This window comes from Crotalus tigris, unplaced genomic scaffold, assembly GCF_016545835.1.
Source record: "Crotalus tigris isolate CLP2741 ecotype Arizona unplaced genomic scaffold, ASM1654583v1 scf7180000020455.750797, whole genome shotgun sequence".
Taxonomy (NCBI): Eukaryota; Metazoa; Chordata; class Lepidosauria; order Squamata; family Viperidae; genus Crotalus; species Crotalus tigris.
In genome coordinates, this window is record NW_024098029.1 from 563,909 (window position 1) to 705,042 (window position 141,134).

At 44.1% G+C, this 141,134-nt stretch overlaps 8 protein-coding genes and 2 long non-coding RNA genes across 20 annotated transcripts in view; 4 read left to right on the forward strand and 6 right to left on the reverse strand.

Annotated features, from left to right (window-relative positions):
* Nucleotides 1-366: 366 nt before the first annotated feature.
* On the reverse strand, nt 367-9,208 carry MAT2A (methionine adenosyltransferase 2A). Its single transcript, XM_039366846.1, has 9 exons — nt 8,995-9,208; nt 6,114-6,191; nt 5,878-6,000; nt 5,644-5,756; nt 5,389-5,532; nt 5,067-5,285; nt 4,531-4,713; nt 3,246-3,379; nt 367-1,864 (listed from the first exon to the last, which is right to left on the reverse strand). Exons 1-9 carry the CDS (start codon nt 9,071-9,073, stop codon nt 1,762-1,764), a joined length of 1,176 nt encoding a protein of 391 aa, XP_039222780.1. The 5' UTR covers nt 9,074-9,208; the 3' UTR covers nt 367-1,761.
* Nucleotides 9,209-9,462: 254 nt separating this feature from the next.
* LOC120318810 lies at nt 9,463-14,922 on the forward strand. Its single transcript, XR_005559596.1, has 3 exons — nt 9,463-9,855; nt 11,870-11,942; nt 13,318-14,922. It is a non-coding gene; the product is annotated as an uncharacterized LOC120318810 (long non-coding RNA).
* LOC120318807 (B-cell linker protein-like) lies at nt 14,923-35,319 on the reverse strand. Of its 9 annotated transcripts, none has more exons than XM_039366877.1 (15): nt 34,585-35,319; nt 33,713-33,738; nt 32,959-32,993; nt 31,548-31,564; nt 30,227-30,356; nt 29,662-29,720; nt 28,158-28,227; nt 27,856-27,975; nt 27,194-27,222; nt 27,010-27,058; nt 26,125-26,194; nt 25,967-25,997; nt 25,470-25,553; nt 24,581-24,736; nt 16,071-18,128 (listed from the first exon to the last, which is right to left on the reverse strand). In XM_039366877.1, exons 1-15 carry the CDS (start codon nt 34,663-34,665, stop codon nt 18,123-18,125), a joined length of 963 nt encoding a protein of 320 aa, XP_039222811.1. In that variant the 5' UTR covers nt 34,666-35,319; the 3' UTR covers nt 16,071-18,122. The 9 variants fall into 9 exon arrangements, with proteins under 9 accessions (XP_039222815.1, XP_039222811.1, XP_039222816.1 ...); XM_039366876.1 differs by lacking the exon at nt 16,071-18,128 and adding an exon at nt 21,385-23,751; XM_039366874.1 differs by lacking the exon at nt 16,071-18,128 and adding an exon at nt 23,608-23,999.
* A 130-nt stretch (nt 35,320-35,449) lies between these two features.
* LOC120318805 (N-acetylglucosamine-6-sulfatase-like) lies at nt 35,450-48,625 on the reverse strand. Its single transcript, XM_039366871.1, has 13 exons — nt 48,040-48,625; nt 45,563-45,622; nt 45,038-45,241; nt 44,879-44,944; nt 44,131-44,229; nt 43,506-43,670; nt 42,900-42,982; nt 41,342-41,460; nt 40,836-40,939; nt 40,135-40,236; nt 39,107-39,217; nt 37,276-37,383; nt 35,450-36,379 (listed from the first exon to the last, which is right to left on the reverse strand). Exons 1-13 carry the CDS (start codon nt 48,217-48,219, stop codon nt 36,236-36,238), a joined length of 1,545 nt encoding a protein of 514 aa, XP_039222805.1. The 5' UTR covers nt 48,220-48,625; the 3' UTR covers nt 35,450-36,235.
* Nucleotides 48,626-48,808: 183 nt separating this feature from the next.
* Nucleotides 48,809-58,496, forward strand: POLM (DNA polymerase mu). The gene is made up of 12 exons (XM_039366872.1): nt 48,809-49,067; nt 49,383-49,624; nt 50,305-50,491; nt 51,374-51,472; nt 51,580-51,750; nt 51,981-52,052; nt 53,026-53,146; nt 54,468-54,600; nt 55,168-55,270; nt 56,264-56,551; nt 57,924-58,007; nt 58,217-58,496. The coding sequence occupies exons 1-12, from the start codon at nt 48,939-48,941 to the stop codon at nt 58,301-58,303; spliced, it is 1,716 nt and encodes a 571-aa protein (XP_039222806.1). The 5' UTR covers nt 48,809-48,938; the 3' UTR covers nt 58,304-58,496.
* A 3,587-nt stretch (nt 58,497-62,083) lies between these two features.
* Nucleotides 62,084-71,132, forward strand: LOC120318808 (heparan sulfate glucosamine 3-O-sulfotransferase 1-like). 2 transcript variants are annotated; one of them, XM_039366883.1, is made up of 4 exons: nt 62,084-62,945; nt 65,858-66,000; nt 66,169-67,023; nt 68,048-71,132. In XM_039366883.1, exon 4 carries the CDS (start codon nt 68,230-68,232, stop codon nt 69,163-69,165), a length of 936 nt encoding a protein of 311 aa, XP_039222817.1. In that variant the 5' UTR covers nt 62,084-62,945; nt 65,858-66,000; nt 66,169-67,023; nt 68,048-68,229; the 3' UTR covers nt 69,166-71,132. The 2 variants fall into 2 exon arrangements, with proteins under 2 accessions (XP_039222817.1, XP_039222818.1); XM_039366884.1 differs by lacking the exon at nt 62,084-62,945 and having other exon boundaries at nt 63,877-66,000.
* LOC120318809 (histone H2A.V) lies at nt 70,630-83,354 on the reverse strand. Its single transcript, XM_039366886.1, has 5 exons — nt 83,198-83,354; nt 76,462-76,539; nt 74,827-74,940; nt 73,544-73,673; nt 70,630-71,835 (listed from the first exon to the last, which is right to left on the reverse strand). The coding sequence occupies exons 1-5, from the start codon at nt 83,198-83,200 to the stop codon at nt 71,774-71,776; spliced, it is 387 nt and encodes a 128-aa protein (XP_039222820.1). The 5' UTR covers nt 83,201-83,354; the 3' UTR covers nt 70,630-71,773.
* A 15,419-nt stretch (nt 83,355-98,773) lies between these two features.
* On the reverse strand, nt 98,774-109,055 carry PURB (purine rich element binding protein B). Its single transcript, XM_039366918.1, has one exon. It carries the CDS (start codon nt 108,472-108,474, stop codon nt 107,428-107,430), a length of 1,047 nt encoding a protein of 348 aa, XP_039222852.1. The 5' UTR covers nt 108,475-109,055; the 3' UTR covers nt 98,774-107,427.
* A 17,313-nt stretch (nt 109,056-126,368) lies between these two features.
* Nucleotides 126,369-141,134, forward strand: part of LOC120318795 — a 24,531-nt gene continuing 9,765 nt past the window's right edge. Inside the window, exons 1-3 of one of the 2 annotated variants that reach the window (XR_005559593.1) lie at nt 126,369-128,096; nt 128,956-129,186; nt 131,540-131,642. This is a non-coding gene — a long non-coding RNA (uncharacterized LOC120318795). The remainder of the gene's footprint in view (nt 128,097-128,955; nt 129,187-131,539; nt 131,643-141,134) is intronic. The other variant, XR_005559594.1, reaches the window with a different exon arrangement.
* On the reverse strand, nt 130,014-137,970 carry LOC120318793 (neuropeptide Y receptor type 4-2-like). Its single transcript, XM_039366851.1, has one exon. It carries the CDS (start codon nt 137,025-137,027, stop codon nt 135,921-135,923), a length of 1,107 nt encoding a protein of 368 aa, XP_039222785.1. The 5' UTR covers nt 137,028-137,970; the 3' UTR covers nt 130,014-135,920.

The window sequence follows — 141,134 nt, forward strand, 5'->3', positions numbered from 1 at the left end:
TCTTTATTAGCTCATGAAAATCAGTCAAGCAGCAGGAAGTAAGACCCGCTGTTGAGCAAGCTATTCTTTTAGCCAAACCCCAGCAGTTAACATGCTGGGTTGCTGATCAAAGGTTGGCAATTTGAGGCTCAACTACTGTGAGACAAGTGTGAGTAAATAAAACAGGTGCCATTTTGGTGGGAAGGTAACAGCGTTCCATGCGCCTTGGCGTATAGTCATAGTAGCCACATTACCAGGGAAGCATCTTCAGACAACGCTGGATCTCTCAGCTAGGAAACAGAGATGAGCACTACCCACTAGAATCGGACGTGATTGGACAGGGGAAAACTTTACTTTTTAAAAAACAAATCAAACCATACACATATGATCATTTAAGATAGAACCTAGCACTTTATTAAGTTTTTTAATGTGGAATTTCAAGAACCAGACATATGTAGTAAAACGCCCAGAAAAAAAAAAAAAGTGGAACGCAAAAGGCACTTCCTGTTTAGGATGCTGACCGTGGGATGGGCAAGTAAACAAGCTGGCTTCTCTGTACAACACCAACCAAGTTAGCCTCTCCCAAGGTCAGGTCCCCCAGCACTGCCCTCCCCTGTTTTACACAAGCCAGACCCCCTGTAGGTTACACCCAAGGCTTTTCTGTAGGACACCTTGGCCTATCAGGGAATGCTGGGAACTGTCAAGGAATTCATGGTGTCAAAGTAAAGTTTAAAAGCTGCCATTTGAGACAAGGGCTTCTCTGTACTCACACCCCATCCCAAACACAATAAATAAGCAATTATTAAAAAGTTTCAAGTACGTAGGTATCTTCCCACAACCTTCCCAATTGCACGTGTACTCTGAAGGGGAACTGGCTTCTCTGTAGCTACGCCAATCCTTCAGAATGCAGTTTGGAACTTGATTGTGAAAGTAAACTGGGAAAAATTTGTGCAACATGAAGTTCTTGGCTCTAACCAAAAAAAAAAAAAAAAAAAAAAAACCAGGTGCCCAAAGTGTGCAGCCTACAGGTCCTGGATACAATCTTCTGACCTGTCTAAAGTATACCAAGATTGCCCAGTGCCCATTTGATAAGGAGGGAAATGAGGTCTGGCTAGTGCTAAAACTGCATAGGATTAAAAAAAAAAAAAGAACCTCGAAGCAGCAGAAAAGGATCACAATGTGATGTTGACGGAATTTAAAAGCACCGAATCGGGACTGCCTGTGTTAAAAGAAACTTGTAAGAACTTCACGGGAGTTCCAAACAGGAGTTGTGTTAACACGCAAGGCTCTCTGCTTGGGCAACCGCTGCTCCTAGGAAATCAATGGAGGAGGAGGCGGCCTCGACAGTCACTGCCCCTGCTCTAACCACCTGGGCAGAAGTGAAACCACCACAGACTGCATACACGTCACAAGGGAAGTTTCTTGGGATTTTTTTTTTTTCTTTCTGAAGGTAAGGTAAGGTTAAGCCTTTTGGGCAATGCAAAAGGTTAGGCCGAAGCACTGTTTTGGTTACAGCCTTCCTTCTCTCTATGGATTTTTGTACGGTGCCTAGGCTCAACTGGCTCTACTTGTACGTCAAGCACATCAGGCAGAGGAGAAAGCACAGTGCGATTTGCGGTCCCCAGAGGACTGAGATTCCTGGTAATGAACAGTGTGCCAAGTTTTAAGAGCAGAGGGGGATAGGACCAATTGAGGGACTGGGGCTCTTTCCCGCAAAGGAGCCTGAAGGTTTCTCTGTAATGTACACCAACAGGTCTGGGGAAAGAAGCCCAACATATATATTCAGTATTTAAGCTTTTTGGGGACTTCCCAGGGGAAGTTGTTCCTACCAAAGTGACCATAGGCTGCAGTCTTCTGATAAATAGGCTTCTTCAGATCCAGCTCCCTGGAATATACAAGTCCGTAACTCAATACACAGCATTCACCCAAACAAAGCATAAAGCACCTACATCCCAGGGGGCCGCTGATTAGTGGGGACAGCCAACGCTTCTTGGCCCCAGAGACCGTCATCCTTCTACAAGAGGCAAGATGAACCATTTTAGGGTCACAAACAGCATTGCCAATGTGCGTCTTGGAAATCTAAGCCCCTGGGCTCAAACTGAGAGCATAACATACTTACCTTCTACTTAGGAATGTCTACTTCCCAGGCAAACCACAGAAGAGATACTTCCTATCTCAACATCAGCCCACCTCAATACAGAGACTTCCACTTCCCTGACAGATAATAGGCACAAAGCTACGCTACCTGTCTGCAGAGCTAAGCTTCCCCAAGTTCACGACAAAGTTCTACCTAGGATGGTTAGCCCCTGAACAAAAAAAGGTAACTAAGGTTTAACTTATCAGCAATATTTCCCATGTCTCTGAAAAGGAATTAACCCACAACTCCATTGCCTCAGCTCAATCAGTATATGAAACCCATATAAGCTGCAATTACCATATTAATCATGGAGTTATTTCAAAGTATTATCATAGGCTTGCTGCGTGGCAATTTAAAACGGTCTGTAAATTCCCCCTACAGTTCTGGCCTTGTTCAGAAGGAGCCAACCACCTAAAAGTATAGAGTATATAAGGTCAGCCTCTCAAAAGATGTTTTGCTTTGCAGGAATTCCACCCCCTCTCCCCCCCCCACCTCGATTACTCTATGAACTAGCAGTCTTTGAGGGAAGCATCCCACCAAAACTATCCCGTAGAGGTCAGAGGGAATGGCCTTGAGGGAGAAGAGGAAGAGCTGCTTATCAAGACAATGTCAGACCAAAAAATAAATTAAAGAAAAAAGATCTGAGTCTGGAGGAAGAATCAATGTAAGTCAACATCTCAGACGGCCCCCTTCCTAGCTCTCACAAAGATAAAGGCTGAAGGAGGAGGGAAGGGCATTCAAGACTTGCAAGAATCTATTCCTATAACTTTTCAATAAAGTAGTATTAACCTACATATCTAATCTAGCTTGACAGCCACATATCAAAGAGCATGCTGCTGCGAGCTAAAGGCATCGAAGTGCGCATCCCCCCCACCACAATGCAGGGACATCACCTCTGATTTGATTGATACTGTAGCCATCTCCTGTGACCACACACCAAGACACGCCGTGCTCGGCAGGCCGATTTCCTCTGTATCCTCGTAGAGGCAGAAGGAAGGACACATTGTTGTATTGGCACACTGAGGGCAGACTTGCCCACTGGCCATTGCTCGTCTATGCCTAATCCCCTCCTTCCTAGCCCCCATGTATTTTCCCTGTTCATATATGGACATGCGCTACCATGTTTTACCTGACAATGACCCCTGGGCGAAGATCGAAGTTCTTCTTCACAATGTCCAGCAGTTCATGCTCGGTTTTTTGAGAAGTGCCATAGTGGAAAATAGAGACCGATATTGGGTGGGCGACTCCAATAGCGTAAGAGACCTGCAAGCAAATACAAGTAGGAAGGAATACAGAGAGTCAGCCACAGGAACAGAAAACCCCCTCTTGTGCTATTGCTTCCAAAATTATGGAACGCGTTTTTCCATGTTTTTTTTTTCCAGAAACTCTCCTCTTTACTCATCAGTGCTTTCAGTGCTGTTATTTCAAAACTAAATATTGTATTTTGGAATACGGGCAATGTCATGTCTGCTGACAAAAAACTCTAACCCAGTGGTTCTCAACCTTTTTAGTGCCGTGACCCCCCCCAACCGGTCATAAGTCGAGGACTACTCAACCGGTCGTAAGTCGAGGACTACTCAAGTGGTGCAGCACCGTTTGCAGAATGGGACTTTTGGCGGGCTCAGCAGGGCAGAGACAGCCTGGACAATTCCTATTGGCTTTTGAAAGCCAATAGAATTAGACTCTATTCAAGAGAGTCTATTCTATTGGCTTTCAAAAGCCAATAGAATAAAAGGGAGTAGCACAGCTAAGGAAAAGGGGAAAAAAATGGCGGACTGCGTTGTTTGGCGACCCCCGTGAAATGGTCGTTCGACCCCAAATGGGGTCCCGACCCACAGGTTGAGAACCACTGCTCTAACCCATCTGTAGTCGATACTGGATGACACGGCACAGAGCATGGATCTCAAAATTACATAAAAGACAAAAGCAGTTGAACTTTGAAGGGAAAATGGAGGGAACAAGTGCCTATGACTTTTTGCTTTTGTAAGGGATATTAAAGTATGAATATGGAGGGAGTAAAACAGAAGCTCAATGCAACGTGAGTATTTTAAAAGGTTTAACAAAACAAGTCAACAGTCAAGAATGAATAGATTCCCCAATGAATATAAGAGGGTGAGAGGCAGGGCGAGGCCAAGGAAATTGCTGGAGTTGATGAACTTCACCATGGTCAGAAGCAGTAAGTGCAAAAGGCTAGATGTAGCATATAAGCAGGATGGAAACAAGCAGTTTACAAAACCATAAAAGGCATGGGCTTATTCCCTTTCCCTGTATTATGGCATTAATCCCTTGGGCTACTTAATGTAATCTCTTTCTGCACTTTCACAGCACTGCTTATCCCCAAAAGGGAACAACGGCAAGATGAATCTGTCTGAATGAAACTAATCCCAGCCCCTTTTGGCTCCCAAGAAACATACCTGAACGAGCACTCGTCGACACAGGCCAGACTTTACAAGGGATTTGGCAACCCAGCGAGCAGCGTAAGAAGCCGAGCGGTCAACTTTTGTGTAGTCTTTTCCAGAGAAAGCCCCTCCTCCATGGGCTCCCCAGCCACCGTAAGTGTCAACAATGATCTTCCGGCCAGTCAAACCAGCATCTCCCTAAAACAACAATTGTGTTTATTACACAATCCTGGTGCACATCTTAGGTAAGATTTGCAAAAGAAGCAATGGAAACTGAATAAAAGGAAGCAACCTAGAACTAAGGAGAAATTTCCTGACAGTGGGAACAATTAACCAGTGTGGAATAGCTTCCCTTCCGAAGTTGTGGATGTTCCATCACTGGAGGCTTTTAAGAAGAGACTGGACATCTCTGCTACCTTACAAAGGCCTGGCTTTGTTACAAACTACTGCCAAGGGACTCTGAACGTTCCCAGTGTAGTCATTTCAGATAGCTGCCAATACACTGTGTGTCCAAGATCAGACAACAAACAAAAATCCAACTGTTGACATACCTGGGGACCGCCAATCACAAATCGGCCACTAGGTTGCAGATGATAAATAGTATCATCATCCAAGTATTTTGCAGGCACAACGGCTCTGACCACTTTCTCCTTCAGGGCATCTCTCATCTCATCCAGTCCAATTCTGTCATCGTGCTGAATGGAAATGACAATCGTGTGGACTCTAATGGGGATGACGGCACCACGATCCTGTTTGTACTGAACCGTCACCTGAAATGGAGCCAAAAGGAGCACGTCTCTTTTAATGATCAAAAAGGAATCTTTAGCTTGCCTACAGCGGGACTTCCCACTTCGCCATTCCAACCATCGTTACCTGGGTCTTCGAATCTGGTCGCAGCCAAGTCAAAATATGATTTCGACGGAGTTCTGCCAGTTTTGCATTCAGCTGGTGTGCAAGGAGAAGAGTCAGGGGCATGCACTCATCGGTCTCATCGGTAGCATAACCAAACATCAAACCCTGAAGCAAGAACGACAGGCGGAGAATAAACTTCAGACTCAAAACAGGCCAGGGCTAGGAATTCACATTAGGTTCCAGTTTATCATTAATCGATAAGGCCTGAATACCAACCTGGTCCCCGGCACCAATGTCTTCTTCCTTCCTGTCAAGATGCACGCCCTGAGCTATGTCGGGAGACTGCTGCTCTAGAGCAACCAGCACATTGCACGTTTTGTAGTCAAAGCCTAAAACACATAAAAGTTTAACCTCAGGGTGAAAAAGTTAAATAGTTCAAAACCAAAAGCTTCCTGATCGACGGTGGAACACAAAAAGGTAGCTAGCCTAGCGGGCATTCAATCTACTCACCTTTTGATGAATCATCATAGCCAATGTGCTTGATTGTTTCGCGAACAATTTTTTGATAGTCAACTGCAGCAGTGGATGTGATCTCCCCAGCCAGGAGAATCATTCCAGTCTTTGCAGCCGTTTCTGCATTGGGACATAGATTGAACGCAGTCAGTTCCAAGTGCAACAGTCTTTCACTGGTAAAAAAATACTGAATATGCTGTTCAGCCCTTTTATAAAAAGCCAGACGCACTCACCGCATGCGACTTTGGCATTTGGATCCTGCTTCAGGTGCGCATCAAGAACAGCATCACTAATTTGATCACAGATCTTATCTGAAAACAAAAAGTTTCCGTTATTTTTTGGTGCTTCTAGGAGTATTTTTCACATTTTAGGTTTCAAAAAGTACCGTTCAACATTTTAAGAAACCAGTTATTTCACTGATTCACTTTATTCAATAATTATTTATGTATATACTTCTTAGCTTAGTTTTGGGGCAAGGTGAAAACTAGAGTTTCTGCTAATTCACAACTTAAGCATTCTTCATAGAAGTTACTCAAAGAATAACAAAGCTACAATTGTCTGGATGTCAGTATGTGAACTGTCAATCTTGTCCCTGGTAACTACTTGGAGAAGTCTTTGCAGTTTTCTTGGCAAGATTCTTGGAAGTGGTTTGCACAGGTGCCTTATTAAGCCTGAAAAAAAAAATCATGCTTGGCCAAGTCACCTAGCTGGCTTTTCTGCTCAAGGCAGGACTACAACTCAGTCTCCTTGTTTATAGCCTGGCACCGTTACACATTATACCAAAGTGGCTCTTCCTAAAATTATGGAAGTTTAAACTTGTTCAATCCACTCTACTTACTAGGTAGGCGTATTTTAAATTATTAAGATCTACATTTGGACACTTCACGGGATGGGAAAGCTTAATACCAAAGTTACAGTTCTTTAAGGTTTTTACATCCCCTCTGAAAACACCAAACTTGAATATTCTACCATCAGAGCTTAATGGGAGCCACTACTGATTTACACACTATTATAAGAGGCTATACCTGCACTCTCCCACTACCCTGCTCTTTAGAGGACACAAGATGGCAACAAGAATAAGGAACAATTCCAGATACAGGAAGGACAAGAGAAAATGTATTTGCATTGTTAAATGTGGTATTATCAAGCTAGCAATCAAGGCTCGTCCCAATTCTTTTACAAGGGAATGGTAACCTTAGAAACATGATCATTACATGCCAGAGGATGTTATTAACACTGAACATGTTTGGAATTCTATTTGTTATAAAAACTATTGATCAATAAAGCTGAAACATGGAGGATTTGGCTTAAACTATGGTGTAATACTACGATGCTTAGAAATCTTGGAGGTAAAAGTAAAATAAGTAGACAAGCATTGCTGCATTCATATCCTGTCTGTGGATTTCTTGTAGGAATGACTGGCCGCTATGGAATCAAATGCTGGATTGTTTTGATACGGTTTTGGAGTACCTAAATAAGCAATACCTTAGACAATGCAACAACTATAAGCAATGCTACTAACTCCTAGACAATGCTTGCTCCTATAACTTAAAAAAAAAAAAAACACACTATTTTAGAATGAACATCCCCCTCAGAGTTGACGAGATGTAACTCCCATTGTTTTAGAATGTCATTCAATATCCTGGTAGATGCCATATCAGAAAAAGATCATGTACATAGTGTACATACTGATGTTAAGTTCTATAATAAAATGTAATTTTATCAGTTTCACAAAATAAATTACAGCTCAAGACTTGGAATAAATTTCAGGGAATTTCTAGTAGCCTCTCCAAAGAAATGTAGTAGGGATTGTGTATCTTTCAGCAACTGACCTTTGAGATGCTATTTTACAACATGGCTCCCTTAAGTCAGAGTCCTAATTATGGTATGAAAAGAACTACAGTAATGAGCAGTTAAGTGGTCAAGGCCTCTTCATTTCATCAAGTACACGACTATCAAATCTTTTATTTATTCCAAAAAGCAGAGACTTCAAAGATCTGATCCACTCTGCAGGGAACAGACTCTTCTTTAATATGAAACACATGGCATTCAATGGCTACATGTCAATGGCGGAAAAGATGATCGACCGGTTCTTCCTGCCCTTTTCTAGCAGAGGCTTGGGTGATGCACTAACGCCTCTCACCTTTACATCAAAGGCATCCATATTAAAAACAGGAACTTAACTCGCTTTAGATTAACGTGGCACAAAAGCTGGTTTTTTTCCCCACTGCTGGAAATCTGAAGAACACCCTCCTGACAAAGCTCAGCCATCATGGCGGAAGACAATGGAAATGCAAGATGCCTCCCAAGATCGTTGGGCATCCAAACCAGGATTGCTCATCTGGTTCAAAGTCCGACCAATGTTCTCAATCCCGCTGGTCTACGTAAGCCTCTTTGTTGCAGAAGAGCTCGGGGACCAATGTGATTTTTCTGAAACTTGCATTGATTTTAAAGCAATTGACGTTCGATTCTGGCAGGTGGGTTTTATCCTTGCTGAAAGCTTCAAGGCTTCTTTTGTGGCTTTCATCAGAAAGCGTTTGCCAGTTTTGCCCTTAAGTCTTGTGCCCCCTCCTCCTAGCCCCCACCCCACCCCAAAGGCACTCTTGGGTTCTGGTTTCCTTCTCACCCCACCCCACCATCCATCCTCCCCACCCAAGGTCTCGCCATGCGGGCACCACGTGGTCGTCTGCAATGCGGCGCGCGCCGCCGATTGCCGAACGGGAGTGCGCGTGCGCGCCAGGGCCCGCTTTCGTCACCTCGCCCCGTAGCCATTCGCCGGTTAGCCCGGACGGCCGCTCCGAGACTGCGAGGAAAGGGGGGGGAACAAGCGTGCCCCCACTTCAAGGCGGAGGGGGGGCCTCTAAATTCGGGAAAGAGGCGGATCGCGTTAACCGTCGGGCCGCCCGCGCCCCCCCTCCCCGCCCTATCTCCGCAGCCGCCCTTGCGTCATTCAGCCGGGGTGCGCGGGCCAATCAGGCGGCGAGCGGCGGCGCGAGGCCGCCCACCCACCTTCGCCTTCCTCCTTCCCGCTCATTCCATCCACCCCACCCCCCCCGGCCTGCTACAGCCGGGTCTTTCAGCCGCCCCCCCCCGCCCCGCATCTCCTCCTCTCACCTGGGTGCCCTTCCCCCACCGACTCTGAGGTGAAGAGGAAAGTGCCCTCCTCGATCCTGCTGTCCCGGAAACCGTTCATGGCGGGGGCGAATACTGCGAGGCCGAAGAAAAGAAAAAGCGAAGCGTCAAGTCCAGCGGCGGGAATTAAAAAAATAAAAGAGCCTCAAAAGCGCGCGACTCAGCAACACTGAAAGCGGCCTGCAGCACCCGAGGAATGAGGGTGCCCGCTGCCTGGCGCCGATATTTATAGGGGAGGCCACGCCCCTCCCGGCGAAATCCCGCCCCTTTCCATTTTTTTGGGAGGAGGGGCGGAGAAGCAGGAGGCGGCGGGGCGGGGAGGCCGCGGTCCCTCCTCCCCCCTCCCTCTCCCCCTCCCTCAGGGTGCTGGGGGAGGCCCCCCCGAGGCCTCGGCTGTCCTGAGAGGGCTGCCCGGTTCTTCCCCCCCCCCGTGCCTCGGTTGACCCACCGGCCCCCATCGCGGAGGAGGCGTCTCCGCTGCCGGCTTCGCCGCCCGGCCGGTCCCCACCCACGCGCGGAATTTTCCCGCCTCGGTGCGGCGCGGCTGTTCCCGAGCGAGGCGGCTTTCCCCGGGCATCGGGGCCTGTGCGCGCCGGCCGGCGAAGGCCTGTCTCGGGAAGCCCTTTGCCTGGGTGGGAAGACCCGCCGGATTCCGCTGGGGAGGCCGAAATGCGGTTGGGGTTCTCCTAAGGGGCCGATCCCCAGAAGCGTGGCTTCCCGAGCCGGTGGGTCAAGTCCTGCCCACGGGCCTGCAAAAATGACGCTTGGCCGGTAGGGGGTCGCGGGGTCGTCTGAATGCGCCCATTTACGGGACACGTGTCCTGATAAGCCATAGTTCGATTGGTAGGTAAACCACAGTTCCCTTGTTTTGGGGTGTTGTGTGAACACCAACCCGGAAACGAGAATGAGGATCAGCTCTAGGAAGCATCAGAAATGCCCAGGTGTCTGACTTGGTGGCTTCTTCCCTGTGAAAAGTGTCTAAAAGCTTAATAATAATAATAACAACAACACTTGAACACCATTGGCATTGACAAACTTGCCATTAGTCAATTGCAAAAGGCGGCCTTACTAGGAACTGCTTCCATCCTGCAACAAGATCTGTAATACCATCAAACATCCACATCTGCCTATCCCAGGTCCTGGGTAAGGACTTGATAGGTAGACAAAATGCCAAATCCAGTCTGAACATCTGGCTGACTGCGATGATCCATAATAATAATAATAATAAAGTTGGAAGGGATCTTGGAGGTCATCTAGTCCAACCCCTTGCTCAGGCAGGAAACCCTATACCATTTCGGACAAATGGCTGTCCAGTCTCTTAAAGACTTCCAGTGTTGGAGCACTCACAGCTTCTGGAGGCAGGTTGTTTCTGCTTATAACTGTTATTTAATAAATTGATATTTCAAGGTAACTCTGAGCAGCTTGCAAAGTTACAATAAAACAACCAAGCTCAGAAAACAGCAAGGTCTCTTCATTTCAGTCCAGAGATAAAAAGAAGTAGCTCTTGGTTGATGTCTATGGAGATTATCAGTCATCCAGGTCGTAGCTATCCCAAAGATGGTTTTTTTCAGGAGGCAACTGGACTTTCTTGTTTTTCTTTGAAGACGTTTCGCTTCTCATTTGAAAAAGCTTCTTCAAACAGAACTGAAGAAGCTTCTTGGATGAGAAGCGAAACGTCTTCAAAGAAAAACCGAGTCCAGTCACCTCCTGAAAAAGCATCTTTCGGAGAGCTCTTGGTTGACATGAGGCATCCTTGTTGCTCTCTGAGCTTGGTGGTTTTCTTGCAAATGTTTCATTACCAAACTAGGTAACATCATCAGGGCGCTAATTATTACAGAATTGAGTTGGGAGGGATCTTGGAGGTCTTCTAGCATGAGACCCTATATTTCAGATAAGTGGCTATCCAGTCTCTTCTTAAAAATCTCCAGCGATGGAGCACCCACAACTTCTGGAGGCAAGCAATTTCACGGGTTAATTGTTCTCACTGTCAGGAAATTTCTCCTTAGTTCTAGGTTTCTTTCTTTCTTTGATTAGTTTCCATCCATTGTTTCTTGACCTGCCTTCTGGTGCTTTGGAAAATAGGATGATCCCCTTTTCTTCATTGCAGCCCTCAGACATTGAAACACTGATATCATGTCACCTCTAGTCCTCATTTTTTCTAGACCAGCCATATCCAATTCCTGCAAACATTCTTCGTATGTTTTAGCCTCCAGGCCTTTAATCATCTTTCCGGTAGTTGCTCTTCTCTGCACTATTTCCAAAGTCTCAACATCTTTTTTGTAATATGGTGACCAAAACTGGATGCAGTATTCTAGGTGTGGTCTTATTAAGTTTTTTTAAAGCGGTACTAATATTTCACGTGATTTTGATCTTGATGCTGTTACATAGCTTGGGTAATGAACAAGTGCAAGAGAACCACCAAGCTCAAAGAGCCTCAGGGACCCCTCAATGTGTTTCAATGTGGGTATGCCTAATTAGGATAATAGCCCTTTTTTCTTAATAGAAAATGCTCATGGTCAAAGTAGACCTTTCAGAATATGCGTGGTAGTTTATAAATATGTGATTTTTAATTGTACAGCTATACAATAATTTTTAATATGGGCAAAAGCATGTAAGGATTTTGGGGATGGGTGTTTTCCATTCAGTCTTGATGTTACAGCCATTAAATTTGCTTTTTCCAGAAATCAAAACAAAAAACATGTTAATGAATATAGAGGTAAAATTCACATTAATGAATATAAAGATACACCCAACAGAACACCAATTTTATGGACTTTCATTTTTATTTTTATTTTTATTTTATTTTTTTGCTTCTAGTAAGCAACAAAAACAATAGATTTATCTATTATATGTACAGAATCAGAATGACCTGTGGAAAGCTCGGCCATCGAGGAAATTGGTAAGCTGGCCTCAAACTGGAAATGAGTCAGGTAAGTAAACACAATTCTCAGAAAGGGACATTTCCTAACAATCTACATCTATTGCATTTGTAGAGCACTAATTATTGAGAGAAAGGTAGGGAAACCTATTCATTTGGGAATCCAGACTATTTGATCCAAACTCGTGTCTTGGTTAACTAGCCAGATGAGAGCAATGGGATACTTTTTTAACTAATCAGAAAGTATTAAATAATAGAATGGATACAACAATCATTTGACTGAATACTTATTGTGAGGCAGGCTAAAATCTTTCCATATAACAGTCTCTTCTAATATATTATTAGTGATTGAGATTCTTCAGAACAAGATAACATCAAGGGAAATGATAAGAGCTTTTATGATCAAGAGCAGCTGCAGCTGGCAGGAAGCAGTAATAAAAAGCTGTTATAATACAGGAGAGCATTTGGGGATGAAAAATCTATATTTTGGTAGAAAAAGTAGTCTCATATCCATACATTATAGATAAGTGATACTTACCTGAGTAGCAATCAGTAGTGAAAATTCAATGTTCTATTTGAGTACTCAGGAGAATACTTTTTAGCACCCGGAAAGGCCATAGATGAAGAGCAGAGTGTGTGTTTTGTCTTCCTGAATTGGTCTCCAATATTTTCAAGGAAAGCCAATAAAGACTTGCTTGAAAGCTATTATCTGTTAGAAATTAGATATGCAAGGTGGTTTATTTGTTGGACAAATCAGCTGATCTAGTTCGTCAAGCACTGGTTTGCCAAATAAGCCACAATTACTCAGTTTCAGATAACACTAAGCAAGAGCTGTTCAAACTCTGGACTGTGACCCCTAAGGAGCACAGTTGATTGTGCATGCCTAAAACAGCAATGTTGTTAAACAAACCCCTGCTTTGGCTGGGTGAGCCGTGTCAAGGCAGAGTAGAGAGTCAATCCTGGAACAAGTTTTGAGAGATGGCTACACCTGTAGTGGATTTTATCCTGGTAGCTTTTAGTCTGGCATGCAGAAGTATATCGACATTATTGGGAATATCTTTGGAAATATGTATGCCAGTGAAACTAGCATATTTATTCATTGTTTTAGATATTTAGCCTTTCAGAATGTGTTTCTTTGGGATAGTTAAAAAAAAGACCATCAAAGGGCCTGTATATCAAGAAAGCTATCTTTTTCAAAGCGGTATTTTTGTTTCTTGCCCTAATTCCAGTGAAATAATGAATTTTACTTGGGAGAGACATCATACGTATGCTTTTATCATTGGGAATGGATCACGATACTGCAGAGTTTGAAAACTTTCGGACTAAACACACAGAGTCTGCTTTTGGCTCTTTTCATGGTGCTTGGTTATTGTTATGGCTCTTATTGAGCTGCAGTTTTACTGATTTAAATCTATTTGACTTCACAGCACAAACCTCAGCGATTGGATGACCAACCTTGTTTGGGCTCCAAAGCTAAGCAGGGGTGGTTATTACTTGGATGAAGATCTCCAGGGATTTCTGAGACCAGATTGAGAATTTAAAAAAAAAAATACCAGAAGACGCCAGCGACAGACGCTTCTATCTTGCCTCAAAGGAAATTACACGGGCATGATCCACTTTTCTTAAATAGTATGAATATTATGTTACAACCTATGCTCTGTGTAAATATTTATCAGGCAAAACATCAGATCAAATATATGTGCATAAACGGTCTAGCATTTAATCTGAGTACTGCAGAAGTTCAGAATTTTGTTGATACAGCTGAGCACATGTGAATTGCACCTGGTAAAACTCACCTTTCTACCAACCAGGTATGAAGAATATGATTCTCATTTGCAGCCAGTTTGCCCTATTTGCTCTGCTGGTACCCAAGGAGTTCTTTAGAAGGCAACAATGAATGCTTTTCTTAAACCTGAATGATGAAATTTCCCTTCCTTCATGATACTTGCCTCGGGCAAGGGATCCCAAACATAAATTGCCACCTTCTTTTAAATGACTGCATATCCACTAATGAAGCAGTTGGCAGGTGATTGGGAGTAAACTATACCAAGAGTAGAACTGTGGGTTTCTCTATGAAAAGTGCTATGACCTCAAGGACGTCGTGTAGTCCTACATGATGCAACAGTCCTCAAATCTTACTACACTGATGCCCAAACAGAGACCTACTTAGCCAGCTCATATGTTTGTTTCAACAAACATCCATTCTTCCCAATAGGTCACACATTACTCTCTCTTTGTGCCAATATTTCCACATCTTAAAATTCATCCATTCCCCCTTCTTCCTAGTTACCAAGTGAGTCTGCTTGCTCTAGTTTCAGTCTTATCATGAACAATCACCGCCCATCATGCTTTTTGATTTGTGTTTACTGTTTTGCCATATCTACATAGTACATTTAAACCACATGTTTAAAATAATCCTTTTTCAAGTAGATCTCCTTGGCTCTTCAAAAGAAACAGATAACATTTCCTTGCTCTTTAATCTTGTTTTTTATCCATCCAGTAGGCATCTAGGCAGGATGGGGGAAGCCAGATTCACTTTCTGTTGTTAAGTGAGACATTTGTTAAGTGAGTTTTGCCCCATTTTACGACCTTTTTTGCTGCAGGTTTTAGCTGAATCCTTGCAGCGATTCACTTAAAAACTAGCAAGAAAGGTTGTAAAATAGGGAAAAAGTCACTTAACAAACATCTCAGCAACATAAATTTTGGGCTCAGTTGAGAACTACCTGTATGCTTCCTTGTATACATTCATTAAATGCAGCCTGTAAGATTAGACAACTTTACAGGGCTAAGAACAGGTTCTGTTCCTCTCCTTAACTTTAACTGAATTTGTATGTAAGTTGGAAATTTTATTTCTGAATGGACTTCCTGTTATTAAAAAGGGCAGACGGTGTTCTTCCTCAAGAGTCACGCAACATATAATAATCAGGAAAATATTGGAATGTGCAGAGATGGACAGATTAACTATGAGGTTGAAAGATAAAGAAGATACATACTGCTATCAAATTTGGAACTTATTTTATTCTTGGCTAGAGGAAAGAATGAAGGATTAGGAATTGAACATGTATTAGCACAGCAAACTCCAGACAACTTGTTGATTGGAAAAATTAACATATGTTGATGAAAAAAAAACAATAAAATCTTTATAGAGAACTAAAAAAAGAGCCATGCTACATTCTCACAAACCTCTGGAAACCAGCTGTATATTAAAAGTACATGCCTTCAGCAGTTCATGAGAATATTGTGTGACTTAAACTCATCAGCTTAAGGACGGAAAATTCTGCCCACTGAAAATACGGTAGTTTAAAAGGAGACATTGAAAAGAAGGTCATGTGGTGAGAAATGCATTTGTTTAAAACTCTTTGCACCGAGCAGGAGGATGGACTACAAAATTTCTGTCTTTTCTAACTTTAAAATGATAGGGTTCAATGGCTTTGTTCGCTTGGTATGTTTATAAATCATGGGTTATTCCCAACTATTTAGTTTCATATGGCACACTAATCATTGTTAGGCACATTAAGCTAAAACATGACTGGCTAGTATTTTGTTTGTTTTTTTATTAAATGTCCATGCCACCCATCTCATTAATACAGGGACTGGGTGACTTATAAGTATATAGGGGTCAGGCGAGTATAGCACATAACACCCAACGTTTTTCTTCAAATCGTTTTAGCAATTGTATTTTCTGTAAATATTCAGTTCATTGCATCCTTCCGCAGTTCCTTATGTCTCCGGACAAATTAGATTGTTCTGATTGAGTTGTTTTCCTGGTACATCAAAAAAAAGCAGAATGACCTGCTTAGCCATAAAGAAGCCAGCTACGCTCTTACATGCCTTTAGGGAACATTAGTGGACTATCAACTTAAGTTGGGCTGATGTAAGATGGAATATCTATTGTGCATAAACAACAGTAGCAGAATTCAGGAGAACAAAGATACTCAGGATAGCGGGGTGGGGGGAGGGGGACTGGCAATAATGCACTGTAAAAGGGGATCATTTGACCCTGGGACGCTGCAACCCTCACAACTATGAGTCAATTGCCAAGCATCTGAACTTTAATTACGTGACCATGGGGATGTTACAAAGGTCAGAAGCAGGGGTCTTCAAACTTGGCCCTTTGATGACTTGTGGACTTCAACTCCCGCGTGCCTGGCTGAGGAATTCTGGGAGTTGAAGTCCACAAGTCATCAAAAGGCCAAGTTTGAAGACCCTTGGTCATAAGTGTGACAAATGGTCATAAGTCACTTTTTTCAGTGCTGTTGTAACTTTGAACTGTCACTAAATGACCTGTTGTAACTTGAGGGCTACCTGAGTAGTCCTCTCCTATAGTGTTCTCTTAGTATCGTGACTGATTCACTCCACTCTCTCCCCCTTGTCCCCCCACTCCTCCTCCTGCTCTCGGTTCTCCCTCCTCTAGTCTAGGTCTTCATGATGCAATACTTTGAACAGATGATGCTCTTCTTCAGAAATGGCCAGGAAGCTGATGCATGACAAGAACAAGAATGGCCTAATTTAGTTGTCCCAGCCAGTTAGAACCTCTCTAAATGAATAGCTGCCACTAAGTGTATTAAATTATAGCTGATGATTAGCCTCTCTCCTAATGACTGTCTTTTATGTTTTATGTTTCACAACCTACCTGGCATTTTTCACATAAAACATCAAGTGGTTCACAAGTAGATTGGTGAGAGGTTGACTTCTAAGCACCCCATTAAAAGTTTTTGCTGATCTATTAGGTTAGAGTAGTTTTATCGGAATTAAATTGACAACACTATTAATGAAGACAGCCGGAAGGAAACGTTGCTTCCACTCACATTACCAGCCAATTACATCCTTTCTGCCAACAGAGCAATTTTTTACTACAGGAGTTCAAGGGAAAAGAGAGATAAGAGACGTGGAAGGAAGAATTCGCTCAGGCAGAGCTTTGACCCAAACGATACAAGAACCAGTGAGCATATGGCAGGCTGTCCCTGGAACTGAAAACTGAGGCAGAATTATAACTTGTAATTGACCCAGCACTTACAGATGCTGTGTGAGATTTGCATCTGCCCAAATCTGGACAAACACGGCAAATTACAAAAACTGGGATCTAGAAAACGACCACAGTTGATCCCAAAATTTCTGATGCTAAGAGAGACAACTGTTAATTTTGCCCCATTTTACGACTTTTTTTGCCAGAGTTGTTAAGTGAATCATTGCATTTGTTAAGTCAGTAACCTGTTACGTGAATCTAGCTTCTTCGTTGATTCTGCTCGTTAGAAGGTCACAAAAGAGGATCACACGACCCCGGGACATGGCAACCATCATAAATATGACCCAGTTGCCAAGTGGCTGAATTTTGATCACGTGACCGTGGGGATGGTGCAATGATTGATTGGTTTTTGATTGGCTGATCTAGGTACAAGATTGCTTTGAAGTGCAATTGCTAAGGTCCTATGGTGTATTCCGTAGCAATTCTGTATCAAGGAGACTTTACTTAAGCACTGCCATTGTTTGATCTTGTCTTAATTATATTTTACTGTTTATCATGAACATTTATGTCAGTTATTTGGCATAACCTCCCATCCCGGTTGTTTTGGCTTAGAATTCCAACCAGTTGTCATCTCAGGCTAACTGGAGCTACTGGGAATTGTAGTTAATATTTGGAAAGCTTTACACTGTGTGGATCAGTTCAGTGGAATCTTTTTCTGGAACGTGTGTTATTTTAACACACATTGATCGTAAAATTGGAGGATGGGGCTAAATAGTTGAGTATTTTATACTTTTTTTTTTGTATTGTAAGCCTCTTTCATTTTGAATGCAGTGTACAAAGAGCTCAGTCTCTTGAGAACTCTATAATGCTTAGAAAGAGAAGACCAGCAACATGAAAAACAGCTCTCAGAAATGGCGTTCCTGTTTCATAAAATGTTTTGTTGCTTGGAATATCTCATATGTACACAATAAGATCATATTACATGGACATACTACAAAAGATGACTTCAAAACATTCATGCACTTAAAATTATTTCACACAGCAAACTGTTAACCCTCCCTCAGTAGCTCTTTGCTATCTGTTGGGGCTTCAGACAACAAAAGTCCAGCGAGGCTGAAGCGGTTGCCATGGTGATGGGTGACTTAAGGCTACCCTCTTGAAGGATGCTTAGTGCAGAGGCCAGGCGGTAGTCCCTTCCTGTTCCATGATTGCATTATGGAGGGAGGGCGTTGGGTCATTTTAAAATCTCCTGCAGATGGCCCGGACTTAATCCTATTAGAAATTGCAAAAGAAATTACATTAGGAAGATGTGGAAAATCGTCATGCGGTTGGATTTTCTTTGTAACCTAAGCCTCCCACAGTGTAAGAAGCCTTGGCCTGTGGTCTTTTCTGCTTCTGTTCTTCTTCATGGGAGATGTCCACTTTTTCCCGTGACGTGACCACTGTAACAGCAGGGGAAGAAGAACAAGGACAAAATTCTGAAGCAACCGTGTGCTTTTTAAAATGTGATTGCAGGACTGCTTTTATATCCAGGGGCGTTCGACCTTTGGTGATTTTAAGACTTGTGGACTTCAATTCCCAGCATTCCCCAGCCACCCATGCTGGGAGCTGAAGTCTTAAAAGTTGCCAGGGTTGGCCACCCCTGTTTTACACAGAGTAAGACATATCCACAATATCTTTCCATGAAGTTGTTGCCATTCCGTAAATGGGTTTTGTTTTTTTTTACTAATTTAAAAGCTAAGGAATGACAATCTATTAATGATTTCAGCACTACGTTGGAGGAAATGCTTCTTGGAAGTGCCCACTGAGTAGGACAGCTAATATCCTCAGATGCCGAAATAGCTTTCAAAATACGTAGGAGTGTTCAGACGCAAGAGATAAAAATCACAGAATGAACTGAAACTCTTCAACGGAGAACTTTCAGAATTGTAATCCATCACAAACTGAAGTTGATTTCAGCAATGTGACATGGCTTCAGAAACATACACAAAAATAAAGCTGATCCCTGACTAACGACCCTTTATTTAGTGAATGAAGTGACAACAGCACTCAAATGACTTAATGACCATTTTTCACACCTATGCCCGTTGCAGCATCCCCGTGAACACGTGATCAAAATCCAGGTGCTTGGCAATCGGCATGTATTTAGGAGGGCCGCAGGGTGCCAGGATCATATGATCCCCTTTTGTGACCTTTTGAAAAGCAAAGTCAGCGGGGGAAGCCAAATTCACTTAACAAGCCGTGTCCCTAACTTCACAACATAACAATTGTGGTAAGAAAGGTCATAACATCAGACAAAACACGCTTAACAAATGCCTTGCTTAGCGATGGACATTTTGGGCTCAATTGCGGTCATAAGTAGAGAACTCACTGTAATACAAGTAACAGTTCATTTACAGGTTGACAGATTCTGGTTGAATCGAATGGCAAGAAGAGTTTGATAGGAGGATGAATGATCTGAACTAGAGGTAGGCATTGGATGTGTTCAAGAAGAGGCTGGACAGTCATTCGTCGGGATGCCTTGGGGTGTGTTCCTGTGCTCTCGTCCCTTGTGAGGAACAAGTGAGACCGTTTCCATTCCAGGAATGCCTTTCTGGTCATCATTAACGCCGGGGCTGCTGAAGCCACCACATTTGCCTCTTCAGCATAATGTGATAGGGAACCTTTCCAAATGCAGGACCACCATAAAGGGAGAGCTTTGCTCTGGCCCTCGTGTCCCACAGCTGAACTTTGCAGCTGTGCTGTGTGGGAGGGGACTCCCCATTCAGTCCTCCATCCCAAAATAGGAAGATGGTGACTGGGGTATGGAGAGTGAAGGATGATATGGAATTGCATAGAAGCCAGAGCGAGAAAGAAAGAATTTTGGGGGGAAGAGTGTATGAGGCCTTCATACAACATAGAATCAAAGGCTGGAAAGGACTTCAGGGGTCTTCTCATCCAAACCTCTGTTTATGGCAGGAGTCCAGTCAAATGGTTGTCCAATTTATTTCTCAGAATCTCCAGCAATGGAGCACCAAGACTCTGAGAGGCAAGCTATTCCACAGATTGTTTTCCATGACAGGAAATTTCTCCTTAGTTCTAGATTAGAGCTCACTTTAATGAGCTTCTTATCCTGCCCTCTGGTGCTTTGGAGAATAAGCCAATCCTCTCTTTTCTGTGACAGCTTCTCAAGTACTGGAAGATAGTTGTCATGTCCCCCATAATCCTTCTCTTCAATAGGCTAGAGTCCATTTCAGACAGGTGGATCTCCAGTCTCTTCTTTAAAAACATCCAGTGATGAAGCCCCTACAACTTCTGAAGGCAAGCTGTTCCACTGATCAATTGTTTTCATTATTTGGAAGTTTCTCCTTAGTTACAGGTTGCTTCTCTCCTTGATTAGTTTCCATCCATTGTTTCTTGACTTGCCTTCTGGTGCTTTGGAGAACAGGTTGACCCCTTCATCTTTGTGACAGCCATTTAAAATCTGAAAGGGTAGAGATCAAAAGAGTTTCATTTCTTAGAAGGTTTCTGAGCTCCATGTACAGTTGGGGGCATCATTAGGAAATGAAAAAACGAAGGGGGAGAATCCCATTCCTTTCACCAGAAGCAGGTTGGTAGGGAATATAATCTGCAAAATCTGGAAGTTCTGTCAAAATTATGAAACCACCATCATGATGTCATGGAAGAAGCTCAGCTCCTTGTGTGCTTGTGTGCAGTGTCATGATACAAGTACTAAATGGTGGTATTTGCATCATGATATTACAACAAATATGTCATTTTTTTTCCTTTTTGCATCAGGGATTCCTAGATTTGTTATTCCTCCTCTTAACTCCTGTTTTTCATTACTTCCCGCAGAGTTGCAACACTATACTGTACATGTATTCTGCTCAGCGATATAGTCAAATATGTTCTTGATCTTTGATGAAGTTATTCCATTGAATCTTTGTTTTCACTGTTCTCCTACCATGCATTGACAGTGGCTGCAGGATTCTCAGTTGGAGCCCATGTATGTTTAAGTGGCTAAAGATGAAAAACACTACGTTGTGATAACTTTTATCTATGATCTACAGCCAAACGCAAATTACAGTCACACAGAAAAGAAGGATGCAAGGTAAGAGAACAATGAAAACATAGCTACAATGGATTAACCTCATCTAACATCAAGAACATCAACACCTCTGAGACCATAAGCACGCTATACTGTTGCAGTTCTTCTGGAGCTGAAGAAGAGGAGCTTGGGCTATCACACAAGAAGGGCAGATACAGGGAAAGTTCTAAACAAGCCCACCCTAAGACTTCTTATCTCAGAAGATGGCCTGATGTTTGTGAACGTGGGAAAAGAATTCTAATGCTTGAGAAAAATACTACATTGTAATACTAAAAAGAGTAATGAGTAAAAAGTAAAAAAAAAGCCAAACTCCTTAAAATATAATAAAGCATAAATAGGGAGTCAACCTATTTTCCAAAGCACCTGAAGGCAGGACAAGAAGTGATGGATGGAAGCTTATCAGGGAGAGATCCAACTTAGAATCAAGGAGAAATTTCCTGGGAATGAAAACCATCAGTGGAACAGCTTCCCTCCAGGAGTTCTGAATGCTCCATCGCTGGAGGTTTTCCAGGAGAGACTGGACAGCCATTTGTCCATAATGGCATAGAGTCTCATGCTTGAACGGGGTTGGACTAGAAGACCTCCAAGGTCCCTTCCAGCTCTGTTCTGTCTTCCAAATTCTGTAAAGCCAATTCCTGCCTCCATTGCTGATGCATCTTTAACAACTAGCAGCCCTTAGGCATTCGACTGGGTGCAAGGCACTGTAGCTACAAGGCTTGCAAAGGCTCCCATTTGCCCTGCAGCCATTTTGTAAAAGCACTCTTGCCTTGCAAAATTTAAAATGACATTAAAATGCTGGATCCTCGTAATATTTTATGAAAAAATAAGAGGCCGAGGGACTCTGCAGGAAGGAGAAACACACTTCTGTTTAAATTTAATCTATCTCTTCACAATCAAATATGCTCTTGTTTTTCTGGGTCTTATCTCATCTCCGTTTTTTTTTTTCCTCTTGTAACTGCCAAAAGGATGATTTGGACTGAGTGGATCTGTTCGCCCAAGCTATAACTTCTTGTTTTATTTGAGTTGGCAAGAAGCAGAGAAATGGTCAGATTGACCGCTGGCTTTCTTTCTTCATTGCTCTCTTTTCTCTTTGTTTTTTATGGTGCTAGCCAAAAGTTTCATAATTATAGCCTTTTATATTGCTTTCAGAACAACGGATTACTTGAACCACAAACAAATCAACAACTTTTTAACTTTTCTGAAGGAGCCTGATGGCACCTTTTCTGACTCACGAATTTTATTAAGTGTTTTTTTTATTAAAGGATTTGGACAGCACACAAACCTAAAGCTAAGTAAATAAAAGGCATAAACCTTCTTGACCTGCTCTAGAACAGGGATTCTCAATCATGGGAAATTTAAGCGGTGTGGATTTCAACGCCTAGATTTCCCCAGCCAGCATATTGGCTAAGGAATTCTGGGAGTTGAAGTCCATACAGCTCAAAGTTGCTATAGTTAAGAAACGCTGCCCTAGAAAACGCCTCAAGATTAATTACTCTGAAATGAAGGCTTCAGTGTTTGCTAGAAATTGGGGTCATGCATGTACAACACATTAAAAAAAAAACAGGAGACCTTCATTTACACCAACGTGGCTGCCATCTTGGATTTTGACTAACCCTGCAGACTCCCTTGTTAAGAAAACATTTACACTCTCTTATTCATTGATATGGTTTATGTGGCCACCCCACTCACAACAGTAAATATGCTGTTGGAAGACCAAGGACAAATTTTATCAGCATATATGCAGGACATTCTGACTTCTGGGGAGAAAAATAGCAGATTGAAGCTGGAGTTGATGCTGCAACAAAAGGGAAAGATAGCAGGTCGATCCAGCTCTTCATAATTCCCCTCCAGACAAGGAGATGACTTGAGATTGCCCACAAGTGCTCCTGATAATTGCAAGGAGACCTCAAGAAAAATGGTCTCGGCAGGTTTAGCACACTGGGAGATGAGGGAAAAGAACCTTTTTTTCTGTTCCAACTCACTGTGGGCATCATTAAGGACATTGGGCTCACATACTTTGTTTGCTAAGCCCTTTCCCTCTCTTTCAGCCTGCTGTTGTCACTGAAGTCAAGATAGTGGCCATGACGGTATAATTAAAGCTCTGCCATTTTGTATGCAAGTCATACATGGAAAACAGGTGGAGTTTTGATCACACATTGTGGCTGCCATCTTGACTTCTTTTTAATCACATCTTGAGAGATCCTTGTTCTGCTCCCAACCTTTAGCGATGAGCAAAGGTAATGGGGGAGGGAGCAATGGATGGTGCAAGAAGACTCATTCTTAGGAGAGGACAGTGGAGTGTGGAACTTTTGCCAACTCACTGTTCTCTGCACAGCTATCTTATTCTGCTGACTTTACTTTATTGCTTTACAGATACCTTCCTGACTGGATAACTATTGCAGCAAGGTCATTGGTACAGAACGGGTTTACCGAGATATATACAGTTCTGGCTGGAAATAGGACACTGTTAGCAGAAGTTATGAGAAATAGAACAGGAATCCCTTCCAAATACCCCCCGTCATCCCCTATCATCACTATCTAGACTTTTTTGTCTTTCTTATCGACAATTGTTAAGTCCGGGGTGTTATGTTGCAGGTGCTTGTCTGTTTGAATTCTGAAGTCCCAGAGCAGTTTAACTTTATCATTTTCTATGACTTGCTTACAGGCAAATGATATTTCTTGCAGATCTTCCAATGCACCATTGTTGCTAGTTTGTCATGCCAGGTCTTATGTTGCAGGTGCTTGTCTGGATGATGATGATGATGGTAGGTCATGTCCGGAATTTTGCAAACCAACAGTCTTCTGCCTCTGGAAAGGTGTTGCAAAGCAGGTTGTGAATGAGATAATATAGGCTGAATTCTTCATGAGTTGTCCTTGCACCAGAAGGGCATCGAAACCCATGCCCAGAGCGCCTACGTGTGCGGCTGTCCAATCAATCTTCATGGTGTGACAGGGAACAACAGACACGTTTGCTCCTTGGCAGAAGTGCTGCCGTCAATCAGCACCAGGGGGCGCTCTGAGTACTTCTGGATGATGCTGGAAACACTGTCAAACAGCTGGCGAAGGAAAGAGAGATCAACATCTGGTGTCCCCAATTCACTCCTTTCCCTACTTTTGAATCTGGGTTCCTGTAAATCGGGGAAAGTTGTGAGGCAAAGGAGGGGTGAGGGCTGTTGAAAATGCTGAGTGCCGTGTTTGGGGGTCCAGGCACTTCATAATTTCCCTTTTCAATGAACAATAGTTTGCTTACCGTACTTCAAATGCAGCAAATCTGCCCTGTTATGTTTCGATGTCTCCCCCACATCCAATCCTATCTGTAGCGTAACTAAGAGTATATTCCATTGTTGCTGGGGAATTCTGGGAGTTGAAGTCCACAAGTCTTGAAGTTGCCAACATTGGACACTCCTGATGTGCACTGTACCCCTTCCTTCAAGTTATTCTCACCCCAAGGATCCCAGGGGGTGGATAGGACTGAGACAAAAGGGCCTAGCTCCAAGACCACCATCTCTCCTGAATTCCTATGGGCCTCCCCAGGGCAAGTCCCAGGCCCAAATTGCTACACGTACTTGGGGATGATGGGATTGAGAACTATCTGTATAGTAGAGTCTTCTGGGGATCCAGCCTTCCCTCAACTCACCTCATGGCTCTTGCCGTCCTTGCCAAGGGCAAACTGACAGCTGCTCTCCTGGTAGTGGATAGGAACATTATAGATATGATTCTTGTAAAAAACCACCAAGGTGAAGGGCTGCCTGGGAGAACGGCGAGAACTCTGCCGTACCATGAAGGCACTGTTCTGCAAGAAAAAGGAGGGGAGCAGAGGCTGACAAGAGTAAGAGAGTTGGAAGAGACCTTGGAGGTCTTCTAGTCCAACCAACTCCTCAAGCAGGAGACCCTCTTAACATCCCAGTCAAATGGCTGTCCAGTCTCTTCTTAAAACTCTCCAGTGATGGTGCACCAGTGGTGGGATTCAAATACCTGAACATCCGGTTCTCTGTGTGGATGCAGGCCTGAGCCTCCGAGGCTTAGAACGGACTTCCGGAAGAGACATCCATGCACTTCTGGTGGCCATCTAGGCCTGGGAGACCTCTTCCAGTACTGGAAGACTGCTATCATGTCACCCCTAATCCTTTGTTAAACTAGACATGTCCAGTTCCCACAATTGTTCTTCATGTTTTAGCTTCCAGTCCCCTAATCATCTATTGAAACACTATCATTTTGAGTCCAAATGAATTTTCTCCTCTCTCTTGTGGACCTACAGAAAGCAGGAGGCTGAGCAAAAGGCATTTCTGGATTAAGTGCCCAATGGAGAACTTCCCAGGCCAACCCTCTGAGATCTTTCTGTGGACTTCTCCAGGGGAGAGAAGAGGTTGGGGATTACAGACGGGGTTACAGAAAGGCTTGCAATGTGTTGGGATTACCTTGTGTTGGGATTTCCCAGCCAGGGTGGACAAAACGCAACCCCGGAGCTCTGACTGTGCAAACTGAAGATTGGAATTTATAAAAATCATAAAACAGGGCCACACTACCTTGTTAAATTGGAGGAGAGCTGCTTCAGCCGTACGCCGGTCACAGTTGCCTGCATACCATGCCGCATTTTTCATATCAGGATCCTGAAGAAACATAACAGACAGTGAAAATGATAAATGGAGGTTCTGGTCAAAGAACGGGGGGTGCCTCTCCTTTTCTAAGAACCAAACTGACACTTCTGCTACGCCCCATCATTTTCCAACGTCACCGCAATCCCAATCCATGGGTTTCAGATTTTGATCCAGGAGTGAGGACCAGAGAAGAAAGCACTGGATAACATTCTTTCTCCCTCCCTCCCTCATCTGACAAGACTCAAATTTGGGAGGTGAAATTAGGTGATAGCTTGAGCTTGCTTTGGTGTGATATAAACTCTGCCATCAAACTATCCCATAAATACACAAATAAAAAAATAGTTTAAAAACATAAAACACAGGCATTTTAGTCTTTCCCCACAAATCCTGCCTTTCTGCTCCTTATCTCATGCTTATCCACTCACCTGCTGAGATCCCAAAGAAGAAATTTTGGACCTAATAAAAAGAAAAGAAAGAGGATTGTGCTACATGGGATCTATACTATGAGTATTCGTTGACCATGGCAACTTTAAGATATGTGGACTTCAATTCCCAGAATTCCACAGCTATAGATCATACTCACTTGGCTTGTTTCAAGAGGCAGGTTAGAGGGTCCAAGACTGGAGAAGAAGGCCCTTTGCTGGGCACCACGCCTGGCAAGAAATGAAAAACAAATCAGGTCTAGGAGAGAGGTAGCTTGCAAGAAGCACAGGACCACTCTTAGCAAGTTTGGAGCATCTTGTCTCTAGTTAGGTTTGTAAAGGGCCAGGTTACTTAAGAAAATACCTCTTCCTGATTACTTCTGCCTGGCCCCGCAGATCCAGCAGAAGTAGCACATTACAGGTCCCGTCCACTGAAGAAGGTCATCTAATGGGATCCAGGAGGAGAGCCTTTTGAACATCATCTCCCTCAGGTTGGATTGGCTCTGACCTTCTTGGCCTTCAAGACCAGGCCTGAAGACTTAGAATCATAGGAGTGGAAGGGACCTTGGAAGTCTTCCAGTCCAACCCGCTGTCCACGGCAGGAGAGCTTATACCATCCCGGACAAATGGATGTCCATTTGAGGGGGGGGGGAACCTCCAGTGATGGAGCACCCACAACTCTGGGAGGCAAGCTGTTCCATGGATTAATTACTCTCACTGTCAGGAAATTTATATGGGGATCTGTAGTGGTGATATGGAGCCAGCAAAATTACTAAACTATTAGTAAATTGGATTACAATCTCACAGATTTTGTTCTGCCAATAAATGAGAATATTTGTACATCAGGGTTGAAATGAGGGGTCCTAGGTGCTCTCTGAGCTTAGTAGTTTTCTTGCAGACATTTCATTACCCAACTAGGTAACATCATTAATTAAATATTCCATCGAATAGCTTGTAACTTATCCATAGCCAAAGCATAGGAGGCTCCATGGAGCTCTCCAAAAGTGCTACCTTGGAGAAGATGGGACCAAAAGAAGGAGCTTCACCTGTGCTGGCCTCACATTCCAGATAGATAGGTTGATCTTGAGGTTCATCCTGCAAAGGGAGAGACAATTTTGAGCCTAGTAGAAACTGGTGCACTGTGTTGTGTTAGAGTATGAGTACAGAACAATAACTGGAATGTTCCAGATGAACTAGAATGAATTTGCCATTTGATGTAAAGTTAGTTACCTTGTCATCTTCTGTGGCCAGGAAAACATCTGCAGAGAAGTTCAAAGAATAAGAATGAACAACACCAAACGAAGAACTGTCAGAGAGATGATGTCCACAGGTCTTAAAGTTGCCAAGATTGGACACGCCTGGGCTAGTCCACACAACAGAACCAGGGATGCTAAAACACCTTCTAATTTGTTGCATCTTCAACACTGGAACGTCCATCAAGGATTCCAGTGGACCCCAAATAATTTTTGGGGGTTGATTTAAACTTACCTTAAAGTTACAAGAAAGATATATAACATTTAAAAAGATGCATAACATTTAGAAAATGATTAAAATAGCAAACTCCAATTTTCTCTTCAAATTTCTGGTAAGTTGTCAGCATTGATTGCAGTAAAACTTTTTAATTCCCAAGGCAATTGGTTGGCTTAGTTCAGGGGTAGGCCACCTTGGCTCTTTTATGACTCGTGGACTTCAACTCCCAGAATTCCTGAACCAGCATAACAAAACTGGCTCAGGAATTCTGGGAGTTGAAGTCCACGAGTCATAAAAGAGCCAAGGTTGCTTACCCCTGATTTAGTTCATTTTAAAAAAAAAAAGTCTAATGTGTCCCAAATCCTGGAAATTTCCAAAGGTGCCAATCACCAAGTTATAGACCTTGCTACACTTCTACATACCGTTGTTTATGGCCACTTTTGTTTGATGTCCAGAGAAGGCTGAGGCGGGCAAAGACACCCGGCGAGCTGAGGGCGGAAGAGAAGGAGGCTGAGGAGACTTCATCAATCCCTTTTTCAGTGCTGTAAAGAAAAAAAAAATAGCTATCCAACCTATACAGTGTCGGAGAACCTTCAGCTGCTCAACAGAAGCTGAAAAGAAGTGGAATTTATAACACCTTAAAAGATGCAAGTCCTTCCATCACAGAGTTGCCCCCCCACAAGCCCATCCCTCCAATACCCCATTGGCAGCCCCTTCTTCTGACCTTCCTCAAGGGCTTGGATGTTGATTGTCCCTTCGTCATCACTATCTTCAGCTCCGGGCTTTGCGAGCAACTGTAAGGCATAAGAGGGGACGTTTGGTAGGACAAGCAAGAGAACTCTCCAGAGGCTCTTCCAGATGTGGCGGTATCCGTTGCTGTGGGCCAAGGCCTTGGTGAGGTGCAGAGACATCCATTTCTCCTTTGATGGTCCAATCCTATACCTATCAATGAAGCTTATTCCTACTAAGAGGGCAGCAATACACCCTCTAGTTTAATTGTTTAAATCAGGGGTGTCCAACCTTGGCCATTTTAAGACCTGTGGATTTCAACTCCCAGAATTCCCCAGCCAGCCATGGGAGTTGAAGTCTACAGTCTGCAGCTCTTAAAATGGCCAAGGCATTTTAACCTGGCTTAAATTATGTGAATAGAAAAGCAAAAGCTGGCTGCAGGGATTGCGTTTGCAAGTTATCGAGCTTCTTTCGAAGAGAAGACCGGAAGGACTTTGCAACTTGCTTTCTGCCTTCTAATTGTTGGCTTGAATAAGCAAAATATCCATGGAAAATAGACTCATAGTTTATTCCTCGCCTCCATGCATTAGAATTTCATCTGCGTTCAGCCCACAGATCTGCCTGCTCTGCTTCTAGGAGCTTCCCTCAGTTGCTACAGATGTAAATCTTGAAATCTGGGTTGCGAAAGGAACTTCAGGCAAAAAGCTAAGAGCACCAATTTAGCATTATCATGTTGCTTTCCCTATACAGGTTGCCCTCGACTTACAGCTGTTCATTTAGTGCCTGAAGATACAATGGCAGTGAAAAAAAGACACTTAGGACCATTTTTCACTCTTAAAACCATTTCAGTATCCTCGCAGTCATGTGATTGAAGTTCGGCCACTTGGCAACTGGCGTATACAGCTAATCCTCAAGTTAGACCCATTTATTTAGCGACCGTTCAAAGTTATAGTGGCCTTGAAAATGACTTATGACCGTTTTTCACCCTTACGAGCGTGGCAGCCTCCCCATGGTGAGATGATCAAAAGTCGGACAACTTGGCAACTGACTCGTACTTATGACGGTCGCAGTATCCCGGGGTAATGTGATCTCCTTTTGCGACCTTCTGACAAGCAAAGTGAATGGGAGAAACCATATTCACTTAACAGCTGTGTTACTCACTTAACAACTGCAGTGATTCATTTAACAACGGTGGCAAGAAGAGTCACAACATGGGCCAAAACTCACCATCTCGCTTAGCAACCGACATTTCTAGCTCACTTCTGGTCCTAAGTTACCCCTAATTATATGAAAAAGTTCATGGTTTCGGGAATAGGTGAAAGAAGAATGCTCAACTGGTACAATGCAAAGAATAAAAGCAGATTTGGGGCGGACGGTATGAAATTATTCAGTGCAAGGTTATAAGATTCAGCCCTTTGGTTTCACCTTGAAAAATAGAGTCGTTGAGTGATAAGATAATTAATAATCATCATTTTCACAAACTCTGACAAGTCTCTTACCATGCAGGGCTTGGAATGCAAATTGACGGGCAGAGAGAAGCGCCTCAGATTTGGACAATCTAAGGACAAAGAAATAATCTGAGACAGCATTTGCTCTTCCTCACTAATCATTTTTCTCTGCTGTCCCTTCTCCTCATAGCCCACCTTCTCCATCCATGAAACCCCTTCCTCTGGTTACACAGAGGTCCTCCATGGATTATTGAGTCCTATCTTGCAACATAATAATTTATGGGTCTTCACTTAAGAGATTGCCCTTTTTCTGAAGGCGTGTTTTACTTCGCCCCTGGGTCACCCAACAAAGAGAGAGAGAGAGAGAGAGAGAGAGAGAGAGAGAGAGAGAGAGAGAGAGAGAGAGAGAGAAAGAAAGAAAGAAAGAAAGAAAGAAAGAAAGAAAGAAAGAAAGAAAGAAAGAAAGAGAGACTGGTTTCCAAAATCTAGCATGTGCCAAAATATCTCTTGTATAACATCATGATTTGGTCTGTCAATAATCCAGCAACTAAGGATAAAGGAAGCTTTTCCATTATTACGACCCTCCTTTCATGCTTCTCCCATCTTTGCACCTTACCAAGGTATGTGCCTTCCTCAGGCTCTTGCGGCTGGACTACAGACCCTTTCTTAGCCGGTTCTTCTCTTGGGGGAGCTTCGTAGATATACAGAGCTTCCTCCTCCTCCTCCTCAGCAAGGCTTGGAGGAACCTAAAGGAGCACCCCAAGAAGACTGCATGAGGTCCTGATGCTTCCCCAGGCCAGGGCTTCCAAACAGGTACAGAGAAGCCAGGAAAAGACCCAAGCAGAGCAAGGAGGGCAAATATCATAGGCGGAAATTCAGAGTCGCAACCCTGCCAACTCCAGATAAGAGAAGTCCCTTTGTAAAGATCTGGAGTACGGAGAGCAATTCCCAAGCACTTCCAGAGCCAGTCTTCCCCACGTGAGATTTGCCAGATGTGCTGGGACTACAATTCCCATCCCAGCTCAGCTGGAGAGAGTGATGTGGTAGAGGGGAATGTCACTGATGGGAGCGTAGAAGTGACCTTGGAGAAGGTATGAAAAAAACCACCCTTGATTCTAAAATGTCCGTTGTTAAGCAAGGCAATTCTTAAGTGAGTTTTGCCCCGTTTTACAACCTTTTTGCCACCGTCGTTAAACCAATCACCACCGTTGTTCAGCGAATCAGGCAATCATTAAGCGAACATGGCTTTCCCTGCCGATTTTGCTTGTTGGAAAAGGGGACAAACTGTGATCACATGACCTCAGGACAGCGCACCAGTTACCAGGTGCCCAAATTTTGATCACATGATCACGGGGAGGCTACAAAAGGCATTAAGTGTGAAAACCAGTCATAAGTCACTTTTCTCAGGGCCATTGTCATTGAACAAATGGTTGTAAGTCAAGGACTAGCTGTAACCCTGAGTAAAACATGAGCATAGCCCAGGAAAGCAAGAAAGAATGAGAAAGAAGCTTAACATTGCTCCACTTTGAGTCTCTTTGGTATAAAAGGAAGGAAAGGGGAACTCGTAGGCTTTCTAGATTCAGTGATTCCAGTCTGTATCAACAGAGTTCTACCATTTTTGCTAGTGTCTATTTCCTAATCAGGTCTAGCCCAAAGATGGCATTCACACCGACCCTAATCCTCATTTTTAAACCAACCTACTTTACCCAACGCCTGCATAACCTATCCCATAAACATAGGCCACAAGGAAACTCCACAACAACAGTAATCAAATGGGAAGCTAAGGAGCGACAAATAGGCAGCAGCCAACAACTTTTGCATCACTGCCAAGAAAGCTGTAAATATGTAAATATGTGTCTGTGTAGGTTTCAAGAGGCAAGCTCAACAGGTGAGTATATTTTAATGCTGGAGGGTTTGGGGGAAATCTATTTACTTACCGCCTCCCCCTGGACATCTGAAACACACAAAAAGAGTTTGGGTCAATTGCATTAATTGCCCCAACTTGGGCTACACAATGAGTTCTTTCACTCTTCAAACTATAATGACTGTACCCCTCCTTCTTATGCTGGTTTATGTCTGTGATAATGCTTGCCTTGATATACCCAGATCAGAACAGGTATGCCTGCCACTCTATTCAGCTAGGAAAAATATATATATATCTGGAGCTTTTACCTGTTAAACATTAGCAAGCAGGAGAACAAAATTAGCTTAAAAACAGAATAAAAGGCAGACAAAAACAGGGAAAGAGAAGGCGTGAACAAAGCCAACGATTTGCATTATCTCTGCATCTCGATATCAAAAAGCACAGAACTTTCCAGAACTACTGAAAACAATTCCGAAATAATCCACCTGGAAAGTCTCAAAGGGTGCTTGCAGCCTTTACATATTCCGGTTTTTAGGTCCATAAAAGCAGCAGAAGAGAGGCAGAAGTGAGAACACAAGGTGATATCTCCACTATTAAAGTCAGGGGCAAAAAACCAGGTCTACGTGTGAAAGTCCAATTAAACTGATGTATTGCTAATCAGGTCTACACACAAAAATCTTTTCAACTAACAGTCAGCATCTGCTTGGATGCAGGGTCCATGGAATTCAAGGGAAATCAGACTTAGTTCTTTGTGACTATCTAAGGATTCTAGGCTGATCGCTCTTAGTCTGGCGGTGTCACTTAAGAGAAATTCTGCCATTTTGTTGACTGGGATTCAAGCCCACTTTTAGGAGGTCTCTTAAAAAGAGTACAGAAAGAGTACGGAGAAGAGCAACAAAGATGATCAGGGGACTGGAGGCTAAAGCATATAAGGAACGGCTGCTGGAATTGGGTATGTCTAGTTTAATGAAGAGAAGGACGAGGGGGGACAGGATAGCAGGGTTCCAGTATCTCAGGGGCTGCCCCAAAGAAGGAGGAGTCAAGCTATTCTCCAAAGCCCCTGAAGGCAGGACAAGGAGCAACGGGTGGAAACTAATCAAGGAAAGAAGCAACCTAGAACTAAGGAGAAACTTCCTGACAGTTAGAACAATTAACCAGTGGAACCACCTGCCTCCAGAAGCGGTGAATGCTCCAACACTGGAAGTTTTAAAAGAAACTGGACAGCCATTTGTCCGAAATGGTATAAGGTTTCCTGCCTGAGCAGAGGGTTGGACTAGATGACCTCCAAGGTCCCTTCCAACTTTATCATTATTATTATTATTATTATTATTATTATTATTATTATTATTATTATGTGGTTAATGAATAATGTGCTCTTTTCTGTAGGCTGAGGAAGATGCCAAGTACAGTCCTTGATAAGGAAGTTGAACTTTCAGTATTAAAAACCACAGGATCATTCCAATGGGATGGAATCTATAACTTACCTGGTCTCTTTGGAGGTTCTGGTGGAAGTTCAGACCTTTAAGGACCACAGACAAAGATGGTGAATCTAGAGCCTTCCCGAAAGGTCCCTATTTCCTATGTTCATCACCAAAAATACTTTGCAAGCTTACTACCATCTCATTCTCTTGCCAGAGCAAAGAAAACCTGCCAATTAACTTGGGTTGTATTTTATTGGGTCAATTTATATCTGCAAGAACTCAAGAAGGCATGCATGACACCTTCTCCCCCCTTGCCCCATTGGTCTCCAACCTGAAGCCATGCTCATCTGGCTTCCATAAAATTTTAGAACATTTCTGAAAATCTACGCATAGACGGCATATGAAGAACACTAGATGGCAACCAGCATCATCTTTCACAACAGCTTAACGGTCATAGAAGACCAAAAATGCAGTCATGGAACCTTTTTATAATAGAACTTGGACTTAGAATTAGAATAGATTGGACGCACAAGGAATAGAATTTCTTGTGTGTCCAATCACACTTGGCTAATAAAGAACATAAAGAATATTCTATAAATAAAACAAATCAATAATTGGAATTGAGGCACATCCTGCCTCAGAAGGTAAAAATCAGTGAACTGATTATGGTAGCTGATTTTGAACAAGACCTTCTAAGATACTCTGCTCTTTCTTCTCTCTCTTCTTTCTCTCTCTTTAGACCTCATGTCTACAGTTTATTCAGTATATTTCCTGATCTGACTTTATGCCATAAAATTCCATAGAGATTGTTACTCACGGAGCCTTATTCTTCCCAAATATATTCTGTAGAGAGAAAGAGAAATCAGAATGAAAATGTCATCAACATCTTCCTCTCCCAATCATTGATGGGGCCACATACCAAACTTTAGTAGCATTGACAGTCTGGGGATAAGTGAAGCTAATTCAAACAAGTTCCCAACTGTTCTTTTGTACACCCAGGTGTTTCCAAATATGCAGAAGTATATGATACTGTAAAGGGATCGGAAAAGCACACAGGTATGTAAAAATGGCCAACTTAATTACAATAGGTATCATGCCAGTTTCAGATTATAGTAGGACGGCCAGGGTACAGGAATAGTGGTTGTAGAAAAGATATTTTTTTAAAATATATAGCTTAGTTATTACTTGGTGTCCCGGTTTATAAATCAGAATGCTTGAGTTTGCGCAACACAATCTTTGAGCAGTGTGAATTTGGTCATTGGACCCCTTCTGTACAAACAATACCGAAGTGTCCGGAAAATGAAAACTTCCAGACAACACGAGTTGGTGATGTACTTGGTTGATCAGGAAAAATTCCCAATCAGGGCTGCAAAAGTCTAGACAACCACAGGATGAGAGGAATGGGACTTCAGACATCTCAACATTTGCCAAATTTGATTGAATGCATTGCGTGAACCTAATTATGGGGACTTGTTCTCAGCATGATGGCCACTAAAGTCCCACCACAATACAGATCAAGATTCATTCTCACATCAAGAGGCGGTTAGTGAGCTGGACTTAATTGGAAGGATCTTCCCCACAAGAAAGTCCTTGTGCTATTCCACAAGCATTCTCTGTTTCCCTTAGGAGTCTTTCCTACCCATCATCCTCAACCCTTCCCCCCCAAAATAATAGCACACGATCTCTTACCATGCTGAAGCAAAGCAGGTCTTCCGTGCCCAGTTGAATCTCTTGCACTGGAGAGACGGGAGTTTGTTTGCCCATTTGCATAGATATTGTGCAGGTATTGGAAAGGGGAGGTGGGAAAGGGAGATGGCTTCAGCTAATGGGTATGGCAGGGCTGGGTTGTTGCAAAGATGCTTTTTGAAAAGAAAACTGGACTTTTTTTCCTGTTCTGCCTCGAAGATGCTTCGCTTCTCATTCAAGAGGCTTCATTGGCTCGGACAGAAGGATGGGGGAGATGGAAGGCTTAGTTCTGACAGGATAGGGATGTTAAAACTCTGGAAAAAGTGCCAAGAGGAGCAGCGTCACAAATTAAACCAAGATAGCCAAGTTATTGTTTAGTGAGATGTACAAGCTCGTCTTGGCGCAGTTGTAATGTCAGTGCCAGTGCTGCCATCTTGCTTTGCCCCATCTCTGCTTCCCTGATGCCAGACTGCCATGAGCCCCGAAGGAAAGAGGGAGAGCCAAAACATGGGTGGGGGAAAGACCAGAAACCGAATCGGCTGGCTGACCCCAAAGCTACAAGTGTGGGAATGGAATGCAGATCGTCACCGAACCTGCCAAGAATCGGAACTGTTACCAAAACAATTTGTTTGAACCCCATTGGACACTAAACAGATAATGGGGGGGAGAGGGTCTGGGAAAGTAAGTAGGCCCTTTTCACACACAAATGTTTCTCGTTTTTCCAATCTTGTAACCATTTGGCTTTAGTAAAAGTACACCTTTCACTACGAATGCACTCAAAGGCTCTTCTCTTCTAAACGGCCAGTTGGGACAAGCCCAATGGTCAGGAGTCTCCATATCAGGGACGACACAAAAATGCAAGACCATCTTTTCTAATGAGAAAAATGCTTTATTCCAATTTTTTTTCACAGTATGAAGACACAAAGCAACTGCAATCATCCCCAGGGACTACACAAGAGGACCTGGTAAAAGTGTCCAACTAGGCACCATGATCGCTGGAGGGATGTACAGAGCCTCCCAAGATCTCAGCCAGCACGAGAAAGGAAGGCGATGATCACGGAGGTAAGCCACCCCATGTTAATTCGTTCTGTGTTAATCAATGGCTAAGCGGAAAGAATCCTCCCCACCCCTCATCTAACCAGAGCAGAGGACGGTGGGATATGTAGTCACAAAGATGACAGTTGCCGCAGGATGCTGTAGTCCAAGAACATTCGGACAGCCTCAAATTGAGAAGGTCAGCACTGGCTGGGTCAGGTATGTTCTTCGCTCTGAAGTGAGACCTCATTGCCCACTGCCTGGCCAAAACGAGGCAAGATAAGCAATGGAGACAAGGCACTAGAATTTCACAGGGTGTCTTTTAAAGTTGTTACACCCTTGGCCACTTTTAGACTTGTGCAACTCCCAGAATAACAAGTTTGGAAATTCTTGGGTGACAGCCTTTGCTCTTCACCCCATATTTTTCCCTTTCTGCTCTACCCCAATACTATTCCGGCACAGCAAAGTCCAAACTTGGGGTTCAAGACCGAGCAATCCTAAATTAAAAGGCAGCATCAGGTTGGCTTCCATTGGGAGACAGAAGGAAGCCGGGCCACAAAATCACAAGGAAAGGGAGAGGTGTCTTGGGTTCTTGGTCCTAGCCAAAGTGCTCAAACCCTCAGGAACGGCAGCTGACACCGGAACAAGCCTGCAATTGTATCAGCTTCTGGTTCATCTGCACAAGCAGCGAAGGGTCCACGGTCTTGGCTACATTAGAAAGCTGATGGGGGTCTGCAGTCAGATTGTAGACTTCCACAAAATTCTGCAAGAAAAAAGTAGGACGTGCAGTGACGGTCAGGAGGCAACCTCTCCGAAAGGAAATCCTTGAGAAGCCAACATCCATCAACACAGTCTTCTTCTTACAAGGTGGTCCCAACTGCCTTCAAACCTGGAAAAAGACTCCATCCACTCGGCAGAACCAACCTGGGAGAATCACCCTTTGAACTTCTTGAAGTCACCATAAAAACAAGACTCGTCTCTTTGAAGGTCTCTCACCCCTGCCCACCTTCCTAATCAGGTCTTCTGTGACTGTTCGCGTCAGGATAAGGCTGGTCTTTTTTAACTGATCCATGAACCATTTGGGGAAGCTTTCTGGCTGATGGGCGAGTAGGGCGCAAAAATAATATACCAGTTCGTGGACTTGCAAATAGGAATAGGAATTTTGAAGGCATCTTTCCCTGTGCTTTGTGCTGTTTGCCTGCCCACAGAAATAGCTCCTTTGTTATATCTGGTCAAACTCATTTTCCAGAAGGCAAACTGGGAACACTGCATCCCACTACACTACTTTCTGCTCTCTACAGCTGTCCTTCCACCAACACTTCGTTTAACTCAATCTTTTGGGCACCAGGGACCGTAGAGAGAGGTGTTTTCTGCGGACCGGAGAATACATGGTTTTGTGTGCTACCTGCATCCCGTAGATGGGGCTTTGCTTGTTTGCGCAGCCCGGTTTCTGGCATGCTGCAGCCTGGTGCCGGTCCACGGCCCAGGGGTTGGGGACCCTGCCCCAGAGCACCTCCCCGACAGACTTTGCTTGTCAACATAATCCTAATGGAAAGGTATTTTCCTGATGCCAGAAGCTCTGCGCATTACATGATCATTCTTGAAGGCCACGGACCCAGCTCTCTGGACCTCTTGACACTAGAGAAGATGGCTGCTTACCTCTTTATCGGCAAATTCACAGTATTGCATGTTCGCAGCACTCAAAGTTCGCACACAGGCATATGTGTTGTTGTAGGCATCCTCACACACGCAGTCAGGGAAACATTGCTGCGCAAAATAAGAGTTGGAAAACCCTTTGTGAACCGAATGTCTATCCAAGAACTTGCATTCTTCTGCCAAGAACAGACACGGCTGGTGAGGTGACAGAAACGTCTTTGGATAGTGCTGGCTGAAGGGCCTTGAAACAGAGATGAGGACCCCCCACCTATAGTTGGCAACAACTAGCAGAGTAAAATCTGATGGGACTTCTTTACCTTTGCATTGATTCTAGTCAATTGATATAGCTGCTCATTTTTTCAACAGCCACTCTTACTGGCTTATACAGAGCGAAAGACACAAATAAAGTTGATCTACAGCACATATGCATAACGGCAACAGAGAATAATAGCAACTATCCATAACAGCACAACCATCTCATGGGCCCAATTAACCTCCAAGCTCCCATAAATAAGAGGAAAAGGAGAAAATTCATTCCCTTCTCCAACCCTTTACAGGACATCCATTTCATTGTCCTCCATCACAGCAACTCTCCTACTCCTGCTCTCACGTGGCAGACTAGGTGCCCAGGGGAGGGGGGAGACCATGTCAACCCAGGTTTGTGAGAATGCAAGACAACCTCTTTCTCAGCAGCGTTTTAGGTCCCTGTCAGCTGCCACCTTATGCTTGTTTGTGCGTCATTGTTCCACCATGATGATCTGCCTGAACTGTGGGGAGGGGAAATGAAGGGAGGGGGATGCTTGGGGGGGGGGGAAATGAAGACAGAGATGCCACTCCAAGGTCACCCAGCTGGAAGAAGGGAGCTGCATACCAACCTGGTTTCAAGCTGAGCATTATGGAAACATCCTGCAGGAACTTGATCGGTGGGCAGCGAAAGGTAAACAAAAGTGGGGGCTAGACTTATTGATTTTGGCACGCGAATCTCCGTTTGGGCTTTGCGTTACTGCAATACACTTGACTTCTAAACTGTATCTTTCTCAACAAATGGAGCCAAGGATTGTTCTTATGTGGAGGTTCAAGCTGTTACAGGTCGGACAGCTTGAGTTGAGCTGTAGGAAAATGATGTGGAGGGCTAAGCAAAGAGCTGCTTTGCCTAGGCAAATGTGCCAGCCTGGTCTGGAACAGAAATGTCATTCCTGAACGGAATTGCTGTTAGGAAGGCAAAAGAGCCCGTTTCTCGGAAGTCAAAGGAGACAATGTTCATTTGTTAGACCTTTCTCCCATCCTTCCTCCATGATTTTGCTCTGCTAAGCACCTAAGTAATGGTTGACCCTTATGGGAACAGAGCATCAACACAGACAGGGGTGCAATTAGACACAAAAAGGGTTTTTCTAAGATCTGTCCTCTTTCTCATAGAGGAATGACTTTTTTTAAAGAAGGACCACATTCTACTACCCAGAGCTTTCGCATCCCAACTCCCATGATCCCCTGCCATTGGCCATGCTGGCTAGATGGGTAGGGGAACTTTTAGTTTTCTACAGAACAGCCCACCATTTTTGCTGGGGTCTTCCGCAGCTACTTATTAAACCAGAACTACACATTGTCTCCTCTTCCTACAAATGTTTTCTTTACATGCAAAACAAATGGAAATTTAGCCAGCTAAAATTACCAAGATAAAGGTAAGCAGGGTTGAGTGTCTTTCAGAACTAAAGTAAATACTTGTAAATGAGGAAGCTGCCTTCTGAGCACGTGTCATGGGTGTAAATAGCAGACTCAATGTTTTGTAATGAACTATGGACTAATATGTGAAAATTAGAGAAGTAAGGTCACTTACAGACACTCCTGGTCCCAAGACCGGACACTCGGGGTCCTTGGTTGTGTAGCCTTCTCCATTATATTGAACTAGGAAGTCTGATCGCCACCTAGATCTCTGTGTCTTGTTCACCTGCACAAAAGGAGACACATTTCAGGAAGCAGACGTGAATAGAAAGCTCTCTCTTTTTCTGTAACAATTTCTAAATATATTTTAGACACTTCCTTTGGTGCCCTGTCAGGCTTCATTGCCCACTTAACCTAATGGAGAAAGATTAAAAGATTCTTTAATAAACTAATTAAGTGGAAACTGCCATGCTATCCAGGGAATTCCAACCAACGTCTTGCTGGACAATCCAGAAAAGTCCCAATGAAGAGTCTCCTCAAGGCTAATTTGCCTGCTGATAAATGGTGTGAATGAATAGTGGTTACAGTCTCAGGCTAAAAACTAGGAGGCTGTGAGTTCTAGTCGTGCCTCAGGCACAAAGTCAGCGAGGTGACCTTGGGCCAGTTTGTCTTTCTTTCTTTCTTTCTTTCTTTCTTTCTTTCTCTTTCTTTCTTTCTTTCATTCTTACTTTCTTTCCTTTCTTTTTTCTTTTCTTTCTTTCCCTTTCTTCCCCTCCCTCCTTTCTTTTCTTCTTTTTCTTTCCTTTCTTTTTCTTTCTTTCTTTCTCTCTTTCTTCCCCTCCCTCCCTTCTTTCTTTCTTTCTTTTCTTTTTTATCCTATTCCATTTTTTTTCCAGTCATTGTATGTTCAAAACACTTGGAAGAATATTTAAAGTTATGGAAATGGCACAGTGGTCTCTACCCATGCAGGACCCTCACGGTTTGTTCACTTGAATTGATTAGAGATCTGCTTAAGCCCCTTGAATCTCAGGTTCACATTCTGCGGTGTGATCCCGCAACACATAAAAGTTCCACATGCAGGTTCTGAGCAAAACCAGCCTTGGTAAACACTGCAAATGCTGGGGAAAAAATGCCTCCTCTGTTCCTGCTTCTAACTGGACTCTCCCATCGGACTCTGTTCCAAAGTTCAAGGCAACTTATTACCAAGAGAGACAAAAAGGAGACACCATCCATGCTGGTCTGAGAGGCGTTGATTCCTGCAATGTCCAAGAAAGTCGGTCCCAGGTCGATATTCAGGATGGGTTCCTGAGAAGAGAAGACAGGAGATATTTTGAAAGGAACTCAGGACAACGGTTCCTTAACCAACAAGTCTCGTCCTCACAGGATCACAAACTCTGTAGGAAGTGAACACAGGTAATCCTTGACGTACAACAGCTCATTTAGTGACCATTTGAAGTTACAACGGCACTAAAAAAAGTGACTTATGACTGGTCTTCATACTTATGACCATTGCAGCACCCCCACGGTCACATGATCAAACTCCAGACTCTTGGCAACTGACTCATATTTATGACGGTCGCAGTGTCCCGAGATGTGGGAGCAGCACCGTTTATCTCAATATACTTTTCTGCCCACTTAAGGACAAGAGGACAACACATTAAAGCAGCTGTTGGATGACCCCTGAGAGAATTGTGAAGCTGCCACAAGACTGTGCTTGCTATTTAAATGTTTGTGGCACGAAAGGACAGAGTAGTAGCAATGCCACAGTAAAGGGGATTGAAATTAATAAATTAATTCTGGGAACCGCCGGTGGCAGAGGAAAGTTTCAAAATACTAAGAGGAATTCTGGGAGTTCAAGTCCACAAGTCATAAAAGGGCCAAGTTTGAAGAACAAGTAAACCTACCAGGTACGTTTGATTTCCTTTAACACCTGGGCCTCGCACCAGCAACGGCACCCGGATATCAAATTCGTAAAGTTGCCGTTTGTCAATGGGCAGTGAGAATTGTCCTGCAGAAAACCCCCACAAAGACAGCAGAATAGACAGAAAGGGGGAGAAAATAAACATGGATGACTTGCAAAGATGAAAAGGAATCGTTCTTTAGCAAGCGCAAATATTCAGTTTGGAGATCTGGTTCAAAGGCAATTCAATCCAATCTCCAAAGCGAATTTCCAGATCAGACTGAGACAACAAATGGTCAAATTGGTCCAGACAACTCACATAAGGAAAGATTGGACAATCATTTGTCCGGGATGTGCAAGGGCTCCTGTAGTTAATGGCTTATTATTAAATCTAGTTTTGAATGTTGCTGCCTATATTCAGAACACTGATTTCTGATGGAATGATTATAGATTCCCAATATTATCTGTGGGCCTTTTTAAATAATTCCCTATCACTCTGCTTCTACTCACCTGTGTGATAACCATGATCTGAGGTGTAGAACACGTATGTGCTGTCCAGCAATTTAAGGGATTTCAGCTGATCCATCACTTTCTGTACCATATCGTCTACTGACAACAGAGTTTGCCACCTGTAGATAAGAGAGAAACGATGGGTTGTATAAACAGAGGCATAGAATCAAAATACATGAAGTATTAATATCGCTTTATAAATCCTTAGTAAGACCACACCTGGAATACTGCATCACCACATAAAGATGTTGAGACTTTGGAAAAAGTGCGGAGAAGAGCAACTAAGATGATTAAAGGCCTGGAGGCTAAAACACATGAAGACATATGAAGAACAGTTGCAGGAATTGGGTATGGCTAGTCTAGAGAAAAGAAGGAATAGCAGTATTCCAGTATTTTTGAGGGGCTGCTATAAAGAAGGGGTCAGCTTATTTTCCAAAGCAGCAGAAGACAGGACAAGAAACAATGGATGGAAATTAATCAAGGAGAGAAGCAACCTGGAATTAAGGAGAAACTTCTTGACGGTGAGGACAATCAACCAGTGGAACAGCTTGCCTCCAGAAATTGTGGGCGCTTCATCACTGGAGAGTTTTAAGAAGAGGCTAGATAGTCACTTGTCTGAGATGGTATAGGTTCTCCTGCTTGAGCAGGGGGCTGGACTAGAAGACCTCCAAGGTCCCTTCCAGTTTCTGTTTCTTTTCTTTTCTATTCTCATGCAGATGTGAAAACAATTAACCAGTGGAAGGTCTTGCCTCCAGAAGTTGTGGATGCTTCATTACTGGAGGTTTTTAAAAAGACTTGTCTGAAATGGCAAAGGGTCTTGTGTTAGAGCAGGGGTTGACTAGAAGACCTCCAAGGTCCCTTCCAGCTTTATTCTTATTGATTGATCAGTCTATTAATAAAAATGATCTGAATTATTACTGTGTTCATGTGCTTTGCTGCTTTTACTGATAGCCAGCTCAGGGTGGGTCAAGAAACACAACAGATAAATTTAACTATTTTCTCCTTAAGGATTGAGTTTACATGTCCAGAGAGATTCTCAATCATCCAAGTCATGGTTCCCCCAAAGATGCTTTTTTTCAGAAGACTACTGGTTTCGCTTCTCACCCAGTTCTTCTGGGAAGTGAAATATTTTCAAAGAAAAAAATCAAGGAAGTCCAGTTGCCTTTTGGAAAAGGACCTTTGGGGCAACCATGATCTGGATGATTGGAAAAACACCTCTGGGGTGACTGGGTTTACATGTCACACTAAACCATCTGGTGGTTTGTGTTCCTTTGTGGCTTCATAGCTTATGGGAATCCAATGACTGTGGCTTAGTAAACTGCACTTTCTGGCTTATTGGGAGGTATGAAAAGCCATTTTAAAATTATAAGCCGTAAGTTTATGACTTACTACAATGTGTGAGCACAATCGATTATAGACACTTCAAACCACAGTTAGGCCCACTTTGGCTTGCAGAAATGGGCAGATGGTGCTCCTTTCATCAAGTCATCCAGAAAACCGGTTTCAGATCATCTTTTCTTTCACCCCTTTTACCAACAATAAAGCAACATTTTCTTACCGGGCTCTATAAACGTGGTCCAAGAACTCAATGGAGCTGTTGGACATTGGTGTCTTTGCTTGTCTTATCAGCCAGTGCTTGTCCTACAAAAGAGAAAAAATCTAGGAGCAACTTCCAGAGATACAAATGGTTCAAGGATGGATATTAGATAAGGAGGATCTATAAAAGGACCCCCCCACACACCATGTTCAGGTAGTCATTAACTTACGACCACGACTGAGCCTGAAATTGTAAATTCACAGGATTTTTTTTTTGCCATGTATATGTATACATTCAAACTATACTGATGCTTCTCTGTGTCATATATATGTGTGTATATGGGTATATGCATAATGGTATTTTTTGAAAGCTGAATGTAGCACAATTTCATTTTAATGTATGCTGATTAGTGTACATTCTATTCTATTCTTCTTTATTCTATTTTATTCTTCTCTATTCTATTTTATTATTTTCTCTATTCTATTTTTTATATTTTCTATTCCATTCCATTCCATCATTCATGGAACTCAGATGCAGAGTTTGAATGGTGCCAGATTTCCAAGCCCTGTGTTAGTCTGCTTCAAGGCCACCGAGGTCACTGACCACCTAGGATGCGTTGGCACTCACCTTCCCGTGCACGTTGAAGCTGCCGTCGCGAGGGGCCTGGACAGTACCATAGGCGGACTTGTAGTGAGGAGCCGCGGTCCAGGGAGAATGCGCAGCAGGTGGGGCTAACACCATGAGAAAGGGAAGGTGCGAAAACTTCCTTAGGAAATCCAGGCTCCGGTTGGTCTGCAACACAGACGGATCAGGGAGGGACGGAGAAGATGGGAAAGGACGTAAGCGGAGAAAACAGCTGTCCGAGTCTTACTCAGATGTAAGGCAGGCTGTTCCAGGCACTCACTTGCCCCCCCTCCCCAAATAACCAAGACTTCCCTCCCTCCCTTGTGGGTATTGGCCGGTGACACAAAACAGAAATATTCAGAGCAGAAGCAAGAGTTTTATCTCCTTGTGCCAAAATAGCCTAGTTCTTTGCAGAGGGCAGCTGACGATGCGGCACCAGCGCGATTTGCAGGAATGGGTGAAGAAAAGTCAAGATGGCAGCCACAAAGCTGTGATCAATGCTCCGCCTGTTTTTTTTTTTTTTTCATGCACAGTGGCTGCCATCTTGACTTTTGGGAGCCTACCTAGTGGCCACCTCTGCAGGGCACCACAGGGGAGGTGACGCGCAGGAGGAAACGGAGTAACTCACGAGCAGGTCCGTGAGATAGTCCTCTTCGTAGCGGTCCCCGTGTTTCTCCTCATGGCCGTTCATTGAAAGGGTGTAGTTGTAGTACCTGGAATTGCCCACCTGTGGGAGGATGCACATGGCCTGTTAGACACCAGGGTAGTCATTTATTTAAAATATTTTGACATTACTTGGTCTTAAAAAAAACCTTCACAGCAGTTTACGTTTCACTCAAAACAATGAAATGGCAGTTAAAACAAATTGAGATAAAGCCCATGTTAGAACATTATGTAACTTGGACAAGATAAATAAAGGTCATCCTTTATTTTGGGCTCAATTGTGGCCGTACGTCAAGGACTACCTGTATTAAGGCACATCTAACTTCTTTTTAAAACTTGGGTAGTTCTTCTAGCTAGCAACACTGAGAACAGAGACGAATCTAGCTTTCCACGGTTCTTCATTCCATTCAGAATTCCAGCTCCTATTAATACAAAAATCAGTCACGCCAGTTGTGGCTGATGGGAGCTGGAATCCAACCCCTGTGGGATGCAACTGTTCACCCCAGTGGATCTGTCCTGCGGACTTCCTTCAAGGATTCTCTTCCATGGGGAAACTTAGAGCAGAGGTGTCCAACCTTGGCAACTTTTAAGACTTGTGGACTTCAACTCAACCATGTTGGCTGGGGAATTCTGGGAGTTGAAGTCCATAGGTCTTAAAGTTGCCAAAGTTAGACAGCCCTGACTTGGAGGAAACCACGTGCCGTTCTACTCACCAGACCTAGCCAATATGTCCATCCCATGGGAATGTGCTGAACACCACCTGCATTCGGGTGCCCATACTGTAAGAAAGGAGATGTGTTAGGGAAAGCACACCAGGCACATCTGCACAATCGCTAAAAGAAAAGCGTTTACAGGGAAACACGTAGCTCTACCTGGTTGAGGTATTTGCCAGCGTAGAAGGTCTGGTAACCTTGCTTTTGCAGGTAAACCGGGAAGGTTAAGGGTTCCTGGAACTTCTGCCAGGCAGAGTTGCTGCAATTCCCTTCCAAGGAATTGTTGCTCACCAAGTGGTTGTGGGGATACAAGCCTGTCAAGATGCTGCTGCGGCTGGGACAACACAGGGGGGTCACTGAAAACTGAAAACAGACAAATCAATAGCAATAGCACTTAGACTTATATACCGCTTCACAGTGCTTCACAGCCCTCTCTGAGCGGTTTACAGAGTCTGCATATTTGCCCCCAACAATCTGGGTCCTCATTTTACCGATCTCGGAAAGATGGAAGGCTGAGTCAACCCTGAGCCGGTGAGAATCGAACTGGTGGCAGTGGGCAGAGTTAGCCTGCAATACTGCATTCTAGCCACTGCTCCACCATGGCAGTTGGACCAGGAGATTGATTTTGTTCACAGATGAACTATATACAAAGCAATTCTGAAACCACATTTTGGAGATACTCACTGCATTAGCAAAGGTAGCCCCAAACTGACCAATCAGCATTTGGGTCTTCTTCATCGGGGTCTGAAAATTGGAAGCCAAGAATCTGATTACTAAACAGCCCTTTCCACACTGGAGGTTTTAAAGAAGATACTGGACAACCATTTATCTGAAATGGTCTAGACCAGGGATAGGCAACCTTGGCTCTTTTATGACTCGTGGACTTCAACTCCCAGAATTCCTGAGCCAGCATGGCTCAGCTTGGAAATCTCTCCCTGTCCCCTCAGCATGGCTGAGAGTCCAACATAAAAGTGTCATAAAAGAGCCAAGGGTGCCTATCCCTGGTCTATGGTCTCCTGCTTGAGCAAGGGGTTGGACTAGAAGACCTTCAAAGTCCCTTCCAGCTCCATTACTCTGGTAGGGTCACGCATCAGAAAAGGAACCAAATTGGTCTGTGCTTTCACATGGAGATGAAACATCCTTTATGACTGGAGAAAACCAGAACTGAAACGTCCTACACAGCAACTTGTGTTTTTTTCTAAGCCACATGACCCACACTAAACATTTCCTTCATCGGTTGAACCCTTAAAGCACTGCCTTCCAAAATCTATAAGCAGCAGTGATTAGAGGGACATTTGAACTGTTTTCCTTTCTCTTGAAATTGAGCAAGCATCCATAGGGTTACTGCTGAAAAGAGATGGCGTAATTTTCTCCTCTTCTGCAGCAGAACACGTGCATAAAAGTGGGAGGTGAGATCCTAAAACAGTGGTTCTCAAACTTTCTAATGCCGTGACCCCATAATACAGTTCCCCATGTTGTGGTGACCCCCAAGTGGGTGTGGCCACCAATAAGAGGGAGTAGGACAGCTAGGGAAAAGGGAAAAAAATGGTGGACAGCGTGGTTTGGCGACCCCCGTGAAATGGTCGTTTGAACCCAAATGGGGTCCCGACCCACAGGTTGAGAACCACTGTCCTAAAACAATGTTAAAAGAATGGACTGACCTTCAAAGATGGTAGCAAAGTCAGCTTGGTTGATCTTTGCAAAGCTAAACAAGGTCAAAACTGGTAAATATAGAAAGATAAGAGACAACTAGAGCTGCAGACAAGAATGACATTTTTAAAAAATAATTCTGGAAAAAAGTAACACAAATGAGAAATCCTTGGTGTTCTCCGAGTTTGGTTTTTTTCTTGCAGATGTTTCATTACCCAAACTAAGTTAGCATGGTCAGTGTACTGATGTTATCCTAGTTTGGGTAATGAAACATCTGCGGGGGAAACCAATCAAGCCCAGAGAATACCAGGAACGCCACAGCTCAAGGCTGAGCCACAAATATTTTCCTTTATAAATAATTTTAAAAAATGCCATGTTTGAACGGGACTCTGTCCAAAGCACTCAAAGGAAAACAACATAATGTTGTCCTTTTAGTTACCAGAAATCAAGTTGGATTTTAATCTTCCTAAGAGACAAGGACAGTTCCGGGGAAATAAAGGAATCAACAAGATAAATGGGTTTACTGGCAGCGTTCAGTAGGAGCTTTTCAAGAAGCAATCAGTCAGCATTCGCTGTTAAATCAAATGTTAATCTGCAGAATTTATTCATCATTTACTCTTTCCAAGTCAAGCAGCCCTCTGCCTCACTCACCTAATCTTTATATTGCTGTGCTCATGTCCTTCCTATATTTATTAATGTTAGCATGAATGAATGATTTATATGAGTATCTTTCGGAGCATTTCTTCCACATACTAGGTAGCAAGTTATCTTTTAATTGCCATTTGATATTAAGGAACACTAATATAACTAACATTAACAACTTATTACTTTTAAATATCATTGCTAAGCAACTTGCCAATTCATATTATTCATTTGCACTGTTAGACTATCTGTATATGATTTCTATGCCGTGGAGGGGGCGGGACAGACTTTCAAGGACTGTTCTGCTTACAACTCGAACAATGTTCCTTGCAAAGCGTCACCCCTTTAAGGTAGGCCTACATTCAAACACTACAGTGCTAGAACGTTATGGTTGCAGGGTGCAATACCCAAATCTCCAAAGGTGTATGGGATTTTCTGTCCACTCCTCTTATACCCAACACCAGGTGGGGGGGTGTCTCCAAACTTGGCAACTTTAAGGCTCCTGGACTTCAACTTCTGGGGAATTCTGAAAGTTGAACTCCCCGAGTCTTAAAGCGGCCAAGGTCGGAGACCTTTGCCCAAGAAGAGAATCAGGGCGGGGCCACCTTGAGTCACTTGCTCCGCCCTCCCCCCTTCCAGAAGTAAGGTTCGCGATTATTCTTCAGGCTTCTCTCGGAATCCTTTAGGCGGGAGGAATTTGCACCCGGTAGCAATGGTGGAAACTGCAGCCCCCACCTTCCCCAGGAGCTGTTCACTACCTGGGCCCCCTGGCCCTTCCCAGCACAACGCCCACCTGAGCCAGCAGGTAGGTTTCCGGCTGGGCGGGGGCGCCCGGCTGGAGAAACACCCTACGAAGGTCCGAGCCTTACCATTCCCCCGAGCACCAGATCCTGGTCGTCGGTCAGGATGAGGACGATGTTGGCTCTCTTGGCAGCGCAGCTTTCTCCGCGCCCCGCACTCAGCAGCAGCAGCAGCAGCAACCCGGGCAGGAAGCCCCCCGGGAGCCCCTCCCGCCCCACCAAAGCCCTCCCGGGCCACCTGGCTCGCATCCTGGCTCCGGGGAAGGCCACTTTGCAGCGTTGCCCGAGCCAAGCAACTTTCAGGAAGTTGCCGGCGCGCTTTGGCTCCGTTGTCAGATGACTCCAGCCGCCCACGCGGAGCTTTGCACCGCCTACACCCCCCCCCGCAGGCCTCCAGAGATACCGGCCGCGGCCCCTCTCGCAAAAAGAAAAAAAAAGCTCCCCGCAGCTCGGCTCGGCTCGGCTCTGCTGGAGCCGGAGAAAGTGCGGCGCTTTCACTTTCGCTTCGCAGGCCTGGAATCGAGGCGGGGAGGCGTGGCGCTCTAAGGCCGCCCCCGGGAGCTTATTTGCCTGAGTGGGCGGGGCCAGGGAGGCGGCTCCCTTCGGACCGCAGCTGGAGCAGATGCTGCCCCTGGAGAGGGACCCCTCCTCCCCTCCCCGCCTTGCTTTGCACCGCATTTTTGCTCGGCCGGTGCGGGAGAGAAAGGCGCGCGCCAGCTGGGAAAGCGGTAATTGCTTTAATCCCCGAAGCGGGGTGAGGGTGGGGTGGGGGGTGCTTTGCAGTTTTGCGCCCGCCCTGCCCTGCCCCCCCCGTCCCGCCCCGCCCCAGCATCCTCCTTTTCCTAAGCTGGCCAAGAAGAGAAAGCCAAGGAGGCTAGCCGAAGCTGGCTGGGCACCTCAGTTTGGGGGCTGGCTAAGTTGACTCTCGTTTTCCTTCTCTTTTTTTAAAAAAGAAAATAACGTCGGGAATGTGGCTTGCTGGGTTCCGTGCGGTTTCTCACTGTTTCTCTTTGCTGCCCGTTGATTACCTGCCCTCTTTTCCTGAAGGGCAGGAAATGAACTTCTGTGCTTTCAAAAGGCAAAGCCAAAGATGGCAGGTGTGAGGTTTGATGCTCGAGTGCTGGGCAGGAGTGTCTTGCAGTGTTTCTCAACCTTGACAATTTTAAGGCATGTGGACTTCAATTCCCAGAATTCCACAGCCAGCATTGCTGGCTGTGGAATTCTGGGAGTTGAAGTCACCATGCCTTAAAATTGTCAAGGTTGAGAAACACTGGAAGGGTTCAGGCTGGCCTAACTAGGAAATTTAAAGAGTTGAAAACTCTTCCCAGGTCTTCATTTAAGAACTGTAACAAGCCTTTTCCTTTCCTTTTCTTTGTTTTCCCCTTCTCTCTTTCGTTCTCTCCTTTCTGCAGCTGAGCTTTTTTGGAGAAGTCAGAGTAGGTCCCATCAGGGGGCAGATCATGGCCCAGCTGCCCGTGAAAAAACGGCGTCCTCCTCGGGCTGAGCCTGGTCCTCAGCCGGCTAACTCAGAGGTCCCGGTGCGTTTCCCCGAAGTGGTGCTTGGCCTGGTTGAGAAGAGGATGGGCAGTAGCCGGAAGACGTTCCTGACCTCCTTGGCTCTCAGCAGAGGTTTTTCTGTAGATGATCCCCGCAGGTAGGTGTCCCAACGGGAATGGGGCCAAGGGCCAGGAAGAATGAGAACCAAGAGGAATAGAAGAATGGAATGGAATGGAATAGAATGGAATAAAATAGAGTATAGAGTAGAGTAGAATAAGGAATAGAATAGAACGAATAGAATAGAATAACAGAGTTGGAAGGGACCTTGGAGGTCTTCTAGTCCAACCCCCTACTAGGGCAGGAAACCCTGTACCATTTCAAACAAATTGTTGTTCATTGTCTTCTTAAAAATCTCCAGTGTTGGAGCATTCACAACTTCTGGAGGCAAGTTGTTCCACTGGTTAATTGTTCTGTTAAGAAATTTCTTCTTCTAGGTTGTTTCTCTCTTTGATTGATTTATATCCGTTGTTTTTTCTCTTGCCTTCTGATGCTTTGGAAAATAGGTTGACTCCCTCTTCTTCGTGGCAGCCCCTGAGATATTGGAAGACTGCTATCATGTCCCCCCTCGTCCTTCTGTTTGTTAGACTAGACATATCCAGTTCATGCAACCGTTCTTCGTTAAGTCCCTTAATTATCTTCGTTGCTCTTTTCTGCATTCTTTCTAGAGTCCCAACATCCTTTTTCCATCATGGTGACCAAAACTGGTTGCAGTATTCCAAGTGTGACCTTAACAAGGCTTTATAAAGTGGTATTAAAGTGATATCTTTGCTTTTGTAGTGAGAAAGTAACTCACATTGTGTCCGAAGGCAATTCTGGAGATGAGGTGGTTGAGTGGCTGAAGAAGAATGGAAGGCCACCTGCCAAAGCCATAGGAGATGGGCCAGCTCTGCTGGACCTCAGCTGGTTCACTGAGAGCATGGGTGCCGGGCGCCCTGTTGAGATTGAACTCAGGCACCGTCTGAAGGTACGTAAAGATCCTTACAGGTTGCACTTGGGACCTGTTTTTAAGAGCAAGGCTGTGGCTTTTCACCTGTATGTCTTTCATCTGGCTCTGCTCAATCTGGAGCGTGGGCCATACCTTCTTTTGTGTTTACCCCAAAGGAAACCGTCCCTGTCTTTATAGCGGAACTACTACATCCTGCAACAGCTTTGTTCCTTATGCCATACATCTTGTAAATTTGGAGGATTCTTTCTTTTTTTGGCCATGTATATGTGTACATTCAAACTAGACTGATGTTTCTCTGTGTCATATACGTGGGTATATGCAAAATGGTATTTTTTGAGAGCTGAATGCAGTGAAATTTCATTTTAACGTAAGCCAATTAGTGTACATTTAAAGTGACAGTAAAGTTTTTATTCTGTTCTAATTCAAGACAAAATCCTTCAACACAACAAAAGATAGCGAGAAAAGCTTATTTGTCTCTCTTCACAATTTGTCTCTATTCACATGTTTCAACTCCCAGAATTTCTCCCACCTCTTCAAGTGGCCGAAGTTGATAGGCCCTTTTTAAGATGAATGATTGGAAGGCAAAAATCTGCCCTCCTTTCAGGGTAAATGTGGTCATTGTGGCTTAAACCTTGGCTTAAGCAACACAAGTTGTGTGTTAATGTGTATTTAAACCAGCCACTGTAGCTCTTAAGTTTTCCTTCCTCCCTCTTTCCCCCCTTCCTTCTATTCTTCCTCCCTCCCTCCCTCCCTCCCTCCCTCCCTCCCTTCCTTCCTTCTCATGGTTTCTGGGACTTTGCTAGAATATGAATCAGAACAAAAGGTGGCAGTTTTATTATTGCTTTCACTGAAGGATGATTTGGACGTCCTGAAGCATCTTGCCTATCTCCTTTTGCCCAGGTGACTACTCCGATAGCGCCACTAGAAGAAAAAGGCCAGGTGCCTCCCTACATCTGCCAGAGACGGACTCCCCTGCACCACCACAACTCCACACTCACGGTAATTTCACTCAGTGTAGACTGGTAATACTATCAGCAACATGGGTCTAAGTGTTTGAGCCCTCTTTGGAAGGCTTGGACTTTAATGTTCCTGGCTGCCTTTTCTAGGATGCTCTAGAAACCATGGCAGAAGAGGCTAAATTCACGGGCAGTGAAGTTCGGAGCTTGGCCTTTTCCAGAGCTGCTTCGGTGCTTAAGTCCCTGCCTTGGAAGGTCAGCAGAATTCAGCAACTCTACCCCGTGCCCGGCATCGGAGAGCATTCGCGGAGAATTATCCAGGTAGAGGGATACTCATGTCTTATCCCATTCTAGCATCGTCACCCTCCTGTTCATTTTGCATTCTGATGCCCCTTGTTTGTAATGGGGCTCTTGCTATGCAACTGTGTCAAGAAAGGCCGTAAAATGGGGCAAAACCCACTTATCAGCTGTTTCACTTAGCAACACACATTTTGGGCTCAATTGTGGTCATAATTCAAAGACTTATTGCATTGTTTGTGTCTTCCCAATAGGAAATGCTGGAAGATGGCCTTTCTGCAGAGGTGGAGAAAGTTAGACAATCTGAGAGATACCGGACAATGAAGGTGCAGAGGCTCTGTGTGGCCGATGGCTACGGCTAGATGGGGGGATGGACACGGCATGGAATTTGGTGTATAACATTTCGTGCATCCCCATTGTAAGGGAACACTGCCTGAATCCTGGGTGTACTGCTGGTTTCAGGAGAAGATTGACTTCTTAAATTTTGGAGTGCTAATGCAAGTTTCTGGTCCTCGGTGTGCTAGGGTCAAGGTATGGGCTAAACTTTCAGTCACCGAGTAAAAAATAAACAATTGCCACTGGATATTTTATATTCAGATAGCTAGCTCAGAAAATTACTACTACATCTAGTGAAATTCCCCCAAAATTATACAAAGTACATGTGAGCAAATGTTCACCCATCCGCTGACTTTGGAGGGCCTCATCCCCTGAATTTTATTTTTGTGAAAATTATTTAAGGATTTTAAAGAACATCTGCTTGGATTCAGCCTACTGCTATAAGCCACTTGGCCAGCCTGAGGATCTTAATTGGAGCCTGTGGTTTCGGGCTATCCGTTGAATGCCTTTTCATCTGAGGCCAGATGTGTTGGCCCAAAGTTACCGCCGGGTGAATAGCCAGGATTGAAAATGGATTGTAACCCATTTTCTAGTCTTAAGAATGAACCCAGCTTTCTTTAGTTAAGAAACTGCACCAGAGAAGTGCATGGAAATGATAGTAGCAAAGAACGTTCTTGTTTTGTTTTTAGAAATACGCAGCCCGTATGAATTTCTTCCTCAGATAGAAGAGAATATGTGTAGCTCCTTGGTGCTCTCTATTTGGTTTTCTTGCAGACGTTTCACTACCAGTGCACTGATGGTGTTATCTGGGTTGATAATGAAATGTCTGCAAGAAAAAATCATCAAGCTAAGGGACCACCAAGGAGCCCACATTTCTTCTTGCCTTCCTGACCTGTTACACGGTTGAATTATGGACCTTTTGCTTTCCCAGATGGGGGTGATGGAATTTGTTTTTCTCCATAGCTTTTCACCAAGATCTTTGGAGTTGGGATACGGATAGCCAGCCAGTGGTACCAGGAGGGGCTCAGGTCCCTTGCTGACTTACAGCTGCACCAGATAAAACTGAATAAAGAACAGCAAGCAGGTGAGTAATTTGTGCCAAAGAAAAGGGCATTTTTATGTATCTTGGGGAAGAGAATTGTCTTTTGGGGTGAGTAGTAAATTAGTCACTATTTTATTAAGTTTTAAGACTGTTCACTTCTTTGGCAAAACTGCCTTTAAAAAGAATTCTGTGCTTTGTATTAGTTGATAAAAAATTGCTTTCTTTCCAATATGATTTTCCATAAATATGTGTTGATTGAGTCTTGTGCTTTATAATAGGAGAGGGGGGAAAGATGAACTGAGTTAAGTATTAGAAATACTGGCGTGATGTGACTGTTTAAAGCATAATGATATACATTTTTTTCTAAATAGCATAAGCATCAAACCAGTTGCTCACAGTAGTATTTTATATAGCTCTAATAAATTTAATGCCTTAGTAATCTATAAAATTCATTAGGATACCTCTCTATCTCTGTCTTACACCCATTGACTAACCAATCAAACGTCCACCTCTAAAATCCTGCTTGATTAGGGCTGATGGGTTTTTGTAATAAGCAGCTCTGAAATACAATTTTTATCTAATTTATTGTCCAGAGAAAAGAATGGTCCCTGTCTTGAGTGGTTTTTTTAACTTGTAGGAAAAGAAATTCAATGTTATTACCAATGTTAATATCAATATTATCACTTCCAAAGAACAGTCTTGCCAGCTGAAAATTACAGGACCTATATTAACTTACATACCGATACATCTGGAGATTATTCTGTATTCTATAAGGCTTTTTATAGAAGTGTTTTTGGATATGTCAAGTGTCGACGGTGCTAACATCGGATGTTCTTGCTTTGACAATATATGAAGATGCAGCCAATTTCCCCTTAACTTGTGTGTTACTTTTAGAGTTAGAATTAGTTGATCCTGGAGGGGAGGAGGAAGAATGTGTATGGGAATTAGCTAGACATAACAATGTTGTAGTAGAGTGCTTTTCAAGGTTGTTTGAAATAAGAGATGATAAGAAATGGCCTGATTGAAGAACTGGAGGGAAGGTCTGCAATTCAAACTAATTGGAGAATGTGATTTATGAATGTTAATTAGAGGAGGGAATTGTGCTTTAATACTATATGTTTAGGGGAGGGGAATCCAGATTTCGGCTTGAACCATGTACGTGCTGATGCCATGCTACTCAAACAAAGATTCTTTAAGGTAAACAAGGCCTCGAAGTTCTTTGAAGAGTTTCATCTGTCGGAACCATGACATCAAGATATGAACCTGGCCCTTAAATTACATTTCTAGCTATTCAGTATAGAATAACTTGTTCCAGATGATCCTTGATTGCTTCTTAATGACTTGGGCCTGATCTTCCCTGCAGGACTTCTTCATTATGAGGACCTGAATACCCCCGTGGAGCTCTGGGAAGCCGAGGCCATCAGCCAGGTGGTGCACAAGGTGGTTGAGGAGGTTTTGCCTGGAACGATGGTCATGCTGACTGGAGGATTTAGGAGGTGAATTGATTTGGACAGCAAACACTGGATAACTTGGAGAAATAAAAGCTAGTTAAATTAAAGTGGGCGGTTCCAGTCTTTCCTGGTGCTGCTGGTAGCTAGAAATCCTGTGGTCGTAAATGTCAACCATCAGTGGACAAAAACATGCTTCAACCATGAATTGATTAAGAACCTCATGGATTGACTGATAAATAAATTTTCAGATGGGCAGACTTATTTCCCTGAAATGTTAGCAATAATCATGCTAGCTGGGGAATTCTCTGCATTTATGTCCATATAGCTGGAACGTTGGTGCTAGGAAATCAGTATAAAAGGATGAGAGATTGAAAAATCGTCATGTCTGGATTCCCATTACCCACTAAAGCCACGTTCCTTTGGCCCATTTTTTGAGACCTTTCAGTGAATGGGTCCCCATTGTGCTATGTTCTGATTTGATTGTAATGGTTTGTCTGAAGCCAGCCAGTGGTGGTTGACGCAGCCATGTTTAGCCCTGTTAACAATGTTAAATGCCAATAAAAACAAACTTGACCGGAAATTTATGGCTACAGTCTGTCTCCCCCCCAATAGAGGGAAGCCATGTGGCCATGACGTGGACCTGCTCATCACCCATCCTTCTGAAGGTCAAGAACTGGGACTTTTGCGCAAAGTCATCAGTGTCCTGGAGAGCCAGGTAGGTGAAGATCTGAATGCAAGGAGGATCTGGTAAAACAGGCAGATCTGAACATGACCGGAAGCAGTAAATGTATTGTATGTTGGTTTTTTTTTTTAAAGAAAGTTGCATTCAAGTCACAGATCTGCAGTGTGAAAATTGCCAGGTTTCAAAGATGCATAAGAATTAAACCATGAATCTAATTGCTCTCTGTTTAGCAGGCTTACACTTCCTTACTGAAGACATACATTTCATTCGCACATGCTGAATCTTACATAAACACCCACACATACACACAAACAATTTACAGTAAAAGTAGAATTAGGCTATGTTTCCTATCCAGTCTACCTGGTAAGGCTGATGAGAATATACATCTGAAACGTAACATATCAAAGACCACACGTGGAATATTGTATCCCGTTTTGGTCGCCGCAATATAAAAAAGAATTACAGACTCTGGAAAGAATGCAGAGAAGAGTGACAAAGATGATTAGGGGACTGGTGGTAAAACATGTGTAGAAGGGATGCGGGAATTGGGTATGGCCGGTCTAGAGAAAATATTTATGGGGCTGCCACAAAGAAAAGGAGGGTCAATCTATTTTCCAAAGCATCAGAGGGCAAGACAAGAAAAATGCCTGACTGAGGAATTCTGGGAGTCAAGGTCCACAAGTCATAAAAGGGCGAAGTTGGAAGACCCCTGCATTAAACGAATCATGGCAGTTGTTAAGTGAATCATGTGGTCCTTAAAGAAATCTGGCTTCCCGCGTTGACTCTGCTTTTCGGAAGCCAGCTGGGAAGATTACAAAAGATGATCACACAACCCTGGGACAGTTGCCAAATGCCTGAATTGTGTCCATAGGGATGCTGCAGCAGTTGTAAGTGTGAAAACCGGTCATAAGTCACTTTTTTCAGTGCCGTTGTAACTTCGAATGGTCCATAAATGAATGATTGTAAGTCGGGGACGGTCTGTAAATTCTGGGCATGATTCTCCTCCACGGGGTTCTCTTCCCTCAGGGCTTCTTGCTGTATCATAGTTTCCACCGAAGCAGCTTTCTCTCCCTCGAAGATGAAGAGCTGTGGGTTAGCGGCGGTTCAAGCACCATGGACCACTTTGAGCGCTGCCTCTCCATCTTCCATCTTGGGAATCTTGCTGGAAGCCATCCAGGGGGCGCAGGGCTTCAGAAGCTCGACGCCTCAGCGGGGCCCGGTGCATCTTGTCCCCGGACAGCTGTGCGGGTGGACTTGGTGGTGACCCCCTTCAGCCAGTTTCCTTTTGCCTTGCTTGGCTGGACCGGCTCACGGGTGAGTTCCATGTGGGCTGGGTCCTGCATTCAAACTCGGTTTTGTATTCATTTGGGGGTCACCTTGGGGAAAAGGTTGGTGCCAGAGAGTTTCTAAGGAGCTGTTCATGTCAAATTAAGGAGGAGTCTGAACAGGGTAGCAGAGCCAGCCTGCCTGCCTGTCTGCCTATCTATAGATCTATCGATCTCTCTACCCATCCATCCGTCCATCTACCAATCTCTCTCTCTCTCTCTCTCTCTCTCTCTCTCTCTCTCTCTCTCTCGTATCTCTATCATCCTCTATCTATATCCATCCATCCAGTAAGTTAAACCATGCAGGTATTTGGGATATCAAATTAATTAGGACTCCAAATTTGGGCACAGAGTCTCTCTCTCTCACTCCCTCTTTCCTCCCTCTCTCTTATCTCTCTCCCTCTCTCTTCCTGTCCCTCTCCCTTTCTCTTCCTCCATTCCATCCAGAATTTCCAGCAGGTGCTTTTTTGAGTTTATCTGGAGATGCTAGGTGCTCCTGCACACAAAGAGTTTGTTTACACTTCAATCCTCCTTCAACTCTTGTGAGAAAAGGTCAAGTCCCTTCACTGCGGACTGGAAGAATTATTCATCCAGGCTTTCTTGAAGGAGTTTCAGGGCCAACAATCAGAGCTTAGAGTACAGGATGTTGGAACTGAAACAGAAACCCTCTGGGCCTCCATTGTTATTGAATTCTTGGCCATGATCTCTTTGAAACGGTTGACTTTCTTCTTCCTGGAATGTTTGCATGAGCCATTTCTATTTTATAAGCCTGTAATAGAATCTCCCATCTCTCGCTTGTGTGCACTTTGAGATAATTTCCTTTGTGTTCTGGAGTTCAACACAACCTCCTGTGGAAGGAGAAATCTTAGGTATTTTTCTTCTGTGATCCTGCAGAAGACTGAAATCAAATTCAGAATGGCTATGCTAAAGAACTAGGGTGAAAGTAAAAAAAAGAAATTTAATTCAGATAATTATAAAAAGAAAACCCCTAAGCTGTTCTCATTTGTTCCAGAGTGCATGGAATAATAGACTTCAATTACCGGAAGGCAAAAGGCTTCTTCTATGATTATCCGGTTAGCCTATTGTTAGTTTTCAAAGCTTTCTTAGCTGGATATTTGAAGTACCTGATTGAAGACCTTATTCCTGCTCACTAGCAATCAGAATGGACATCTAATTTGGGATGTCCAGGAGTCTGGCATTCCTAAGAATGGCAAATTCATTCACCAGCCTTCCAAAACTGATTCAAAGTTTGGGAGGGAACAGGTCATCTTTTCGAGATGCGTCAGGCAAACCCCTCATCTATTTCGCATTCAGAGGAGACTTTGTTGTGGATTAACAAATCTGGCACTTTACCTTCACAGAATTTTGAACGAGACCTTCGCCGTTTCTCTAAGCGTGAGAAGAAGATGACCCTCAACAGCCATGGCCTCTATCACCTGGAGCAGGTAAGTGGTCCCTGGAGCAAGAATCTCAAGAGGCATGACTTTGGGTTTGTTCTGCAAAAGTTCAGGGCAGATGAGGTAGTTGTGGGTTTTTGATCGGAGTTTGTCGAGACCTGGCTACAAATTATTTAGCTATGGGGAATTTGCCAAGTAGAAAAAGGTCTTCACTGACTGATTAATGTATATGTGCTTATTTTTTGCATGTTCTTCAGAAAATTTTCCTGCCCGCTGCCTCCGAGGAAGAGATTTTTCAGCATTTAGGACTGGAGTATCTACCGCCTGAAGAGAGAAATGCTTGAGCTTTTGTTGTGCAAAGCAGTTTTTTCACCCTGTGGAATTCACAAATGAATGAGAACCAGCCAGGTTACACTTCATATAACCTTCACTCTGTGTGTGTGTGTGTGTGTGTGTGTGTGTGTGTGATCTAAGACATAATTTATTTCTGGATTGTGTCAATGGAACTTTAGGAAATACATCACGTTTTTTTTCATACTCTGTTGGTTTCTGTTTTGATTTTTTTCCTTAACAGGCTCACAGCTAATCCTTGACGTAGAAACGCAATTGGGCCCAGAATTTCTGTTGCTAAGCAATGTGGTTGTTAAATGAGTTGCACCAGTAGTGGGATGCAAATATCTGAACAACCAGTTCTCCGTGTGGATGCAGGCCTGGAAGTCTGAGTCTAGAACAGTGGTTCTCAACCTGTGGTTCGGGACCCCATTTGGGGTTGAACGACCATTTCACGGGGGTCGCCAAACAAGGCTGTCCGCCATTTTCCCCCCCTTTTCTTTGGCCACGCCCGTGGCACCCAGTGATGTATAAGTGGTTGGGGGTCACCACAACATGGGGAACTGTATTATGGGGTCGCGGCATTAGAAAGGTTGAGAACCACTGGTCTAGAACAAAAAACAGAAATATACGGTCATCTCTCCTAAGAGCCCTGGTGGTGCAGTGGTTGGAATGTGGTATTGTAAGCTGACTCTGCTCACTGCCAGCAGTTTGAACCTGACCGGCTCAAAGTTGACTCAGCCTTCCATCCTTCCGAAGTCGGTAAAATGAGGACCCAGATTATTGGGGGCAACAGGCTGACTCTGTAAACCGCTCAGAGACAGCTGTAAAGCTCTATGAAGAGGTTTATAAGTCTAAGTGCTATTGCTATCCTGTAGAATTACCCAAATCTAAGATGAGACTCAACTCATAGGCTAATGAATCTACCAGCGCTTTGACATTCTTTGCTTAAAATATTTTAATACCGAGATGCATCATGCTATCTAAGGCTGTCATAGATGGTCACTAAAAGAACTGTTGTTATTATTTTTACAAATAAGGCAGCCAACATATCCAACACACCTTCCTCCTCCTATTTTACCCATGACATGATAGCAGTATGCCAGTATTTGAGGGGCTGCCACAAGAAGAGTCAACTTATTCTCCAAAGTACCCGGAGACAGGACAAGAGACAATGGATGGAAACTGATCAAAGAGAGAAGCAACCTGGAATTAAGGAGAAACTTCCTAACAGTGAGGACAATTAACCAGTGGAACAGAAGTTGCCTCCAGAAGTTGTGGGTGCTTCATCACTGGAGGTTTTTAAGAAAAAATTGGACAACAGCTACCTGAAATGGTATAGGGTCTCCTGCTTGAGCAGGACATTGGACTAGAAGACCTCCAAGGTCCCTTCCACTTCTTATCCAAGTGATAACTCACAAAACATTCCTGTGAGGCAGGTTGGGTTGAGAGAGAGTCACTGACCCCAAGTCACCCAGCTGTTATTCGTGGCTAAGGCGGGATGTGAACTCACTTAATTCTGGTTAGCCACCCAAATGTGCCTTAATGAGATTGGCAGCCATATCAATAAAAGCATCCTGCAAGAACACAAGCGTGTCACTTCCATTTTGCTGCCCTGAACCAAGATTTAAGCTCAATGTAAGGAAGTTTTACTTTTCATTCCCACTCATCTCCCCCCAAAAAAGATAATAATTGACAGCCCGGTCATACATTCCTGACCTCTTAAATGTTAATTGGGCTGGGCCATAGAAGGACACTTTGCCAGCTAGCCCAGGATGATAACCAATTGTTCTGCAACCCACTCTTGGCATGGATTAACTTCCTGATGCGAGGCAGGAGATACGCTTAGATAAGCCTCAGCCAGTTCTTCATTTGGTTCTGAAAGTTTTGCCCTGAGTAGCAGGTCACGGCCGCATTACAAACGCAGGTGTTTCTAAGAGCATGTGACACCCAGCAGCAGCATCTCTGCTTCCTGTCCTCAACTTAACCACAGTTTGTTTAATGACTACTCAGAGTTACAAACACACTGAAAAAAATGACTCAGGGCCGTTTTTCACACTTATGACCAGGGGTCTTCCAACTTGGCCCTTTGATGACTTGTGGACTTCAACTCCCAGAATTCCTCTGCCTGGCTGAGGAATTCTGGGAGTTGAAGTCCACAAGTCATCAAAGGGCCAAGTTTGAAAACCCCTGCTGTATAATGTCACAGAAGTGTTTTAAATTCCTTGTGTTTTCATTTTTATATTTATTACCATAGTTATTGAAAGGTTTCCTTTATTTAGATTATACTAATGTAATTATTATATTCTCTTTTAACGTAAGATGTTCTGGACTCAGAAAATAAAATAAATAAAACATGCCCACCTAGAGATTGGCCGAGAGGACCTTATGTGGGCCAAAAAAAGGAGAGACAGAAATTCTTCAAAATCAGCTTTCCACATAATTTTCTAGCAACAAAATAGAAGCGATCAGCCACTCTTTTTTTCCCCCTAATTTTGTTTTGCTTTTTTTAAAAAAAACAAAACCAAACTTTTACATTTAGCGTATAGCCCGGGAAGTAACTAGCTAGCCTACCGTCCAACTTCTTGCCACTTTTTACCGATTTTTAAAAAAAGCTGAGCCGCGGGAAAAACGTGGACAGAAATTATCCATTGCTCTGAGAACACAGCAGAAAAACAGAAGCTTGCAGCTGCTTGTTGAGAAACACACAACATTCAATTAAGACAAATTCCTGGAGGATTGTTCTCCTAACCAAGAGGTTTTCCGTTCTGTGGGGAATAACAGTTTCCCACTCCGGCAACAGATGGCTGCGCGCCACCCAGAGTCACCCTTGGTAAGATGGGCAGCTACATAAATTTGACCGATAATTAAATAAAGAAAAAAGAGACGGTTTTGTTTGTGTTGTGTTGACTGTGTTGTCGTAAATGCCTGTTAGTGAACCCTTGAAATGATGCACTGAGCAGTTTTTGAAAAGAGATGGCCTGGACCTTACTGGCAACTACCCCAAACCCCCAGGAATGGCCAGTGCAAATTCTCAGATAATGTCACTACTACTAATTTGCAAAGCCCTTTCGTTATTCAGACTTTTCTGGCTACCACTAGGAAATTGAGCTTGAGATAAAGGAGATTATGTTTAGCAACAGAAATACTGATGCCAGTTGCGTCTGTAAGTCAAAGACTGCCTGCGCACTTTGTCAAAAACAAAATCACAACTTTGCACCATAATGCACTCACTTTTTAATAAAATTCACCTTTTAAAAAGGAAGGACCTTGTATGGTTTGCGGAGTGTGTCACACACCGGGCCAGCCTCACTGAATAAAGCATTGCTTTCCCCTATGTTCCACGATGGATCCTAGATTGTCTCTATGATGGCCACAGTCACTATATATCTTTTATTTATTTATCTTTATATCCTGCTTCTGCTGCCCTACAGCAATGGACATCTTCCAGACTGGGGGGAATCCCCCAGCTGAGCATGGCCAATGCTGAGATTTCTGAGACCTGAAAATAACACATCTGTTGGCAGAGGTTTAGTTTCAAGGATGAAACTTTGGCAGCTAGGTGCCTCTGCGTTTCGACTTGCCTTTAGAGTAAGGGGGGGAGGTGTTACTTTCAAGTGGGTTAGATGGAGAAACGAAACTTCATTGATTCAGCTGAAGACGGTGAGAGCCTGAAGTCTTGTCAAGGGCACCAGAACAGGTGTGGATTTGAAGCAGACGGTTCCCCTAACAAAGCAACTTGTTTATATGGACTATGTTGGGGGCGTAGCTGGGAAAATTATTGTTTAAGTCTATGAATTGGTGTTGGAACCTCAGAGTTAGTTTTGCTTTGACATTACCACGCAGTGCATTCAGTAAACAGTAAGATTTTCGGAGACGGAACGTACCTGCAGTTTTATTTGGATTCTCAAGCTGGACGTTGACATTTAGGAGTTTAAGGCAGCATACATGGGGAGTCTTCAGTCGTGTCATAATTGCAACTCCCAGCCCAGTAATCTAATAAAGTTTCCTTGTTTCCATTTTCTTCCAGAGCCCATCTATATTACCAGAGCAAAAAGTTGGGATGCCAGAGGTCCTAAGCATTTTCAGAGCTGGAGATAAGTGATGGCTGCCACTGAATGTCAGATGAAGTGTCTCGGATAATGCTCCTCACTTACCCATCCATTCAATGTGCAACCCCTTTCTGCAAATGGAACTGTTGTCAACACCATAGCTAAGAGGACGGTTGCAAATTGAGGATATTCTTGCTTCTTCCTCATCCCTTATTCTTGGCAGCCTCTCTGCTGATAAAACGTTCGAGAGAGCTTGGAGGGGTCTTGCACACCCCTCCATCCTAACTCAACTGTGGATACAGGTTGCTTTTTCCTGATGGAGGCATGTGTTTGCTCCGAATCTCAAGAGCTCTGCTCCTGCCTTCCTTGGTTGCTGCTTTGCTGTTCAAACCAGAGTTTGGTTTGTTGTTCTCAATCCGCCCCGTCCCCAGAAGACTGCGGTAATTTCTCTCTTTCCCCCAAGGAAGGAGGGCAAGATGGGATTAGTGCTGGGAGACTGCCTGGTGCTGTGGGCAGGCTGGAGACTTTAGTACAAAGAAGCAGCACACCTGGACGGAAGCAAAGTGGGTCCTGTAGCTGTGGCTAAGCTGGTGCTCTGTGATAGGTAAGAATTTTGGATAAATTGGGGGTAAGACAAGGAATCGGGAAGTTCTTTGGCCTACAGAAAGAATGTGGTCGCGGGGGATTTTTCCATTGCTTTGCTTGTTGCTAGCAGATTAAGTGCAGATTAAGCCCCTGTCCTTTAACGCCCTATAAAAAATGTTAATCTTTAGTATTGTTAATGCAAACTGAACTGTTTGCTTCTCTCTCTTTTTGATCTGCTTTGCAAAACACTTGCCAGTTCCAAGCCAGACTGGAACTCGAACAGGATAGATAGTCTCAAAGAATTGAAAGTTAGGAGAAAGACTGTTTTCACTTCTTCTTTTTTTAAAGTGAGACTATTAATCTTGAGTTTCTTTTTCTTTTTTTTCCTTTTCTTTTGGTCTAAAATGAATGTGGTGGATTGAGGATGATATTATATGCAGAACTCATTTCCCCATAAATTCTCAATTAGGAGAAGGGGAGTTTGTGACCTTAGAGATGTTGTTGTGACTACAATTCCCATCGCCCCTGATATCATGGGGGGAGGGGTCATAAGAGCTTGAATCCAAAGTCCTGCCAGGTGAAAATTGGAAAGACTTTTCTATTTGGACTCCTAATTGATTTATTGCAAAAATGTACTCTCTGTTCCAGGGAGCGTGATTACTCATTTATTCAGCGTGCGGCATATCATACCTGGACTAGCAATGATATATTAACATTTCAATTAGAGTAGTAGAACCCAATAAAATATAAATGCTTAAAAGATCTATGATCAAGTATCAATGTCTAGGCCATCGAACCATTGAAGCGCAGCCTTGTCTATACAGGGAGTCCTCAATCTATGATCACAACTGAGCCCAAAATTTCGGTCGCTAAGCAAAACAGTCGTTAAGTGAATTCCTCCCCATTTTTCAACCTTTCTTGCCACACTTGTTAAGTAAATCACTGCAGTTGTTAAATTAGTAACACGGTTGTAAAGTGAACCCGGATTTCCCCCCATTGACTTTGCTTATTGGAAGGTCACAAAAGGGGATCACATGACCGCGGGACACGGCGACCGTCATGAATAGGATCCAGTTACCAAACGCGTGAATTTTGATCATGGGGATGCTGCAACGGTTATAGCTGAAAAACGGTCATCAGTCACATTTTTCAGTGCCGATGTAACTTCAAACAGTCACTAAACAGACTGTTGTAAGTCGAGGACTACCTGTATTAAAAAAGTGAGATGCTGGACCAGTATTTGCCCTCCACTTACAGCCAGTCACTATGTGATCTACAGTTTGAGGTGAGACCCTGTGGTCACAATGAGGGGAGGATATTATGCCCCCTTTGTACAGAGAGTCCCAGGTGTGACTTGTCCATTGCTGATGTGGTCAATTCAAAGCATGGCGCCTTTTTTGTGGCATCTTATATGTCTTCCTATATCTGGGCGTTCAGCAATTCATTTGGCTTTCCTTTGGAAATCGAGGTCGAAGTTGTCGTTCCAACAAGCAAAGTGAATAGGGAAAGCTGAGTTGTCTTAACGATCGTGGCAATTGCTGTGATATACTTAACCGTGGCAAAAGTCGTAAAATGCTGGCTTATCTCGTGACTTTAGTGGTGGTGCTCATGGCTTCCAACTCTTATTATTCTAATGGGCAACCTGTTGCCAGGAATGTCTTCCAGAAGATGCTTCTCAAACGGGGGTTGACAAATACTGTTCCCAAAGGGGCTTTGGGGCTGTAATCCCATCTCCCAGAATGCCTTGGAATAAGGTGACTTCAAGGTATTGTGGGAAATTAAGGCAGAACTGGACTTAGCAGTCAAGCGTAGCAGTGGCCTTTTCTGGGTACACCACAGCTGTTCAAAGGTGCCAATAGGAACTCAGGACATTGGGCACCAAGGATGCCTGGAGTGAACTTGGGTTGATCTTCATACCTCAATGGTCCTCTCTCTCCCTCCCCTTCCAGCACCGTTAGTTCCAAAGCCATTCCAAATTCAGCTCTGAGATGGGAGAATTTGGGGAAGTAGTCATGGAAAAGAACTAACTGTACATTAACACACTGGCTCAGGAATTCTGGGAGCTGAAGTCCACAGGTCATGAAGGGGCCATAATTGCCCAACTGATTTTCCGCAGAGCCCCTCTTAAGTCATTTTCAATACTTCCATCCTTCAAGTCTTCTCCTGCCTGCATGGAATATCTCGCATACTTCCCTGGCAATTCTCCCGCTGTGGTTACCCTGGAAACAATCTACACACCTCCACGCTCTGCTCTTGGGACCCCAAACATGTCATACCCTGTCATTAGCCAGTGTTAGGAAGTGGAAAACGTTCCCCATAGGAGGATCTTTCTCATTAGATCAGAACAAGCTTGAAAACAACTTCTACGGAGAGCTCTGCAAAGGGGCTACCCAGCCTGTTGCTTTTCCGTTCCATGCTTAAGACAGTTCAGGATTTTTTTTAAAAAAGGGGGGGGGGCTGTTAGTGTCAACATGCGGTGGGCCCAATTCAATCTCTGCATCTTTAGACAGGGCTGAAAAAGCCAGATGGGTGAACGGTTAATTCAAGTGTCCTTCGTGTTATTGCCTTCTACTTTCCGTATTTACGAAGCCAAGTCATTGTTTTTCCCTAAGATCTGTTCCTGTCTAGTTGCTATCCTATTTTTACAGGAATAATAGCAAGAATTCTGGAAAAATGAAGTATTAGTACCGCTTTATACTGCACTGGTGAGACCCCTGTGGACTTCAACTCCCAGCATTCCCCAGCCAGCCATGCTGGTTTAATTTATTTAACTTTGTAATAGATTAAATATGGAATAGAATGGAAATGAATGGAATGGGAGTTGGAAGGGACCTTGGAGGTCTTCTTGTCCAACCCTCTGCTCAAGCAGGAGACCTTACGTTAACCGTAAACCCCTCCGGCCGGCGTTTTAACAGCATTGAAATTGTTTAGAGCTCAGCAGACGCAATTTGTGAAACTGGATGGGCCTTGAGGGGCAGCCAGAGAAGTTCATCATGCTGTTCAAGGCATCCAAAGGCCCGGAGTGACGCCAGGTTGAGCTCTGGGGAGAAATTTCAGCAGGCAGATCCACGCAAGTAAGAATGCTAGTCTGGCCCCTGGGGTCTCCTTTAACAGGAAAAGGAGGTGAGGCTTCCATGAATCTTGTGGTGGGGGGGAGGAGGAGAGGAGAGAAAGCAAGGGGGGGATTCAGCACCTATAAGAACGCCGTATCATTCGTTCTTCTGTTTGTATGAAATTCACAGAACTGGACTAATCAGAGGTCGAGGCAAAAAGGGTGCTGCAATTAACACAAAGCTAGGCAACCAAGCACAGGGACCACCAGAGGATTCCTCTCTCTTTTGAAATGGCTGCTGCTTTTTGGTTTGCATAAACAGGTAAATAAATGTTGGCCGAGCACCGAAGCTGAGCATCCTGCTAACCTCACAAGGATTCGGTTAAAATAAACCTGGGTGTAGTTTGTAGTAGAGAGAAAGACAGGAGGATTACAGAGAATTATTTGTTCTTTCGGATGTTTTTATTTTATGTGTTTATTTATGAACAGGGAGCCCTCGTCCCAGGTTCACGTGATCCCCTTCTGCAACCTTCTGACAAGCCAAATCAATGTGAGAAAGCCAGATTCATTTAACAACTGCAGTGGTTCACTTTCTGTGGCAGGAAAGGCCGTAAAATGGGGCAAAGCTCCCCCTAACAAATGTCTCACTTAGCCACATGAAATTTGGGCTCAGTTTGGATCCTAAGCTGAGGACGACCTGTATGGACAGAAACTCGAGAGCTGGAAGGCAAGTTTTAGATTCCACCCCAAGTCGGGAAATCGAGCATTTTCCTGATGTTTTGTTTAGTTACGCAACTACGATGAGTAGTTGTGCAATTCTGCTCAGTTCATGCGGACCCAGGAATTCTACTTGGCACTGAATCTGGCAAGCCGCAGCCTCCAAGTGGAGGTTGGTTTGCCTTTGTTTGCAGGACAAAAAGTACAGCCAGCTACGCTACGAGGCTTTGGAGCGTTAACAAGAAAACATTGCAGCTTGAAAGCAACAAGAGAGGAATGGTTTCCAGACAGCAGGGAGCAAAGTGCCATCTGAGGGAGAAACTCACAGGTATGGCTGCTCTGTGCTCAGATTTCTCTTAACAATAACAATTTATTTATTTATGAGACTTATATACCGCTTTAAGTGCAAGCACTCTCTAAGCGGTGTACACCAGTAAGCAATGTATATATATATTTACATTGCCCCCAACTATCTGGGTCCTCATTTTACCTACCCCGGAAGGATGGAAGGCTGAGTCAACCTTGAGCCGGTGAGATTGGAACCGCTGACCTGCTGAACACAGTCAGCTAAAGTGGCCTGCAGTACTGCACTCTAACTGCTGTGCCACCTCGGCTCATTGAGGGTGCAGTGCATCTTTAATGTGAGCTTCCCAGGAATCCATTTCTCAAACAGAGACTCGATTTTATAGACTAGAGATAGAATCCTAGGTCTGGAAGTGACCTTGGAGGTCTTCTAGTCCAACCCCCTGCCCAGGTCTAGCTGGAGCAGTGAAGCCTTGATACAGCAATCTTCCTCAAGATTTCCCCAACTCATTAAACCCAAAGCTAACTAGCATCCACGTTTTAATTATTACATATTTATATTTATTAAATTTATATGCTGCCCATGTCACCAATAAAGCAACTCTAGGCGGCTTGCAAAAAGATAAGAAATATTAAAACACATAGTGAATTATGGTTTGCAGACTACCAATCTGGGCTAATATGCTATGCTAAACCATGTGATGGTTTAGCTCAGGGGTAGGCAACCTTGGCTTTTCTGACTGGTGGACTTCAACTCCGAGAATTCCTGAGCCAGCCATGCTGAGGGGAAAGGGAGTTTCCAAGCTGAGCCATGCTGGCTCAGGAATTCTGGGAGTTGAAGTCCACAAGTCATAAAAGAGCCAAGGTTGCTTACCCCTGGTTTAGCGCAAGAGGTGAACCCAACTTGTATCTGCCTGTTTAGATTTGCCTTGCATCATTGGCCTTTAGTAACAATAACAGAGTTTTAACTGTCACTCGAGCTTTGTGACCATATTTCTATCTTTTTCAGAGGACAACAATTTCCTCAACCAATTTTCTTTCTGTCTTAGGGCTTATTTGCATTGCTGCCAGTCTGGGCACTGGAATGTGAAATACCAGCAAGCAGCATAGTTTTCTACAGAAGGATTCCTTCCTAGCTAGAAGAACGGTGTTTGTGTGGGGGGAGTCAGATCAAGGAGGGTAGAGGACAACTATTGCATCTGTCGCTTATCATCTCAGAAAAGGGTCAGAAATGGCCAGAATTTGCCTGCTGCTGCTATGTCTGAAGATGTGTGAAATTTATTCGCAAGAAGGACGCTGGGAGACCAGCTGGAAAAAGAATGACTCCGACGTTGTGAATGACCTGCTGGACCAGTGGAAAAGGAACGCCTCCGATGCCCCGGATGAGGATTGGAAGCAACGGCTACCCAAAGGCATAATTATTGGAGTGAGGAAAGGGGGCACCCGGGCCTTGCTGGAGATGCTGAGTTTACACCCCCAAATAGCAGCTGCTCACTCCGAGATACATTTTTTCAACGTGGAAGAGAACTACCAAAAGGGATTGGATTGGTACTGCCAACAGATGCCCAATTCCCACAGCGCTCAAATCACCGTGGAGAAGACGCCGGGCTATTTCTCTTCCCTCGAGGCTCCGGAGCGGATCTATGCCATGGACCGTTCCGTGAAGCTCCTTTTGATTGTGCGGGATCCCGTGGAAAGGTTGGTGTCCGATTACACCCAGATCCTTTACAACCGCAAAGCCCGGCAGAAACCGTACCAGTCCCTGGAGGAAATCCTGAAAAGGGGCCAAGAGCTGAACACCAACTACAAGGCCATGCAGCGCAGCCTCTACGCGCTACACATGGCTCGGTGGCTGGAGTTCTTCCCTACAACGCAGATCCATGTGGTAGATGGAGGTGGCCTGATACGGCAGCCAGATTCGGAGATGCGTCACGTGGAGCAGTTTTTGGGACTGGAGCCTTACCTGGGCCCAGACAACTTTTACTTCAACAAAACAAAAGGCTTCTTTTGCCTCCAGGCCAAAGGAGAACGGCACTGCCTTGACCAATCGAAAGGCCGACCTCACCCCACTGTCGATGAATTACTGCTGGAGCGACTCTGCACCTATTTCAGTCAGCACAACGAGGACTTTTTTGCCATGGTGGGACGGACTTTCAACTGGTGCTGAGTCTTGCGTAGAGGCCAAGTTGGGCGTTCTGTGAATATTCCACCAAAAATCTCCCCATTTTTCTTTCAAAGGAGCTGGAAATTAAACTCTACACCATATACCAACTGTTTATGGTCAAATAGCCAGACCTGAAGTTGGAGGTTTTGAGATCCTTGGGGAACCGCTTGAGGCAAAAAGCAACTTTTTGATAAGTGTTTTAACTTTTCAAGCGATCCCAACCGGTGAAGTTCTGCTCTTTTTGGTTATGTTCCCCCAAAAACTTTAGTTTAAGCTAGAGGATGTAGATCCACTGTTCTTCCTGAAAATCTGGTATTTAATTTAGCCATGCAAAAGGGATGTTGTTGACATGTCCCCATATTCCTATAAACAGCTTGCAAGAATTGAATTCAGCTTCTTTTCTAGCCAACAGTGGGTTGACTCGACATTGTAAACCACGGGTGTCAAACTCACATCACGTGACGTGTCGCAATGTATCACAACTCTTTGCATTGCTGGCAATGGGGTGGGCACGGCTTTGGTATGATGAAACCGGCCCATGGGCCGGCAGTTTGACACCCCTGCTGTAAACTAAGGTGTTTGCATGCCTATTTAGCTTATAGTTAGCTTAGTTTTTACTGGTAGTTAGTTCTTACTTATAGTTAGCTTAGTTCTTACTGGTAGGGATCCCAGAGTGCCAGTAAGACTTTTGGCATGAGAAATAATTTAATTAGAATTTGAAATCAGGCCCTTCTTCTCAGTGGCTTTTCTGTCCAAAAGACACTGGCACTTTGACTGCGGGCCTTTAGTATTTCTTTCAATCAACATCTAAGAAATGCGTAACTTATATTAATCCTGGAACCTACAGATATTCCATTACACTCACATCCATTTCAGTTATCTGCCTAAAATGTGGCCAAGTAACAATAACATTTAGATCTCAGCAACAAGAATATTAATTTTCTGCATTGTGATTGATGCATTAAACAGTCTGGAAATTAGTTGTTTTCAACTCCTGACAAGAATAACCTTTCACTCCAATCAATCCTTTCTCTTTTATTTATCTCTTAGAAAACAACCTCTTTCATTAGCAAAGCATTGTTGACATTGTTAATCCATCAGCAAAAATAAAAAGTTGTAGCATCATCAGCATGGAAGTTCCAATTCCTAGAATGCTGAGCCTTTAGTAACAGAAGCCTTGACTGTTCTGTAGCTAGCAGTCCAGGTTATCAATTACACAAGAGTTGTATTAATTATTGTTCCTAAGAAAAGAAATATCCTATTCCTACCATAGCAGGAGTAAGGGAAAAAAACTATAGCAAATTCTAAGGTCTACTTTGTTATATAAATATTGCCTTGTTATTGTTAGGACAGTATTTTATTAGATTACCACGGAATCAGCAAATGTAACGCAAAGTCCCAATCCATATCCAAATTGGCCATTTCATCTAACTTCCCTAAATAATTTCATGTCAGTTTTACCATATGTAGCATTTTGAAAGCTATTTTAATAAGGACAAAGTTCAAAATTACTTACAATGCACAGGAATATAGTGAATAGTACTTAAAAAATACAAATAGCCATCCATACTGATAGGAATGGAGAAACAACCAAAACCCTATTTGACCTCCTTCAATCCAAAACTCTTAACAATAATCTACTTTAAAGACTACAAGTCTTTATAGCTTTAAATTACTAATCTAAAATTACTAATCAGAGTAATCCTGGAATTATAACTGAGATAAAATTTATACAAATTAATTTGAGAACAGCTATAGGTAAGCCAAGCATTTGAAGATTTGAGACCATTATGCTAAATCAGCGACATTGTGTAAAGCAGTTCTGAAAATTAATAGTGGAAAGAAACACTGATTCTTGTTTATAAGGTAGCATTTCCAGTTGTAACCAAGGCAGCATTGCTGATTTAGTATTTTGTTACAGATGTGTTTGTCAGAAAATAACTGAAATAAAAGCAAGTGTGCTGGTTCAATAATATAGTAGTATTCACTGCAAAGCCACGACCTTCAGTGAGGTTATCAGCCATGAGCAGCAAAATTCAGGATGGGCATCTTTGCTAATAGGACACTGCAACACTTTCCATGTTTGTGCAGTGTAGGAATTTAGAGAAAAGATTCTAGGCAAAAAGATTTTTTTAAAAAAAAGTTGTATTGTTAAAATTCATAAAAGCTATTTTAAGTGATATTAAAATCTGGACTTTGATCTGTGTTAATAAGTAAGAGTAAACAAAGTTAACCATGAATGTGGCTATATCTAAGTTTAGAATATGTGACTGTTTTAAACATTTCAATTTAATTTTACTGGATTTATCCCTTGTATACCAGAATGACACACAAGAATAGGTTTTGTAAAAAATGGTTTTATCCGTTCCATTTTTGTATAAAACACATGGGAGAAACCTAGCCAATCAACACACAAATTGCTGCCACGTAACAAGGTACTTTTTTTTGTCAAACTTTAAATCTAGAACATACAAATGTTTTAATCTACAGTCAATTGTCTATGCTCTTCCATTTAACTATTCTTTTAAAAAAATTCCACATATCCCCATATTTCTTCTGTCCCAATTACAGTACAATGACAGGGAGGAAGCGGGCTGCCGGAAGCGCCTCTTTATGCGGTCTTCTGCTGTCCCTTCTTTCCAATCAGAGACTTGTGGATGTGCGGAATTACGCCTGCAGAGAGAGAGAGAGAGAGAGAGAGAGAGAGAGAGAGAGAGAGAGAGAGAGAGAGAGAGAGAGAGAGAGAGAGAGAGAGAGAGAAGGGTGAGGAGACACATCCGCGATAACACCAAGATTTAAGATGCGGATCGATATTTATGCAGCCATGTCGAACTCTCTTCTTCCCTCCCTCATTCCAACTTCATGTTTTCAAGCAACTGCTTTTCTTTTAATCACATGCTTCAATCAATATTTCAATTTAAAAGGTTTTTTGTGGAAGATGAAAATGTCCTTATACTACTTGGAGGATCCTGGATAGATTGGAGTGCCTAAATGTAAGCCAGTATGCTGAAATGGAGGCTCTTAGCAGATAACACATTGTGTGAACGTACACGGAGTCCGGCCCATCTGCTGGTATGTCGGCTACTGCCAGAAACATGTACTGATAATGACTTATTTTGGCCAACAACAAAGTCGAGATAGTGGATTCGTTCTGGCAGCTTAAACTTTGATCTGGACACGGAAGCAGCACAATGGGAGATGAAGGATCCTTCTGGAAAGACTTCACCATGTTTGCTTTGCGCTTCTACTAAAATTAACACCGGGAATATAGCACTGCTAATTTGTCTTAATTAAATACAAATCATAATGACAAAAATACACAACTGATGTTGTATATATCAAGTAATATTGTAATACCCTGTACAAAAATATGAGCTGGAACATTTTGTAATAATATTTTTCACTTCAGGAATGTTGGGCAGCTTCAAACATGTGCAGTGTTTATGTTGTTGTTGTTAATTGCGAAGTCGTGTCCGACCCATCGCGACCCCATGGATAACATTCCTCCAGGTCTTCCTGTCCTCCACCATCTTCTGGAGTCCATTTAAGCTCACACCTACTGCTTCAGTGACTCCATCCAGCCACCTCGTTGTCTGTCGTCCCCTTCTTCTATTGCCCTCAATCTTTCCCAGCATTAAGTGTTTATAAGCTGTCCCAAAACATTAAGTTAAAAGTTCCCTAAGTTTCACTGCTGCTGAACGTGGTTTCCAACAAATATTTTTCTCCATATAAGATAGGTTGGATTTCATTTTTTTTTCACATCAAAGAATGTAGTCCAAATAGTAGTGGTAATCCTCGACTTACAACCACAACTGAGCCCAAAATTTATGTTGCTCAGCGAGAAATTTCTGAAGTGGGTTTTGCCCCATTTTGTGAGCTTTCTTGCCACAGTTGTTAGGTGAACCATTGCAGTTGTTAAGTTAGTAACACAGTTGTGAAGTGAATCTGGCTTCCCCCTTGACTTTGCTTGCCAGAAGGTCGCAATAGGGACACTGCAACCGTCATAAATATGAAACAGTTGTCAAGCATCCGAATGTAGATCACATGACCCTGGGGGTGCTGCAATGGTCGTAAGTATGAAAAATGGTCATAAGTCACTTTCTCAGTGCCATTGCAACTTCAAATGGTCACTAAATGAACTGTTTCAAGTGGAGGATTCCCTGTATATCAGGGGTGTCAAACTGCTGGCCCGCAGGCCAGACATGTCATCCGGAAGCCGCACCCACCCCATTGCCGACAATGGCAAAACCGTCCCGATACGCTGTGCGACGTCATGTGATGTTGCGAGTTTGACATGTCTGCTGTATATTGAAATGGGAACCTCTGACACGGGCATGACTGAATTGCCCTTGATAAATCCAGAAGCTAGGAGAACACCTACCTCCACCAGCAATGGTCGCTTTAATAAGAGAATCCAACTCCTCATCCCCACGAATAGCCAGCTGCAAATGACGAGGAGTTATACGTTTTACCTTAAGATCCTTGGAGGCGTTGCCTGCCAACTCCAAAACCTGTTGGAATAAATACGGCTGCACATTTTAGTTTCCTAGTTTTTTTTAAACTCGTTTAATTTTGCTATTTTAATTTTTACAAACAGTGGTAAACATGCTATAGTTCTGTAGGAAGAGGAATGGCAGAACCTAGAGGCAGAGTTAAAGGAGGGATCAGCCTAGAATCCCCACGTAGTTTTGAATTCCACTGATCCTTATTTAACTCCCAGCAGGTGCAGGTGAGAAGAATCCTGTGCATAGACTTTTAGCAATAAATCAGTTTAATGGGACTTTTGCATAGGTAGCTGGCCTTTCGTGCCTGACAAGCTCAGAGTAATGATGTAATGACCTAATATCTTTGAAAGGAACATCCATTTGTGTTACAGTGTAATTGTTGCAAACTGGATAAAACCTTTCTTGTGATAAGGCCGATCTAAAATGTTGATAATATGAGTATTACAATTATACTTATTATTAAGATCCACAATAATAAGGTGTTGCACAAAATTGCTAAACAGAAGAAATTCTGGATTTAAAGGGAGAAATAGTTAAATAAAGGCCACAAGTGAACTAAACTAGGGGGGGAAACGGCAAAGATTTGATAGCCTTTTATGGATTTTGAAAGCAAATGCATAGTTGGATACAAGTATGTAATTGGTACTTTTGGAATGATGCTTATATTATTATAGCAGTATAAAATCTAAATGTATTTGTCTGGGTCATCTTTTTTTAATCTAGGGAAAATATTAATTTTCTTCAATTAAAAAAAGGCCTCCTGAAGTTCAGTTCAGAAGAATATAAGCACTGATGAGCAATACCTTTATTATTAAATATGTTCTTTTCTTCAGAAATATTTGTAATGAATTACAATTTTGAACATTTTAAAAACACAAGGAAGACCTAAGCTCTTCTCACTGGAAAATGTATACAACAGGGTTTGCTATTTCAATATTTTGTGTTCTAAACTTTCTGGTGTATTTATAATGATGCTTTGATATAGACATGAAGGTGTACAATAAAATAGTTTTTGCAAAAAAAAATTTCGTAAGCTTACAAACTACTATTAAAATAGATCAAATGAAATGTTCAAGAAAATGAAGGAAGGGTACATATAAAGAATTGAAGCATTCTAAACCCAAACATTAGGGGACTATCACATGTTCCAGCAACTTACCTCAGCAGTGAGATATTCAAGAATTGCAGCACTGTACACGGCAGCTGTAGCACCAACCCTTCCGTGGCTTGTGGTGCGAGTCTTCAAGTGTCTGTGGATACGGCCCACTGGGAACTAGAAGCAAAGGACTGCTTTAGCGTACATGCACTTTCAAGAGGCTTTAACTGAGTCTGTATCTGTGGCCTATTTCAAGAGAGGTAGAAGACACTTGATCCAGGCATACCCTATAATAATGTATAGTCAGGGTATAAGTGGCTATTTGTTTTTTACACTAGCCAACCAAATGCCAAACTACGCAAGTACATTATTACTGGAAGTGCAATTAAGAAAATGACACAATTTATTGGGCAGAATTCAAGGCGTAGGCATAAAAATCGAGTTCTCTGATATAAGATTTATTGATAATGTTGGCAAACTAGCATTGACTTATATAAGGTCACTCGTTCGTAAGCTGATTTTTTTTGTAACTTTAAAAATATTAATTTGTGTTCTACAAGCCTAAGGCAATGCAGCAGATGTTGCAAGACACACAGGATTAAAATCCCAAGTCAAAATGATATGAGGCATAAACACAACTTTATTATACAACCAGAATGCTTTTACTATAGGAAAGAACATGATTCAGCAAACACATTTTTTATTAACATATTCTAATTTCCAAATGAAGAATAAGATCCCAGTCTGTGTTTACGAAAAGAGCTTCCTCCTTAATGCCACTTTGTTATGAATCAATAAAAGAACAAAAACCTGTACAAATTTGGGGCTTTTAACTATAAACAGCAAACAAATGGTGCAAGAGAATGGAAACATTCTTTGGGCAGTAGCTTCTGAAATAAGATTAAAATATGCAGCTACATTTTAGACAGGACCAAAACAGCTTCCTGAACTTTAAAGCTCTGCAGAAGCAATGGCTCCGATGGAAAGCCAAGGAATACATCTTTGCACATCTTCTCTCTAATTAACGACTAACTGAAAAGACACACAAAGACTAGGATCAGGCCATAAAAATTCTGGGCAACCATTAGATGCTGCCATCTAGTGCCATCTGAATTTTTGCAGCCCAGATTTGGTAGCTAAAAAAAGGCTTCTTTCTTGCTAAGACAGAATAAAGCATAAGGAAAAGCAATTAAAAAGGAAGAGCAAGAAGTGGTTACAAAGAAAGGCAATCACCTGGGAAAAATATCCACTAAGACTTGGTTTAGTACAGACATAAAACCAAGCAGATTTTTTTTTTAAAATATAAATTGCTAGGACAATATAAGCCACAACCACAATAGGGTTTAATTTTATATGTCAATCAACCTGGGGGGGGGGAGAGAGAAGCTCCACCCAAAGCAGTTCCAGCCTTCTTTTATCCAGGTAAAGAGACTTTTACAAATGCTTAGAATTCTGTCTTACTGAAAAAATAGTTAAAACAATCTATTACAAAATTAAATAAATTAAATCAGCATGGCTGGCTGGGGAATTCTGGGAATTGAATTCCACAGGCCTTGAAGCTGCCAGGGATGGACAATCCTGAATTAAATAATAAACAATGAATTCTTCTATGCCCCAAACAGAGAATGCTGTACTTTCCAAATTTAGCTAGGATTGATACAAATCAACATGTCTGTGAAAGACTGCCTGAAGACTTACCTGAAGCCCAGCTCTTTGCGAGCGAGATACTGCCTTTGCCTTGGCCTTGCCACTGTCTTTGCCAGCCTTGCCTCCAGCCTAAATAAAAAATACGTAACAAGAGTTTGGTCAATTCTAACACATCTTCCATAATGCCCATTGCGTTACTACTTTGGAAATGTATGCCACATGTTCAAATTTAGTCATGACCTTTCTCCTGCTACCAACTCATATTTACAATCTTGGTGGAATTTTTTTCACAAGGAAGTACATTCTTCAGACTTTTCCTGTCACAATGCAAGCAGGCAGACAAATGTATTTTGAAAAAACAAAGATCAAACACTGGCCACAAGTAAAGCTAGGCATATATCCAATTTGATACGTAAGCGTGTATATTTTGGGACAATTCATGCAAGGAAGAGTTTTAGGACAGCAACATTAGCCTATGCCAGGGGTAGGCAACCTTGGCTCTTTTATGACTCATGGACTGCAACTCCCAGAATTCCTGAGCCAGCTGGCCTATGCTTACACCTACAGACAAGTTATAGTTATTAAATTAAATCAATGTAAGTAGATTCTTTTACTAAACTTTTGCTCAATTTTTCTAAATGTATATGGCTAGGTATGGTACTATTATGAAACACATGTAGAACACACGTCAAACTCGCGATGTCACATGAAATCACGGGACATATAGGCAATGGGGAGGGCGCAGCTTCCGCGTGATGCGTCCGGCCTGTGGGCTGGCAGTTTGACACCCCTGATGTAGAAGAGTTAAAGCCAACACTCAATGAACCTTTTTTCCATTTTCATCATTTGTGCCCCAAAGATAGTATGACTTTCAAAAAAGCAGGTAAATTTAAAAGCAATTAATTCTTGAAAGCTGTGGACTATAATCCAGTTGCTTATTTAGTGTTAGCATACAAGCACAGATGCAACTTGTAGCTGTTCTCAATAGCTGTTGGTTGTACAGTATCCAGAGAGATAAACTTATGGGAAGAATTATGAACATATTAACCAATTTATTCACATATATATGAAATGGCCCATATTGACTTATTTACATATCTAGTACTGCGTTATTTATTTACTTGATTTCTATAGCCACTCAACTCTTATGACCCCAAATCCTCTTATTATTGCATCTCAATGTTCCAACCAAGCACAAAACATTTAATAGTCTCTTTGCCTTGGATTTGGAGAAATTTAAAACATATTTACCAAACTTCTTACACTTAACATTTTATTGCATACACTTTCTTCAAGACATTTTATTCCCAAATAGAATAATTCTCATTCCAAGACTTGATAGTACATGATATACATACTGTATGCAATGTGCAAGAAAGAATACATTGGAATTAGTCCCAACCAAAATATTCAAAAACAACTAAGATATTCACATACTTCATAACCACTTGCTTCCAACTCTCAGATATAGATTGTGACATGTATGCGCTCCAGAGGCAAGGGCTTATCTCATTCTGACATTTGAGCTTTCCCAAGTTAATTTTTGCCTTGCTTTTACAGATAATATTAGCCTGTAAATGTCCACATTTCTCTTACTTATCTAAACTAAATTAGAGAGCTGTTCAGTCTGAATACATCTCCTATACATAATCAACAATTTATTTTATAGAGACTAATTTATGATAATGCTGCTTCACTTAAGACCTTTTGAGGATATTTTTTTTGATCAGCTCAAGCAGGTGGTGATTGCAAAGAGGAAATTGGAACTATAACTACTTTCCAAAGAATTCATTCACCATGGAGATTTGTTTAGAATCAAGTACATCAGAATTTAGGAGATTTTGCTTTTTTATTACAATTTCTACATGGCTGATTCTAACCCTATGAACTTTTCCCAGAAGTCTAGCAATGCAGAATCTTATCAGTTAACAGCAGCTATGCCAGACATCAACTAGACAGGGCTACCTTTTCCCAGGCTACTGGAATCACCTGAACAGCAGTCAGCATCAGAGGCATCAGCAACATTGTCAAAATGACAAATTCATGCATAAACTCCACTCCTTTTTTTCATGCAGCACCAGAATGCACACACAAAAGTAGGAGAGCTTGCCTTCTATTGATGCAAGTATTTGCATTTGCTCCCACCCCCCCACCCACCCCCCCACACTGGCAAGCCTCTGGTCAATACTGGCAGTTTTATAAGCTATTCATTTTGAAATTTCAAACAGTGAGATGTGCTTGCAGATATTAGAACATGAGTAAAATGACACTCAAACCACCATTACCAAAGGCCAGTATATAAGAATATCCTGCTTATTAGAAAGTATTTGTAATCCCATTCTAATTTAACTGAAGACAAAAACTCAGTTTGCTGGGGGGGAGCTCATTTCCTACTTTGTACATTTGGAACCTTGCAATTTTCTCTTTAGTTATTCACGCATCACCTAATTTTTTCATATCTTGCCCCTTTACACTTCCCAGCTGTTACATGCGCAAATATTAGCCACATTTTCAAAATGCTACAAGAAACCCTTTTTCTGGTTCTACAATTTTTCATTATATGGGGGAAAGGTTCATTAGTAAATAAAAGTGACAGTGAATTATCAAAACATCAGTTCTTTAAGCCCTAGACTAGACATGTATGTCAAAACCCCTGTTCAAAAATAAAACAGGTGGACAACTTTAGTTTTCCCTAATCAGCAGCCTTCCCTGCATTCATTCTTCAAGCTAAGCTTTAATGGTAAAAGATATTCAAATGCAGATAAAAATATGTCCCAAGTTAGGTTTTGGGCTACAACATCCTTAATTGCTGTCAGCTATTATCATCAGTATAGAAATTGTTATAATTTGTTTATTAATCTGCAATAGTGCTCTAACATTGAAATTCTGAAATTGATTCTTGCTGCATTCTATACTCTAAGATACAATCCCAAACCAGACTCCCTAAATACACTGCTAAACCCCACTACTCTAATATGCAATCTAATTCTAAATATAAACAGACAATTGCCAAGTTTATTTTTGTAACACCATTATTGAACCTACTCTAATTTCAGTAATTTTAAGCATAGACACAAGATAGATGACAAGACTTAAAACTGACTTGTAAAACAAGATTTAAATATATTTGTTTTCGAACAATACTGTATATGTAACAAATTAAGGGGACTGTATAAAAAAATCCTATTTCAATATTATCTCATAGTGATACTTATGACTGAAAGTTTGTTGTACAAATACAATGAAAACAGCTTTCTAATGGGCATTCTACAATTAGATACATCATATTCTAATATTATTGGATAAATTAGCTATATCCCAAGTGCATGTCAATACACTGCATACTCCATGGAATGCAGGCAACCATATATTGTTTTTGTAAGATAGGCTCTAGATTCAAGGTCTTAGCTTCCCCCCCCCCCAAAAAAAATAATGTATGTTTTTGGCATAAAACAGGCATTTATTTCATGCATCATATTGGCTAAAATACCCAACGAGTGAACAGTACTATTCTTATCATTAACAGAGAACGCTCCATGCAGTGTTGATATAACTTAGGTTGGTGGTAACTTAAGTTTGATTCTTTAAATTCCTAAAAGCATAAAGTAAAAACCTTGATTAACCAACAGCAAGTCTCAATTTTCCATACGTGATAGGACCATAGATACTGACCTAGGGGCCTATATATAGTAACTTGCATAACATATGGAAAACTGAGACTTGGAAAGCAAATGGATTAAATGATAAGCAAATGAAAAGAATGAAAGAAAATAGATATGTTGTGTACCTGTGAAACTAAGAGAAAGGAGAGGGATGTAATCAATGTGAATGAGGGTAGTCTAATGTTGTTGAGTGGAATTGAATGAAAAAATGGGAAATAAAAACACAGTTTTTATTATGGATGAAAGTGCTAAAATATATCAGTTAAGTATGAGGAAGCGGCATCTAAATTACGGATGCATATAAAACAGGATTTTTTATTGGGGAAAAACATAGTTGAATGCAGCGTTCTAGTGAATGGTGATAATGAAAGAACCAAAGATGAATTTTGGAAAAAGCACACAACATTTTGAAGAAATGTACTCATAGGGGAAAAAAACCATGATTTTGATGACATAAATGGATAGTGGGGAACAAGTCAAGACAGTAGATATTGGACCATCTGGAAATCCAAGAATGAATAAAAGTAATTACTGCTTTGGTATCTGATTTAAGAAAGATACAGGGTTTAAGAACTATATTCATAAGTACACACAGAAGGAATGAATATAAACCTAGAATATTTTTGATTATTCATAATGAAAGGCTAAAAAAAACGAAAGCTACAATGTTGACAAGAACTTCTGAATATGAGACATTGTGTTAAGAATGGATTTTGGGAAAAATGGATACCAAAGAAAAAGACCTGGAAGAAAGTAGAATGACCACATGAAAAAAGTATGGGTCCTGTATGTAAGAATACAGATTAATTTCCCAACTAAATGTATAAAAATGAATTTAAGGAAAGAGGATATGGATGCAGCTTGTAACAGAGTATAAATGATATTATAAATCGCCACATAAGCATGTGAAGTTATAGTAATGAGAAATATGAAAAATGCTTGGTGGAATTATGAAGTCTGTCAGGCTATAGACAAGAAAAAATGCAAAAAGAGAATGTGTTGCAAAAAATGAAGATGGGATATTATGTAAAGCATATACCATAATGACAAGACATTGCTGCAAATAATAGAAAAAGGAATTATTTTCTCATATTGGAGGCTAAAATGCACAGTAATAGTAATAAAAAACTTAAAGTATATATATTTAAAGTGGCAATGAGAGAACTGAAAGGAATGGTGTATTTTATGGGAATGTTATTGTTATGTCAAAGTATGAAACTGAACCAAAAGCAGTAACTGTTACTGTAAAAAAAAAATGGTTGAGAACAATACGTTACAGAAGTAAAGCATATGTGTAAATTGATGGAATGCTTAATAAAAGATTAAGTATAAGATGAAAACGTGATATTTCTGTGGTTAACATATACATAAACACTTATGGTACTGTACTAGCAGAGATGTTTTTACTGCATACACAAACATGCATGCACTTTTCTCTGCAGATGGCATGTTATTAGCCGAGAATCTAAAGTATTCTCAATAATTGACAGAAAAACTATGTGATGTAACAACTGATGTTATCTCAAAATTATATATCAAAGATAAAACTGAATGGAGAAAGTTTAAGATGTGCACAAATTGGCAGAAATGTAATATATGGCTCGTTGTAATGAATATTTGTCAAAACCCAAAAACAACTTTATAAGGGTGTGCTCCTATTTACTATCTAGAAATGAGAACTGAGTCTGTAGGAAGGCTGATCAAAAATGGAGCCTAAAGCAGGGTGTGAATTAAAAAGAGAAGAGATTAGAAAATGTACCGGTGGTGGGTGGTGAATGAATTAGAACGATGAGCTACCAGTATAATAAACAAACATATTAAGGTGGCAACGTCCAACAGGATCAAATCGCAAAGCAAAATATATAAGAGTAACTGCATGGATAAAATTGAAAAAGTCCGTGGTTGGTTGATGAGACTCAAAAGTGTTAAGACTTGCGGACTTCAACTCCCAAGCTGTGCTGGCTGGAGAATTCTGGGAGTTGAAGTCCACAAGTCTTGAAAGTCGCCAAAGTTGGACACCCCCCCTCCCCGATCTACGCGGATCCCAGATGTTCCCTTGCTGCAAGTTACTAACCGAAAAAGAGAGGCGATCTTGAGCCTTCCAGCCAAAAGCAACCTCTCCTTAAACAACGGCAAAAAGTACTTTATAGAAATCGTATTCAGAGACCTCCACCTGGAAAGTAAAACTGCAGCAGCTGCGGCTTTTCCTGACCCTGGGAACTTCTTGGGAAGAGAAAGCTGGACTCCCCCGCCGCCGCCCACAAACTTTCCCAGCAAGCCCGACGTCGCCCTCGGCCCCCCCACTCAGCCCAAGCGGAGGAATTAATTACCCGGGGCTGGATGGGAATAAACCCACGGCTGCCCCGTCGAGCGAAGGCCGAGGGGGGCAGAGAGAGGGAAGGAGGAACCGCCGGGCGGCGCGCCACTTCCCGCCGCGGCAGATAGGGGCTGCAGCGTGCCAGGCTGTCACCGCCGGAGCTGCCAGGGCCGTCAGCCCGGCTCAGCCCCGCGCGCGCGGGGAAAGCTACCCGACGAAGTCCGGCGTCCCGACAAGCGCCGCGTCGCTGAGGAGGCGCCGCGCGCGGGAAAGCCAGAAGCGCCGGCCGCGGCGTCGCTCGGCTCTTTCGGCGGGGCGCTGACGGACACCCAGGCTGGGGAGCGGGGGGGGGAGAGGTTCGGCAGTCCGAGGGGAGCCGCGGAGTCCCTCTCTGCGCTCCGGGCTCCGGCCGGGATGAGGCGCTCCCGGCGCGCTGGCCCCGCGCCAAGCAAAGCCAGGCAGGCAGGCAGCCCCCCCCTGCCCCCCGCGGTGACCGAGAGGCGGGGCTTCCCGGGCCGCTCGCCAAACGGAAGAGGGAACCGCCAGCGGCGCCTCTTCACCCTCCGCCGCCCCAGTCAGTGGCGCGCCCGGGGCAGCCCGCGAGAGAGGATGGCTTGGCCCGCCGCCTACTGGGTGCCGGAATGACTCCCGCGGCAGCTCGTAGGCCCCCCAGGAGTCCTCCCGCCCGGCCGGCCGGCGTGAGGAAGAGCTGGGAGCCCCGCGCGGGCTTCCCGCCGAACGGGAGCGGGGCTTTCCCTCACACGCTTCGCTCGGGCCCGCTAGGCGCGCGGTTTCCCGCCCTCCTTACCATGTTTGCGTCGCTCCTGTGCGAAGTCCAGTCCCGATTCCGCGCGAGAGCCGCCTGCGAAAGTCGAGAGACAATAACCCGCCTGGGCGCGAGGAGGGAGCCTGGCCTGCCGCGGCCACCCCGAGCCAATCAGGACTGCCCATGCTAGTTTGAACCTCCCGCCTTGACCAATCCAATTAATGCTTCTTACTTCCTCGCCGAGGCCCCGCCCCGCGGCCCGTTTAACGGCTGTTTTTTTTCCACCAACACCAACCTCCCCCCCTCTCCCTTTGCACACGGCACGTCAGAGCGAGAGCGAAAAGGGAGAGGCGGAACCAGAGGTTGCTCCGCGCCGAAGGAAAACTTGGAGTGACAAGCTTGAGCTCCAGTTAAACATTAGAAGCCGCCGTTTGGCGGGCGGCACCAATGGAGGAGCAGCGCCAAGAACCAATCGGTAGCAAGCCGAGTTTCCCGCCCATATTGTGACTTTCTCTAACTCTCCCGTTTGTTTGCGCGGAGAGGGTGACAAATGGATCCCGGGGCCTGTTGACGGTTGTGTTCCTCGCACGCAGGACAGGCCGCTCGGGGGAGGCTCCAGCCGGGGTGCCCCGTGAGCTGAGGCCCGCGTGAGGACAACAGTCCTGTCGCTGACACGAATCTCTTCGGGAGGTGGAGCTTCCATTTCTTTTTCCCCGCCAAAAACGGGCTCCATCAACCTGAGGCAAAAACATCTGACGTTGAGAGGGAGGAGGCTCCGCGGGATCCCTCCCCCTCGCCGCCTTTTCACGTAAGGAAGCCCCGTCGAGCCCACCGGGGAGGAGAAGGGGGTCTTCGGAGGGGAGACGCCTAAGAATTGAAGGGGTCGCGGGGGTCCCCGATAATGCCCTCCCGTGGGCTTGAACTTCAACTCCCATCATCCCCAGCGCCTCCCCGAAGCCGATGCCTCGGAAGGGCCGGGCAAATCCTAGGTTGCGTAGCCTCGCTCTTTCTTCCTTGGGTCTCTGGTTTGAGGGGGTTGGACTAGAAGACCTCCAAAGGTCCCTTCCAGCCGCAAATTGCGATTCTACGTTCTGAGATGTTCGTTTTTAATCACCTCGTTCTACAGGTGGTCCTCGATTTACGACCACAATTGAGCCCAAGGTTTTTGTTGCTAAGTGAGATATTTGTTAAGTTTTGCTACTTTTATGACATTCCTGCACTGTTCAGTGAATCACTACACTTGTTAAGTTAATAATGCAGTTGTTAAGTGAATGTGGCTTCCCCATTGACTGCTTGTCAGGTTACAAAAGGGGCTCACGTGTCCCCGGGGCAATACAATGGGGGAAATGGTTAAATACTGAATATATTAGTTTTATTTCACCAATGCAATGAGTGGTTTCTGTCCTGCAAGAAGTCAGCTTTGAAGGACTGGAGCCAAATAGAGCTTTGGACAGAAAAAGTCTTATGCACTAGGCTATAAAGTATGGCAGTGCTACTGATCAAGCTCCGTTTTAATGCTTGCTCCAAAATACCAAAGATTTGCTACAGAAAGTGTCAGAATCCCACAAAATTTAGCCCATTTAAGGGAGAAGGAGGCAGTTATTGACTTTAAGCTGTACACAGTAATTGAAAATTAAAACATCTGACTTTACATACTATGCATTTTATTTAACTTGGCATATGGGTTGAATGAAATGTTCTTAAACAATGTTATTAGGTTAGTATGTGATAGGAACCCAGCCATTCTGGTCTTCCTACTTTAATTCAGCATGCAAAGATTCGCAACATTGTGAATCCTACATGTCTAATTTGATGTGCCTATTTTGAAGAAGTATCCACATATCTGGAAGTTACAGTGTTATGACTCACGACACTAAGCCATTGTTTTATTAACTATGATTTATTGAATAAACCACAGTGTTGCGTTCACAATGCTAAGCCACAAAGTTTGGCTTAGAATTCAGTCAATGCAGTATATTCATCAAAGCCTGGTTAAATTTAACCATGACTTGGTGTGATTTGTGAATCTTATACAGTCAAGACAGTCAACTTAAGCCATTTAAAGCTGTCAGACCACACAAAAAAATCTTCAGAAAGAAGTTATTTTGACTGTAAGAAGTTGTATATATATAATCAAACTATATTTAACATTAATTGTAAGGTAAAAATGTGTCATTAATGTTTTAAGCCCTTTACTGTAGATTTAGTCCTTGTTGCAGCAAAAAATAAAACTGCATCTTTCTTGTTGGTATATAAAGTCCTTTGACTTCCGTTCTTTTTGTATTAACCTTTTTTTAACATTTATTTATTCGTTATCACCAACAATAAAATACAAAAGAAAGAAAACAGACTAAAACCATCCAACACTAACAAGAAAGAAAAAAGTGTACAAAAAAAAAGAAAACAGAAATACCCCAAATATATTGGTGCTACCTTTAAAATCATTTCCAATTTGTTTATATCTACAAATGCAGCACTCCAAATCAGATAGCACTTCAGTAAAATGATTATTTCTTATGAACTATAGTTCCAGTAATACAGCCACATCTACATTTTTTGAAAGCATCTTAACACTGAAGTCTTGTGTTCAGCTTTTGGTCAACCACAGTTTTGTTGCCTTTTATATTTTTAACAGGCCAAGGAGTCCTTCATCCTAAACAGTCCTTTTTAAGTTTATTCATTGAGTCTAAATGCAAAACTTTATATTTTTCTTGGCTGAATTCAGTTTTCATAATACCATCTAGTAGTGTATTCGGTGGTTGTCAATTTTATTCCCTGTATATCTACAGATTTGTTCCATAATTTCCATTCAGATGAAATAAAATTCACTGGCCATGAGGGGGCACATCATACCAATGCAAATGTTTAACAATGCCAATGTAATACTGTATTTGTTATTTTGAACAGGTTTGTAAGCTACTTTTAGACCTTCATTAAAGAAAAGTGTGAGTGAATTAATGAAATAGATACCATCTGAAAAGATATAGATTTGGAACATCAGACAAGACTAGTTTATGGTGAACGAAGTGTTTTCCTAAAATAAAGAAAAACCTATAAATAAGAGCTAAATTGTGTATGGATGAAGGACTGGGACATTTGCAATTAAATGTATTTTGGTGTAGCAATCTGCAGCCATTATGGCACCTCTAACATACCATGGTTAAAACATGGTTTACTATATATGACATGGATAATGATTGCTAAAGGTATAATTTAGCCTCATGGGTTTCTCCTGTCATATGCTAAGTGCAAGGAATGAAGTTATTTTTTAAATGCTGTACAGCATTTAAATGCTCACGAGTAATTTAATAAGTGCCAGACTGCGAAATATCCACAAATTTTAAAACAATTTTGAGGGCAAAAAGATTCACATCACTGATGGAAATTCCAATTTTTATTCAAAAGATGAGTGCTAGGCTAGAACTTCCAAAAATTATATCAGCCTTGGGAGTATTTAGTTAAGCTCTGCTCAAAACTATTTCTAATTGTCACAAAAAGGATCTCACTATTAGTGGGCAAACTTCAGCTTAACACATTTTCTTAAAAGGCAGGGATTTCTTGCAATACAATTTAATAGATCTGTAGATTACCTAAACTGATGAAATCAGTGGAGAAAAGGGGAGGAAAACTCACACAGCTCTCCTATCATTATTTCTGGGAGGACTCTTAGATGCAAAGGACTATACAGATAGTCCTCAACTCACACCAGAGACTCCACAATAGGCTTTATTTGGTGGGTCATCGTGCACCTGCCCTTCTGGGAGAAGAGCCAGCATCTGCGACCACCCCACCATCAGAGGTCATGGCAAGGATGGGCTCAGCCCTGGCAGGAGCAGCGCCCATTACTCAACAGGCATCCTGGCACCTGTTGCACATTCTCTGCTTTGGCATCTGAAGGCTGTAAAAAGGATGGTGGCGGTAGTAAAGGTAGAATAAGAGACGGGGTGAGGAATCCCACATTGTGGAAGAGACAAGTGGGAAGACAGCTGCCCTTTGCCTGTCAGGTGCCTGAATGAGCTTCTTGTCCAGGATCCATAATCTCTGCACAATTGCTCAGATTTTAATTCCTGCTTTGGGCCTCAGTCAAGTCCTGGAAGTGGATACAAATAAGTTTTCAAAATTTGCCAACATAGGAAAAAGTGCCCCTTTGGCTTAAAACGCATTTTCAACAGCCCCGTGGATTCAGCACCAGATGGCAGTCTTTGTCTACAAACAAAAGAGGCCCAGAGAAGTCAGCTGAATAGGTTTCCAGGAAATATTTCCAACCAATGGGCAGAAATTCCCCTGGATACAAGTAAACTCAGAGCTCAGAATCGGTAGGAAATAGAGAAATCTGCTTCTGAGCTACCAGTGATTTCATAGGGGTGAATGGATGAGAGAAAGGTTAAAAGAGAGCAGAGCAATAAAGATGTTAAAAAGTCTGGAAGCTAAACCGTGCAATGAATGCTTAAGGGAACTACTGTAGGTGTGCTGTCAAGCACGGAATCAAGAGTTCAGGCAGTTCAAGTGAATATATATAGATTTATTGTATGCTAAAGCTCTCTGTAAGAATCTGAACTACTAACCATCAAAACAAGTTGGCAGCCAGTAGATAAGCATCAACGGAATTCAAGGTGGGCTGGATGCCAAAAGATGGAACTAAAATGCTAATCAAAGCTAGTTGCTATGTTAAACAGTTAAGTAAACGTAAATAAATTACAACAGAGAAAGCAGAATCTAAATATAAATGAATATATAAAGATACATTTCACATAGTTCTCCAAATACTGTAGGACTTGATGCAGCAAATTTTTAAGATGGTTGAATAACTGATAGAGAATGTTATGTCCAATTTTATAATATCAACTTTGGGGCAGTCATAAATGTATGCGTAATCCATTTCCATTGTCTTCATTTCCCAGCCATGACATAACTCAAAAGAATATGAGCATCCGCAAAAACCAAGGAGGCTTCTAAGCAATTTAATATCTGCAGTTACTTGCCCAAACAGAAGGCATTAAAACATCAGGAATACGCTGATTTCCATATCAGGAAGTTTAGGTGTGGGAGTGTAAAGTCAGATAATGGAATACCATTTGGGAGCATGAATGTGATTACTTGCTTACAAAATGGTAGCATTTTTAATACACGGCCCAATAAATAAAAATACGCATACCAGAATTCATAAATGGGCAGGAGGGTGGAAAACCACTTATTACAGACCTAAGTATTTATCCATAACATTTCTCCTAGGACTTTACCCTTTCAAGTTGCAACTGAGGTAGATGTCTGAAAAAGCTCTTTGAATGTGGAGAAAGAGACCTCTTTTTCCTGTCTTGCTAGTTTTTTGAGCTGAAAGGAGTGACACTCCTGGCCTATGCACACACCCTCTCCAACTCTTAATTACAATCACCCAACCTCTATTGAGTTGCACAAGGCCAGTCATTTGATGGCTTCATCTGTCGAGCCGACACAACCTGTTTGATGAGTTTATGGCGAATACACTTATTTTTAACATTCTGCCGCAATGTGCTCTGAAGGGCTTTGGGGCAATTGCTGTCTTTGGGGCAACCAACTTTAGGAAATGTAAAGTTTACAGGTTATTCTCATGAGGTAAAATGGAGGAATGATAGCTTGATATGCCATGTGGATAATGAGAAACATTGTGTACCGAGGATGGGATAGCCACTACTAAGTAGTAGCCATTTCTTCGCAAATATCTGATGATCACCCCAATATTCCTGAGAGGGTCTAAGCCAGAGATCCCCAATTCCAGGTTGCTTTTCTTTTTGATCTGTTTCCAAGCATTGTTTCTTGTCCTGCCCTCTGGTGCTTTGGAGAATAACGTGACCCCCTCTTTGTGACAGCCCCTCAAATACTGGAATACTGCTATCATGTCACCACTATTTCTTCTTTTCTTTAGACTAGCCAAACGCAAGTTCTGTAGCCATTCTTCATATATTTTAGTTTCCAGGCCTTTGATCATCTTAGTTGCTCTTCTCTGAATTTTTTCCAGACTTTCAGTATCTTTTTTGTGATATGGTGACCAAAATTGGCTGCAGTATTCCAGGTATGGTCTTACTAGGGTTTTGTAAAGCGGTACTAATACTTTGCATGTTCTTGAGTCTATGCCTCTGTTTATACAACCCAGGATTGTATTAGCTTTTTTGGCTGCTGCTGCACACTGCTAGTGAAGTGATCGTCCACTAGGACTCCAAGGTCCCTCTCACAGTTACTGGTTTTAAGCCAGGTCTCGCCCAATCTGTACTTGTACCTTTGATTTTTTCCTGCCTAAATGTAAGACTTGGTTTTTCTCCACATTGAAACTCATTTTGTTGGATAGGGCCCATTGTTCCAGTTAGTCAAGATCTTTTTGAATCCTGAGCTTGTCTTCTGGGGTGTTGCCTACTCCTGCCAGTTTAGTGCAAGCCACAATGATCTCTCACACGCAACAATGTCCGTGCAAATGACACAAATTATGCCATCTCTATCCCGAGACTCCAGCAAATTCAGTCACTTGCCCAATCTGCAGACACCCATGGTTCCTATCCATTTCTGAGCCTCGGGAGACGATGTTCCGCTTCTTCCTCAGATGTCCGCAGGTTCCTTGCACGTTTGACCGCTATGCACTTTGTGGTTCTGAAAGCTTGCCCTACCGAGCAACTTTCTAAGTGCTCGTTTTTCCAGCTCTCTAATCGGATCTGGGTTTGCGTTGTGCTGCCAGTGCTGTTTTCTCTGTTTTTTTTATAATTGCTATTTTGTATTATAATTATTGGATTTGATTGCACTTTAGCATGCCGTGTGCTAAGTAGCTCGGAGGCCTCTTCTAGCAAAAGGAGGAGCGTTTACTGCTATAAACAAATTAATCAAATATAATAAAAGATGGGCCAAGGTTCTCTGCAGGACAAATTAAGGAGGATACGCTCTATCCACTGAGCTGCACGCTGCCCTGGCTGCAGGCAAGGGACCTTGACGGAAGAGCGTGCGATTGAGGGGAAATCACATACTCTTGTTGCTTCAATCCAATTGCATCTGTTTAGAACATAGAATCAGGGCCGGAAGGGATCCCAAAGGTCTTCTAGTCCAACCTTCAGCTCAAGGCAGGAGATCTTATATCATCCTGATCAAATCAAACTAATCAAGGAGAGAAGCAACCTGGAACTAAGGAGAAACTTCCTAACAGTGAGAACAATTAACCAGTGGAACAACCTGCCTCCAGAAGCGGTGAATGCTCCAACACTGGAAGGTTTTAAGAAGAGACTGGACAGCCATTTGTCCGAAATGGTATAGGGTTTTCTGCCTGAGCAGGGGGTTGGACTAGATGATCTCCAAGGTCCCTTCCAGTTCTATTCTATTCTATTCTATTCTGTATTTCTTTTCAATTCTATTCTATTCTATTTTGTATTTCCTATTTTATTCTATTCTATTCTGTTCTATTTTCTATTCTGTATTCTATTCTATTCTACTCTACTCTACTCTACTCTATTCTAATTTTCTATTCTATTCTATTTTCTATTCTATTCAAATTGTGAGAGGGAGATAGTTGAAAGAGCATAATTTGGGGCCAGCCATAGCCCCAGCAGGTAGCATGGGGATGCTGCAACTGTTGCAAAAGTGAGGACCAGTTGTGAATCCCTTTTTTTTTTCGTGCCACTGGTAACTTTGAACGGTTGCTCAGCGAATGGTCGTAAGTCAGGGATCACCCGTAGTTGATTCTGGAAGGAAGAGTCCCAAATTTAAAAGAAGGAGACGTGGCCTCTGATGTGGGGCACGTAGCAGGGCTTCTGTGTCGATGTGGCTGCAGCGCCAAGGCTCTCTCCGCTGCCTGGCTGCAATTCCTGGCTGCCTGCAGGTGTCTCTAAAGCGATGTGGTGACCCAGCATCCAGGGCCCGCATTGATTGCGTCCATTAATCTTTATCTCATTCATGGGAAAGGCTGAGAACAGATGGAAGCGCATCAGAGGGCAACTGAGGACAGCGGCTGGGAGGGGCAGTTGCCTGGGCTCCCTTTCTGAAGCGCAGCTACTCCCCCCTCCCCACAGCCTCTACTGAGCATGCTCCCCGGCTGCAGCTGAAGAACGAGGCAATGCACGGGAGCCTTCTCTTCCCTCAGCTAGCAACACAGATTGCGCAAATAAGATCCAGGCAGGAGCTTATTTGGAGAGGAGAAGAGGAATCAGCCACAATCTTTGCCTCAAACGATGCACAAAGCTATGCCCTTCCCTGCCTCTCTCTCTCTCACCCATCAAGATGGGGGTCACAGTGAAGATTTCCTTGGAGAGGGGGTGACTGGGTCCTTTCTGCAATTAAGCTGCTTAATTTTTACTATGCCAAGCAGGGAGTGACAAACACTGTCACAGAGGTTCCCCCCCCCGTTTTGAAAAGCAGGGAGGCATCTACCCCAGTGAAGATGGGCCTTTAAATCCTCCGTGACCTTTTCCGTAAGGGAAGGCCCTGAAAAGATTTTCAGAGAAGATAGGGAGGCAATATCACCAGTAGTGCTCTTAACAATAATTTAAAAAAAGAGAGAGAAGGAAGGAGAATGCCACCCTTGAAAATAAAAACTAAAATAAGAAATGGCTGTCTGAAGCAAGTTAAGTGTTTAGAATTCTTCTCTTCAACCCAATTCCCGTTGTGGCTTAAAATAATATTGCTGGCACCCTCCCTTCCATACAGGAACTGTCCTTAGCCCTGTTTTATCTCCACAGCACTCCTGCAGCAAAGTGCCCCTTTAAAGATTAATGAATGTATGAAGTCACATGATTCCATGGATTAGATTCCTTTGCAAGATTAGATTGAGAAACGAGTAACATTGCACAAGGGAACAGGGACTCAGGGTGTGTTTTGAGTGTTAGCTTTCTCTGTACTGATTGTCTTCCACTTCTGCTTTAAAAAAGTTGCTAGATTATTTGATTTCTGTTGCTTTCAATGACATTTCCTAGTAAAAAAAAAGCAGTTTTAGCCTCTTAGAGCTGCAGGAAACAAAATACATCATATAATGGGCTATATTGACACACCACACACTGAGCCAAGGGTTAAAATAACCATGGTTTTGCTCAGTGAACCTGATTTTCTGAATATGCATGATCAGGAACTGTGAACTGATTATACGTTCTGGATCTGGAGGACATGCTGGTCCAGGGTTTCCTCAAATTTAGCAGTTTTAAGAAGTGTGGACCTCAGTTCCCAGAATTCCCCAGTTACAGCAACGAGTCAAAGGGGGACTGAGGCTTTCAACCAAGGCAGCCAGGACTGCATTTCTTACTGAGGGTAGAAAGAAGGATGGGAGGAGAGAAGGAGGACGAAGGGAGGGAGGGAAGGAAGGAAAGAAGGAAAAAAGGAAGGAAGAGAAAGGGAGGGAGGAAAGGAAGGAAGGAGGGAAGGAAAAAATGAAGGAGGGAAGGGAAGAGGAAGGAAGGAAGGAAAAAATGAAGAAGGGAAGGGAAGAGGAAGGAAGGAAGGAGGCAGGCAAAAACAAGATGTGCATGTGTTTAAGTGAACGAGTGAAACTAATGTTTCTCCCCCAGACATTTAAGTATTTTAAGAGATGGTGTTGTGGATAAGGCACCAGACTAAAAACAGGAGACGTGAGTTCTAGTTCTGCTTTAAGCACAAAGCCAGCTGGGTGACCTTGGACCAAGCCCTCCTGCAACAAATGGCTAGGCTCAAATTATCCTACTCTGGACACCGTATGTGAAGACTCAGCTCTCAAGAGAAGGCTCTGATGCTGGGAAAGGTGGAGGAAAGAGAAAAGGATAGCCAGCAGAAAGGGGCTTACTGTGGGGAGGGGTACACCCTTGGAAGAGCTGAAGGACCAGGTTAAGGGGAGACTGTCACCGAGGAAAGCTATCTATGCGGTCATGATGAGACAACACCGGCTTAACGTAAGTAATCAATCACATAAGAACCAGGAAGGGTGAATTGCTTGGTTCCAGCTAGCTCCTTACATGAGCGCAGCCACTGTGGTTAATGTTATTACGCTAATTGTGGTTTCACATTTCTGCTTCTAGAAATCCAGATGGTGCTTGTCTGAGTTTGGATAAAGGTTTGATTAAAGATGTGCCAGGATAAGATGGTGACCTGTTTTCATTAATTAGGCATTTGGTTTTCCTTGTGGCAGGCTGGCCTCAGCCACTAATTAGACCACCATATTTTCACCCTCATATAATGTGTAATTCCAGTTACTATGTAGAGGTAGTTCTTGACTTACAACAGTTCATTTAATGATCGTTCAAAGTTATAATGGTAAAGTTACAAAGGAGCTGAGTGACAGGAAGGAAACGTGTGAGAAAAAGTGTCGGAGGCTGCTCAGGGATGGATCGCGGCTGGTGCCCCATCAACGCCCCTTTAACTCCAAGGTGCATGAATTTCGTGCACGAATGTTAGGCTGTCTGAATCAATACAGAGCTTTTGCACGAGCTTCTCGCGTGCAAAGCTTCCCCTTTTACTGAAAAAGATGGGGAGATAATTTCAGAGCCCTCAAGAAGCACTTACAGGTAGTCCTCAATTTAGTGACCGTTCCAAGTTACAACCGCACTGAAAAAGTGACTTATGACAGTTTTTTCACTCTTATGACCGTTGCAGCATCCGGAATGGACACGTAATCAAAATTCAGAGGCTTGGAAATTGACTCATATTTATGACTCTTGTTAAGACTCACTTAACAACCAGGTTACTAACAATTTAATTGATTCACTTAACAACTATGGCAAGAAAAGTCATAAAATATGGCAAAACTCACTTATCAAATGTTTCACTTAACAATAGAAATTTTGGGCTCAGTTATAGTAGTAAGTCAAGGGCTACCTATATCAGGCATGTCAAACTTGCGATGTCACGTGACGTCGCGCATTGTATCGGGACTTTTCCCCCCATTGCCGGCAATGGGGTGGGCGCGGTTTCACCGTGACACATTAGGCCCGCGGGCCGGCAGTTTGACATGCCTGACCTATACTATTTAAATATTAACATTTCTACCCTACCTTTATTTATACAACTCAGGGCCGCTTGCATAATACTCCTTCCTCCTTTTGCACAACGACGATCCTGCTGGGCTGCTCAGTCTCCCAGGTCCCAATCCTGCCCCTGGCCTACTACTGCACATCCAACTGATAACGTTCAGTTGATGATTCCTGATCCTCTGAAACACCAAGAATTTGGGGATGACTAAGTTTTATATAGAGAAGCCTCAACTCCTGGCGATTTCACCCAGCAGGCGGACCTGAGTTTCCTTGTGGTTTCCTTTCTAAGGCGTTAATCCAGGCTGACCCTGTTTCGGTCAGCCAAAAGCTGCAATCTGCCCCAGGCCCCGTTAAGTAAACCATAACTCAATTCACTGTGGGTAACCAGAGCGTGCCAGCCTAGGCTAGCACTCCCTCCCTAAGGTGCTTTTCCTGTATCTCTTGCTTTGCCACGGCTTCTCCCAGTCTCGCAGGTAGACTGCCCCGAGAGGGGGAAGCTCCATTTTGCAAGCCAAGGCGCTTCCTCGTTTCCCCATCGCCTTGGCGAGGCGGGAAGTCCCCCCGGTGAGCCCGGCGGCTCGGAGGGGCGACGCTGCTGCAGCCCACCCCCCCCTGCAAGGCCAAAGAGGCCGGGGTGCCGGCGGCTCGGACAGCCGGCCTTCCCGCCTTCGCATCTCGGCAGTTGGCAAGCCGGCGGCGGGTCTTACGTGCGCGCCGAGTGTCCCGGCGGCTGCTGCATGGTGCGCCGGGCTCCTTCGAGGCGGGAGCAGGCACCAGCCCGCTCGGTCGTCCCCGCGCCGCGCTTTTGCACGTCCGCAGTTGCTGGCTGACAACGGGGGAGGGGAAGGCTCTTGCAAGGGGGGGAAGAAGGAGGGAGGGACTGAGAGAGAGGGGGGGGGGCTTTCTCTCTCCCTCTCCCCAGTCCTGAAGCTTTCTGACGTTCTAGAGTGTCAGGGTTCGCCCCGACCCTCCTTAAGCGGCCTGCCCGAGACGCAGGAAGCATCCTTGGCTGCGGGGCTCCGGGCTCTCCGGGGGCCCTAGCCCAGGGGGAGGCAACCTTGGCTCTTTTAGGACTCGTGGACTTCAACTCCCAGAATTCCTGAGCCAGCTGTGCTCAGGAATTCTGGGAGTTGAAGTCCACGAGTCCTAAAAGAGCCAAGGTTGCCTCCCCGTGCCCTAGCCGGAGTCAGGCCAACGTGTCCCGAGAAGACGGCGGCCAAATCAGGCTCGAACGCGGGTTGGTGCAGGGAGACCGCAACCTAGTGAACCCCAGGCGGGATTCTGTTCTCCCGGGTAGGGGGGAGGAGGGTTTAGCACGGGCCACCCTGGGCTCTAAGCCACGATGAAACCTTGGCTTCATCTTGGCTTAGCCGGGCCCAGCCTCCTGTCCGCCCAGCTCCCCCCGCCGGAAAGGCCCGGGCAGCCCCTCAGGACGTCCGTAGAGGCTGCCTTCGAAGCGGGGGGCAAACGGATCGTGGGAACGCGGGGGGGAAGTGCCACCGCAGCAAGCGCCTGCCCAAAGCTCCCCTCCCCCCCACTTCCCACTGCCTTCCTCGGCGGTCCCGGGCAGAAGTGCGCATGCCTGGCGCGCCGCCCGGCTGATCGATCCGTGGTGGAGAACAAGCACCCGCCGAGGGTTCATCTGAGGTAAGGCGGGGGGCGGGCCCACCGCGCTCCCGCGGCCGGATGAGCACCGCCCTGCCTGCGTGTGTCCTTTGCGGGCGGGTGGGGGCAGGAAGAGCGCCGTCCGCAGTGCGCAAGGCTCCAGCGCCGTGGCCGATGCGCGCCCCCGCGGGCTGGGCATGGGAGCGGCGCCCCCCTGCTCCCCATCCTCCTGTGAACCGCCGCCCCGAGCGTCCAGCTTGCCGGGTCTGCAGCGCCCCCCCCCCCGCCGCCCGTAAGACAGGCTGCGCACCTGCCCTGTGCAGGCTGATCCGCGAGGAAGCGCGCCCCGATTCGCCCCGGGGTTGGGGGAGGTCAATGTGTTGTGTGAATCCAGCCAGCTACGGGTTTTCGGTCCCCCGTGTTTTAGTATGGAACTCCCCCCGCCCTTTCTGTCTTGCTGGATGGGACCGAGGGGCTCTAGATCTCTTTAGCTGAGTGCAGGCTGCGTTTGCAACCCTCTCTTCAACCCTCAGCCCTCATTTCCCAAACCACAATAGCTCCAAGAGAGGCCAGCCGATCTGCATCTTAATCTTCTTGTGGTCCTACAGACCAGGATGTGTGACCGTAATTAGTTTTACCCTGTTATGTGATCTCCGCTGTTGTGGTTTGTTAAATATCGTTGGGGGGGGATGAGCATGCCAACGGCCGCAGGAATCTCGTTCCCATGTTTTTACTAAATCATAGTTTGTTCACCTACCCTCGAATCCAGGATCTTTAGTCCTGGCTGCTGGCTGTCTAATGCAGACTTGGGTTTACGCAATCTGTTTACAGCTGTTTAATTTAACCATGTGTTTATTCCATTAGGCTAATTGCCTGGGTTCGCACAGCAACACTCAAGAATCTGTATTCTCACAACCCTCTGAATCAGAAGCTTTCCAGGCTGAAGAGCCTCAACTGCTGTAGTTTTTCCTCTAGTGTTCTAATCTTTTTATTCTCCTTTTGCAATTTTTCTACTTCTAAAATACTCTTTTGAAGGTGTGGTGGCCAGAATTGAACCCAGTGCTCCCAAGTTGTGTTCTCCTGATAGCTTTGTTTTTAATTTCCTTCTTAATGCAATTTGCCTTTTGCCAACTTGGTAGGTGGACATTTTCCTAAGAACGATGAGCCAGGGGCTGTCCCAAATGGGGATCGAGTTGATTATATACAATCAGATGATGCAGACAGGAGAAAATGAAAAAAAAAATATTGCCCAGAAAAGAATCCTTTTATTCCACCAGTTCTCGTAAATTTCCCCATTTCCTTTTGAAATAAAATTGCTAACTCTGGTTTGTCGTCTGGTCTCTTTGGGCTGATATCATCATCAGAAAGTGGAATAATTGGACAATGAATGCAAATCAGCAAATTTTAGCGGAAGAGGAAGCAGGGCTGTAGAATAGAAAGGGGCAGAGATTGAAAAAAAAACTGGCTTAAATCAATGGAACAATGTGCTACTCAAGCTACACTTTTTGGAGTGACAAAGGATTCAGTTGATTTATTTTCTCTTATAGAATACACCCCAAACTCCCACCAGTAGTTTGCCAGCTAGGTGTTTTAGCAGGTATCTGGTAAACCAACAGGTATCAAGTGCTGTAACCTGAGCTGAATAAGCTGCAACCCTAGTACATGGAAACCTTTTGCAGAGTATTTCTTTGGGCCCAATATTCCACGTACAACATTTGATCAGCAAGGGTTGGGGCAGTGCTTTACTGCATAGAGAAACAAAACTTGGTTGTTACCATCCCATCATAAGGCTGATGTATCTGTAGGGATAATCCCATGATAGGCAAGCAGACTTAAGTTGGTTGTTTCCAGCATTTTTGCACACACCATTCTGTGCACTTTCTTCTCCAGTGTTATCTTTTATATTGTTAGATTTGTATCACACATTTCTTCTGTGAGCTCAAGGCAGCTTACCCCGGAGTGCATGCGCTTTGAGAGAGAGAGAGAGATTGGCAATTACAAAATTTTGTACAGTAATGGAAATGACAAAAACAACAATTTGGGAGATAGCTCTCCCTAGTACCGGTATGTGCAGTTCCATGATAACACCAGGCTAACTTAGCTAATTTTGGAAAAGTTAAATAGGCTCAAAGCATCAAAAGTTCAAAAGGCTGGAAGTCACAAGAAGCTATTTGGAAGAAGACAGTGGCAAACTATCTCTGTACTGAACAAGAGCAGAGTTAAGTCTTGAGGATGACTACTTTTTAAAGCAAGGCATGATGTGCTTTGGCAGACCAATTATTTCTTTTAAAAAGAAATTGCTTTCAAATTCCAGGCCAACAATCCTTGGGTGGACTGGAAACCAGCTTCTTTCTCAGCCTCCGTTTCCTCTGTGATAAAAATTATGACTTAGTACTTATTCCTAAGACTGGAGTCTGCTTTATTGCAGAGTTTCTCAACCTCGGCAGCCTGAAGATCTGTGGACTTCAGCACCCAGAATTCCCCAGCTGGCTGTGGAAGGTAGGTCTGGCTTATGGCGAAGCATCTTGTGCAACTAGAACTTGGCTTGAGTCAATAAACCATCACTTAGCACACGCAAAGCCCATCTGTTGTGCAACTATTACTCACTGGTCACAAATGAATAAAACAGTGTTGCTGGCCTTTATTCCATTCAATCAGCATGGAATAAATCCAGACTATTTACAGAAAAAGGCAGCACCAACCAATCCAGAAACAGCACCAACCAATCCAGCTTCTCTGTTCCTCCAATGAAATTTTAATAGAACTCACCCCCACCCCATAAAAGTTGTAATTCAGGACTTGCTGGCAGTAATTTCACACGCTGGGCTTCTTTTCGTCACCTTGCACAACCTTTGTGACAGCCTCCTGCATTTGGTTATCTTGCCCCCTTGGATTTTTTTTTTTTCAAACCTGCTCCAACAGGTAATGTTTCACCTTGCGGTAATTCCACTTGCAAAAGTCCCAACACAGCTTCACACACACAATTCCCCTGTATGTTGGTTATACACAGTCCCTCCAATCTGAAATCTAATCACACAGCATTAAAAAAAAACCACACAAGCAGACTCTCTAGGATGGTTCATTCACTTTTCCGCATACTTTTATTTGTTACAAACATACAATTTTTAAATATAGACTGTAAAACTCCATTTGCAAAAACCTGCTATTTTAAGGAGTGCTCAACTAGCATGAGGAATTATTCAGGTCATGTGGACTTTCTCTTTTTCTTCTTCTTTGCTAGTTAGCTAGTGGTAAATCCAGGACCTGCCTATTTGACAACAGCCTCTTTAAAAAGCAGTCCTGCTAGCCCCCCCACCCCACCCCCAGGAAATCAGAATCTAAGCTTCAGCCAATGGGCAGCAAGATAACAGGCAGCTCTTGACCCTGCGGATTTTAACTCATTTCCAGCGCTCTGCTTGGCAGGTGAGAAAGCAATAGATCTTTTCAATGGGTGCTGCACTTTTATACAACATTTCCAAGTCTGAAACTGCACCATGCAGCTATGTCTGCGTATGTAGGTTGCCATTTAAAGTGCATTTAAATTTTAATAAAAAAATAAACGAGGAATAAACTTTATTTTTTTTTATTAAGGTACTTAAAAGTGAACTTTTTGGTCTCTCAGCAGATATTCCTGAAATCAGTCCTATATTACTACAAATTTCTAGAATTTATGTATTTATAGAGCTATTTTTGCATCTAGCAGAGAAACAATTGTATAATTACATATACATGTACGTACATACATGTGTACACATGTACATACATGTGTATGTGTACACAGACATCTGTTTCTATGTATACAATGTACAAAGGTGTATATTTACAAATGGGTTGGCTGATTACATCTTTATATGATCAATTATCACTTGCATGAGTTTTTCTTAATGCCATATCAAACTAAATTATTTGCTTACTTTCTGATATTATACATTCAGCCCAGCCAATTTTCATTCCCGGCTGTTCTGATTCCCCATAACTTTGCCATTTTTTGTTTCATCATCCCGACTTTAGTTTCGAGAAACCCACTGGCAGGACACTTAGCGAGAGTTTCAGTTATTACAAGGAACCGAACTTTGGATGAGTTGATTATTAGCCCCTTCCTTGGAAAAAGATCCGTATCTTTCCAATACAGAACGTGTGCTTGAAAATTCTACCCGTTGTGCAAACGTTTGTTCAACTGAGTTGCAAAAAAGAGCAGGATTTCCAAAATCAGAACTAAAGCGCTTGTTCCAGTGGTTCTTGAGAGAACATGGAAGACTGCCAGCCGTTCAAGGCCTGGCAATGTAACGTCAGCAAGAATAAACTTCTCACCACCAGAACAGCCGCTGCTCAAAGCTCACTTGATTTTGATATGTTTCAACCAGGGTGGGCTTCTCCTGGCTTGTGCATCAGCTGGAGAACCAATGGCACTGCAAAGCTTTCTCACGGAGGGCGGATGGGTTCTTAGCTTTGTCTAGCACATTTGTTAAACTCTGATCCACAGATGATCAGTCAGAAAACCCTCCTTTTGCTGAAGTGTTAGGACTCATCTTTCCGCTAACCTTTCTGGAAAGGAGGAGGGGTGAGCCTCTACTTTCAGCAACAACACACTGTGCCAGATACCAGAAGTGGGTTATCCAGCTATACTTGCAAGATCAACGTGCCAAAGGAAAAAAGTTCACCGCAGCTTCATTAATAGGTGAATAAGTCTACCAAAGTTCTGCCTTCTCTTATAAAAAGTGGCCGGGTTCAACTATTCAGAGATTCTGCACAAGCCACATCACCCAGGAACCCACCTGGCACAGCATTTTAAATTGAAACGTAATGGTCCAATACTTCCAATTTTCACGAGGGGAAAACAAGAATTTTAAGCTGCATTCTGCTTGTAAATCCCACTTAAATTCAAATGTAGGGATTTTCTAACTAGAAGGCCTTTCAACACACACAAAAAAAAACCAGGGCAAGAAATTAAATATTTGGCCTTCGACATTTGCCTAGGTTAAAATGATGAGCAGTGACTGCTGTTTTAAATTATTTTCTTTCTGCAAGTTTTAAATACAATCTATCTTGGCTACACAAAGCAGGAACCAGCTACAACAAACCACAAACTTCTGCTTCTTAGCTGTGGGCCACTTACTTTGTATTTAAGTGTATATGTACATATATATACACACACAATACATTACAATATTAAGGCTACATAGCAGCATTTTACAAATGGCTTTGACAAAGCACACTAAATCTTCCTTATGCCGAATTTCAGAGATAAAAATGTTGTTGGCATTTGTTAGTAGAGCACTATCTTCTTGTCAAATTTTAAAATGGAGGGATAGAAGGAAAGAGAGTAGCAAAAGAAACACTTTCATCCTATGTAAATCCATGAATATTCCTTATTTAAGTAAACATGTTGGCAGACTAATGCTTCTCATTAGAAAACCTCCAATAAAAAGTGTGAAAGATAAGCAAGGGTGGAACTGCCATTGGGAGAAATCCCATTGGTCGGAATCCTACTCCTACAGAGCCTGTCATTTTATTCACATTTCCAAAATTAGACACAAATTAATAAATGTAGCTAGGTTTAAATTCCACAATCACAGAATTTTATGTTGAAAATCAGGGGGCAGAAATCTTTCACTGCATTCAGTGGAATTATAGGCGTGGAGCATAATTTTAGGCCCTTCCTCTTGACAAACTAGAATTCCTCTGTGCTACGAACTTATTTTGAAAACCCTCCCTTGAGAAGGGGCTTGTCTGAAAAATCCAGTCTAGCTCAAACTAATAAAAAGTAGCTGCTCCATTGTGTATCGCCATTTGGTTACTGTTCTCTTTTTTTACAACTCTGTGGTAGTTGTTTTAATGTCTAGACCATAATAGGGAATTTCACAATGGAAAAACCAAATCTACTATACATTACAACAGAAAAGCAATGTAAGTATATTTAAGGTGAAATTAAGTCTAGCACCATTGCAGATAACTGTGATATTACAGATACAAGAGGTAGTAATCCATCCATGGTTACATCCTGATGTTTGAATGTTTGCTTCAGCTATTAAAATTTCTTTTAATCCTGCAGGAGACAGCTATTAGATTTGGCTACGTTCCACTCCTCAATGTCACATTATCTGCAAAACAAAACAAAACAAAATCTTGGTGTGTGTGTGTGTGTGTGTGTGTGTGTGTAATCACTAATGGCTATAAAAGCTACAAAGTGCAAAAGCTGAAGTTTCTTGGAACCTGCAAAAGGGGGGGGGGGGGAAATACGAATTATTTCACTTCAACCAGACTTTTCTGTCATCTGTAGTCATAATCTATTAAATCTTTCCATCTATGCAAATTGAAGAAAAATTTCCTCAATCAAAATGATTCAGTGAATGCTCAAGCACAACATTTAACTATTGCAATTTTGATGACACTAAAAACGATCATAATCAGCAATACTGACAAGAGGCAAGACTTCTAAAAACCTCTCACACATCTGGAATCAGACTACCACAGATTATATTTCAGATCAAGCGACCATGAAGATTATGTATTTACACCACAGATTGTTCATTAGAGTGAACAAAGAATCAAGAAATATACCTACGTATCACTGCTTGGTATTTGTACTCATTTGGAAACGTCCATCTGCAGAATATCACTGCACAGTAAACCTGATTGCTCTGTCTTCTTTCTGCAATTTTTAATTTGAGAAGGGTACTAGATATCTGGAAGCATTCATATCAAACTATCCCCAGATAGACTACAAAAATTACAAGCATCTGACACAAACCCATTAAGTAATGTAGCTGCTGTGCCTGCAGGATTGTGCTCGGTGAAACTAAAATGATCTACACTGCATTTCTTCAGAAATAACTGTGATTACTGCTATTAAAAAGAGCATAATGGTCCTTTAGGTTTTAGATATTTAGTCTCAGGCATTCTTGTTCCTTTATAAAACTAAATTCATAGCAAACATATTTCAATACATTGACCAGTTCACTTGCTTATAAAAGGAAGCATATCAATATCATGTCTACGAAGAACTTGCAGAATCAGTTTTGAAGCCAAAAAAAGTGCCACTTACATATAGGGAAAGCAAGTTTCCCTTTCCTCCTTTGAAGAATCAAGGCCACATTTTTTTAAAAAACAAAAACAAAAAAGTGAATATCTGCTGAGAGATTAAATTGTGCATCAGATCAAGTACCACCATCTTTCTATTAAAACTTTGAGATGTCCAAGCATGTTTATGCAACGAACAATTTTCTACCAAAATCATAAAATTGCCACCCTCACACGAGAAAAGTAGCCTGAGTTAGTCACTTTTGAGATGTCTTGTAGAGTCAAATATATTACACTTTTTTTTTAAACGACGGGAGTAAATCAAAAACCATCTTCAGCTATTCCAATACCTGAAGTGTGCAGTCAACAAAGGGACCACTCAATATGAGGGGCTTATTGGAACCTGCCTCTTGCGCCCATTATCCTGAAAAAGTACAAGCAAGGACAGGATCGTTAAGTCGTTATTTTAGAGACACTAAAGCAGAAGCTAAAATCTTACTAAAAAAAATAATCTGTGATTTGTGCAAAGAGGATTTCAGGGTAAGCAACGGGAATTGCTTTCTCTTTGAGGACTCAGCCTCCTCTGTTAGGCCTGCAATCACTCTGAAGCAGATAGCTATGGAAATAGGAACACGGCCCATAACTAGATGTGAGCTAAAGCTACGGGCGTTTATACCTGTATGTCTCGCATATTTACAATTTTTGGTGCTATACAAGATTTACATTTTGTTTGTACAGCAGATGCACCATTCTAAGGGGAATACCTAGAAATGCCAGATACAGAGGTGACCCATTTCCCCCCCCCCACAAAATCTACAGGTAAAGATGACAATGCAATCCACAAGCCACCTAAAACAACACGCCTAACCTTTCACAGCTCACCTCCCAACTTCACTGGGATCAAGCTGTTTAATCGTAGGCTTGCAGGATATGGAAGCTTGCAAAAATGCACCGACACACGGTCAACAAACATCGCTGCAGAAAGAGATCGATATGAGTTAACTGCAGCAACAAGAATAGAGAAGCTTTTCATTACTCAAATGGACATTTAAGCACAGGAGTATAGCAGGAATACTAAAGTTCACTCGTGTTGGATTGGATCCAGGGTAATGGGTTTTCCTAATGTGGTTGAGTTTGGCCTCGCGTGAACAGTAGCTTATCCAGACACAAAGGTGCCCGTTTGCAATCTGCAGAAACCGGTCACGGAGGGTTTGTGCAAAATTGTGGTAGCAACCGGGAAGGCAGAGATTTCTAATGCTTTGCCATAAGCAATGGAGACCCCCTCTCCTCAGCAGAGGCCAATTCATGCTTCCAAATTAATCAGAAATGTATCTGCAGCCTCCGCTGTTGTTTAAGCCCAGAAATTTTAAGTTCTACATGGGGAAAGGTAATATATATATAGATAGATAGACAGATAGATTTCAGGCAAGTTTCCCTGTTCTCCAATAAGCATAAGGAATGGTTTCCTCACTGAAATACGTTACATCTAAGCGAGGCTTGTGGCACCAGAATTCAATTCTCTCTAGAAAGAATCTTGGGCATTGACCCGATGTAGCATGATAGCCTCAATATTTGTGAATAGTTAAACGCCTATAGCTTATATGTGAGCACAAGCAGACCCAACACCTTAGTATCCTACTGACATCTTGCACTGTCACCCTAACTGCACACCTTGAAGGAGGGTCATGTATCACTTGGTGTACTCAATATCAGTTTAGCTGGTCTACAATGACTACAGGAGCCTCTTCCTGTTGCCAAAGGCAACACCATATATGGCAATGCTCCTTGCTAAACAACTGATATGCTTCTGTCGGCTTCCACATACTTTGGGGCAGCTAATTATAGCTTATATAGCCCCTGGCCAGGGACAGTCAACATCCTGTCACTACCATGTAATACAAAGGTAAGGCTAGTTACTACAACAATTCAGCCCCCCCCCCCAAACCCCCAAAGGTTCTCCTGAAAAGGAGAGGTACTGCATCTTTGCAAGAACTGGCTCATGGCAGCTGAGCAACAAAACAAAACAAAATAAAAAGAGGGGAGGGAATCGAGATTACCACTAACGCAACAAAAATGTTGGTCTATACAAGTATTATACACTGTTTTAAATTGAGTGAAGAATTACAGCAATAGATATTAAGCATCTGCAGCCTCCATTTTCACTGCTGCCTTTTAAGCCTCATTAGTTAAGCAGAGTTTTCTGCAGTTCCTACCCAGGCTACGATCCTTGTACGCTGAATTTTTTTTGTGGGTGAATATTGTTCTCCGCAGCAAAGAACTAAATACAATAGAACAAAAAATATACATAGGTAAATACAGCAGGACATTATTGAAAACAGCTGCCTCGGAGAGTACAAAATACAGTACAAGTATATGGATGTAATTAAAACATCAAGAAATACTATTGCTCCCATTACAATTCAGGAAACAAGTTCTTTGCAACGGAGAAAAATGGAAAGAAGGGTTCCCCCCCCCCAAGTATATAAGATCTACCATGAACACATGGAATAAAGAAACAGCTTTTAAAATAAACAATTGTTGTTTGTGATAAACTAATTTGACATTTGCTGAGTTTTATAACTGTAGCAAAACCCAATTCTTTTTAGAAAAAATTCCAGTGAGGAAATGCCTTTTATATGCCTCTTTGCTTTCTAATAAATACAAAACAAAGACAGTATAGAGAAGAGCAATGCCAAAATAAGGTAAATATGGGTATGCAATAAATTAAAAAGGCAGCTCAAATAAAGGACAGGCATGCACAATTTAAAAAGATTGTAGAGGAAGTTTTACCTGCCTCTAAGATGTCACACAGACAATACCCGAAACTTTGAATGAACAGTATCAATTTCCATTCAATTCAAAGTTGCTAGTATATAATGTAGCTAAAACACTTTTTAGAGGGAATAGGACTGACTTCATTTGTTTAAAAAAATATCATTTTAGGTAAGAATCCATTTAAAATATAGATGAGGCAATTCTTTGGATGGGGAGGCCCAACTCCACTTGGGAAAGACAACTGGACGAATAGGCAGTAGCCAGTCTATAGTAAAATTTGAAGGTGGTAAAATGCTGCTAGGGTGTGTTCATAGTCACAGGACTTGGCTGGATTCTGCTCCTTTTTCGCGATGATTATGCACCTCCCATAGGGCAGAGATTGCTCTGAACAATCCATTGCTGTTAACATAATGTGAGGTACTGAGGAAATGGATTGTGTTCTCTTCTTGCTTTTTTAAAAAAAACCTTGTTAAAACAACAACAGATGCTGGACTTCTGGACCTGAGGTTCTTGGTGTCTATTTTCATAGAACATGTCCACTTATTTGCACGGTGAAAGTAGCTTTCAGTTTCCCTCTCTTCTTCTTCTTTTTTTTTTTAAGAGTTGAAGCCTCACATTCTTTTTTCTTTTTAACAAATTACAATTTAAATGCTTTTGCAAGCTACTGAACAGATTCCACCTTACTGGAGTAGATCCTCTTTTTAAAAGCCCAGAGAAAGGCAGCTCCAATTTTTACTTCCTACTAAAGCCTAAAGCCATTTTGCTCTTTCGCCTTATTTGGAGAGAAGGGGAAGAACTTTAGTGACCAGCAACTAGTCCACTCTGCATTCCTTGTGCTTTATGCCTTTTTTTTCTCTTTTGAACCTGCCTGTTTGCAAACCCCCACCCCACCCCTAAGGAGAGAAAAAAAAAACTCATTATGACCTTTAGAACCTTGTCAACTTTAGAATAATTTCGGTTATCTATTCCAGTTCAGGCACCTGTAGCTTACGGGTAAAAATTCAGGAGAATAACATTGGACGTTGGTCCAGATATAGGCTCCATCCTCTCTCCAAGCAACTTTCTGAACATTCTCAGGGTTGCTTCCCTCATCTTTCCTGTCTCCCCTTTCCCTCCCTCCTGGACCATTTCAACTTCCCCATCTATCTGCCTTGGGCTTCAACCTTCCCGTTCACGATCCTTGATTTTTTTACACTTCCCGGTTAGGCTGCTGGATTTGGATCTGCTGGATTTGGATCGCTTGTGGCAGCTTCTCTTCTTCCTTCCAATTGTGCTCAGTGGCCATGCAGTCTCCAGAATGCTGGTGTTGAGAGCAGAGGAGGAAGAACGCGGTCTCAAAATGCAGGAGAGGGGAGAGGGCACCGAGAGAAAGGGAGAGATGAGGTCGGATGAAATTCTCTCTCCCCGTTCCCCCCCTCCATAAATTAAAAAAAAAGTGGGGGGGGAAACACCACACGTTTCAGCAGTCAGGGCAGATGAGAAGCCTCGGGAAGCTCAAGCAGATCAAGGTGGAGAGGATCCCCTCTTCTCCACTCTGGGCCAGGACGGAGGTTAACCGAGGTCGCCGGGATTCCTCTCTACAAGGCAGGGCGATGAGAATGGCAAGCCGGGGGAGCTTAAAGCTGAGCCAAGTCACGGACAGATGCTGTATCCTGGTGGGGCAACGACAGGGTGGGAAAACGAGAGGAAATTCGGGAGGGGAGGCTGCTCCAGAAGCGGTGGGTGGAGGCAAGACAGGCAGGGCGGCTCCACGCTTTGCTCTCTCCCTCTCCTCGAGGAGAAGGAAACGTAGGATCAGGTTTCGCCCCATTTCCATCCGCTCCCCGAGGGTCTTCCCCCTCCCCGGTCCATAGCAACCCCCTCCCCAGTGGAGCGGCGGCGGCGGCTGGGGAGGGAAGGGGGTGTCATCTGGGGAGGAGGAAGCGGAGAGGCTCAGTCGTCGTCCACATCGTCCCCGTCGGAGTCGTCCCCTGCGCCGCTGCCGCTGCCCGGCCCGGCCGGTCCGGCGCGCCGGTCGTAGAGCTTGTCCCGCTGGCGCTCCTGAATGTCGCGCATCTCGTCGGCGTAGCGGCAGAAGGCGCCGCCGAACTTGGCCCAGGCTTTGTAGGGCACGGTGATGGCGTTCCGGTAGGAAGGCTTCACCTCGCTGACGCGCAGGAAGACGCCGTACTTGTTGCAGCCCACGTCGAAGAAGAAGCGCTTGGAGTCCACCGTGATGGAGGTGCCCTCGGGCAGCTCGCCGTACAGGCCGCCGCCGCCGCCGGGGCCCCCGCCGGGCCCGCCGCCGCCGCCCAGCTCGTCCTCGTCGGCGCCGTAGTCGTCGATCAGCTTGGCCAGCGCGTCGCGGAACTCGATCAGGCCCTGGGCCGGCAGCGCGATGGTCTGGCCGCTCTGCAGGCCGGGCGGGCCGCCGGGGAAGCCCGCGCCGCCGCCGCCGCCCGGGCCGCGGTTGATGGTCTGGCGGATGCGGAGGAAGCGGCCGCGCTGGTTCTCCTTGAGGTCCAGGTAGTACTTGCGGTTCTCCCGCACCAGGAACTCGCTCTTGAGCGCCCGGCGCGGCCCGCCGCCGCCGCCCTCCTCGCCGCCCGGGGAAGCCTGCGCCAGCTGCTCGGGGCTGCTCGGGCCCAGCTGCGCGTAGTGCTCGATGAAGTCGCCCAAGTAGTCGCGGAACTCGGCGGCCACGGCCATGGAGAGCGTCAGGCGGCTCTTGGAGCCCCCCGCGCCCACCTCGGCGATCTTCAGGAAGCGCCCCTTGGCGTTCTGCTTCACGTCCAGGTAGAAGCGCTTGTTCTGGATGTCCAGCCGCTTCGAGGCCAGCTCCTGCGTCTCCTGCTCCGGGCCCGGCCCGGCCCCGCCGCCGCCGCCGCCGCCACCGCCGCCGCGGTGGCCCTGGAAGCCGCCGCCGCCACTACCGCCGCCGCCTCCCCCGCTGCCGCTGCCGCTGCCGCCTCGCTCGCTCCCGCTGTCCCCGTCCGCCATCTTCTCCGCCCGAGTCCTTCTGCCTGTGCCGCCGCCGCCGTCAGGCCCAGCCCGGTCTGCCTTCCGCCCGCCCGTCAGTCAGTCCGCCCGCTCCGGCTCTCTCTCCCTCTCGCTCTCCCTCAGCCGCTCGCTCGCTCGCTCAGGCGCACGCGTCCACGCGCTCGCACGAAGGCACGCACGCGCACGCGCGCTCGAGGGAGGGGGGAGGGGAAAGCGCGCGCGCCGCCCTCTACTCGCGTCGCGCTCTGCCCCGCCGCCGCCTCAGCTGCCTCAGCCGCCTCAGCCGCGTCCACCCAGATTTCCGGCAGTCACCTGGCTGCTGCGCGCGCGGGCGCGCGCGAGATCCGCGCCGGAAGCTCGCCCCACCGAAGTAAGCTCCGCCCGCTCTCCTTCCCCTGTTTGGGAGGGAGGGGAGAGCGCGAGCCCGGCCGCCCTCCGGAGCGGTGACGTCTTCCGCCCGCTCCTTCTTTCCGCTTCGCTGCGACGAGGGCGAGGCCGCGCTGCCGCCTCCCCGCCCGTTTCTCTCACCCTCACGCGCGCTCGCGCGCCCTGGCTCGCCCTCGGATGCGCGCGCAGCCGCCGCCCCCCCCTCTCTCTTCCCACCCCGCGGGGAAACTGAGGAGCGGTCGTGCGTCGCTTCCCTTCCCTAGCTCTGGACGACATCTCCCATGGTTCCCAACCAGCTGGGGCCGAGGGGAGCCGTCGTCCAGCCTTCCGAAGGGAGAGGCAGCGGGGGAGCGACTCCCTGCAAACTCGAAGGCTTGCACGGGCTTCCTGCCCTGGGAGTGAGACACGTGTGCACGCCCTCCCGACGTGATACAGAGGCGGCTTCCTCCGGGCTGCTGAGATGGGGAAGCGGTGCCGCCCGTGCTCGTTCCCAGCTGAGGAAGGGGGCGCTGGAGCGCGCCGCTCGGAAGCCGAGGAGCTGCGTGAGGAACGGCCGGCGAGTGGTGCGAGCTTCGTGCTGCAAACGGGGCGGCGTGCAGATCCTCGCCCTGACTTTCCAGCCGAGGCGGAACGTGGCTCCTGCTCCGAGGCACGAAGTGTGCAGCCTCCTCGGGGCCTTGGAGCGCCCGCTTCCCTCCCCCGCCCGCGCCTCCCGAGGAGCCGAGTTCAAATCCTGCCTCCCCCTTTGAAAGGCATCGCTTCCCAGGTGCCAGTAAAGCCGCTGCTGGGTGCGCCTTTTCCTGCTCCACATGCCGCCCTGGGCCTCTGGTTTACCAAAGGGCAAGAACCGAAACAGCGGTGGGCGATGTTCCGGCCCTGCAAAGCTGCTAGAGAATTGGGGCTTAGTGGCAGAAATTACATTTGCTTTCTGATTTCACATTCCAGGGAGAGCTAAAAATTTGCTCTTTGGCCGATAACAGAAGTAGAACCGCGGTGGCTCTTCCGGTTTTAAGTTTCTAGTGCTGATTGAGCAGAGGTGATGTCACAGAGCACCCACAGCCATTTTAACTGACCAGAAAAGGAGAGAAAGAACAGGAATTACTTGCAGGTTGCAGAACGGAAGCAAAGTCTGTGAGTGGAATTGATAGCTCAGGTTACTTTTCATTAGATTAGACATCCCAATTCCTGTAACCATTCTTCGTGTGTTTTAGCCTCCAGCCCTCTTAATCATTTTTGTAGCTCTTCTCTGCATTCTTTCCAGAGTCTCAATATCTTTTTTTATATTGTGACCAGAACTGGATACAGTATTCCAAGTGTGGTCTTACTAAGGCTTTCTAAAGCGGTACTAGAACTTCACGTGATCTTGATTCTATCCCTCTAGTAATGCAATCATCATATTACAAGATGAGCATTGGACTGAGCTGCTTCTAATACGTTGAGAACATCTAGCCATTTGCTGTTTTAACTTCAAGAAAGCATTTGATATCCTTGACTATCACCTCAGGTTCAGTAATGAGATGGATGAAGGTGACGAAGCTCAGATGTGCTGTTGACCGGTAGGAAACCTGACCCAAGAATTGAGATTCCTGGTCTGCCAGTGCCTGCTTATCCTCAGCTGTCTCTGGGGGACAGCTGTGGCTAGGAATACATTTGCACAAATACCTCTGGTGCACCAGCTGCAATCATTCCCGAGCTCTTTGGATTTGACAATAGCGATCTATGAACTGGTTACATCTCTCTACTGTTAAAGGACCTCCAGAAACTTCATGATACAAACTGCATCATGTAGACTGCCAACTAGCATTCGTCTAACAACAGTTAAAGATGTGTGTCGGTTATTTTGAGGCATGATGTGTGGGTTAAGACCTATCTAGGGAACTAACCCGGACCATAAAGAAGGCTGCATGCCGAAGAATTGATGCTTTAAAATTGTGGTGTTGGAGAAGATTCTTGGACTGTAAGGAGATCAGGCCAATCTAAAGGAAATCAACCCTGGCTGTCCTTTGGAGGGGACAGATCCTGAAACCGAAGCTCAAATACTTTGGCCATTAAAAGAGAAGAGAGGACTCAGGTGGTGTTGGGAAAGACTGAAGGCAAAAGGAGAAGGGGACGGCAAAGAAGGAGATGGTTAGATATTGTCATTGACACAGTGGACATGGATTTGGGAGGTTGTGGAGGACAGGGCAGCCTGACATGCTGTGGTCCATGGGGTCATGAGAGTTGGACACGACTTAGCAATTGAACAACAGGAAAACAATATCCTTGTCTTAGTCATGTCAAGGCATCAAGAACTAGAAGAAGCCTTTAAAAGTTGCCTCTCCTTTCAGAGATTCCTTTCTCAAGCACATCTCTCCTTCCCCCTCCCCATCTCCTGAATTAAACCATGGAATCTGCTATGCATGGAACTGCACTCTCTCCACCTGTGCAAAAGGATTCTTGACATTCCTTTTTAGCCATTTTTTTCCCATCGCTTTTAGGTCCAGCTTTTTTCCCATCGCTTTTAGGTCCATTCCGAGACTTTGGGTCTCGGAATCCTACCAGTGGCTAGCTGGGCAGTTCTGGGAGCTGGTATTACAGTATTTTATCTGGTTTGGTGATGCTGTCTGCTGGTTTCTTGGAATCAGTTCTGTGATCTCTGATCTTTGGGCCAAAGATTAAATGTGTAGCCGCAGCTGCAGACACATGTATTACATGACATGCTTGTCACTGAAATTTTCATAATTTATTATAATGTTTGACATAATTACAGTAAGCCGTGCATTAGGCTAAACCATGAAAACAACCACAGAGAGCCCCCGGGATCTAGGAGGTGGATAAATTGCATGAAGTAGTAAATAACTGTGTTGTTTTGTAGTTTTATCCTGTCATTAGTAATCTTGATTGCCCTAGTTAAAACAGAAAGGTACAGCGTTTCATATCAGGAGGCAGAAATGTGACATCCGTGAAAGAAATAATAACTTGATAAGAAAGACAAAAAAGGATGGATAGTGGACGATGTAGTACTTGGAGACTGCTGAATTAAAAGAACTGGAAAAGATAACAAAATACAAAGTCCGGCAGATAGAAACAGAATGACTGTGGCAAAAGAGTGCCTCTGGAGCACCACCTGCATCAAAAAGTCACCATCAGCCATTTGCAAAAGACAAGTTTGAACAGGTTACATCCAGCAACGCTATCTTTAAAGTTATTAAACAAAAACATCTGCCTTTTCCAGATCCTTGGGAAGGATTTTGGTAGGCCAAGAAAAATGCCAAATCCAGTCTGAAAATTTGCCTGACTGTATAATCAACCATAATATGGTGCTATACTGGAAACAATATGCTAAGTCATAGCATAGTCAACAGGATACTGGATCTGGAGCCTGTAAGGCAGGGTATCTTCAAACTTGGCCCTTTGATGACTTGTGGACTTCAACTCCCAGAATTCCTCAGCCAATCCACAAGTCATCAAAGGGCCAAGTTTGAAGACCCCTGCTGTAAGGAGACTGTTTAAAAAGGATAGCCATTTGATAAACTGATTTAGGCTTCCATACTTGAGTGTCAGATGCAAGCTGTGGGTGTCTGTGGGTGCAAACATATTGACATCTGGGACAGTTGGTCTTCACGTTGCCCCTCAACATTTTTTGCAGGACACCTATCTGCTATGGTTACTGCCCATCCTTCCAGATCAGGCAGAGTTGATACGTTCCGGGTCCCATCAATGAATCAGCGTCAATCAATCGGCCCAAGGAAGGCCCGGCCTTCCCCTGTCATGGCACCTCAATTACGGAACAACCTCCCTCCAGAGATATGCATGGTCTGTAACCAGTTGGCCTTCTGGAAGGCCATGAAGTTCTAGCTCAGTGCTTCTCAACGTTTGTGTGACGGCGAACTCCGTCACACAAACGTTCTGCGCATGGGGGGCGGGGCCCCAATGCATGGCACGCATGCGCGGCGCCCCCATGTGCGACGCGCATGCGCGACGCCCCCCATGCGTGGCGCATGTGCACGGGGCTCCCCCCATGCGTGGCGCGCGTGCACGGCCCGGCCCCGTGTGCGGCGCATGCGTGACGCCGCGAAAAATGACAGATCGCCACCTTTGGCGACCCCCGAAAAATGGTCGTTCGACCCCAAATGGGGTCACGACCCATAGATTGAGAACCGCTGTTCTAGCTTTTCTCCTGGGTATTGGGGCCAGAATGCAAATGGAGTTCTGGCATGGGCATCAATGCACACGAGGTGTCAGTTACGCGATTTCTCAGAAGCTTCAACTTTCTTTCACCAGTTGTGAAGGTGGACATGTTTTTATTTTTGTTCTTCCCCTCCCGGCAAAATTGCTCTGGTGGAAGGGCGGCTACCCATGTTTGTTGAATAAATAAATGAGTAAGAATAAGCTCAAGCTTGTGAAGGCAACAAAAGCAGGGAGGTTTGCATTTGAACACAACCACCAATCATTCACAAAGATTTGCAGAACCAGCACTGAAAATATTTTCCCCTGGTGTACAAAAGCACTTTCTGACAGAACTGCTGGAGTTTATATCCAGCTAGCGAGAGGATTTGTGTCTGTCTGTGTGTGTGTGAATATACCTGTGTGCTGGAAAATGCCCCCAACAGTACATCACAACATTCCCAGCTCCCATTTCTTTGCCTACAAGGTCACGTAAGGCTGAAAATGATCTTCCTTTGAGCCATCCCAACTCTTGCATCGCATTCCCAGCTTTGAAATGTCCGACATTTCTAGCTAGTGCTGAAAAAAGATGCGACCCAAGGAGATTGCCAAGCTCTTTGTCTGAGAATGTCAAATATGTTGCATCTCTAAGCTACCTGACCTGGGCTTTGGGGAATCACAATCCCAGCCTGCATTTTGCCCAAAGATGAAATTACGTACATTTGTCTTCAACAGCCGGGCTTTATACTTCTAAAATGGGGGAGCAAAAATTGCTTCTGGCTTTTGCCAGCAAATCTTCCCAAAGTTCCTAATACAGGCTATTATTATTCTGAAGCCTGACAGGATCAAATTGGCATATCTGCTGACTATTCCCACACTCCAGCTAAGAGTTGTGATTTACACAGTGTTCAGGAATTTAAAGTATTCTAGCTTCTCTCCCTCTCTGCAATTTCCCTAATGCTGGTAAAACCTTGTCTCTCACTGCATCAGGTGATTTTACTGCCTCAACGTGGATTTTGAATCGTTCCAGTCTTGTCCCCGTAGCTAGTTTTACTCAGTTATCTGCGCGCTGTATGCCGTATACGTGCATGTTCAAAACTATTATTGCAATCTCCAGAATATTTAATGGAATGGTCTTCAGAGACCTCTGCTGGTCAAACACCTGCATTAACAACTTTAGTTTTCAGAAATCATTTCAAGATTCCCAAGAAGCAAAACCAGTACCAGAATGCAAATTCTTCCGAAAGACTATAGTTCCACTGCTATTTATATTCTCCTTCTAATTGCACAGCATTAGAGGCAACTCGACTCGACAAAGTGATTTGGATCTGTTTTCATACTGTATATTCCTGGTAATGTTCCAAACCGCATCCGTGTACTTGAAATTCTCATCACTTCTGCAAAAAACATGGAAGAGAGGCAAAGCTCTTCAAATCAAGTAAACATCATTTGCAGGTGATCAGTTAAGACAAGGTCAAAACTGATTTGGAACTTCTTGTCACGAACGTTTTAGCGAATGGTAGGGGCAGCCTTGATAATGATGGGACGTGCGAAACCATTATGGCATTAACAGATGCATCCCATTCTCTGCCTTGCTCCAGTGTTGTTAGCTGCTAAAGTGAACACAGGCCATAACAGATGTGATGGTCCTTAAGATACCACAAGAGGCCGTGTTAATTTAAATAAGTATGGAATTTCCTGCTCAGTTTCCAAGACTAATCTTTTTGTCCAGCCCCTGCTGAAGGCCTATATCTTAACCTCCAGCTGTTGCTGTCTGCAAATGGATCTTTGTGATTTGAGCCTTGCAAAGGAGAACCGATCCTGGGGGTGGGGCAGGGAGGAGAGAGTGCCAGGAAATGAGTACAGAGAAGTACAGAAAGAGTACGGAGAAGAGCAACAAAGATGATTAGGGGACTGGAGGCTAAAGCATATAAGGAACTGGAATTGGGGATGTCTAGTTTAATGAAGAGAAGGACGAGGGGGGACAGGATAGCAGTCGCAGGGGCTGCCCCAAACAAGAGGGAGTCAAGCTATTCTCCAAGGCGCCTGAAGGCAGGACAAGAAGCAACGGATGGAAACTCATCAAGGAGAGAAGCAACCTAGAACTAAGGAGAAACTTCCTGACAGTCAGAATAATCAACCAGTGGAACAACCTGCATCCAGAAGCTGTGAATGCTCCAACACTGGAAGTTTTTAAAAAGAGACTGGACAGCCATTTGTCCGAAATGGTATAGGGTTTCCTGCCTGAGCAGGGGGTTGGATTAGATGACCTCCAAGGTCCCTTCCAACTTTACTATTATTATTATTATTAATAATAATAGTTTCATTACAGCTCTAAAGAGATAACTTTGTCCCGGCTAAGGAGGGTGATCACACTTGGACTATTGCATCCAGTTTTGGCCACCATAATGCAAACAAGATGTTGAGACCCTAGAAAGAGCAAAGTTAAGAGCACAAAGGTGATTAAGGATATGAAGGTTAAAATGTATGACGAACGAGTGAGGGAACTTGGTTTGTCTAGTCCAGGGTTGGGGAACCTTGTTTCTTTTATGACTTGTGGACTTCAACTCCTGGCTGGCTCAGGAATTCTGGGAGTTGAAGTCCACAAGTCATAAAAGAAACAAGGTTTCCCACCCCTGGTCTAGTCTAACAAACAGAAGGATTAGGGGTGACATGATAGGAGTCTTCTAGTACTTGAGAGATTGTCGTAGAGAAAAGGGGGTCAACCTATTCTCCAAAGCACCTGAAGGCAGGACACGAAGTGATGGGTGTAAGACAGCTCCAACTTAGACCTACCGAGAAATTTCCTGACATTGAGAATAATTGATGGAACAGCTTGCCTCCAGGAGTTGCGGATGCTCCATCACTGGAGGCTGGCAAGAATAGAGTGTACAGCTATTTGACTGGATGATATAAGCCGGGTCTCCTGCCATGGGCAGGGGGTTGGACTAGAAGACCTCCAAGGTCCCTTCCAGATCTATGATTCTATGCAATGGACCTCCTTCAGAAGCAAGCAGAATGGCGCAATCAAAGCTCCATTTTCCCCCTATCCTCAATGCATGTTAAAAAAAAATTGGCAGACCTTCAACTACATCATCATGGCCTCCATCTAAACTTTTTGGACTCCATCCTGTGGATACACCTGCCCTGAGCTAGGTCCCTAAGCCCAATCCAAAAGATGGCACCCCAGCCAGACCCTAAAATACTTTAATCTGAAACTCAGCAAATTTCAGAGATATAAGCCAAAGAATTGCTGGCTGAAGAAAAGACCATCAAGTAGCAAAATCCAAATGGGAGGATTAAATTCCTTTTTGGCTGTTCTGGTCTGCCAAAAAGATATCCCAGAAAATGATTGACAATAGCAAATGGCTAGTGTGTCTTTAAAGACACATTCCCAAAGATGCTTTTTCAAGAGATAACTGGATTTTCTTGTTTTTGTTTGAAGACAGCTTCTTCAGTATCTTCTCCATAGACCAAGGGTCTACAACCTTGGCAACTTTGAGACTGGCTCAGGAATTCTGGGAGTTGAAGTCCACAGGTCTTAAAAATTGCCAAGGTTGAGGACCCCTGCCATAGACATTTAAAGACACACGGACTGAAGTGACGTATTTTTACCACAAGATGTCAGCACCGGAACAATTTTGGAGATTCTGATAGGATTAATTTAAAGCAGGGCCTCCCAAGCTTTTTCCTTCCTTAGCCAAAATCATTGAAAAGTCCTTTATACCCAGTGTAGGTAAAAATACTTTAAGTCAGTTTAAATGTCCCTGCTGTGGTTGGGAAATGGGCTCATAAGAAAGACAGCTTTTACCCAATTTGGGGTAATTTACCCAGGCTTGGGAAACACTGATTTAATTAATTAATGCAGAATAGAGCTGGAAGGGACCTTGGAGATCTTCTAGTCCAACCCCTTGCTCCAACAGGAGTCCTTTAAAGGATGGTGCTGGTAAAACTGTCCGAAGTAGACATTTAGAATGACATGCTGGGAGTTGAAGTCCACAAGTCACAAAAGGGCCAAGTTTGAAGAGCCCTGCATTAGAACAAGCAAAACCAACCATAAACATGTGGGCAGGTGTCAACCCCTGGAAATCCTTGCCTTCTGCTGTTCTGGAAAATGAGAGATGCGTTTTCTAAAATAATTAGTGCATATAAGAAAATGTGCCTGAATAGGCCTTAAACTTTTCACCAAGTTGGTTCTTTATTGGACAAGCGTATGTAAGTAGCAGCTTTTACGGAGCTTTTTTTTTTTTAAAAAAAGGATTTTGCCATTTAGCTAATTGTTACATTCTAACAGCAAGCTGCGTTTAAGGGGATTTGGAAAAAGAAAACTGGAATTGACAGCTTTACTCTGAACTAGCTGCATGTTCCTGTGTCAACCATCAGAACCATAAGGTGTGTTCCTTAAAAGAGGGGAGGGCAACTATGACAACTTTACAACCTGTGGACTTCAACTCCCAGAATTCCTGAGCCAGCCGAGGTAAATTCTCAGCCCCAGGCCCCCCCCATTCCAAAGGCCTGCAACCTTAGATCATCAGAGAATGCCTCATGGGCTGTTCTGTAGTTTGCAGGCAGTTATGCCCAAACAGGACCTTCTCTGTGGTGGTCCCATTCATTCTTTGGCTGACTTACTTTGGATGCCTGAAATCATACCTGCCCTGCTAAGGGGCCCACCCAACTCCCTGTTCCAAGCTTCCAGGAGTACATGCTGTCATATCTCTATTTTGGTTCTATTTATTTCCTGTTACGTTGCATTAATCAAGACTGTCAGCAGCTTATATCATTTTGCTTCTTCTTTTCCTCTCTCCTCTCATTTTTACACTGGACATTTTAATTATTGTAAGTTGACATGTTCAAATGCTATCACTTATTTATTTGATCGCTTAATCCAAGGGTCCCCAATCCCCGGGCTGTGGATGGGTACCGGGCCACAGCATGCCAGCAACCAGTCCGCACAAACAAGCAAAATCCCAGCTGTGGGATGCAGGCAGCACACAAAACCACGCACTCTCCCGTCTGTAGAAAAACCTTTCTCCAAGGAACTGGTCCCTGGTGCTCTAAAGGTTGGGGACCTCTATGTAGGCTACTTTGAGATGTTCCTATAAAAGAGAATACATACAACTCAAGGTTGAACTGTGGAGCCCTTGGTGCTCTCTGAGCTTGAATGTTTGCTTGCAGATGTTTCATTCCCAAACTAGGTAACAACATTAGTGCTAGAAGAGAATGGGGTTTGCGGGGAGGAGATGGAGAAGGAGGAAGAGGAGGAGGAGGACTGTGGGGTCCTTGGTGCTCTCTGAGCTTGATTGTTTGCTTTCAGATGTTTTATTACTGAACTAGATGACATCATCAGTGCTACAAGAGAGGGGGATTTGCTGGAAGTAGGAGGAGGAGGACGTGAGGTCCTTGGTGGTCCCTGAACTTGGTGGTTTTCTTGTAGACATTTCATTACCCACCTAGGTAACATCATCAATGCAAAAGAGTGTGGGTTTTGCTTTCTGTTTATATACACTAGCTTGCCTGCCAGTGTTCTGGTGGCTATGCGGTTTTCTCCTTGGTACTGTAGTTCCTTGATAAGGATATTGTTTTCTGCCTGATTTTTGGTCTGGTGTTCATCTCTACTGAGTTCTCTAACCAGCTTCCTTAACTGGGCGAAAAATGCCTCTTTTCTGCTCTTTGATGAACGCTGCAGAAAAACCTTTGGTCATATCCTAATAATGCGTACACAAGCTTTGCCAAAAGATGGGGATTTTTTTCCCCCCACTGTAGCTTAGATGGAGAGAAAAGAATGGAATGCCGCTTACCATACAGATAATGCTGTTGCTATGGCAACCCTTCCCTTGCAGAAGATGCTCCTTTGGATTCCATGACAACCATGCTAGGTCAGCCCCTTCAGGTAAGTTTGATATTTATGCACCCATCCTTCGCCCAGGTAACACCCACTTCTGGTGAACAAGACTGAAGCATCATTGCCATGGATACCTTATTGCAAACTTCAACAATTTCTCTTGCGGTCCATGGTAGGACGAGGGATGGGCTGGCTGTTGTGACTAAGAAGCATTGATGCAATGGACAGGCTCTTCCACGTCTCCACTCTGACTGTATTAAACCAATTTATCTTTTCTGACTAGCTCTTAACTCCTTGATTCATCCTCCTCCAGTCTGACAACTAAAATTTACTTCTCTCATGGTCGCGCTGTTACTTATTCATGGGTCTCTTTGTTTGAAATATTCATAGCCCACCTGTCCTCTACTGAAATAAAACAGTAGGCAGATTTGAGGGTCTAAGAGCTGAGCCATCACTTTCAAGGACAAAAGTCTCAAATCCAAGCTTGTGGCAGGAAGAAAAAAGACATTCATAATAGTAATTCTAAAAAAATCTGGAATAGTTTAACCCAGGGGTAGGCAACTTTGGCTCTTTTATGACTCGTGGACTTCAATTCCCAGAATTCCTAAGCCAGCAAATTCTGGGAGTTGAAGTCCACGAGTCATAAAAGAGCCAAAGTTGCCTACCCCTGGGTTAAACTATTCCAGATTTTTTTAGAATGGATGAATTCTGGTTGGGTCCTCTCCTTGGTCTGCCAATGGTGATTCATACTCCAGGATCAACTGGACATTTTGTGGCAGTTTTTCCTAAGGTTATTCAGCTATGAATGATGAGCGCTGAAGTCCGGTAAATCTAGGCTGGGCATCAGATGAGGGAAGGCTAGTTTTGCAGAAATTCATTATGTGAGGATGTTTTCAAATGTGAAATCAATGAGCTTCCGAGGAAGGAAATGCACCTGTTTCCTCTAACCCTTATGCACTGATTGCAGCAGAGAGCTGATGGAAGCCTATACAGTGTGTGTACCTGACAGAGAGAAGGGATAATAGAAGACTGGTTTAAGGGTAGCCGATTCTGTTTAGAGCTTTTCAGGAGTCACTCCTGGAAATTGTGTTGGGGTGTATCTGTGCCTTCGTGAATTATTTCTGTCTGTTGGGAGTGATGGCATCTAGATGATCTTCTCTAGGTTTGAAGATGAAGCCTTGTTAGGATGGGAGAGTATCAGAAATTCCCGCCTGGTAGACTGGAGCAGGAAATTGCAAAATAATAATAATAATAATAATAATAATAATAATAATAATAATAATAGTAATAATATCAAAAACCTTGGAGAGGAGTAGGCCAATCAGATCTATAATGGATAGTTTTGACTGTGAGGTCACCAGGAATCAAGCTGTAAATGATCAGACCCCAAACCAGGAATGGCACTTGATGATTCTTCCAAGCTGAGTTTTTATTATCAAACCTACAGACAAAAAGTTGCCAGATTGAGGACTTTATTATCTGCATCTACAATATACTCTGGAACTATTAGGGAGGGGCTGTCTAGTTTAATGAAGAGAAGGACGAGGGGGGACATGATAGCAGTGTTCCAATATCTCAGGGGCTGCCACAAAGAAGAGGGAGTTAAGCTATTTTCCAAAGCACCTGAAGGCAGGACAAGAAGCAACAGATGGAAACCAATCAAGGAGAGAAGCAACCTAGAACTAAGGAGAAACTTCCTGACAGTTAGAACAATTAACCAGTGGAACAACCTGCCTCCAGAAGTGGTGAATGCTCCAACACTGGAGGTGTTTAAGAGACTGGACAGCATTTGTCCGAAATGGTATAGGGTTTCCTGCCTGAGCAGGGGGTTGGACTCGATGACCTCCAAAGTCCCTTCCAACTTTATTATTATTATACCTTCTTTCTTTGACATATACAGTAACATCCCGACTGAGTTACCTTATACTCCTCTGGAATGCATCCCCTGTTGTAAATTGAGGACCTGGGATGGTGATTGGCTAGAGATTTTGAGGCTACAACTCCCAATTGTCCCACTATGGGAATTCTAACTTTTAGAAATTTGGAGGGAGCGGTGCATTTTAACGGCAAATATAATTTGTGGAGTAGTGCTTATTAGTATGTGGTATTCTACAAATTACATATTAGGAAATTAGGCGGTGAGTGGGCGTAGGATTTTATAATTGCAAGAGTTACATTTTATCGTGGTTATAAAAATATTACGGCGCTGATTGATCTTATTGCTTTTGCGCAATTTTACATGCTGTTTACTTCTTCATTCATTAAGTTTTTATTGTAGTTGGACTGCGCCCCAGCAGGAGGTGATGCAAAGGGAAGGAACATATTATAAATATTTTTTTATTTTGCCTTGCTTTGATTAGATTATAAGACTGCTTGCCTGTAGAGTCACTTAACAACCCTGTTACTATGTTAACAACTGTAGTGATTCACTTAAGAACTTCGGCAAGAACAGTCGTAAAATGGGGCCAAACCCCCTTAGCAACAGAAATGTTGGGCTTAATTGTGGTTGCAAGCAAAAACAAAAGCTATTTTGCCCTTTCCCCCTTCGCTCCCCATTTAACTGAACGAAAGAGAATCTGCTTTGAATCGGACCCTAAAGGGAAAAGAAGAATGTGGGGATATTCTCGTGGGCGGAGTGTGGCTTTCTTGCCATTGTTGATCAGCAAGGAGGGCAAAGAGTGGGTGGCAACGTTCTGCCTCTCCTCCTGCCATCTAGTCTTCCTAACTTCCATGTTTCATCCCGAGGGAAGACATTAAGACTCCTCCGCAGTTTGTTAGTGCATGGTGTGAATAAGCAGAGAGGATTTGGGGTGGGGGGTGGGGTGGAGAAGTGTGTTGCAGAAAAGAGTAATCCTACTGTCCTTGCCATGCCTGGTGGCAACATCAGCACAGAAACATCATTTCGAGACTTATAGAAGACAACGTTGATCAAGGTTTAAAACCAAAACAGAGAATCAGGAGCCTTTTTTCACGGGGAAGAACTGTGGGGAACAACAGAATAACAGAGTTGGGAGCCCCTTGGAGATCTTCTAGTCCAACCTCCTGCTCAGGCAGGAAACCCCATACAAAAGGTTGTCCAATCTCTTCTTAAAAACTTCCAGTGTTGGAGCACCCACAACTTCTGGAGGCAAGCCATTCCACTGGTTGATTATTCTCATTGCCAGGAAATCTCTCTTTAATCCTCAAGGCTGCTTCTCTCCTTGATTAGTTTCCGCCCATTGTTTCTTGTCCTGTCTTCAGGTGCTTTGGAGAATAGCTTCATCCCCCTCTTCTTTGTGGCAACCCCTGAGATATTGGAACACTGCTATCATGTCCCCCCTTGTCCTTCTCTTCATTAAACTAGACATACCCAATTCCAGCAACCGTTCTTCCTAAGTTTTAGCCTCCAGTCCCCTGATCATCGTTGTTGCTCTTCTCTGTACTATTTCTAGAATCTCAACATCTTTTTTTACTTCATGGCAACCAAGTGTGGCCTTACCAAGGCATTGTAAAGGTTAATGCCATTCTATAATGCCTTGGTAAGAGCATACTTGGAAAACTGCATTCAATTTTGGAGCAGCAGTATAATGGTTAGCACAGCAGTGGGTATACTGAGCAGCGCAAAGGGCAGGTGAGGTGAGAGCCTTGAGTGGGTGGTGAGTTGAGCAAGAGGAGACAAAAGAAGGAGAGGGGACTGAAAAAATAGGAGTTAACCATAGTTCATCTCTCAGTTAACATCCAAGTTAAATATTCTGCTTCCCCAGTCAGCATTATCACCAATAACCATATAGGAGAGTTGTAAGGTTTCCTGTCAGGCTTGTAACAGGCCAACTTTATGTCTTTTTAAGTTAGAGTGCTGAGTCTAGTGAATCATTGAGGATGGTGGAGAGTTGGATCTGACCTTCCTGCCTTGCTTAGTCTCTAAAACGTGGACCTCCCTTCAGGTCTGCTTTTCTATTCTGGAAATCTTTCCAGCTGGTAGAGGAACAGCCATCCTTGAGAAAGCCAGCCCCCTTCTCCCCCTTGTTCCTCCAACTGTTTTGCTGTTTTCTTCCTTCCTTTCTCAGCCAGCTTCTGCCTCAAAGAATGCAGCTCTTGAATGAGAAAGCGGGTTGAGGACGCAGCTGACAAGGCCTGGAAGCTGATCCTCACGTCAGCAACACGCATTATTTGGCCTTGTTTTGCTTGCCGGGAAAACAAAAGTTCTTCCCTCTCTCCTTTCCTCCCTGAGCACCTGCATGCTGCATCCGGTGAGTTTCCAGGCAAACTTGAAAAAAAAAATTTAGCACAGGAAGGGGCACAACACTTTGGTTGAGGCCCAAACACCGTGCAAACTGGATGCTGAGCTACTCTAGGTAGAAATAGGGAAGCTTTGTGGCTGCAGGTCTCACCTACTTCCCATTATTAGATGCTTGAAATGTGATGGTCTGAACTGAAGTGGAATATAGCACAAGTAGCCCTAAACTTGCAACAATTCACTTAGCGACACTGAAAAAAAGTGACTTATGACCGCTCCCCGCACTTATGATGGTCACACCATCCCCATAGTCACATGATCCATATTCAGCTGTTTGGCCACCAGGATGTATTTAGAATTAGAATAGAGCTGGAAGAGACCTTGTAGGTCTTCTAATCCAGCCCCCCCTGTTCAAGCAGGAGAACCTATACCATCTCAGACAAGTGACTATCCAGTCTCTTCTTAAAAACCTCCAGTGATGGAGCGCCCACGATTTCTGGAGGCCAGCTGTTCCACTGGTTAATTGTCCTCACTGTCAGGAAGTTTCTCCTTAATTCCAGGTTGCTTCTCTCTGAAGAATTCTGGGAGTTGAAGTCCACAAGTCATAAAAGAGCCACATTTGAAGACCCCTGCCCTAAATTAAGGGGGAGGGAAATGCTTTTGTGCTTCTTGAAAAGAGAATGTTGAAATGAAGGATTGGAAGCAGCTTCAGAACTTGCATGCCCTAAGAAAAGCAATGCAACTCTTTGTCTTTCATATCTCCCCAAAGTAGCAGAAGGCCTGCCTTGGAATGCTAGTGTTGCAATTGTCCTCCTTTTCTAAAAATTGCGAAGAAAATAATAGTCGGGTCAATGCCTAAAGAGATACCTCAGCTTCATCTTGAGTTACTGAATTATTTTCTCCGGGCTTGTGAAGCCCAATAAACAGCGGAGAAGTCAGAAATGTACTGATAACTGTCCTTTTTTAAACTTTATTTGGTTTGGGCTTTAAATTTATTTTGTTTGCTGATGAGGCATTCTTTCTTTTTTTGAAAATTATTGTAAATGGAAACTGTGAGCATTATTTCCCTCCTGATAGATAACATGAATGTTGAGCTCGGCATTGTTCATTCAATCCTCTTTCACAATCATGGATAGTTCTCAGAAGAAGGACAGATGGTGTTCCCTTGGAAGTTCCCACTGTTATCATTGGATCTCCGGTTTGAATGGATTCCAGATTGAATGCAACATTTTGATCTCAGTTTCAGCTGTGCTTTATATTTGGAGCTGAGAAACAATGGATGGAAACTAATCAAAGAGAAAAGCAACCTGAAATTAAGCAGAAACTTCCTAACAGTCAGGACATTTAAGCAGCTTGCCTTCAGAAGTTATGAGTGCTCCATCATTGGAGGATTTTAAGAAGAGTCTGGACAGCCACTTGTCTGGAATGGTGTAGGGTCTCCTGCTTGAGCAGGGGGTTGGACTAGAAGACCTCCAAGGTCCCTTCCAATTCTGATATTCTGTAAATCTATCTGTGCATCACTTTTCTTTGGTTGATGTGAGTTGGGCCCATGGTTGATAAGTGGGACACTGTTCACAAGTGGTCCCTTTTCTATGGATACCTGAGATTCTCCAGCATCCACTGTGGCAGAAAAGATCTGGTCAAAGGAGACTATTCAAGTCTAGGCTGGCAAAATTGACCACATAAGAAAGGAGGAAAAAAATTCTCCTTTTATACAACTCTCTAATCCAGTGGTGGCAAACCTATGACACGGGTGCCAGAGGCGGCACTCAGAGCCCTCTCTGTGGGCACGCGCGCCGTCGCCCCAGTCCTAGGCCTTCAGCTGGGTTTTATAAAACCTTTTCGCTTTAGGCCTCCGCCGCCATGTACAAAAAAAAAGGTTCAATCCATCAGTCAATTTCAACTTCTCGTGGGAAAAAAAAAAGATCTTGCAAAGTTGGAATTGATTGATTGAACTTTTTAGTCCCACCCAGTCCACGCCACCCAGTGGGCCACACCCACACGGCACCTGACGATGCATAAGTGGGTTTTGGGTTGCAGTTTGGGCACTCGGTCTCTAAAAGGTTTGCCATCACTGCTCTAATCCCTTTATGGGTTAGAGTTGGGGCGACTGGATGGAGCTGAGCGTTTAAGGCTGGATGCCTTCCTGATGTGAAGCTTGCTTGCAGCAGATATTTTTTTTCTTTGCACGCCCTAGGAGAGAAATATCCTGCTGCTATCTGGGATTGAACTCTCAACCTTCCGAGTGGAAGGCAAATAGCTTCACCGCCAGGCCACCATACCGTTCGCAAGAAAGGAGGACATCTTTTACTGAAATATCAGTCAGGACCTTGGAGAGCTCTGTGGTTTTTTTTGGCAATGAAGGAAGGGATGATCCAATTCTGTGCTAGGAGAATCATCGCATCAAGAAGCATGCAGTTTTTATTTCTCTTCCCTGATGACTGAGGACACCACAGCTGGGATATTATCCACAGTTCTGGGCCTCACATTTTCAGATGGGTGTTGACAAGTTAGAGCAGGAGAGGGAAAGGCAACAAGGAAGTAAGGTAACAAGAGTAACAAGAGAGCCAAATTAAGGCACCAGACCAGAAACCAGGAGACTATGAGTTCTAGTCCTGCCCAAGGCATGAAAGCCAATTGGGTGAACTTGGGCCAATCATTCTCTTTCAGTCCAATCTACCTTACAGGGTTGTTGTTATGGAAAAACAGGAGGAGAGAGGAGTATTGTATGCTTGCCACCTTGAGTTAGCTATAAAAATAATAAAAATGGGATATACAAACAAATAAATTATACAGGGGTTGGGGGAAGATGATCTATGAGGGCAGGCTGATGGAACTTGGGATGTTCAGTCAGGAGGAAGCAAAACTGAGAGGAGAGATAATATCAGTCTCTAAGCATATAATAGACTGCCATAGGGAAGATGTTCAGGAGCTATGTTCTATTGCTGCAGAAACTAGCAGCCAAAGAAATAAATATAAGCTACAGCTACCTAATTTTGTGTCAGTATGAGGAAAAACTTTGTGATGGTAAGATATGTACAACAGTGGAACAGTCTCCTTATGGATTCCCCACCTCTGGAAATTTAGATAAAGAGGTTGGTCAGCCACTTCTCACGGATGGTTCCAGAGGATTGGATTACCTGCGGCACGTGGTCTCTTTTAATTCCATAATTCCATGATCTGTGATTTAACTGATAGACTTGGAAACTGGCTGGAGCTGGGTAATATTTGGATGGAGGAATACCTGGAAACACTTGAGCGGTGGGGTAGAGTAAATAATGGGAAGGGGGAGAGATTCTGGAAGAAGGCAAGGACAAACTATTTCTGTGCTGATAAAAAGATGACATGTCTAAGTCTATGAAGCCACAAGGTCATGTGACTTCAAAAGACTCAATGCTAACTTAACTTGGGGGAGTCTTTTCTCTTTTATTAGGACAATAGAAAGATTATAGTTCAGGATTAGTATGATGAGTGAATGAACTCTGTTTGGCTGGATATGAATTACATGCTAAGCCATAAGCTATGCCTTACAAATTACAGTGCCTGGGAGGAGATTTTGGCTTTACTCCGTATGTATATCCAAACCTATTGTCATAGTTTTGCTCTGAAGATGGAGGAAACCACTCATGTCCAGATTGTGGAGGAAATCCCCCCTGAATATTGCTTGCAACCTTGGGCTTAACACAGGGGTCTCCAAACTTGGCAATTGTTAAGACTTGTGGACTTCAACTCTCAGAATTCCCCACCCAGCATGGTTAGCTAAGGAATTCTGGGAATTGAAGAATTCTGGGAGTTTCGCAAGTCTTAAAGTTACCAAGTTTGGAGATCCTTGGCTTAATGCAGTATTTGCTTCCAACCAGGCTCAATTGTTTCGTCAACACAACAGACTGGAAATTAAGATTCGATTACAAGTCTGCTCTATGAGTCAGAGCACAATGGTAATGACTGTGTTCCCCAGAGAGCCCTTCGACCATAGAATCCACTACCCTTCCATGAAGTCTTGCTGCTAAATCCAAGGATTCGTGTCTCCTAATGTTGATCGGTCCTAAGCATCCTGGGGCCCAATTCTCCAAACCCACGCGTTTCCTGAGTGGTGAAGCACCTACTTCCCAAACCACTGGGGAGCCACGTCTGCAGTCCTTGCTCAGCTAAAAACACCAGGTTAGGGAAGGCTGTTATTCAGATGAAAGGAAAGAGTTTCGTTGTGATGTTCCCATAAATTCTTAGGATCTAAGAAGATAAGAAATAAGAGTTTGGAACTCTGCCAAGGGTACAAATGAAGCTTCAAGATTTTTATTTTATTTTATTTTTTTGCAAAATTTACATAAGCTTTAGCTGACCTACTGCCTTTCAGACAAGTTAGGGTTCCAGAATTCCCAGCCGGTTTGATCAAGCTGCCTAGGAAGGTTGGTGACTCAAAACACATTTGAGGAACACCAGCTGGGGAAAGCTGGTCTCTATGATGCTGATTTTATTATTCACAGAACCGTAGCTTCATTTTGGGGGTCAGAGGATCTGGCCAACTGTAACTCTCTATTTATGTATCTTGGGCAGACTTTTCTCAAGTCGAGAACAGATCAAAACCTCATAAGGCTTTTGAGAAACTGCCTTCTTTCTTTATTCGTGAGGTTATTGGCTGGATCCGGTGCTCATGCAGAGCAATCTATCTGCAGCCTACAATTGCTTAATCAGGCACATGCTGAGAGTTTGGGATAATTTCAGGAGGCTGGTTAATACAGGGATTTTCAACCACAAGTTTCTGAAACACACAGATAAATCATGTCTGATCCTTGAGGTAACGATCTGTTAGGAATGGTGACTTTAGGTGACCCTGAAATAAGCAATTAGTATTTCTCTTCTTTGACAGGAATCATCCTGCCAGCTGTGTCTGCACTCTCAATATCTTGGAACCAAAGCAAAGAAGGGAAATGCAGAGATGTTTGGGACTGAATTCTCTGCAAACCATCATTTTTCAGTTCTTTGGGATTAGTGTTTGGAAAATGAGCAACAAGAACTCCTGTAGATCCAGAGGTATGTCTGAGATGTCCATTTGGGGTTTTTTGGCATTCTCTTCCGTTACCTGCTACTTTCAGGATAATCAGTTGGCCTGTTAGCCCCAAGATGCAACCTTCCCTCTATACTGGGGTGTCCAAACTTGACAACTTTAAGACCTGTGGCCGGCTAGGAAATGCTGGGAGTGGAAGTCCAAAAGTCCTAAAGTTGCCAAGACTAGACACCCCTGCTCTATACCTTAATTCCCCCTTTAGTGTTTGGAAAGAATTTTGAAGTCTGGGCACTCCATTAAACAAGACCCCTTTATAAACAGCCCATTGAGATTCACATTCTTACAAAGCCCACAAAGAGGAAGCAAACACAAAAGTGCAGGATGCTTTATTTTTTTTTTCTCGCAGCAGAATAAAAAAAATACCATATAAAGCAACCAATTCTATGACAAGCACGCTTTCCCCAGAAATTCAAGCAAAGAGAAGAAAACTCCATTTTATATATAAAGCCTTCCTTTGAACAGTTCAGGCATCTCAGTCCAGAGGGTGTGTTCAAAACAGCCAAGAAGGCATGGAGAACATTTTGGTGGAAAGAAACTCCACCGGTTTTTAATATTCAGTTGCACTGTTGCGGTCACCACCTCAGCTTTTTCTTAATATATATTTATTGTGTCTTATCAACAAGAATAAAATGCAAAAGAGAGGAAACAGAAAAATATATACTTGTATCCAGTAATAACAAAAATGTGTACAGTAATAATAATAAATCTAACATTAAACATACTAAAAAAAATCCACCCTGGTTGGATGCTGGAATATATATTTTTTCTTGTAAAATAAGGATGAGAACATTTATAATTATTTATAGATCATCTTGATTTTTTTAGACCTACATCCTCTGGACACCCCTGATCTCTGCACTGAGAACCAAGCCTTTCAGTCATGGCTTGGCCCTATGGAGTTCTGGTTCTGTTGGAATTAGGCCCATCTTCTCTAAAACTGCAACTTCTGGTGCCGGGAAATAGCATCACTGAACTGGTGGAAGAATCAATCAAAATTTGCCAGGAAGCTTTGGGAGATCGGTAAAAGGAGCTGTGCAAGGATCCTCTAGTCCAGCGGTAAGCAACCCAAAACACTCAAAGAGCCACTTGGACCCGTTTCCCACGGAAAACAAAACACCGGGAGCCACAAAACCCTTTTGATATCTAAAATGAAGATAACACTGCATATATCCTTTTTTACCTTTATTATAGGTGTGTGTGTGTGTGTGTGTGTGTGTATGTATGTATATACATACACACAGAGGTAACAAAGGATATATGCAGTGTTATCTTCATTTTAGATGTCAAAAGGGTCTCTCTCTGTCTCTCTCTCTTCCTCCCTCTCTATCTGCCCTTGGTCTGCCAGTCCTCTTCCCCCACTCTCTTTCTTTCTCTCTCTCTCTCTTTCCCCCCTCTCTCTCTCCCTCCCTCTCTTTCCCCCCCCCTTTCTCCCTCTCTCCTATCTGCTGCTCACCTGGCAAGCTAGCTTCAAGCTGTTCTCCAACAAGCTCAGGGGTAAGGCTCTTTTATGAGTCATGGACTTCAACTCCCAGAATTCCTGAGTCAGCATAGCTGGGCTAGCTAGCTCTCTCCTGCCCTTCCTGCTTCCTGCAGAGACGCAGCAAAGGGAGGAGCTCCGCCCAATAAGCTTTTCAGCTCCTCGGAGAACGCTGTGAGTGCACTCTCTTTTATACACACACACAGAGAGAGAAGCAGGGAAGCGCAATTGCCTCTCTCTGTCTCTGTCTCTCTCTGCAAATGGCAGAGGAGGCTGGGAGCCACAGGGGAAGGCTCAAAGAGCTGCATGCGGCTCCGAAGCCGCAGGTTGCTGACCTGTGCTCTAGTTTCAAATACCGTGTTTCCCCAAAAGCAAGGCCTACCCTGAAAATAAGCCCTAGCTCGATTTTGGAGAGTGGGCCTAATATAAGCCCTACCCCCAAAATAAGGCCTAGTTTGGGGGCGAGGCACACACTTAAAAATCAAGCTGGGGTGGGGGTGGATCTGCCTCATGCGCTCCGCACCTGCTTACCTTGCAGGTAGGCCTCTCCTTACCAGCCCACTTCTTCTTCTGAGGCCTCTTCTGCAGTCAGGCCTGCATTTCTCAGTCACGGGCCTTTCCGGAAGGCCTCTGCAGCTGAGAACAGAGCTATAGATTCAATCCATAGTTCAGTTCTGCAAGACTCCAGCTGCCGAGCACCAAGCTATGGATTGAATCCATAGCTCGGTACTCTTCTGCTTAGGCCTTCTGGAAAGGCCTGACTGCAAAATGCAGGCCCAAATGCAGCTGCAGAACTTTGGCCCCAGAAGAAGTAGACTGGCTGGGTGGGGCTGTCGGTGCCAAAGGTGAGTATTAAAGCCACCCGCCAAAAATAAGCCCTGATGCCTCTTTTGGAGGCAAAAAAAAAAAAAAAAATAGACCCAGTCTTATTTTCGGGAAAACACAGTAGGAAGAAAGGACCGTTTTCTTTTCAAACGGTAAAAAATTTTTCTCGCAAAGGTTGGTCTGAAATATTTTGCTGCTAGGGCAAAATGGTATTTCCCGCCTTATGCATTCACTTCAGTAAACAGTAGGAAAGAAAAAGAATCCTCTCTCAAACAGAGAGGATGTCGGTATTTTAGGAAGCCATCAGTGACAGTAAGGAAGCATTCCGTCTTTCTTTAGTAGTAGTTGTCTCAAGTTGTGCAGAAAAAAATGACGCACAACAGTTTGTTTAGTGACCGTTCAAAATTAGAACAGCGCTGAAAAAAGGGACTTATGATTATTTTTCACATGACCATTGTGGCATTCCCCATGATCACGTGATCAAAATTCAGACACTTGGCAACTGACTCATATTTATGACCGTTGCAGTGTCCTGGAGTCACTTGGTAACAGCAGTTTTGGACTCCGTTGTGTCGTAAGTTGAGGACTAGCTGTAATTTAGTGCAGGACTAAGCCTGCTATCACCTCAGGGTCTTTGAGAGCCTGGAGATCATACTAACCATATTTTCTAAACATACTGGCATAATTTCTGCTATTTTGAGACAGAAAACATATGTAAACTGTCTTGGAAGACCCAAACTGAGCAACAATAAGTTTTTAACAACAACAATGCTGCCAAACCATTCTTGAAATCATTGCTTTAAAAAAAAAAAAAAAGAATGAACAAAACTTCCTGTATTTCACAACTTTGCCTCATCGGGGATCGTTTAATTGAGTGGCTTAAGTTCCTTCTTAAGCCACCTTTTCTCTAAAATATTTGGGAGGAAGTCATGACGGATCAGCTGGTTGAAACATGATAGAAGTGAATATGTAGCCTCGGGATGTTCAAGGATTTCTGAGGGAATATAATTCAGGAAAGGGTTGTGTCCATTCCATCTCCTGCCATTAATTAAAAGTCATGTTGATCTACAAGGGTTTCACTAATTCACTAACATTTGTTTTTCTCAGTACAGGCAGTCGTCCACTTAACCGTTTGAAGTTAAGACGGCACTGAAAAAGTAACATACTAAGAGGCTGAAACTCAGATCTCCTCCACTACTTGATGTCTAAGGTAGGCTGCTCTCTACACATCCCAGCTGATGTGTGGACAGGGTTTTTCTTGAGGATGGATAAAGACTCCTTATTTCTCAGTACATCACCCTGGTTATCCATCGGCTGATGAAATCTGTACACCCAGCTCTCTCTTCCTTCATGCACAATCTGGAGGATATTTCAAACTATCACCTAAAGGTCAAGAGAAAATGGCAGGCACCTTTCCCTTCACCTTGCTAATTAATGTGATGCCTTTACAATTATATAAAGAAGGCGTAAATGCTATTGGCTGGAAATCTCCTGCCTCTTGAATCTATAAAGATGCCACCATCACAATACATATTAACATACATTCAACGGATGCTGAAGCTCGGAAGCACACAAGTAGCTTAGAGAAATATTCTAGAATGCTTAACTGCTTATAATGGTTTTGTCATGTACAAGAAAATAGTAATCATCAGGATGTAAAAATTCCTGGTGTAATTTTTGTGTCCCAGATATTGCAGCATCTTTGTTAAGGGCATGAGAACCAGTTAACCAAACCAATTGAGCAATGCTTAGTTTTGAGAGCAAAGACCAGCATCTTATTCCTCACTCTTGACATAATACATGAAAGTGAATGAAATCTTACTTCCCATAATAATTTTGATTATTACAAACATCTCAGGATCAGTTGTCCTGGTTGTTGCTTAAAGTTTATATCTTTAGAAAGAACCCTTCATTTCCCAGCGTGGATTTTTCTGCCCAATGTGAAAATCCAGAAACATGAACAGCCCAGCTCCAATTAGTTTTTTAAAGCCATAAACCAAAGAGAAAGAAGTCCTAATTGAAAAGCACAGCTCTGAAAAATAATATTGCACAAGGTCGATTTCAACAAATTGGCAATGATTTCACAAAAGGAATGTCCCTCAGAAGGATTCATCCAGTGGAGCAATGTTTCTCAAAGCTTGGCGCTTGAAGATGTGTGGATTTCAAATCTTTCCTGGCTCGGGAATTCTGGGAGTTGAAGTCCACAAGTTATAAAAGGGCCATACCGGTAGTTCCGTACCCCTGTTCTAAACAGTTCCTCAAATATGACAGTTTTAAGATCTGTGGACATGGCTGGCTGGGGATTTCTGGGAGTTGACGTTCACAGACCTTACAATTGCCAAGCTTGGGCAACACTACTATAAAGCATTGTTTTGGTACTTTACAGTGCAGATACAATTGTATGTAAATCCCCTTTGCATGTAGCATCTGTTCATACATCATATGACTTGCATTTTAGAAGGCGAGGTGATCTCTGAGCTAGGAAGATTGATTCTCCTAAAGCTGTAGTTAGAAAGTCCAAACAATAAAAGCCTACCGTAGCTAAAATCATTCTCTTTCTCCTGCCGAGAAATGTGTGGGGACATGCAGCACCAAAGCAATAAAATTACATTCAGAACTGTGATGTTCTCCCATCACCTGTAATGTCCCACTAGGTATCAAATTACCCTCTGCAGCCCAGGATGAATGGAAGAGTCCAGATGTTAAATTCTCATACTCGAGGCACCAACCTCGATCAGGACAGCAGCATTCAGGCAGACCAGGAGTTGCAACTGAGCAACAATTGGCTGCCCACAGCCTCCTCACCCTTGCCCTAGCCCTGAACGATGGCAAAATGTTCCTAAGGGACCCTAAACTTCTAGTCCAACCCCATTATTCTATTAGGAGGCCATATGCTGGGTTTCTGATAGTAAAGTTACAAAGGCAGACAGCTAGCAACCACGTTCTCGGAGAAGAGAGTGGCTAGGAAGGAGACAATCTCTCTGTTTTCAGCTTCTCCATCTTGCTGCATTTCCAATTTCAGTTGCTGTTGTTGGCCTCTAAATTTGCAAGTCAACATGTAGCTGCCTTTGGGAGGGTAATTCTGCTCTGCAACTACTGTGTTTTGGGATGAGACGTGCATTTCATTTAGCTCTGCAAGCCGGTCCCCTCACCAGGACCCCAGGATCTGTGCTGAAGCTTGTCCTGCAGCCAAGGGCTGCCAGTTAAAGCCAGTTGTGCCTTGTGTCGCAGAACAACAGACATGATTAACATACAGAGTACATGGTTATGTGAAAAAGAGAGATGGACACATGAGCCTCAAATCCCTGTTTCTCACGTCTCTTTCCTTCCTGTATGCAGTCAGCAGTGGGCAAATTTAATAGGAGAGATCTGATTAGCAGACTTAACAGTATCCTGATTAAAATTTGAATGGGACCATCAGCAAATTTCTGCTTGTAATAAAGCAATTGGTGCTATTCCCCTGCATTCATCCAGATTAGAGCCCTGGATCGGCCCTGTTTTATTGTATATGAAAAGGAAAAAAAATGGCAGTGAAAATCCAGTGATAACATTGCCACTGCAAATCTGTTGTCTGATGTGACAGTGTGACTGCCTTGCAGGGAGTCTGGCCAGAGCATTTAAAATGCAGTGTAAAATATGAAAAAAAAAAAACCTTCAGGGATCGATGACTCCCCCAATGGGAGGAAATCTTGGCTAACAAGCTTACTTGATTCACAGTCAATGCGCAACATTTGAGAGGGGGCGGAAGAGTTTCATTTAGCCTTTGGAGAGAGGGCAAAGTCAGAAAAGGGAAAAAAGCAAGAACAAAATTTGATGTTGGTGCTTTGAAATCTGTATCAAATTTAAATCAGGCGATTTAATTAATATAAGTAATTTTTTTTTTTACAAAAAAATCCCCACCTATTTAATATGCTTTCTCCTCCTAGCTGTTGAACAGATTTGCAGTTCCAAAGCCAGATCCCATAGTCCTGATTTACACAGGGTAGACTCATTGCCCTCAGCTGGATTACATCATATCAGCATTTACTGCAAGCAGACAATTTTATTCCTAAAATTTCCCAAGGGCTTGGGCAATGAAAGAAAAATTGGGCTGTAGTTCAGACGGAGAAACTGAGGCAGAGCTGTTAAAAGTCTCGGACTCCGATGGAGCCAATGTGGCCTGCACAAAATTAGCTTGTGCAGGATTTAAATGCCCATCTAGAAAACAAGAAATGTATTTTGATGCCTTTGCTCTGAATTTATATTAAAGGGGCTAACTTTCCAGGCAATGCAAGAGGAAAATTGAACATCTTTTACCTTATCTAGAGAAAGGCTTGCTTTTTATTATTATTCAAAAAAAAAAAGAATTTGAGTGGAGATTAAAGGGCTTAACTGCATTGATAGGATGGGAGCAGTCAGCGGAGAAAATATTTTGCTATTGTTAAGAATCAGGAGAAAGCAAGGATGCTTTTGAAGCTTCTGATTTAGGCAACAGAATCTCTGGTTGTCCCTTTCTATATCTAATGATATTATCCCATCCATATTTTCATCTGAAGCATATGAGACTATAGCAACTTAACATTACGCAACAATTACAGGTTCTTGATGGTGTGTGACCTTTTCCACCGGGAATGGATTGTCCGAAATCTAAGATTTTTCTAAGTTCCTGGCATGCCACAGAAAACGTTGGAGTATTATCCAAGGAGCTCATACAGCTCACAAGGGGCAAAAGTCTGTCCCACCCTAGAAAGGACCCTTTTGGATGAAAAGCACAGGCTGGAACAGTGTTTTTCAACTCTGGCAACTTTAAGATGTGTGGACTTTAACTCTCAGCATTCCCCAGCCAGTTTTGGGAGTTGAAGTCCATACATCTTAAAACTGCCAAATTTGAAAAAAAAAAACCCACCACTATTCTAGAACATATCCAATATTATTCTGTGGTTGCAAAGAAGAAGATTGGGCGTGCCGTGCAAGTTTTCTGTCAAGAAATCTTTATTTACCATCATTGATAGATGCTCTCTCTGAGAAGCAATTTGTCACGATCACTCACATCAGGACTTTGAAAATGAGATGGATGGTTACTTTGCAAAGCAAAGCAATTTAGGAGCCCTGGATCATATTAGGAAGTTATGCAGTTCCTTAAACACATCTCCTAATCTCCATTCATTTCAATATAGTTATATTCTCTAAGAAGCTTTCAGGTCACCCAGGGCTTAGGTAAAGACTTGGGCTCAGGAACCAGGAGAAGATCTGATCTCCAAGCAGCCAATGCATTGGTGCCTAAGGAATTTAAGTTCTCCAGACCTCCCAGTCATTCTCAATTTCTGTCAAACTTCATCTCTCTGTCCCCAGCAACTGAAAATGATCCCTGATATACATTTGATTATAAAATAGCAGACAGAAGACTTGGAAAGATGCAAACACAAAAACAGCAGAGCTAATCCACACTTTGTTCAGTGTTGAGGAAAGAAGAGGTTGCTCTCCGGAGGTCCAGCCTGGGATCCAGCCATCACGCAGGGATACTGGTACCCCCCTCACTATGAAGTGAGGCCTTGGAGACCTCTGTGCTGACCGTGGAAAGAGGAAAGCTTTCATACTTCTCCTTCTCACGACTACAGCTGCAACGGTACAGCAAGGCCTTGACTTCCTTTTGGAAATTGCTGTTGAGGAACCCATAGATGATGGGGTTGATGCAGGTGGAAGCCATGGCCGTGAGATGGCAGAGGGAGAAAATTAAGTTGTAATAGCACACCGAGATCTTCTGGTGGTCCCAGTCATAGAGGGCGTTGAAGAACATGAGGGGAAACCAACAAGCAGCAAAAGCTACCACAATGCAAGCCAACATGATGTTGACCTTCCTGTGGCTGGTGGCCCGGGAGCCATCTTTTGCTCGCTCCACCATGTCCTTCCGGCGTTGAAGGCGTAGGAAGATGCGGAAGTAGCAGGCAAGGATGAGCAGTAAAGGTAGACAGTACTGGAAGAGCAGGAGGAAGGTTGTGTAAGACAAGCGATGTTGATTGGAGGGCCAGTGCTCAATGCAGACCAGGTGGTTGGCCAAGGAGTCAAAAGGAAGGCTCAGGTTTTGAAAGGGCTCGTTGGTCAAGATAGTGAAGGACAAGAAGGGCAAGGAAATACAGCAGGCTACCCCCCAGGTGAGGGCAACCGCCATATAAGCGTGGTTGGCTGCTGGTTTCCACCCAGTTGGGTTGATGATAAGCTGATGTCTCTCCAAAGCGATCCAGACCAGGGACAGGATGGACACTGTGACAGAAACACACTGGACAAAGGGGCTGACCTTGCAGACAACTTCTCCCAAGATCCAGTGATCCATCAGGGTGTAAATGACGGTGACGGGCATGCAAACAAGGGACATGAGGATGTCGGAGAAGGAGAGGTTGGCGATGAATATGTTGGTGACGTTCCTCATCTCCTTCTGCTGGATGATGACGCACACCAGGCAGAGGTTGCCCGTCAGCCCCACTGCAATGATGGCGCTGTAAGCCACGATCAGGAAGGTGCTGTTCCCCACCGACTCGCCACAAGACATGCCGTTCTCTTCCAGCAGATTCAATTGCTCTGAGAAGTTCAGATAGAGGAGATTCAGCAGCTGGTCCATAGCAGTTCCTCCTCTTGCTTAGGCAGATGGAAAGATGCACCCCCTCACCAAGGAGGCAGCCCTTGTTCCTTCTTACACGCTGCTGTGTTCACCAGGAATTTCCCTGTGCCAAGGAAGAATTAGTGCATTTATTACACTAAATATATACATATATATTTTCAACCACCAAGCACGTTACAGTTAATATTTCTTAAGGGGAAAATACTCTTAGTTTATAGTATGATATAAACTGAAAAGCAATGCAACTATGTAACTATATTATTTTAAAAATCTGCTGCATAAAAAAGCTGTATTGCAAAGAGAGCGAGGAACATTTTCCCCCCATAATCTATGCTGTTTAGAGAACTAAAAGGAAGAGGTAGAGATAAAAGTAATTTAATAACACTACAAAATAAACTAGAAGGTCAAAACAGAGCCATAATTCTAAAATATCTCTATTAATAAGTAGGTAGGTAGGTAGGTAGGGATGGATAGATAAGTAGGGATGGATAGGTAGGTAGGGATGGATAGGTATGATGGATAGATCCCTTTCCTCCCACTTCTGCTATCCCAAAGTGCTTTTTTTTCCAAAAGGCAACTGGACTTTCTTGGTGTGTGTGTGTTTTTTTTTCTCTTTTCTTGAAAATATTTTGCTTCTCATCCAAGAAGCTGCTTCAGTTCCACTTCTTCCGTCCATTCATCCAAGCTTCTCGAATGAGAAGCGAAACGTTTCCAAAATGGGGGGGGGGGCAAACAAGAAATTCTAGTTGCCCTTTGAAAAAAAAAAAAAGCACCTTTGGGGACAACTGTGACCTGGATGGTTGGGAAGCTACATAGACATTGATCCCAAAATGCCATTTGCCCAGATTTTAAAAATTAGGGACTGCTACATTTGGAGTCCATCTGGCTCCACAACCACGTTCTTGCAAAGAGAGTGCCTAGAAGTCACTTGCACCCAGCTGGGCTTAACAGTTATAGATCCTCACCCGACCCAGATCCTAAGCAAATGCTCTCCTAGGGTAGTCTAAAACGGGTAGGCAAGCTTGGCTCTTTTAGGACTTGTGGACTTCACCTCCCAGAATTCCTGAGCCAGCTGTGCTGGCTCAGGAATTCTGGGAGTTGAAGTCCAGGAGTCCTAAAAGAGCCAAGCTTGCCTATCCCTGGTAAGAAAAGCTCACCTGCCTGATCACCTGGACACAGCTGGTCAGCCCAGGTCCGGGAGAGGCTGCTGTATATTTGGAATCCAGAGATGGCGACCTGGCTACCCAAGGAGGACGCCCAGATCCTCCCACACCCCTCTGGGGTCTTGTCCTAATGCTGGGCACGACAAAACCGCCTGGAAGGACCTTGGCACCCACAAAGTTGCCAAAAGCGCCGCGTTTTGTCTCCTGGCTTTCCTGACCCACGGAACCACCCAGGGCAGCTGCTCCCCAGCAGAGCTTGGCAGCCTTTCCTTCCTGAACCAGCCTTGCCATCTTTGGGGGTGGGAAGTGGGGAGGGGGGTCCTGGTTCGGAGGTTTGCAGGCTTCCCCTCTTTGGCGTTGCAAAGGGCCCCACCCCCATCCTCGTTCCTTCCTTCCTTCCTTCCTTCCTTCCTTCCTTCCTTCCTTCCTTCCTTCCTTCCTTCCTTCCTTCCTTCCTTGTATTTGATGCATATATCATATACCTTTGCATCTCCGGCCAGGTGGAGAGGAACGCCAGCCGAACAGACTCCGGGGCTTGGGGCGCTCCCATGCCCGCCTTCTCTCGCCCTCCCGGGGCCCCCCTGCCCAGCCCCGCCGCTTGCCTGTCTCCTGGCCACGGCCAGATGTTGCGCAGCTGCCAGGCAGATCGCCGGAGTCTTCAGAAGAGCCGGCTTCTTCTCCGGACCGGGGCTTGCGCCTGGCTTGTGCTTGGCCGCTCTCCCGGGGGGCTCGGTGGGTGGGGACGGCTCTTACAGGCGTCGGAGCGAGGCTGCCCCGCGGGTCAGAGAGGCCGGGGACGCCCTGGGCATCCAGCGGGCGGAGGGCCGGGCAGGGGGAGCAGACACACACCCCTGGCCGGGCGGACGGACCCCTCCAGCGGCTGAAGGAGCTGCAGCGCCTGGCGGGGCGGCGTCCGCTCAGCCCGGCTCGCTCCTCTTCTGCCCGGCGGCTCAGCCCTGCTGCGCAGGTAGATCGCGCCTACGCGCTCCGGGCTGGCTCTCCGGGGCTCCTTCTTCCTCCTCCCCCTCCGCCGGGAAGACCTCCAAGGCGAGCAAAGCAGCCGGGCGCTCTTATGCGGGCGCCGCCAGGCAGCCGCGTCGCCCAAAGCCCTCCCTTGGGGGGAGTGGATGGGCTGGGCAGGCAGCCCCCCCTCCCCGGCTTCCCGCCCACGAGGACCCCTCCCAGGCCTCGCCCCCCGCCCCCGCCTCGCCCCCCCAGGGGCTCCGGCCTTTGGGGGGAAGGGGGGCAGGAGGCGTCCCGGGGCGAGGGGTTCCAGAGGCGGCTGGGGGAGCTGGCGCAGGAAGCCTTTGGAGCTGCTGGGTCTGCGTTTCCCAGCCCTTCCTGGAGGGCGCAGGACTCCCCTTCCTGGGGTGGGGGTACCCCGCGACTGTAAAAGCGCCCCCCCCCGCTCTTTCCCTGGAGCCGTTTCCCCCAAGAGGCATTGCCTGGAAGTGTGGGGAGCCAGAGGGGCAGCAGATGGTGGGAGAGAGGGAATGGCAGGCGATTCTCCCAACACCCCATGATCATCAATTCAGCCGTGTAAGAACCCTGTATTTGCCCAGGGAGGGGGACTATATCGGGACCCCTTTCTCCTTTCATAGACATTTCATCCCCTTTCCATGAAACCGAAGAACGAAATTGGGAGGGAAACCTGCAAGTGCTCCATGTGCGTTAGGATTTCCTTCCTTCCTTCCTTCCTTCCTTCCTTCCTTCCTTCCTTCCTTCCTTCCTTCCTTCCTTCCTTCCTTCCTTCCTTAATTCCTTCTTTCCTTCCTTAATTCCTTCCTTAATTCCTTTTCCTTCCTTCCTTCCTTACTTCCTTTTCCTTCCTTCCTTCCTTAATTCCTTCCTTCCTTCCTTAATTCCTTTTCCTTCCTTCCTTCCTTCCTTCCTTCCTTCCTTCCTTCCTTCCTTCCTTAATTCCCCTTCCTTCCTTCCTTCCTTCCTTCCTTCCTTCCTTCCTTCCTTCCTTCCTTCCTTCCTTCCTTCCTTCCTTCCTTTTATTTGATGCATATATCATAAACCTTTGAAGAAATCTGGAATCATTTTTTCCTTGGCCGTCTCTGCTCCACCAGCACCTAGTGTAAGTTTGAGCCCTACCTAGAGAAAAAGACCAATGTGATTTTCTCATCCCCTCCTTCCGGAATAGAGAGCCTGGAGGCACCTCCAGGAACACCCAACTTCCCCTGGTATCTGTCCATCCACCCACCTTGTGAACAGGCCCTGCAAAAAGGCTTCCTGGTCCTGCTGAAGGACCCTCCTCTGGACAGGAAACCCTAAAGACCATTTATCTTCCTGCAGGACTAATAAAATATGCAGGAATCTGCAGAGGGGGGGACTCCAAAATTTTCTGAATCCCCTTCAGTGATGGACAGCACTTGCACATGAGCTGCCCGGCACTTGCACGTCAACTGAGATGTGGCTCCTTCTCACTTAACATTAAAATGCTCCTGAAATGTGAACGAACCACACTTTTAAAATTACTATGATTTTTAAAGAGGGAAAAAGAAGGAGGAGAAAAAACAGAGAAGCAAAATTGCCAGCACCCAAAAAGTCTTCCCTAATCAATCCAGTCTTTTCCCATTTCCCTCGTGGAGCTGTGCACTTTCTCTTGGCTTTGCATCAGCTGAGCTATAAGAAGCCTGCAATTCTGACCCCAATTATTTATTTCCCACCTTTGCCTTAACTAATTGCCTGCTTCCCACCAGGCACCCATCGATGCAGCTCGCTATTACATCACCTTCTCTCTTCCTGATGCCCGAACCATGCAGCTATTTCCCCAAAGGCAATTTAAGCAGCCTGGGAAGGCAGAGGTGGAGAGCCAGAAGGGAGAGATTGAAGGGCTATAAAACCTGCCCAGGAAAGGCAGCCTATTGTGGGTGCTTTGTCAAGGGCCGCCCTCTCCCAGCCCTTGCACCCCTGCAGCTGACTGAGAAACGCACCC

Coding starts and splice junctions, on each gene's coding strand:
- LOC120318808 (XM_039366883.1), top strand. CDS start 68,230: ATGGCCAGAATTTGCCTGCTGCTGCTATGTCTGAAGATGTGTGAAATT.
- LOC120318809 (XM_039366886.1), bottom strand. Junction 74,941..76,461: donor CGCAAAGAGCTGGGCTTCAG/GTAAGTCTTCAG, acceptor CTTTGCTTCTAG/TTCCCAGTGGGCCGTATCCA. Junction 73,674..74,826: donor TTGAATATCTCACTGCTGAG/GTAAGTTGCTGG, acceptor TTATTCCAACAG/GTTTTGGAGTTGGCAGGCAA.
- PURB (XM_039366918.1), bottom strand. CDS start 108,474: ATGGCGGACGGGGACAGCGGGAGCGAGCGAGGCGGCAGCGGCAGCGGC.
- LOC120318805 (XM_039366871.1), bottom strand. CDS start 48,219: ATGCGAGCCAGGTGGCCCGGGAGGGCTTTGGTGGGGCGGGAGGGGCTC. Junction 40,940..41,341: donor AGATCATGGTTATCACACAG/GTGAGTAGAAGC, acceptor GGTTTTCTGCAG/GACAATTCTCACTGCCCATT. Junction 37,384..39,106: donor TCTTGGGACCAGGAGTGTCT/GTAAGTGACCTT, acceptor TATTTTGCGCAG/CAATGTTTCCCTGACTGCGT.
- MAT2A (XM_039366846.1), bottom strand. CDS start 9,073: ATGAACGGTTTCCGGGACAGCAGGATCGAGGAGGGCACTTTCCTCTTC. Junction 6,001..6,113: donor AAATGCCAAAGTCGCATGCG/GTGAGTGCGTCT, acceptor GTCCCAATGCAG/AAACGGCTGCAAAGACTGGA. Junction 5,757..5,877: donor CTATGATGATTCATCAAAAG/GTGAGTAGATTG, acceptor TATGTGTTTTAG/GCTTTGACTACAAAACGTGC.
- LOC120318793 (XM_039366851.1), bottom strand. CDS start 137,027: ATGGACCAGCTGCTGAATCTCCTCTATCTGAACTTCTCAGAGCAATTG.
- POLM (XM_039366872.1), top strand. CDS start 48,939: ATGTGGCTTGCTGGGTTCCGTGCGGTTTCTCACTGTTTCTCTTTGCTG. Junction 54,601..55,167: donor CTGACTGGAGGATTTAGGAG/GTGAATTGATTT, acceptor CCCCCCCAATAG/AGGGAAGCCATGTGGCCATG. Junction 55,271..56,263: donor TCAGTGTCCTGGAGAGCCAG/GTAGGTGAAGAT, acceptor CTCTTCCCTCAG/GGCTTCTTGCTGTATCATAG.
- LOC120318807 (XM_039366873.1), bottom strand. CDS start 34,665: ATGCAAATGGGCAAACAAACTCCCGTCTCTCCAGTGCAAGAGATTCAA. Junction 29,721..30,226: donor TGAGGAAGGCACATACCTTG/GTAAGGTGCAAA, acceptor CTTTGTCCTTAG/ATTGTCCAAATCTGAGGCGC. Junction 25,998..26,124: donor TGCCTCTTGAAACAAGCCAA/GTGAGTATGATC, acceptor TCTTTTTATTAG/GTCCAAAATTTCTTCTTTGG.